The sequence below is a fragment of the Strigops habroptila genome, chromosome 6 (genome assembly GCF_004027225.2).
Source record: "Strigops habroptila isolate Jane chromosome 6, bStrHab1.2.pri, whole genome shotgun sequence".
Lineage (NCBI taxonomy): Eukaryota > Metazoa > Chordata > Aves > Psittaciformes > Psittacidae > Strigops > Strigops habroptila.
The window spans coordinates 16,912,682-17,056,860 of NC_044282.2; positions in this window are offsets into that span (position 1 = coordinate 16,912,682).

Sequence of the window (144,179 nt, forward strand, 5' to 3'; positions counted from 1 at the left end):
ACTCATCTCTTTCTCTTTTACATCCTGCATTTATGCATCTCCTTAGGTTTTCCTTTACCCTCCGCATTCATCACTTCTGAAGGCTGGTGGAGGATAAATGAACAGCAGGTCCCAGAGCAGGTGTGGGTGCATTTCTAGAGGCAAAGGACTGCAGTCAAGTGTGACAGAAACAGTAATGCTTCTTTCTCTGCTTGGCAACAAGCAGGGCTGGGACATTTAGAAAGTTGCGATGATGAGAGTGTTCGGAATGATGTTTTTCTAAGCCATTGTATTCAGCTCAACTGCAACAAATTATAGAGAAATATAATGAACTAACTAAATAAACAGTGTCGGCAAGGTAGATGTTGGATGAGATGCTATGATGTTGGATAAATAATAGGAGATGAAAACTTAATTATAGGTCAGATTGCTTCCTTCCACTGAAAGCAGCTCTTGAGTTCCCCCTGCAGAATTTTCATAGGTTTCTTCTGCTGGGTGGGTGGGATTTGCAGGACTTGTGACAACCTGTTGATACACTCAGGAATTTCCAGACATCTGCTATTTGTAATAAATTTTTGCCCCTCCTTGCAGTTCTCTAGTCCTTTCAGCTTTGTGGTCATGTTGTTCTGCTGGGGCATTTACCTGTATCTCCCCTTTCTGAACCCCTTCCTTCTTCTGGGTTACCACACTTGGACTGTGGAAAAGTTAGAGCAGCCTGTTAACAGTTAGTTGACTCTCTTGTGGGACCATGGATGGATGGAATTGATAAAATCCCTCTCCCACACATAGAATTGCTCTACAATTTCTACTCTTTCTTTCTGTACATGTCCTTCAACCTCAAGAGCTCCGGACTAGCCCAGGGAAACCCAGATAATGATGTGAGATGGCTGCCTCATTGAGGTGAGCCAACAGCCTTAGACGTGAGCAGGCACACACGATGTATGTGGTCTTCTGGACCGGAAGACAGATGGTTTTACTGACAACAGACTTCATAGTAACAAACAGAATTCTTGTGTAGAACGAGCTGACATGACCATTTAATTTTGGCTGCACAATCCTTTGCTTTCACAATTTTATGAAACAGAGAATGGGGATTTTTCAAGGGATTCTAAAACAAGTGTCTGATTGCCTCCCCAAGGCTTGTATGAAGAATCATTTTGAGAGGTAGTTTCAAACTTGCTTACTCAGCTCATTCCCCATAAATTTTATCCACCCCATGATCTACGCCCACACCTACATGGTGTTCCATCCCCATTAAGACGAATCAAAATAAATCAGAAGAAAATTACACATAATGAGTGGGAAGGCTCACTTTCTCCTCTTCAACTTAAACTGCTTGCAAGCATCTTGCAGGAGGAGGTAATACTTCTGATATGCATTCCAAGGATGAGCAAAAGGGGAAAAATAACAACTTTACACAGCAAATCTTGTTTGCAGAGTGCTCCAAGACTCGTGTATGCTGCATATATGTGGGACCAATCATTCATTGCTGTCTTAGAGGTGGAATGAAAAAAAGTCCCGTGCCAGCAACACTCTGAAACAAACCTGTTGAATAGATGTTTCTTTCCAGAGTCATTATATAATAGTTCATAGAGATTTGAATACTTAAAACAGATGGTTGGAAAATAAAAAATAAAATTAAAAAATGATGGCTGAAATGCCACTACCAGAAAAAAGTATTTCTCCACCTCTGTACTTGACAGGCCTTCCTCACTCTTGAGTGATCTCTGCTAGACACAAAAATGAACATCTTATCTTTTACTCCCATCATCTTCATTTGGCCCACACAACCACAGATGATTGGTATGAAAGGTCTTCTGGCTTCTACAGCATTGGAATAGCTCCACCCACTCTAGGCCTAACTTTCGAACCCAGGTCCCAAGCCTATCACTAGTTACAATAAACTGGCTGAAATGAAATTCTGGCTATGCCTCCAATGCGAAATATCTGGGTAGTTGTAACCAAAAGCAGAATGGGAAAATAATTGTAGACTACTTTGTAGAGCTCAAAAAGGGTTCCTAGGCCTTGACAGAAACATAAGAATGTTATGCTTTTCTTTGCAGAGGCAGGTAAAAAATTGCAAGAGAATACACATGATGCGAGAGGGGCAATCTGAGGGATATTAAGTAATGCTGTTACATGTCCAGGAGGTACCACTGAGCTGACATGGAAGAGGAAGGGCTTCGCAGAGGTTAAGTCATGGATAATATTCAGCTAAGTAATGACATATTTTGAAAACAAGGACAAAGAATCTGAACTTGCCACAAAGTCTGCACAGAATCTGGCCAAGGAGTCTTTGTTGGTGGCAATAACTCTTCAGCTGGGACTAACACAGCTTTGACTTTCTGAGCAGTATGTTTGTGCAGCATTGAGGCCTAAACACCCCCAATTTTGTAAATAGAAAATGATTGTGGCTATTCTTGAAGATTGAAGAGATGCAGAAAACAAGGCAGCATTTTTCTGACTGTGTCAATTTGTGCTAAATAATCAACATTTGAGACCCACATGTTAAAAAGAAAAGAAATCTATCTCTTTATATTTTTTAAAATAAGAAGTTACGGCCTGAGAAAGAGATATTTTCATCACTTTGGATAGTTAATCAGGAAAGCATAACCTAGTGAACCATTTGCTGTTTGACTATTTTGTCTATGGTTTTATTGAATTTACTACCCCAACAGCACAGTACACTTTACATCTCTGATATTCTACAGATGCCTGTTTTAAAGAGCCAGCCTGCTCTAAAAGTCTGCTCTTTTAGTGGCTATCTCGGTGGCTGTTGTGATAAAGCCTTGGCCAGCTTCTTTCATATTTGTGATAGCTGCCTGTTCCTGCCAGCTTCATGGCCCGTTCAGTGCTTGATTAGTTCTGCCCATGAAGACAGTGGAGAGGGAGATAGAAATTAGAAATGCTTAGATCTCATGCACATACGATCCAAATGCTTCCTTTCTTCCTCCGCTATTCCGGAGTGCTGTAGATTTGTATAACGTCCTTCAGATGTCAAAGCCGTTTGGGCAATTGGCAGCAAGTCAGAGATGGTGAACCTGTGAAGAAGAGAAGAGCTAAATCCTTTCCTCTTTTACAGTTCGCAAACACCTCTCTCTTTCTCTCTCTCTCTGATCTTGAGTCCTGAGGTTTCCTTTGCTGTGGTTTGAACTACAGTTTAAAATGTTTCAATTGTCATCTTGCATTGTGATGCATCACATGGTGCCCCAGCCACAAAAAGGCCTAGTAATTTGGTTTCATCCTGTCACTGATTTTGATGTGTCTGGTGCAGCTGGATGTGGTCATGTCACGGGTTCCAACATTATCTTTAACAGGAAAACAAATGTCAAGAGAGAAATACTATTGTCTTACAATTAGTTTTAAACAAATCAGACTTTGGAGAACAGTACCATTCTCAGGTCTGTATGCCTGTACAAGGAAGTTTAAGAAAAAGTTAACTTTTAACGTGTACAGCCATTCCTCAGGAGAAAGAAAAGCAAACCTGAGACTTCACAAGAAAGAATAGAGGATCTGATAATGCAGTTCTCAGGTAAAACCTTTTTGTAAAGTTCCAATGTGTACAGCAAGGTAGACTAGGTCTTCCACCACCCATTATGATTTACCATGATTAGAAAAAAAGACTTTGCACTATCAACCTGCTTTGACTGGCATTGAGGGTGGCCTGCTGTAGTTTGGGATTGTCTTTTTCTTGAATAAATAAGAATGAAGGGGACTCAGCAAAGCAGACCTACTGCCAGGTGAGATATTTTAGGGTCAGGGGAGCTTTTTACTTCTAGCAATGGAAGAATTTAACAGGTTTACTTACCTTGGTTAAAGAAAACAAAATGGAAACTTCAGTTGTGAATCCTCCCTTCTGCCTTTCCTTGGTACTTTTGTTGCCTGTATAACCCTCCCATTCCTACAGGTGTAAGAATATTTCCAGGTGTACTGCTAGAGAAACAATGGTGAATTCTCTTGTTGAGGAAAAAAGGGATTTTTCTAAGAAAGTTGAGGAAGAAAGGACATCGTAGCTCTGACTATTTTTAAAAAAGACAAGAACAATACAAATTGTATAGAGAACAACTAGCCTAAATGTATTGAAACTCTCCAGTGGTTTAACAGACAGAACTGTTTTTCAGTTATTTGGTATTATGTCTTGATTTGTATAATATAGGATCATGCTATGGATCTGGTTTCAACCTTTGGAAGCAAACGTTTGTCTTCAGGCCTGTAATAACCATTTTGTAGTGCAAAGGGCTAGTTTGGGAAGAAGCAGCAAAGTGGCAGATGTCTCATGAGTGGTTTTACTTCATGTTTGCATATTATTTACATAAAATGTCATTTGGATTTTGGTTTAATCTCAGTGAAAAGTAGTTTCTGTAGATTTCTGTTCTGGCAAATGAAGCAAACATATGAGGAAGCTAACATGCCAATGAGATTTCATTAGAATCAAGTCAGTTGATATGTCCTGTTTTTGGAAGAGCCCTGTACTATTCTTCACCAATCAGGAGACCTCAGCTTCTCAGAAGAGAGTGTCACTAATAATATGAGGCTTTTATTAGGCTGAAATCCTTGCATGTTTCTTGGCTAGAAGCAATCAGGACCAAGGCTAACATTTCCCATGACCGGACAAATGAGAAAAGAGAGCCTTGCATTCCTGTTTCAGTTGGTGCATTGTGAAACAAACTTTTTTTCTTCATCTGGAATAACCTTAATCAATGTATTGGAGCCAAAGAAAACTTCAACTTTGGGAAAAATTAGATATGGATTGAGATTCAAAAGTAGGCACTTGGGCCTAGCCCTACTGGTATCTTATTTTCAAAAAGAAGCATGAAATTTCCACATTTCCAAATTACAGCTGAATGAAAAGAATCAGAAAATCATTTCCTATATATCTATTTGAATGTTTGCATGGATTCAATTCAGCAATGTTCAGCTTCTATTGTATTGAATCAGTGGGAAACACATTCTGGGTCTGGGATTTACACAGGCATGTAAAGCACCCATTTAGTAGAATTTATTAAATCAGTGCAATGACCTTTTGTAGATATTCCCTTTGGAAGCTATGTCATTTCACTTTGTAGAGGTAGGGCTTTTGATGATTTGCATTTTTGTTTCCACTAACTTGTTCTCAGTTGAGACAACCTTTTAATCTCCACTAAAAATGCCCATGTAAGTTTTGTAGAGATATGCATCAGTTTCCAAAAGGTTTTTTCAGTCAGTCTGATACCTGCAATGGGAAAATTGACTGCAGGTACTGATGTCTGCCAAAAGTTACCTGTAAGGATAATCTTAAAATCAAATTGCTACATTTGTACATTTGTACACAACAAAGATCATGCTGGAAGCATTTGTGTTCTTCTCTTGTCAGACAACAGAAACAATTCCAAGTGATTTATTTGACCATTCACAGTAACACCAGCTCTGACTAATAAATGTCAAGCATTCAGGCTAGGCTTTTTTTCATCCTTAATTTTAAAACACGTGCAATATGAGAGCTATTGAATGAGCACTTCTGAATCATTACCATCAGTGTTTGGTTTTAGATATTCTGAGAGTGGAAGAGAAACAAAATCCATCAGGTTGCAATGTCATGATGAAAAATTTGAATCTGTGTACTAAATAATCTTATTACCTCCTAAAATTAGAAAGAAAAGTAAGTTCAAAGCCATTGCAGTCCTGCTTTTCTAATCATGTTAGATGGTTTGGAACTGATTTGCTGAGAAACCGTGGTGAAAAGAATGGAAGAATGTGGTTCTCCCCTGTCAGGGAGGCGCAGCAGCAAAGTGAGATCAGGAAGACTACAAGATGTTGCATTTCTCAGACTCACCTTATTGTGACAGGAGACAAAGGTGGCAAGAGGACAAAACCAAGGTTTTTTTCAGACTATTCTTAGAATTCATACTACTAATTCATCTTTGTTAAAAAATAGGCAAATGGTTATATACAGTTTTATTGGCAGTAAAACTTATGTCTGAAGCCAATTTTCCCTTTTATTTTACAGACTACAAATACTTCCACGTTCTTATTACTAAAGACGTAAAAGCATTGATAGAAACATTTGAAAGCTATTAGGGTCATTTACAGAATTAATGTGGCTGTGCTTTGATCCCTATTAAAATGTATTAGATCCTATCAACTGTAGTTGAAGTCAAGGGCAGAAAAAATTGCCAAAACAAGAAGGGCTGTTGCTGAGAAAGTGGCAGAGCTGGTAAGAACAGGAGAATTGGGATGACTGAAAAGGATTGCTGACCTCTTTTGGCTATCTTTCTGGGCATTTTGCAGCCTCATTCAGACTGGCACTTAGAGCTGATTATGACTATGAAATCATTTCTCAGTCCCAAGGTAACTGTTCACAGCTTTTCTTCACTTCATTGCACTGCTCACGAACACTGAAAGATATTCTAATGTCCTGCAGATGTAAAAGCCTCCTTTAGAAGCAGGCAACTAATAGCAGTGGGAAAATTAATGAGTTTTTGAGGGCACAGCTGGGGTTTTTTGTAGTTTGGGTTCTGGTGCACAACACAATAGCTAAAAAAAATATAATGTAAGACTGGAACATAGACCTTTCACTCTTCCTTCAACTTGGATATCAAATAATACAGGCTCCTTCCTGAGTTCAGTTTTCCATGATCTGCTCCCAAAATGGTGGGCTGAACAGGTACTACTGGCCGGTGCCCATTTGCCCACACTTGGTCTCAATGTGATTAACTCCTTCTGCTGGCACGTAGGTCCACAGCTTATAACACAGGGAGGCCTAAAGCTGCCTGGCCAATGTGTACGTACAGCAGAAGGGTTCCAGCCCAGTAGGTGGGAATGCCACATGTCCCATCAAGCTTGAATTAACATAGTTCAGGTTTATTGTGTCATAGCTGTTGCCAGCATGTCTGATACACCTGAATGTGGACGTGTCACAGCACAAGTTCGTGCAGTATGACGAGGCAATGCAATAAGCTATAATATTACGAGGGTTATGCAATGTTCTCAGAACCAAAGAGAATAAATCTTGTATTGAAAAACACGGCAGGAGGTTTTGTTTGATTGTTACTAGCTTTTAACTTTACTCTCTATATTGGGGTTTTTCCACTTACAGATGAAAGTGGTTGTTATGACAACATTCTTCTGAAACAATCAAGACAAAAAGTGCCCCTCTTTCTTTTTTTTCTTAATGAAAATCCCTGAGTCCCCTTTCAGCAAAGGAAGACCTGTTTGTCTGAAGCAATTCACACACCCCTCTTTTAAATCCATGGCCTGTTTTTACTTGTGCTGTTTAGGGTTCTTCAGCCTTTATTTAACAAGGTTACGTAAGGAGAGGTGGGGGAGGAGGTGGCATATTGTATTGGCAAGAAAACAACAGGCTATTTACGTGTCATATATTTAGTAACAGAGCAGTTTGGGTAACCTGGCTTCACTTGTCTTAGGATAATGAACACATTTGATTTAGGGCTCTGGTTGAGGGGTTTTAAGGGTTTGGCATTCTCCAAGTGGCTCCTGCAGCTGCTTCTTTCAGGCATCCAGACCATCCTTCATGTACTTTTGTTGGCAATAGCACCGCTATGACCATTTGCTTGGTTTTTTTTCAGAGGTGTAGCCAAAAAGCCCTTATTGTCAACTGCATTCTGCAAAGATAGCAAAAGGGCCTTCCCCTAAGGGAAACAGAGTGAAAGGAGTGGGACAAAACCAAACAGAGGCAAATGAGTGGTTATCAGGCATATTTCTTAATAGCGATTTCTATTGTGCTGTAGATTAGACTCCAAAGGGCAGGGTCAGAACTTTCAGTTTTGCAAGCATGACAATTCAAGTGGACAAAACATTTAAATTCCTGTATGGCAGCAAATAGTTGGCAGGAACATGATGGAAATGGCCAGCTACTGAAAGTCCTATTCTAATTTGTAGGTTCTATTAGATATCAGTTTTTCAGATTAAAAATCCAGAAGACGATAAAAATTCAGTCAGCTGTGGATGCAAATGGGAAGTGTACTAGGGAGTGAACCCAGAGCTGGCCAGAGTTAGCAAGTCCACACTCACTGTGGGGGGGGACAGTTTTACTCTGCCTGAATTGTGCCTTTTTGTGGTTTAACTCAGCCATGTGTCCCTAGGGGTACTATTATAAAATAGCAATGGTGGAATGCTGTGTGTGGAATAGTTATTGCAGAATAACTATTTCAGGCTGTTTTTCTGTGTAGACAAGCCTTACTACTGTATTCTGACAAGAAGATGCACCTAAGCTGATCTCTTTTACTTGATATCTAAGGAGTTTTTAGATTTGCCTGTGTAAAGAAAGGCTTTCCTGAGAAGCTAGTGCTTGCAAATATTTACCAAAGCATACTGCCATGTCAGAAAAAAGAGGAGCAGGGGCTCCGCATTAATGTACATGCATTTGTTTCACATAGCATGCACCAGTGCTACTTACTTTCAATCCTATGTTTAGACTCTAAACTGAGATACCAGATGGTGGGGGTTATACACTCTAGGTCTCTCTGTACCAGGACTACTCAATATATTTTTTTCTAAGCTTGTCTGGGGAATTTAACAATGGTTTAATAACATACTATGAAGTCCTGCTCAGTAGGAATTGGTATGCTGGCCCCATGTCTACAGCTCTTTGAGACATGAGGAGAGATTCTAAGAGATCTTGCATGAATATAGTGCGTATCATGTTTTGGGGATCTTGGGGGAGGCCTGGGCAAGATTTAAACACTTAAATCTTTAAAACCTTGCTCTGTAGTAACTGTAGCAAGGGAACACTCTTTGCTATCTGATCTCAGGTGAGCTAGATGACCCTCTAGCATCCACCTATCCACAACCATCCAACTGATGGTTGCTAGAGGGGGAGGTGTAAAGTTTGGCAAGGCTTAAACAGAGCCCTTTGGCTGCTGGGAGCCCCCATGAAGTGTCTAAACTGAGGAGGGGTAAGTTGAGGTGCTCACATACCAGAGGCGTTAGGATGTGCAGTGCACTGAAGGAGCTCTTTGATATTAATGACCGAATATTTAGTTTTGGCAATATATGTCAAATAAATGATTCTGACTCACCTTGATTTAGTAAGTATTTGATGATGATATGTAAATGTCTTATCTGAAGTGGAAAGAGTGCTTTATAAAAGTAACTTGATACTGTTTTGGTTGAAATGAACCTTTTTTTCCCCCACACCCCCCCCCCGCCAAATGGGGAAATGCTGCCATTTAAATATTACATATCCTAACTAACCTCATACGAAAGCAGAAATCTTCATCTGAGGGAGGATTTATGCAATCTCTGGTTCTATCAACCCTTAAAAAAGAAATAATAGTATTTAATTTAGAGAAATAAGCGCTACGACATATTTTTGCAGTACTTTCAAAAATTTAATTTTCAATCAGCTTTAGAGTGGACACCTCTATCAAATGGCAAGGGGTCATGTTTGCAACATTGCATGCAACAAATTCGTGACTCTTTTCCTGATTCCCTCCCACTTACACTAGAAGCTTGTGTGTGTGTATCCAGCAAGAGGGAGAGATGTTTTTATGCATCTTCTCCAGGAAATCAAGGAGACTTAGAGACTGAAACTGGAAAACATCAATGGGTGGGACCAGGAAAGTCAACTGAATGCTGCATTATGCCAAGACGCTTTCATCCTGCCCTTCTGTCAACTAGGACAGGATGAGAGGCAATGAGTTGGCATAAAGCTCAGGTCAAAAGTTGAAAGTTGGCCATTCCTGGAATTTTTGATACTTGGTTGGGCCTGAGATTAGTTTTTGGACCCCAAACAATTATTCTTTCTCTGACTGGAGTATGTATGTATGTACATACTGTATGTATGTATTTATGTATGTATAATCATTGCAAGGAAAGTTAGCCTTAAATGCTAAGACCAAATGTGTATCAGTGAGGCAGCGGTGAGAACATCCCATTACATCTGGCCCATTTTAAACATACTTGAAGGCAGGTTAGATATAATTTTAATTTACAAAGTTGTTTGCTTTACTTACCAAAAAGCAAATCTGTCCTTTAATGACTGGAAGCTGAACACTAACGTAAGGAGAACTGGAATGTCAGATGATGTTGAAAGCTGATTATATAACTTGTACTTTTAGTTTCATAATTAAAATTTTATAGGGTGAAAATACCTATTCACCATATCTACTGTAAATGCAGTAAGTGAATGCAGGTGGACTGGATCTTTATTAACCACTGAATGATGGGTTGCATTCACACCTGTATCTAAGCCAGACCTTAGCTCATTTGTACTGAAGACTGACAGTGGATGTGTTTGCTCTCTATTATTATAGCTGGGGATAAGTACAGAGGAAGGAAGAGCATTGAAGATTAAAATGCAGAAGAAGGTGTCAAACAATTGGATATAAACTTGGAACAGACAGATTCTGGATGAAGTCCACCAGGAGAGTGAGGTTTTATAACAAGTTTTCAGCTGAAGGTGTAGGCATAAAACTGCATCTCAGTTTAAACCAGACCTTTATACCCTCAAAGATATTATATTGGTTCCTGATGACAGCAGGGTACTGTACGTGGGGACCCAGGCAGCTCCAGTGACATGGCTCTGTTCTTCGATTTCTGTGTATCATTTCTTACATGCAAAGGCACTAGTATCTCTCTGGATATACTTGATGATGATTAGTACAAGTAGCTGTTTAATCTCTTTCTCCGAGAAATGTATGCTCAGTCTTATGGACATGGCACCGAAGGACAGATTATAAAGGGATCTGTTTGGGAAACTTCAATAAAAAAGTTTTTAAAATGCAGGCCTGCTTTCTTAAGCTTGATGGTACCAGCGATATTCTTTTGAGTGTCTTGGGCATTATTGTGTCAGTCAATGTAGTGTGCTACAGAAAGAGTCACAGCCAGTTGTTCAGCATGCAAATGAATTTTATCTGATAAGTGGTGTTGCTTGTCTGCTTGTATACAAGTCTCTCCTCTAAAATAACAGTCAGGAAGAAAAACTATTCAGCAATGTAAATTCATAATTTCCCAATTATTTGTGTGATACAAACTCCACCCACACAACAATTCCACCTCTTCCTTTCTCCTTTTTTTGACCTGCATAGTGGTGATAGGTTTGTTTCACTTGTGCTTGGCAAAGAGCACACTGCAGGGACACGTTCGCCAGAGCTGCCGTGGTCCTGGGACCATCCAGAGCCTTGGAGTGACATCCCAGCTCTGCTCCAACGGCTGCAATGTCCAGGTCAATCTGCCAGTCAGGGGCTGTTGAAGGCTGTAGAGATGGTTTGGCCCCACGCACTTTGTACACCTTCCCTCTGCTACTGCACCAAGGCCTGGGAGCAGATGTTCATAGCAAAACTCAAACACAGCAGGGGCCAGGAGCTGGGCCAGCAAGTGCAGCAACTTGCCTTCCCCGCCATTTCTTTCCTTTCCTTAAACAAATCACCATAATAAAAAGACCAGCATATCTGGCCTATATAACACAGACTTCAGCAGTTTCCAATTTCAGTGGTACACCACTCTCTTCAGCAAACCACAGTTCGTGATTGCTAGTGCTGCTATATGAGTCTGGAAGTGAAACTGTTCTAAGCAATGTCTCCTGAAATATCTGTGGACTAGGAACAGAATGGATAAAATAAATTCAAATGGGTAAACCAGAAGTGTTTTGTTGACTTTCCTCCTCAACGCAAAGGGAACCTTAAGGGACTAGGTCTGGTATGGGGAAAAGGGCTATGTCCTAATCTTAGTAAGTCAGTGTAATTTATGCATTACGCGGATGGACAGCTGAGGTCATAGTAGAAAAAGCAACAATGAATAATCTGACAGAGCAGGAGGAGCCTTTCTTCTCCCTCTCTTTGGATGTTTTTCTTCCTGTGACCTTGCCTTCTGACCATACAGATTTATTTGAGTACAGTTTGCTAGCAGTTGCCCCACCTCTGAAAACAGCCCTCAGACTGGTTGCCAGTGCCTCTTTGCACGCTCCACGCTGCAATGCCCATTTAATGACTGGGTACGTGACCTGTTTCTTTTCAGCACTATAGCTGTTTCACAACCCCCAAGCAATGTAGCTCCCTGCCAGATTGCCTGTCATTTTTGGAGAAAGTATTCCTGGGAACAGTGAGGCAAAACAGGTAGTGTTCCTCGCCTCGCCATGTAGTCTCTTCCAAGCAGGAAAGCCGGCATCTGCAAATGTGTTTCCAGAGAATTGCACCAGGCTGGCTCCTGTCCTACAGTAAAATGCCAGCTCATCCAAGATGCAAGTGTCACAGGTTTGCCTGCTGCTTGGGTAACTCACTGCCACCTCTGCACCTCTGCACAGAGATCTTGGCTGAAGCCTGTTGGCAAAGCTGTGTAGGAGGTTTCCTGGATACATGGGGAGTCTCTTGGGTTGAGGCCGGGTTGAGAACACATGTCACAGAAAGCCCAGCTGAGGAGACACAACTGGGGGCTGTGGACTCCAGCTCCAGTCATCCTGCCATTGCAAAGGCAAAATGTGAACTGAAAGTGATAATGAACTCTAGGAAGCAAAAAATTTAGGATTTCTGCCTTTTCTTCCCTCCCCCTGTTTCCAACATTACATATCATCATTTAAGTAGGAAGTTAATCTGTTCCCCTCTACAGTCAACAGGCACATCACCCTGTAGGAAATGCTCAGGAGAACAGTGTAAGTGAAACTATATGATTGCTAATAAGCAGCTCCATCAGTGCTTGCCTGAAGGTACCAGAGTAGTCAGTGTTACTAATAAAGTTAATTACTCCCACTACAAGAGAAATTAGTCAGGGGGAAAAATCAACGTGTATGAACAAGATGATTAGCTGCTGGTTTCACTTTTGCAAATACATTTAATCTACTGTAGCACTTTTATGCTGGTTAACCAGAGTCACAAGGTATTAATGTGCTCCCTCCTTATGAGAGAGCAGAGAAAGAATTACAGAACAGTCACTTCCGTTTTGGGCCCTGTCTGATGAACTGTGAACTCTCTGCACTTTTCTCTCTTTTAATAATTAGTGCCATTTCTCTCATGGCTATCGAACTGTGGTCTGGAGGTAATGTGTTTCATAATTAAAAGCATCTCTAGTGCTCAGTTTTTCCAAGGAAAAACTCTCTTGTCCACTGCCAGGACATCCCCTTTCACTTTGTGGTGTCTCTAATCTTTATGCATGTGAAATAGCAAGAACTCCCCCTCCTCTCCATCAAGCCCGAGTTTTCATAGACTTCTGTGACTGTTACTGATTAATCTTCTAGGAACAACATAACAGCTGGATTCAGATTTACTCAGGTCTTTTTTGCTGATTTGGGAACTGAATGAGATAACACAGAGGGAGCCGTTACAGAACTGTTTAATTTGTCAGTTCTCTTTTAGTGAAGATCTCATGGTGGTTCTTTTCTTTTTTCTTTTCTCTTTTCTCTTTCCTTTTCTTTTCTTTTCTTTTCTTTTCTTTTCTTTTCTTTTCTTTTCTTTTCTTTTCTTTTCTTTTCTTTTCTTTTCTTTTCTTTTCTTTTCTTTTCTTTTTTTTTCTTTTCTTTTCTTTTCAGAATGTAGGGAGAATGTGCTCTGCACATAATAACATCCTCCTTCCCTGGGGGTTATATAACTGGGAAACATCAAAGACCTTGCTTTAAGACATTGTGTTCCACACAGGATCTGCATATGTTATAAGAGGTACCAATTATTTCCAGTTCTTGCGGTACTTTTTGTAATATGGATACCATCCAACACAAGTCAAAGAGGGTATCATGCAAGCATCAGATGACGAAGCCTGTACTCATACTTATCGTTAAGGATAGGAGAAGGGCGGGAAGTGATTAGTGGCTTCCCATTTCATTCAGTCATTGGTTTACCTTTCCACATGGTTGTTTTTCATTTGGTTTATGGCATTTCTGTGTGACACTTCCTGCAGCTAACTTCTTCACCTCATCATCAGGAAGGAAGATAGACACAGAGTGTCCAGGTAACCAAGCACAGAAATTTGACATGAAAGTCCTCAAGCCTGATTGCTCAGAGAAATACTTGCCTATAGGCAGTTCAGAAAGAGCTCAGGAATCCTCAGGTGTTTGAACAAGAATATAATCTGTGTGAGGATAATTTGCAGAAAGAGAAAAAGAGACCTCTTACTGTATTTTTTTAATTATCTGTTGAGGTTGAATTTTGAACTGGTGGTAAGATGAACCACTATACAACCTATGATTAAACTTCTGAACTGTTCAGGAATTATTATTATTATTATTAGTGTACTAATTACTATTTCCATTACTGGAATCTTTTTAAAAGGTTACTTTTTACATGTAAATCAAATGAAAGTGAGGGTACATTTTTGAGAGGGACCGTCATCGTTGAGCCACCAGTTCTTTAGAAATAGTAGACTGAATTTACGTTTACATTAAGACATACTTTTCTTCTTTTCAGAGTAATATGCAGTAATGTGCTTTGAAGTGGGTGTACCTGTCATCTGCCTCTGCTTTGCATGGCCAGCATGCTTTGAAGGTTCTGGTAGAAATGAGAATCTGCTCCTGTTTTTTATTTACTTCTGTGCTCCTTCATATTGACCTTTTTCATCATGTAGTTTTTATTCTCTCTTCTCCGTTCTCTTTCACAGAATTACCTTTTATAAAATCCCATCTTTTCACTGTCATGACCTTTCTCCTTTTTACTGAGTATTTGAATATATAATGATGAGATAATTGACTGTCATCATTCATAGATATCACCCCTTCCCATAGTATCATACATTAATCAAATAATGCAGGATGGAAGGCTTCTATGGAGGGCATCCGATCTGCTCCATCCCCCATTCGGGGCAGGGCCAACTTTGAAGTTAGGTCAGGTTGTTGAGGGTCATGTCTTGTTGAATATGTTGAGACTCTGGGCAACCTGTCCCAGTCTTCGACTTCTGCACTGTAAATTTTTTTCTCTCATATCTAATAAAATCCTCCTTGTTGCAGTTTGTGTCTGTTGCCTCTTGTTCTTTTCCTGTGCATCTCCAGAAAGAAGTCTGGCCTCCTCTCTACGTTTCTGTAAGGTAGTTGAACACAGCTTTAAGATCTCACCTTCACTTTCTCTTCTGAAGCCTCGGCCTCCCTTTGTGCATCAGGCCTACCACTACTTAGATCCCTGCAGAGATTTGGAACTAGCTATGGCACTTACTGTAAACAAGACAGCATATCCACCAGTTAGCATTGTTCAGGCTCTTCTAAGAAGAATCACTTAAAAGATGCATGGTGCTTGAGTGCTACTGACCCATCATGAAATGGAGGAATCAAAAAATCAACCATAAATTAGTTGTAACCTCAACAGAGTAAAATGTCCCAGAATTAACCATCCTTAATGAATATTTTTTCAGCTGCTCAATGATTCTTCAAATGATCTACATTCTGAAAAACATTTCTGCTGCTTTTTCATCAGACTAAGTGCTTGAATGCACAAAGGAGCTTGTGGCTAGCGCAGTGGGAGTGTCATGATCTATACAAAATTCTATTGTATGAGACACTGGTTTTTGTTTTGAAAAACAGTTTTATTTGTGCACTGTGAGTTTGGTGGGGGCAAATTCTTACCTAAAGGAAGTGCTTTGATAGTTGAGTTAGGCTAGTTTTGCAAGAATTATTCCAGCCATTCTATCTTTGGAGCTCCGTTTTTTCCTCCCACCCCAGCAAACCATGGAAGAGGATCAAGATGAGCTCAGACACCAGGAAGTTTTTCAGGATTTTTGTCGTTCCTTAATCACTCACAGAACTGATACAGCTGGAGCCCAGGATTGCAGGAGGGATTCCTGAGCAGTAGAAACCTTGATGTTAAACAGGAATCAGCCACTACACACCTTGATCACAGGGTGGAGATAATTTGTTTTGTTATTAATATCTGACATTCAAGTTCATCCTGCGGAGAAGGCAACCACACTGCCTGGAAAAGAGGCTGCAGGCAGCACAGAATCTTACTCACCCCATTGCATAAGGGGCACATTTGCATCCAGATCCTCGTCTGGTGATTAAAAGGTGCATTACACAAGCCAGTGAAAGAGTAAGTGCTGTTGGATGACACCCCATCAGCCTCTTCCTGAGTTCTGCCACGAGCTCTCCTCCGCAGCTCTGCATGCATGGACTGAAGATGTGGCAGTGCCTCCTGTGGCAAAGAGGTGTTTTGTTGGTGGGGGAAAAGGGAGCTTTCTGCCCAGACCCCGCCATCCTCCCCACCACCCTGCCAGTGCCTGGGACACACGTGACAGACACTGTGGCCTTGGAGGGCGATCCGCACAGCCATGATGGCTTGGCGGGAGCAGGGAAGGGCAGCTCCACCCTGTGCGGGAGTGGGGTGTCATTAGGAGTGCCCACACCCGCTTGTCAACAGGCCCTGGCCGCCAACCGACCACAGCCTGAGTCACAGGCACCCGAATGAAAGTAGTTCTGTTGTTGTTTTGTCTTTTCCAGCCTCTGAAGAGCGCATCTAGGCAAGAGGGCAGGCAGCCGGCCCAGGCTGCCATGCCGGGTTGTGTCAGGTTAGGCTGGGTCCTGCGCTGCATGCTGACCTCAAAGATGAGGGCTTTCCTTCAGGTTGGGAACTCGCTACCTGTTCAGGTAGGGATGATACCTCATGTTCACTGCATTGCAAATCACCAGATGGTGGAAATTGGAAGCAGGCTGTGATTTCTGCTTTGCTTTCGTCCCAGCGCAACTCCCTTTAGCTTCACTGTGAGTCCTCGGGTGTTTTTCCCGACCAGTTTCAGAAAGTCGTGTGTCAGAATCACACCGCTGGTGGCTGCAATGACAGCATGGACCCCATGTCTGCAGGAGAGCATTCCTGGGCATTGTGGCCAACTGGCGCGGGGCAGGCTGCATCTGCATCAACAGACCCTCTCAGCCTCCAGAACAGGGCAGGACTTAGCACTGAGAGGAGAGAACATGTTTGATTTCTTCTTTTGCAGTCACAGCTCAGGAAGGTCATGGAAGACAGGCTTCATTTGATCCATAGTCCCTCAGTTTCCCTGATAGCACTGGTGCTAAGGGGTGTTAAAGAAGCTTTTCACCAATTTCATTCTTCCCAGCACTGTTAATGTTAGAAAAGAAGAAAAATACCTCTCAGCCCTAATACTCAAATCACAGGGAAGTGCCTGACCCACTCCTCATTTCATGTCCTGCTTCATACTATAAACAATGATCATCACAAGTTGCACCTTGCTTGTCCTCTGTATTTTTCCCCATCCTCTTAGACCATAATTGCCATTCCCTCCCCCTAATTACTCCACCCTGGCTTAAGGTGAAAAGAGTGGCCTTTGTTTGGCAAATAAAGGGTAGGCAGAGCTTTGAAGGAACACTTTGCTATTATTACGAAGTTTCACCCAACATTACATGGTTGGCTCTTCTAGTTTCTGTAAAAGCCAAGGCTTCAGTCATTTCCAGCAGGGACAATCAGGAGAAAAGGACTGCCCTAAAAACCAGAATATCTGACCTTCTACTGCATAAAGGGGAAAAAAAGCTACGCATAGCTTTGGCATTTTAAAATTTGAGGATACATGAATAATTGGTGTATAATTTTATGTAAACAAAGGTACCCAGTGACATATACGAAAATATAGCTTTCACTCCTGTTATTTGCATATAATAAGAATAATTATGAAGACATTGAACAATCATTTGTATAGAGGCATTTAAGAGCAAGAAGTTCATGAAGGTGCAAGATAGCTGGATTGCTGTACTGTGCATTTTACATAGCTGAACTTTGGGAGAGTCTTCCAGTTAGAGAGATATTCAAAAATTATACGAAAGTTGCACACTTCTGGTCTAAATCCTTTCAGATCTTCTACAGAATTCTTGAGCATGTTAAAGGGTATTTCCTCATCAAAAGTGTCACTGAATCAAGAGTTTGGAGTAGGAAGAAGTAGGTGTGATCAGGAGCAAGGTCAGTCCATCCAACTTCAAACAGTCACATCTTTTTGAAGACTGTATGTGCAAGAATGCTACAACTATACCAACACCAAGCTATTGGCAGATAGCTGAAGTCAGATGAAAAAAGTTGAAGTCAGTGAAAAAAGGGAAAAAAACTCATTTAGATCAGAGGTTTCCTGACTTAGTATGCATCAAAGAATGGAGTGGCAGAAACTACTTTTAATTCTGGCAGTAGCAACAGGTGCATGTGGGACTGCTTTGTATGTCTTTCTGTTTCAGCTCTTGAAGACAAAAAGGTTGAGAGAGTGGTGCAAAATGCCCCTCTTCAGGAGCTACCATGGGTCCAGATTGTCTACCTAGGCTGGTATGGTAGCTATGGTAGGAGTACTCCAAACACTGGGAAAAGGGCCGTCAGACGAATGCCTCAGTGATGAGACCTTCCCGTGGCAAGGACTTGAGAATGGAAGGAGACAGTGGCTCCTGTAGGAGTATCGAGAAGAAAGAGAAAGCAGATGACAATCATGAACTCTAATAGCAAGAGATAGGAATGGTTGCTCTGTGTTTCCCTACAGAGCATGATTCAGGAATGTCATTACCTGTAGAAGCTGTTCAAGTCCGACTGTATAGTTTCTTCAGATGGACCAAAGATGACCAGCTTCAGCTAACGAGCAGCAGGTAAGGAAACTGCCATCCCTCAATTCTCTGTACTTCTACCTTATTTCTTTTTCCCACATGAAAGTAGAAATAGCTCCCAGATCTCTGCAGCTCCCCTTTCTCTTTTATGTACAGTTACATCCATGATACTAAACAGCATAGGTGCTATTCTGAAGTGATTCATGTAGTAAAGTTTCAGAACCTTCAATCTAAATGACGTCCATTCTTTCTCTTTCTTCAGAAAGATATGTTTGGCCTTAGAGGATGCAACCATGCATAGCTTGTCTCCAGACTGTGTTCACCTGAGGAATACGACCAATCTCTTTCCCAATTGCTTACCAAGCCAATGTTTAGGCCTGGTCAAATCCAAAACACCCAGTTAGCACAGTCACTCTCTCTCCGCCCCCCTCCTGCCTTCCCATATGATTACTTATGGCTTCTAGTATTTGTTATGACACAGATTTAAGTCTTTGTAGAGTCTTTACTCATTAACAATTCTTAGGAGTTTTCTGAATGTGTAAACAATACATTGACTAGTGAAGCAGGAGTGGTTCAGGATATTGTATTTTAGCTTTTTATCTCAAGGGTGACGTAAGTTCAGGAAGAAAAGAATTGTGGCATATGATGAAATTTCCCAACATGGGGCATAGCATCGTGGCATAGTACTACACCAGTGTCCACCTGGAGCGCAGGAAAGACATAACTGTGCTTTTTACTTTTAAGTCAAAACTTATCCAAAATGTCATATAAACACAGATGAAAGTGCATGCACCTTGACTGAGGTGTTACTTGACTGTGGAAAAAATCTCTGGAAAGTGTAGATTTGCTCACTGTCTTGAAAACTCCCAAATTTGGGCTGATAGTTCTAAAGGAAGCCTAAGAAATCTTCTAAACATGCACTGTCTCTTCATGTAAAATGTAAGGCTTGAAAATATGAAATTAGAAATAGAAACTTCAAGCATGTGGATCCATTAAAACAGGGCCTAGTCACCCCAGGAGAAGAGGATTAAGAAAGCTTGATAAGAATAGAATTTATGGCATTATAATTTTAGGCCCATTCTACCTGATACAGGCATTGAATTATTGGTATTCTGCTATTAAAGAACACTTGAGTTACGTGAACGTATCTTCTAGTAATTAAATAATTCAGTTATTCAGTGAATTCAGTGATGCTGAATACCCAGGCAAACAGTATTTGCTTTATGTATGTGAGTATAATTTTCCAGATAAGCTTTTGTATGTAGAGTATGATTTGTAGAGGGTGTTTGCCAGGAAAGAAATCTATGCCTATATGTATATATATGCATACACATATACAAATATATAAATATATGAGAGAGTGAGAGACAGAAAATGTGAATGTTGCACTGTTTTGGGCCTGCCATTCTCAAACACCGAGCTGTATGTATATGGGTAAGACATCCTGGTTGCCCTTTTGCTACCCAGTGCCAGGAGGCAGCTTGGAGCACTATTACTGCTCTGACTTACACTTCATCCATTGCTCATGCCAGACATCCACACATGTACACCATACAGCAGCCCTACACATTGCTGCAGATGCTTACCTCAGCTCCACAATCAACATCTGCAGGGGCAAGACCACAGAAAGAGGTTGTAAGGTCCTCATTATCAATGAACACAACACAAATGGTGAAAGTAACCTTTTATTTGCATGTGATATAGAGACATACACACTGCAAACACATGCCACACATCATAAAAGGACAGGATACTTGGGAGATCGCAGCAAAGAAACATTAGCATCTGCTTCTAATAACCAGTGTAAATAATACATGCTCTGAGTTTCTCATGGTGTTTCTGAACAGGATTCCAGAAGAGCTGCACACACGGCACAGCCAGGCTCATTAACACCACCCAACATCCACACATCACCCCGAACGGGAACATGGCTCTTCCTGGCCCGTCTCATGGGGCAGAGCTGGTGGGGATAGCTTTGCACCCCACTTCAGCTCTCTCACTGCTGCTCTGCCCATTGCTGCTGCAAGGGGAGTGGTGTGCCAGTAGTCAGACTCACTCAGGTTTATTAGAAAGTCCATGTCAAAAGAGGTGGAGGGATGGTCTGGAGAAGAGATGGAGCTTGCTGGCGCCAGGGGTCCTATGGGCGCGACATGGGTCCTGTGAACCACTGCAGCTTGCAGTCTGCAGTGCAGCACAACCTGGCACAAAAATGCCAGATTCCTGGAATTACTATGCTAAGCACAACATGAAAATGCTCAGAGCATTGCTGTCCAGGCAACACTCACAAGCTAAATCTTCTGTAGATTAGGACGCGTTCTGGAGAAATGAGAAGGAATGCAGCCAGCTAAGTAAAGACAGGTGTGCGGCTCTGCTGCCTGGCATGTAAGAACAGAAATGATTGTAGGATGAGATGAAAGCCTTGTTGCGAGCACAGGTTGGCCTGTAGCAGCACTGTTGTGACTGTATGTACACAATGCCACACAGCAAAACATGGACTGAACTTCCCCAGCACACACACCACAGGCAGTTATTGAACTGGCTGGAAATTCACGTATCTACACCAGTTCCCTTGCAGCTGCTTCTGACTTCTAGCTCAGCCCCTTCATCATAACACAATTGTTTCAACTCTCTTCAACATCTCATTTCTCTTTGTTAAATATTTTAGGGTTGTTTCAGCCATTTGCTTGATTTCTGTGTAAAAAACCCCTGAAACCTTAGTCCTTATAAACAAAATCATCACACCTAGGACTAGTATATTTGCCAGAGTAGTGGAACCCATTTTCAGCATATCAAGACTTCCTCTGAGCTACATCTGTTGGTGATATGGCAAGTTTTTCTTGCCCCTGTCACATCCAAGAGGCCTGTGAAGAAGGAAGGAAGAATGCTATATGCTATGTGTTGTGCTGGGCCATGGTTTTCGACCAGCGGCAATATTTACAACATGTCCTGGACCGAACTGCCCACCAGCAATGTTCACAAGTGGCAGCCCACCAACTACTAAGTGCTCTGAATCTCTTTGCCATGTAGCTTGCTTTTAATGGGTGGGATAGCTTTTACTGATGTGTTTACTTCATGAAACATTCAATTAGCCAGATTCATCATCAGCATATTTGCTTGTACTGCCTTTGTGCTGGGTGCTTCATCAAGCTTTTCCTCGTGTGCACAGTTTGCCATCTGCTTGTAGGTTGTTCAGAGACTGTGTGAAGATTCTCCCTCTCTGAGAAAATGTGTGCTGGTCCATTGAAGTATTTGCTAGTGATGCAATGGCAGCTGTTATCATCACGTCATATGTGTGCGGGTGGTTGCAATACATGGTATATAGGTTGTCAAAATTTGCCAGGAAGATGTGTTTTTGATTGTGGTATTGTGTGCATGTGTGGTACTGCTGGAGCAGCACGCATAGGACTTGGAATATTACATGAGTACTATGCGTGAGTGCTATATAAACCACATACCAGAGTGGTTACATGCTGTATTGGGTGACAGTAACACCATATTCACACAGCTTTTTCACATATCTCTGTATCAGCTGCCCATTTTTGAATATTCCTTGGGGCCCTGGCTGTTTCCATGTGTGTGCTGGGCACTGGTCTTCACCAAGAGCACTCTCACATTGGGAAATCAACTTTTCCTTGCCAGCACTTTCTTGGCTCCGGGGGCAAACAGTTCAGGCTGTGTGGGACAATGGTTCATTTCCAATGTCTCTCAGGATGTTTATGGTGTTTATGTGTAGGCCTTTGTCACCTGGTATTAATTGGATTGTGCCCTCTCTGCCTTTGAAGGCACAGAAGGCTTCAAACTCCTTTTTATTACACATGGTGCTGTGGCCTGTAATACTAATCAACTACATTTGGATACACGATGTTGTAAGTATGGGATATGCAGCACCCCACTGCATCTTTGGAGATCAAATGGTATCATGGTGGCTGAGGCCTTGCCTGCAGCTGTGACTTTCTTCTTGTGCTCAGAAACCTGACTGCTACACTTTTGAGTTGAGATGCCACTAGCTAAACCTGAGAAAGGCTGTAACCACTACAAATTTTGTTTGGTTTCCTCCCCTCCCGATTAGGCAGAAGTGTTGGTTGCTCTGATGTCCTGGAAGGTTGCTTTGCAAGCAGTGCTTGGCATGGCACACACTGTTTATGCTGTATTCCCAGCTTTATTTTTTCTCACCTGTAAAGGCAAATGTATACCTCTAGTGGATATTGAAAATGAGGTTTATAATTCTGCTTTCACTTAACTAGGCTGGACACTGTAGTTCAGTAGTCCCTACTAGTAGTCCCTACTAGTATGTACCTCTTTGGCAAAGGTACCCAATACAGTGAGAAGGGTCCTGACAGCACTAATTAATAGATTAAGCTGTATTTCTACTCTGGTGTTTTGCCAGGTGATGACTGGGCTGATAGAAGAATTCTGCACATCATTGCAGTGCCTGCCCTCCTCTAATCTTGTCTGATAGATGCACTGGCCATCACATACTGTAGCATGATCAGCAGCATATATTTTGATTGCTCATTGAGATTGCTCTGCATTTTTGTCCTTTTCTCTCTTCTGGGTCGTACAGCCCCAAATCACAGCAGCCTGTGAATGCCGTGCCAGCGGGCACTAGCACTCAGAATGACGTCGCTGCTGCCTGTTGGGGCACAGAAGCTTGGGGCTGATTAAGTTTTAACTTCTGGGTCTGGAGCTATCTGTGTGGGCTCACAGCTGGGGACTACAAAGTGCTATATGGAGTTGGCACAGAGAAGAAACACACAGATTGCCTGCTGTCAGGACATCTGTGTCTTTTTATTTTGGGTACATTTAGCACTTACAGTGTTTCACATCTGTCACATATGCAGTATGGCACTGACAGTGGTTACCGTTACATTTACATTTTGCTTCGATCACATTTGTTGTTGTTTACTCTGTCTGCAAAGCCACCTCCTTGGCCGCACACATTTCATTCGCTAGCAACAGGGATGCCTGGCACTGAATGTTACCAGCAGTGGACTTGGTGACACACACATGGCATTAACAACATGGTGTTCAGCTAGTGTATCTACCCTCCATCATTTGTATTCTCTTCACAAATTCCCCAGTTCTGCCTGGACCTCCATCATCTTATCCTGCAGCCCTTGCATGGCACAGGCTAGTTGAAGAACATGCCCCTAAGGGACCCCAAGTGGTCTGAAGACCACATTAGTGGCTTAGGGTGTCCCCTGCTCAAAGTACACCCACAACATAAGCTGGTCTGGACAGACATTTGTCTAATCTAGTCTTGAAAAAGTCTAAGTTACTCTTAAAATCTCTCAGTGACAGAAAATCCAAAATCCCTCTAGGCAGTGTTTTCCATTCTGTTCATGAGAACGTTGTCTGTAAACTTGGGCTGAAAATGTTAGTTGTCTTTTGAGACGTAGCACTTGACTTCAGAGTCAGCTGCTGATAAGTCTCACAGGAGAAATATAATGATCAGTCTCTCTCCCTCCTTCCCAAGTGAATTCCTCACTTATTTGATAACTTCCCTGTCCTTTTAAGCTCCAGTCTGGTGTTTTTCTTAGGCATCACCGAAGGCCATCATCCTATGTTCCAGAATCTAAGGACATGAAGTTCAACTGACATAGGCATGTTCGTCTTGTGGTAATTTGTGCCTTTGTTCCAGAATATGGCCTGGAGTTTTCTTCCTCTTGCAATTTCAGATTTGTCCTTGGTCATTGCATATGTTCCCTGATTCTGACCACATTGCACACAGACTGGAAATAAAGTATTGCCTTTTTATACCGTATTGCAGCTACTGCTGCTCCCCTGGTAGGCTTTTATCTGCACTCTGGCTGTCTCTGATTGCAAGCACTATAGAGCTTCCTGATGGGATCAGAAGGAGCAAGTGAGCTCACCAGGAGAGCCATTGGATCATCTCCTAAACTGCCAGTGCTGAGGCTGGATGGACTAGGATGCAAAGACTAAAAGCTGCAGTGTTTGCTCTGAGGAGAGCAATGAATGAAGTGGAAATTTGCCATTGCTTTTGCTAGAGCTGTTGAGAAAATGAGGGGAACAAGAGGATGATATTCCTGGAGCCAAATCTATCCTTGGATATATCACATCACAAGCTTTTCTTGTGACAAAATTATTTCATTATTATTTTTTAATTAAACCACCCTTACAAATAATCCTTGTGTTTAAATTACAAGTCAAAAATGTGAGCCCTGGGAACTCAAAAGTCTCAAGCTACACAGATTTCTCTCATCTTCACTATGAAAACAACAAAAGATGAATACACAAGAAATGTCTGCTAAGGATAAGTTTTAATGATCATCTGCAACTTGTTATTCCATAATACATGCCATTAATAAACTGAATTACCCCCAAAAGTCTGTCTTGCGAGAAGTGCTGTATTTCCTGCATCTCCTGCATCTGTTTTATCACATCTCTGCATCCTTCTGAAAGCAGTGTGTAACGTGTTAAAAAAGGTTCCAGCACAAAGCAGTCACAACTCAGGTGTATAATATCTGAGTCTTTCCTTCCTGCACAGCCCTTTTATTTCACTTTTTGCTGTTTCTGTATGTGAGGAATAGCTTCCAACTGAGAAAAGCTCAGTCTACCTCCTTTCTTCTATCTGATCAAAAATCTTTGTCTCAGCCATGGGTTCAAAACGTTAAACCTCACCCTAGTATAGTCACCAACAGGTTAAAGCTGTCACATGGATTACTTTGCTCCAAGAATTCTTCTCCAAGGCCACTGAAGTTAATAGGATACTTTTCATTGCCTGCAGTGAAAACTGGCCTGGGCCTAAGTCACGTGTAATTAGTGAGTGGGAGACGAAAGGGCCATGTTACCTCCAATTGCCACATTTTTAGTGTACTGTTTACCCTACCTATGTGGATGTAAGATTCTTATTCTAATCTGCTCTTATCTTGACTTGGGGAAAAACGGGCTCTCACAATGGTTTCATTGTGCTAAGGTATGTATCTCTCTTCATAGAATTAAATTCACCTCTGTCCTGTTTGGATATACTATTATCATCAGTACTATTAAATCAGTTGCTTCGGAAGCAACTGCAGACAAGACACCAAGCCAGCCCCCCCCCGCCTGCATTCCACAGCGCAAGCTGCAGTGCACAGTTCCAGTGAATGTATTGGGAAATGCACCACTACAGCTTGAAAAGGTCAGGCCATCTCTCCTCTCTGATTCCTTGGAGCCTCCCTCATGCCAGTAAGCTGCTTTCTCAGGAAGTTTCTAGGGGGGTGGTGTGAAGAGGTATAGCCAGTATAGCCTTTCAATTAAATGTGAGAAGATCTGGAGGTCTTGGTTACTTCCTGTGTCCCTGTTTGTGAACTCATTCTTCTGCTCCTTGTGTGCAAAATGGCCATAATGTCTTCTGCCTCCTTTCCTTTGTAATTTCTGCAGTATACTCCCTAACAGACATCTCAAATCCCTCAATGCAAGCATAGCTTTCAATATCACTCACCTTTTCCAATTGTTCTGTGTCACATCGGCAATTTTATGATATACTTAATGAATAATATTTGCATGGTTTTCCTCTGTGGAATTATTGTATATGATGTCACTAAATTACATAGTCATGAATGGTTTGATATAGGTAATATTTGTTTCGTGTAGAAAAAGTGTATCCCTTGTCATTAATGCTTTTTAATAACTTGTATTTTTTATCTCAGGCAAGTCTCAGTTTGGGCTTTCTTGGACTGAGAGCAGTAAAACTCCCATTCTTTGTGTTTTAAGACTTTTTTGTTAGACAACTGGCATTCTTACCAGCAAAAATCTGGGAAGAAACTGAACTTTTATTGTAAAAGAAGCACGATGGAAAGAAATATGCTTTATAAGTGCAAAAAACCATGATAGAATCCTGGGTGTGCAAAAACTAAAAAAGGCTAAGAAATAAGTAAATATATATGTATGACAAATATCTATGTATATACGTGTACATAAAGCCAATCTCTTTTTCAAGGACAGGTAATGATTTCATGATGTGAACAGTTGACTCCATTACAATAAGACATATGGTTTCATAAATTCAGTACTTACTGTGGGGTATTTGTTCAAATTTTAATGCCACACAGTGTTCTAAACTTATTGTGATGAGAAATACCAGCTGATGATGAGAAGCAGAGCTAGGAGCTGTATATCACATCAAGCTTTGCAAGGATTCAGATAGGTAAAGCTGTCAAACAGTCACCAGTACATTCCAGCAGACACTGTTGTGTGGAAGCCTCCTGGCTGCTCTTCAGCTCTGGCAGCTTGGTACCAATTTAGCATGGTGGAGCAGCCATTTGATTTGAAACCACTGTGTCTTTCTTTTACTGGGAAAACTAAAAAATATTATTAAAATCTAGGCATATGGCAAGTAGACAGAACGAAATCCTGTACCTGCTGTGGTCAATGTGAGTTTTGGTAGTGGCTTCAAAAGGCCAGGGTTTTACCCAGAATGTTTTAGTCTTCTTGTTTTGAAATAAAAGGCACACTTTAAAATTTAATTTATAAAGGACCCTACCTTAAACCATGCTTACATGTACAGTAGTGTTACTAATCAACTTTTGAAGATGTAAACCTTTATAAACTAATGACTTCTTTTTGCTATCCAGAGAACAATAATGTAGTAAGTGATTGCACTTTTGAACAAAAGGAAAGAAAAATGGATTTGAGTTTCAAGTATTTTCTTAGGTTTTCATTTGAATTCTTGCTTATTGTTGACATTGTCTGAGGTCTATGCTGGCATCAGTGTGATTATGTAAAACACCCACAAGAGCTCTAACCAGAGCAGAGCTGCTGGTACTTACATGCATACAAACTCAAATGTACGGATTTAATCAGCAAAGAACCTCACCTCAGGCATGTCATTCCCCTGCCCTTTTGTAGTTACAATGCGTTACTTTTGAGTTACAAATGCCTAATTCTACAGGCTTTTAATTTAGTAACCAAGGCATGTATAAAGCTCAATGCATTGGTTCACAATAAATACCAGTTTTTAAAAATTTGTCTCTGTTTCTGCTTGGGTAAGAATAATTAAAAGTGTAGATTTTGAACTGTACTATGAATATCTAATTTCTGCTGGACTATATTTTTAGCTGGGAACCATTGCTGACCCCCTGGCTTGTGAATAGGGCTTCAGATACAGTGGAGAGACTGCAAGAGGCAGCCATGAGCTGGAAAAACGTATGCGAAGGCTTAGGCAGGGCTTTGGTCTGTGTGAGAGTTCATGATATCAGGCTCCAATACTGACTACATTCTATATAATATTTATTTAATGAATATGTTAGATGAGTCATAAGGTTTTTAACTAGACTTCACTAGAACTTCCATTTTACAAACAATTCACTGTGACCCTGCAAACACTGATTCATGTGCTTTTCTTTTTGTGTGATAGTGAATGGGAGCACCCACAGTATGAGAAATGAAGCATGTGCATAAGTCTGCGCAGGACCAGGGCCACAGGCATGGGTGATACTGATTTCATGCTTTTGACCCTAGCCAAAACATTCCTTTTTATTTAATAGCTTGCTTTTCTTTCTTAATCTGTAAAGCAGTCTTTGGCTGGTGACAGCTGTGAGAATTCTGAAATCCATCATGTACCATGGGGACCTTTTCTGATTTCTGTTGCGTTGTAATACACTTAAAGCAGCACATGGAAAGTGAATAGCCAGAATTTTCTGTTGGTGAAAAGAAACAGAGTCATCCAGAGGAAAGACACCCAAGAGAGCCAACCTCAGAGTCAAAGGAGAGGTTTCTTTTGCTCCAGCAGTTCCTTCATGATTCTGTGAGCATTGTCCCCCATACAGTTGTAGTTTTACCAGCTTTACACAGTTCCCCTGCAAACTTTGCAGGTCTTGTGGCCTGTATTTTATCCCCAGCATTTGGGAACCCCTGTGATAAAGCTACAAAACTCTCTGGTTTTTAAAGGGATTGAGATATTGTGGAGTTCCCAGATATGTTTATCATACACATCTGTGGTTCCAATTTGGTTTTCATCACATAAGCTTGAGTAACAGAGTCAGTTATATTAGGTGTATTTGATGAAAATAGTCAGCCCTTTTAGCTGGTATGGGGAAGGGAGAGACTTCACTCAGATTTGTATCTTACTAGAAACGTGTATTAGAAAGTGAAAACCGGACCCCACATTGATGAAATGATTTACAATAAATTCATTGAAGAAGTATGCTCTACAAAATTAACACTGCTTCCTACTCACAGATACACTCATAGTTGAAGTAGATAGAGGATTATCCTGTTGCACATGTTAGGATTCCCTTTATGGCAAGGAAAATATTCTTAGAGTAATAGACATATCAGAGTAATTGCTTTGAGCTAAAAGTCTTTCTACTGAAACTGCCAGAGAAGTGTTTCTCAGACCATTGGATGAAACCTCAGAGAAAATAATTGCTCATCAGACTCCTGTGCCTGTTTTCTCAGAAGATAGCTTATACATTTCTTTAGCGACACAATGCCCTTGCTCCAGCTCTGACCTATTTCTCATCTTGCGAACTATCTTTATATAATCACAACCTTGAGAGACCCTCTGTTTGCTGGGTTTTTGAGGGAGGCTTGGACATGCTTTCTTATGCTACCTTTCCAGACTATGTGTCTTTACTGTAGATGGCACCCTCCATGGTGGTTGAAGGTGAGAATATGATTTATCCTAAAAGCCCTGTATCAGCCGTGCCTCTGTGGAGCCTAAGTTCAAGAGACAAATAATATGGAGGTCTCTCCAGCTCAGTCAAGAGTGAAAAGTAGTCACGGAGTCAATCCTTCCACCTGGAGGGTGAGTCATTCCAGCTATCTCCTAGTTATCTGCTTAGGATGGGAGCCACCTGTCCAACTTCAGGCATCTCCAGCTACCTATATCAGAGGTGATTATCCAGTCTGCCTTTATAGTCCCACCCTAAATTCAATATCTGGAATAATTAGGGCGAAATCTCCCCTGGAGGCTCCTCTCTCTTCCCGCTGAATATTGCATGACTGTCTTAGAGTAAGCAATCGCTTTGAGATACTTAAACCAAGGTGAGATAAATAACACCCCTTTGGAAAGCGGTCTGCATACAACCCTGTTACATGCCTGTAGAGTAGTAGACTCCACTGTACTCTAGGAATGCCTCATTGCTTTCTTGAATTTAAGTGTCATATTGCTCCATTTTATTCAACATGGTAAATCTTGTCTGTGGACAAGTCTGCATGTCTAGAAAAGACAAAAGCCACTGTGTAATGGAATAGTATGTGTAGTATTGTACTTTAGTCAGCAACTGTATTTTCATTCTCTGACACAAAAGCATCAGCAATGCAGAGAACAGTGTGAGTTTGAATAATCTGTGCAAAAATAGAAAGAGCATTGAATTTTGACCCTGGACAGACATTTCTCTTTGGTCTTGCTTAGTGACCGGTTAGAATGGGAAATGCCCTCTGTAATTCAGCAACATAGATTTGCTTTGGGAATGATAGAATTGAAAGCTTTGAAAGCTCTGCAAGAGCCTGAATACTGCCAGGGTTCTTAACATGTCTGAGAGAGAGGATCATCTGCAGCCTTGAACACACTAAATACAGACAAGAGGTACATAAGCAGTCAAAGATAACACCACTTCATATCAAGAGCTGCTATCCATCCCTACAAAGGAATTTGAACATTGCTAAGGATTTCTAAAGTCTGCACTTGATTACCGTAGGGCTTCAGATACCTCCTCCAAATATTTATGACCCTTCACCGCAAATCAGTGGTTTAAAGACACCAAAAAGTAATGCTGTAAAAACTTCTCCAAGTATCTTAGATATAGAATTATTATTAGATTTGTTTCAGTTTTACAGATACATTCTTTGGCCCAAGCTATGAGTTTCAACACTCTCTCCTTACATCAAGGGCTCTTCAGGGCTTTATCTATATGTGCTGAAAGACACTTCTTTACCTGAGGCTACTCTGCTAACTTCTTTGAGCACAAAGTATCTCTGGATAATTCAACCACGTGAGACACACTCAGAAGATTTGGCAGATTGTCTCAGGCATTTGGAGTTAACCAATAATAACATCCCTGCTCCTAATCCTTCAGATTTCTACTGAGTTCTGCTTCTATTTGTTCTTAGTGAAAAGCATGGTATTATCTTATTACAGCAATTTGATTTTCATTATCTAAGTAGGCTGCTGTGTCAGCAAAAAGCAGCAATTTGGAGAGGATGGAAAAGACTGCAAGTCACGGATGAATGAGTGATAGGTGGAGAAATAAAAGAAGATAGAAGAGGGTATGCTGAGTGATTGAGTGAGCTTGGGAAAATAAGGTGAAGTCTGTGGTAATTAGTCAAGAAATATGGCTCTTTGTTTACATGGTTAAATGGGGAAAACCTGTCTTTTTCATGTCACATATAACCTGTGCTTAGATGGACTAAGTTCAGCCAGAAGCGTGCTATAAAATAGTTTGTTTAGAAGAGGCTGGAGTACTGAGATCGCTACGAGATCATGTCTAAGTCACTTTGACAAGAAAAACTACCTGGCAGGAAATCATCTACCATCAAGTTCCATTTCAAAATCTGCTTTTGAGATGCATTTCCTCTTACTGCAAGAAGAGGCCTGGAAGGTGGGGAAAATCGACCTGTTACTTATGAACCTTCGTTTAGTTATGCTTACAATGCTGCAGGCATTCCTTTGGAGATAAAAGGTTTCAAGAGATGATATATGAATTGGTATAGGCACGGAGCACAGCATGTTCTTGTTGGTATCTAATCAGCTCCAATTTAAACAGTTTTCTGGGCTTTAACATTTAAAATCTATCATATACCTTTTTCTATGTATAATCCAATGCTCACTGAAAGCAATGGGGCTACATCTACTGTAGTAAATAAAATAAACCAGAATAAATTATTCTTTGGTTCTGATGCCAAGCAGTATGGCGCAGTTTATGTCCATATTGCTCAGCTTTCTTCTGTTTCCAGAAGAGCAGGGTGGCCACAACCAAATTGCCATTGGGAATGACAACCCATGGGTCTGATCCAAGAATGCTGCCTGGACAGTGTCAGGGAGAGCCAGAACCAGACTGTGGAGCATGGTAAAAATATGTGGGATAGTCCTGCGCCAGTACACTGCATTAGTTTGTTAATACAGATATGGTCTTTTGATTGGCATCGGTGGACTACAAGTGAGTGAAAATGAGCCGTCTACTGTGATGGCTCTGTAATCCCTTGAGATTCCCAGAGCATATTGCTTACCGGTAAAAGGGACCTTCATCTTAAAGGAGAAAAAGGAATTTAAAAGCTGCTTTGGGCATTTTGCCAGCTGCAGAGCAACATCTGGTTGGCATTCAGAGGCTTCAGGGGCAGCTAATCCTGCTCTGAGCAGGATTAACATCCCTGTTTAAAATATACTGTTGGTATTCTGATGGAGCCAGGATTTTGGCTATCCAGAGCAGAGGGAAAGAGTGCAAGAATGAGGGCCTATGTGACTGTCACATAGTGTTTCCATCCCCACTGTGTTCTCTGTGGCTTCAGTACTTCACCTAATGAAGCAAAGCAGCATCATAGCTTTAGCAGCCCTGCCAAATACTCATTAAATACTGTAGAGATGACTGCCTATCTCTTCTTAACTACATAGTCTGTAGGTGAGAGCACTTATCAGCAACGGATGAAGTTATTTACAGAAGTCTTGCTTTGCTTTCTCTAGCATAGGTGAGCAAGATAATATTTCAGCACAAATGCATGTAAATCCTAGTCGTGTTGTTTGTGAAACTGTTTTCATGAAAGAAATACAAGATTTGTTTGGAGCAGGACTGTAGCAGAACTCATGGATGAGCTCCTACAAAAAATTTTCTCGTACTTATCACAGTTATGGGCCCAGTGGTAGAATGCCCTTAACTCAAAGTACCTCTGCTGACAGTGACTGGCTGATTTCTGAAAGACCAACTCTGTTGCTAAAGTCAATTGTTGGAAATGATGGGAAAACACAAAATTTTGACACTGACTTCCAAGCTCAGGAAAACCTTGCACTTTAAGTAGACCCTCTATGAAACTGGAGTGCTGCGGGCTTGTGAGAAGCATGGCAAGCCATACCCATCCTGTACAGAGCGCAAGAAGAGCAGTTTCCTGTGGCTTCAGAGCAAGGGACAGTATGAAGACATAGGGAATTTAACACACACTTCACAGCTTGCCCCTGGGCATCTTTATGAGGAACACATACAATTAAGTGATTATTAATTAACAGTATGTTCTGAACATGGGAAGCACTCATACTTGCAAGTACAGTTTCTTCTGCATCCTTTCCTTTACATTTGTATAGGTGAGGAATTATTAGTATATTTCTGCATGTTGTTGTCAGAGGCTGCTATATAACTGCTGATGGAAATTGGTTTGGCTCTGCTGAGGAGGCAGTTCAAATTGTAGTTCAGCTGAGTGTTTGGCCAGATTTATAGATAACACCAACACTATTATATCCAGGTGCAGTATTTGCATACTTGCATGCAGTATTTACATATTCAAGTACAGTATTTACATGTCCTTTATTTTGCATGTCGAGACTTTTGACAAATAAAGGAAACACTTCAAACTGTCTTTATTTTTATTTCCTATGTCTCAGATTTTCCAGAAAAATAAGTTGCTACATCCCTGTCTTTCATCCCTGAAAAGGAGCAGGAAAATGAGTGGCTTTCCTGCAGCAGCTGCTGCACCTGCTGTTTACAGCGAAGTTGGACCAAAGCAAGGCTCCTTTTCTGGTCCACAACACTTCCTCTAGTAGTCAAAGCCAACACATCAAAGTGAAAACTCCAAAGGAGAAGAACAATGTGACCTATTGTTCTAAGAAAACAAAATAAATCATTTGTAGGAAGGGAATAAAAGATCATAACTGGACTTTAAACGCATTAATATTGGGAAGAAGACTGCAAAGCAAAACATAATTTATGGTTGTGACAATGCTAGATATGGTACAATGTCTAGAATTTCACTGGACTGTCACTTGATGTGTTCTAACAATAGAAGCAATGCATACAATGTGTGCCATGATTCCCTGTAGATACACATTGCAGCTCTAGATAAATGGAAGTGTTGGTCCTTTCATTTGCTTCTGTTTCCAGTTTTGAAAAGTCCTGAATTCTGAAATCCTTCAGTCTGATGACGTTTGGACCTATTCTTGTATTTATGGTGTTTCTTCTTTTGTTCTTCCTCCTTTCTGTTGTTTGTTATTCTAATGACAGAAATACCTTGAGGTTCCCACTGAGGGCCTCATTGTGCTAGACAAATATGCTGCACAAAGAAGTTATGATGTAAATAGAGAAACCAGTGTGCGGTAGAGGAAACAGAGACACCGCGAGTGGAGAATCAGCTTGCCTGTAGTCTCCTGAAAGGTCAGAGACAGAGGTGGTCAAAACCCAGATTTGTGTTGCCCAGCTTGTAAATCCTTTTTAAGAGCGGAGGAAGCCAAATGAAGATGCTATGTTCTTTCACGTGGATGAGAAGGGTTCATTTTCATCAAAAGCTTAAGGTACAACTTGGTTCGTTGTAAGGAGGAGATGCAGAAACCTATCTGAACACCAACCAGGATTTCTTAAGAGACTAAGTGCAATCTGGAAGATTGTCTGCCATCATGAAATCATATTATCCAGAGACACTTGGGTTACCTCCCCTCTCAACACAATCACCTTGTGACCTAGATGCAGGTAATAAAACCTTCCACTTTCTTCCAGTGGTACTGCCACAGCCATGCAGCTGTGGAATGATGCACCTTATTTTCCTGTGATCTCAGTTCAGGGTTCTGATCTGAAACTGAAGGCACAGAAATCAAAGGCTAGTCCATACTTTCTGAATGGATTTTAGGCATCGGAGAAAAGGAGACAGAGTAAAAAAGTCTGTCTAAGACTAGACCTTTTCTGTGAATTTATTTGAAATTCACAGAAAATGAGAATTGTGTGTACTGGAGCCCAGATGCAGAACTGTGTGTACTTCATTACCAAGTAACCAACCAAAATAAAAGTAAGCACAGTTATCTCATGAGAAATGGAAATCCAGAACTTCACTCAGTTTCTTCCCATTCTAATGAATGTCCAGGGGAAATTAATAAAACCTACTACAAATCCCATTAAGAACATGAAACAATCCTGCTGCCTCAGTTTAATGACTTATACTCAAAACCCTCAAAGGGTTGGTATGTTCTGCTTATTGGGTTCACAGCACCTGAGCCAGGTCTTCATAATGCTCACAGGCTGAAAAGCTGTGTCTTGTTTTCTAATTTTAATGCACTGAGCTGAAACATTTGCAAAACAAATAGTGAAAATAAAGGACTTTGGATTGGTCAAGAGGTAAAAGCACAATTTGTAGAGCTCAGTGTAGAGATAACTAGTGAACTTTGATGGCCATTGAGAGGCAGGGGATCACAGGACTCAACTCATTCCTTCCCTCCGCAGCCTTTACACTGATGAAACTATGAGCCAGGTCAAAGCAAACAATTCTTAAAGGTCAACTATATACAATCCTACAATGCGCTAGTTTGATTAAAAACTCCAGTAAAGAGGCCCTGATTTCTGTTACTCTGCTGTATTTGATAACTCTATGATTTAGGAACATCTTTCTCAGACTTTGCCTTCTTGCTATCAAAAAAAATTAAAAGGCTGTCTTTGTTAAAAGAATTTAGAAATTCCTTCATAATGCAACATGCATTCGTGTAATTAGAACACAATCTCTTACAACTGATGGCATAAAACTACCACTAAATCCTACGTCACACTACCATGGCTAGATATATTTTACCATCTGAGAACTGTGAAAGGGTCCACACATAGTCTTTTTGTTGTATGTGTACAGGGTTAGTACAGACAGATGGGTGCTACATGTGACTGAGGCTCTTCAGAAACACAGATAGTAAAGCTGTAATACAGAAATGGTTTCTAAGGCACAGGGTCACAGACAGGCGCACAACTCCCTTTGGTTTTCACTAAGGCTTAGGTACGGTTGTATTTAAGTACTGTTGTTCTATTTTCCCTCTCCCTTCCATCCAAACTAAGATGTAAGGATTATGGGCCTTATCCTGCCTTCATAGACCAGACAAAGATACCGGTAATAACCTATTCCAACACCTGAAAAAAATCATCTTTACCTGGGGATGCCTTAAAACAAACCTAAACTAAGACAGATGAATTCTGGCGAATCCGGCTGAAGTGCTTTAAGGTATTACCGCCCTGCTGTCGTCTGCCACTCTTGCAGCAGCTGCCCACGTCTTCAGAGAGTAAGCAAAAGGGGATGAGTACGTGTGCCCTGACTGGTCCATCACAGAGATGAGCCCATTAACTGAGGGCGTCTTTGTGGCAAAATTGATTTGCCTCTTTTTGCTCTGCTGCAATGCCACCAGACAGGCATCCACAAGCAGCTGGGGCATCAACATTGCCAGCTGTGGGTCAGTCGTAATACCTTCTTCCTTCCTTTCTTTTTAATTTCCTTTGTAACTTCCTGCCCCTTTTCTCTTTTTTCCCCTTCTTTTTATCTTTCTCTTCCTCTTTCTCACTGTCTTGCTTGCTTTCTTCCTTTCTCTCTTACTTTTCTGTCTCTCTTACCTTTGTCTCTTTCTTTTTCTCCTTCTTCACTGCAATACAAGAGACAGGTCTCAACAGAAAATTCACCTCCATACTCCCCGCGGCACCCTCCCAGACAATTAAGAATTTGTTCCCTCTCCCCCTCCCCCACAAAGTCTCTTTTGTTTTGTTTTGTTTTGTTGTGTTGTTGTCAGCTGGCCTCTTGGATTAGGGTTTGCAGCGCTCTCTGGGCTCAGGAAGGCTTGTTAGCTTGGCAGGATTTCTTGCCAGATCACTGATCCTAATGTAAGTGCCAGAATCCTGCAGTTTGCATAATGCTAATTTGCTTTTCAGCCCAACTTGCCAACTCACATGCTGCTTAGCATGTCAAGTAGCAGAAGGAATGCCATGTGCTCTACCCTGAGTAAGGAGGAGAGTAATTGGATAGATACCCACTACCTGAAATTGAAACTAATCTAACCAACTCCGGGTATAAACCTTAATGCACTGTTGAGCTTCTGGTAAGAGGTTATTAGACTGAAACTGTTTCAAGCCAATTAGTTCCTTATTCTCAAAGCTCTGATTGTGGAGTTTTCACTGGCATAATAAGGTTACAAATCCTCAGTATGGACATATTAATTTACTTAGACCTATATCCCACCATCCTTACTCATTGTGAGTAAGGGTAGTAGAACTGGACCTTAATGCTTGTGTTAATGAGGTGCTAGACATGTGAGGGTGGGGCGATACTGAGAGATATCACCACACCTAAAGGATGTTGCCAGTCATTGGGCTAAATGCCAAGTACTTTCAGTCGACAAGGCGTGGGGCTATCTCATTGTATTACCACACATTGAAGTGCTTTATTGCAATACAGGTTCTTTAAAGCAAAACAAAACTAGACTGCCTAGAAAAAAAACATCACCTCTGTTTTCATTCTAAGCTGCACCCACACTGATGCTAATGTAACTGTAGCATGAGTCCAAGAAGGTGGGACTCTTGTCTGGATTTACCTAGGTGTGTAGATACATAATCTAAACAGGTTGTCTCTAATGTATGGAGGGAAATGAGTACCTCTGCAGAACAACTGATCCGTTCTGCGTGAGACACCTGTTTCAGGCAGGGTGAGATGGACTGCACTCATAGTGCCAGAATCTCTCTCTCAGATGAAGTGCAGCCTGGGTAAGAGGCTCTGAACTGGATCCTTCCAGTCAGCTGAAGTTTGTGGAAGTGTACCTCAAACTCAGTGACAGAAATAGTCTAGTTTGTTTTCTGACTGATAGCCTGGTCACAGACAGGGACTGTGGTCACAACTCTTGCACTAGTTAGCTGATGCAACAATCCCAACCACCCAGGACAGGGACCATGTCTGTGAGACACACCTCTTGATGGCTCCCAAGTGGCAATGAATAATAAGGGCACTGTGAGAAGCAGCTTTGATTTTCTCTGTTTGGTCAGCAGGAAAGAAAGTGCCCTGGACCAACAGGCCATGCAGACACCCTCCTGGGAAGGAAGCTTGCTGGTTTGTGCAATTGACTCACAGGTATTTGGTGAACAGTTTGCTGCTGACATTGTCCCAACGCCCAGCGAGCGGCACCTCAGCATGTGGGAAGGGCTTCAGAGGAGTGCTGAGCACACAGTCTCTAATCTAGGAGGTGTGGAGATTAGAGGGAAATTGGGTGAGGAATTTACAATGAAGGCTATGAAATAAATTGGCCAAGACCTAGGCAAGAATTAATGTCCAAGTAATATTGCTTTAATCTCTTGATCTTCTATTCTTGCATGTGGTTTTGTTTGGAAAGCGTAGAGGAGAAATTCTCCAAAATTCATCTCTCTACTTTGTACTGTGTGATACCTTTCCCTGTGACCCTCTCCATTTTAAATAAAGCTCCAAACATGTGGAAGGGACAGGGCTGGTGAGATTCATTATCCCTCCATCAGAATGATGGCTGTGTATTGAGAAACTGCAAAGCATTCCCCATAAAGGCATTATCTCTACAGAAAGGCTCACTCACTAGGAAAAAATCCTCTGGCAAGGGGTAATATCAAAAGATTGGATACGTCCTCTGATCAGACCCTTCCTGCTTCAGTCTGGTTTGGCCTGATCACTTGGGTTTGGAGGATCACAGGAAGATTTGTAACATCTGACGGACGGATGAAAGGGGAGTATTGTGGAGAGATGTCCACCCACTTTCTTAGGACTTTTGATGCCCAAGAAAAATGCCAAAATCTAGCCATTTGATTCTGCATTAGCAATGTACACTTGCTGTCTCACGGGACAGGGCTGTTGAACTGAAGTCAAAGGTGTGAGTTGCTCCAACTGTTGAGGACTTCAGTGGAAGAACACTGTAATGGGAAACCATTATTTCACAGGAATCACTCTCCAAGTCACTGCCCACTTTTGCCTATTTTAGGCATGAGGTAGAAGTATATGAAAAATGTATTAGATTTTCAGCATGATACAGTTTTAAATAATTCCAGAAAATGGGCCCCCAAATTGCTGGCTTTCAAGCAGTCAGCTTCATTGGGATGTCTGAAATTACTAGGCCTCCTCAGGTAGTACAGTAATGCATGATAGGTGAGTTAGATCACACCAAAAAACCTGCCCAGCATCTGGGTCCTGGGAATGAAAACTCTTGCAGCAAGTGTTCTAGTGTGGGAAAGTATGGGATCAGTGATAAACTTTTAGAAATCTCTGTGGATGGTTATGTTTCTGGTGAGTGTGAGGTTAAGAGAAAAGGAAAACCCATTATGGACAGATTTCTCAGGAATTGCTCTTGAAAGACACAGTCACAGTAAAGTTGCATTTCCTTTCTTCAAGCATGCATACATTTCTCTTTAGAATCTCTGATTATGCAGCTGAAGAGGGTGATAATTGCCCACCCCAGTGATTCAGCATTCTGGGAATTTCCCAAAAAGTGGTTTGAGTGGAGCTATGGTTTCTGACAGCCTTTTCCAGCCTTAAAAAAGTCATTTTCTCCCTAAAATGGGCAAACTTTTTCTTTTTTAATTCAAAGATAGAAAGGGCATTTGATTAACACTGATGATAGACTATGACTGACTGATGAATGTAAATATGATTTTATCAGAGCAATAAAAATTCTACTTCTATTCCCTGTAGAAAATTCTGCTTTCCTATTATATTTTACATACTTGTGACAAATATATGGTCCTAGGTTGCAAGGTATTGTATCGTAGCTTAACAGCCAGGAAAAAAAAATCAGTTTTACAGAGCCAGAATATAAACACAGGAAAGAAAGTAACTCAAGAGTAGAAACTAATGAAAAGGAGAGGGTCAGTACAGTGAAAGATGTGTGCGAGCAAATAGTGAATAACTAATTCAGTCAGGCAAATACTACAGTGTTGACCATCTCTGTTGCTATCTTCTTAAATACTCGCTTACCTCCTGAAGCCATCTAATATTGAAACAGTCATTATTTTCCTTTTCCATTTAGCAATTAAAATCTTTCCTTCTCTGTGCTGTGTGTCTATGTGTGTGTGTTAAAACTCAAGTTAGGTATCAGAAGCTAAAAGAGGTTGTAAAACATTTTTCTTTTTTCCTTGCTTTTTAGTCTTGCTGGATCTCGTGTGTGTGCATGTGTATGGATGTGTGTATGGCTAGCCTCTGGTACAAATTAAAGTAGCCACACAGAAGGACACAAAAGGCATTTAGCCAGGATGAAGAATCTGTCCCCATTGTTTCCTTGGAGTGTTGGATCCAACATCCTTTGACTCATAATATATTTAGTTAAAAAAAAATAAATCCTAGCAACCCGGAATTAAAACTATTGTTGGTGCTAGAATTTGAATGTGCAAGGAACAAGAGAATGGGTGTCTAATGCGTTACGATTACTTTTCAGGATATCATAAGCTTTACTCCCACTGAACTCAATGGGAAAATTCCCAATGACATCAGTGATGCACAAATGGGTTCATAGCCCTTACTCAGGGTAGGTTCCCATTGCAATCGGTAGGTGTGGATAAGCAGAGAAATCCCGTTGGAATGAAAAATAATAAATTACTTTTCAAAGATTATCATCAGCGTGAGCAATCTCCGTAAGGTCCTAATGACTGTTGCTAACAAACTGTGTTTTACTAAGTTTCCTGTAAAACAATGTGCTTTGGAGGGGGGAGGGAGGGAAGAAGTAGGGGAGGTAATTGTCATTGCAGTGAATCAGCTACTCTGGGAATTTCCAAAAGGTGCGGTTAGCTCGGAAAACTGTGGTGTTTGCCACATTTTTCCTTCCTAAGGCGAATCTTTGTAATTCAAATTAATTTGCAACCATTTAGTTTTGAATCTAGAGTTAATATAGTTGATTAAGCCCTATTATTCATAAATCCACCAAAGGCACAGACAATGGCAACAACTATAGAAAAACACAAGGTATTAAATGGAATTCTTTTATTACAAATTCTGAGATTTGCCAGACAGTTCAACACTCCAAATTCATCCAGCAAGAAAATGAGACTATCCAGATCGTGGGTTGAAGATGAAGCCAGCACATCTGCAACGTGAGGGTGCCACCAGGCAGCAGGGAGAACACAGAAAAAGGGCTGACCACATGAGTCCCTGCAGTGAACACCACTCTGGGAAGGAAAATTTAAGGGAACTAGTCGCATGGGAGGCACACGAAGAGCAAACCCAAATACCCAGAGGTCACAGTGGACTGTTCACCTCCCAAGCAGGAAAAATTCATACAGAAAATGACAGTTGGTTTGGGTTTTTTTTTCCACTGTGAATGTCTAACTTTTAAGAAAGGAATTATCTTCAGAAGCGTAGTAGGGACAATTGTTATCCATATATATTTGACTAAGAAACTACTATTGTTAGCATCCAAGAAACATGGCAAATTCTTCCCAGCTGTATTATTGTATTATAATAATTTTCCATTACAGAGGTGACTGTTGGTCCAAGACAGAGTATGTGAAGTAGCCAAGTTTTGACTCTCCAGGCTCTGCCATGCACAATGCTAAGCACCTCATGCACGATGCTGACGTCTCTCCATACTTATAGACTTCCCTGGGAGTTGAAGGCACTTGGTACTGCCTGGGAGGAAGAGATCTGTGTGTGGCAGAAAATGTTAGCATATTAGGAAAGTAAATGGAGACGATTTAATGATGACACTACAGCTTCTCATGCTGACCAGCATTGTTTCATTGTTTCCTTGTGTTCCCTAGTCAGTCAGCACCTATCTTGTTCTTCATGGTGAGTGTGAACTGCAAGCTCTCTGGGGTGAGCACTGGCCTTTGGCATGGTGGTCGTAGGGAGCAATAGCCAGGTGCCTTGATCACAGCAACCACAAGCTCCTGCCATCACGCAATGGCTGCTTCCTCCCTTCATGTAATTGCTCAGCCTGTTTACATCTGTCAAGCCTTTTATAAAAGCTGTACTGCTAGCAAGGGCTGTTTTTGGGCTGTCGGGTTTTTTTGGGTTGTTTTTTTGTTGTGTTTTTTTTTTTTTTTTAATTGTTTTGAAGGCTCTTTTTAGTTAAAAAGTGTTTGCCACCGCAGTTAAGACATGGACTGGATTAAAGTTCAAAACCAGCTCACGTCAGCAAGTGGATGGAAATTGTTACCATCTGACAGCTGGTGGCCTGGAAGGAAAATGTAAAAGTCACTGCATGAAGGATTGGTTCAGGGCAGTGCCACAAGAACTGACATGGCTTTGTTTTATACCCTGGGAGCTCAGCTCTCTCTTCTGCCTGAGCTGTGCTCAGGGGAAGTGAGCATGGAGACTAGTGAAACTTGCTGCACCTCGCTGGTTGCAGTGGCTGGGCCTTACAATGTATTAAACCTGTGCAGGAGAAGCTGTAGCTTGTGCTACTGGCGATACGTGGCAAGACAGTGAGGTGGTGGGTCTGGTTCAGGTCACCAAGAATTCTGTGCTGCCTTTCAACACCCTTCTTCCAGCCCTTGTCTCATCAACTTTGACCAGCAAACAATGAATTAAAGAAGAAAAATTATTTTATTTTCACCTCCAGCTGCTTTAATAATATGCCAGTTTTATTATTTGATATAAGAATACCCTAGAAATGCTAACTGCCAGAATGTTTTATACTAACTATTGTGCATTAAATACCTGTTAGACTCCATTATAGAGTGCATAGTACAGATAAGATAGACCAGGCAAGGGCTGCAGAATTAACTGACTCACCTGAAGTTATCCAGGGAATGAATGACAACTCTAGGAATGGCACTGGGATTGCAGATTGCACATTGCAGATGCATGTCTTCTGGCCCCAGCAATGCCATCTAAAGAAATGACTGCCTTGAACCTCTGGTGTGCCAGAGGGTCAGGTTGCCATCCAGAGGGACTCCAAGAGGCTGGAGGAATGGACTGACAGGAGCCTCATGAAGTACAACAAGAGGAAATGCAAAGCCCAGCACCTGGGGAGGAACAACCCAGGTTATTCCCATGCACTAGGACATGCTTGGAACTGACCAATTGGAAAATAGCTCTGCAGAGGAGGACCTGGAAGTCCTGGTGAACACCAAGTTGAACAAAAGCCAGCAGTGTTACATGGCAGAAAAGAAAGCTCTGTCCCGGGCTGCATTGGGAGAATTATTGCTGGCAGGTTGAGGGAGGTGATCCTTTCCCTGCATTCAGCGCTGCTGAGGCTACACCCAGAGTACTGTCTCCAGTTCTGGGATCCTGAGTACAGAAGAGAGATGGACATAGCAGAGAAAGGCCAGCGAAGGGCCACTAAGATGATTAAGAGCCTGGATCAACAAATGTCAAAGGCTCAAGCAGCACACCTTTGCTGCTGCTAAAGACATTCCAAAGCAAAATTAGGGACTGGAGCAGCTCTCCTTTACGAAACAGCTGTTACTGTTCAGCCTGGAGAAAAGAAAGCTCAGGGAGGATCTCATCAATGTATATACATATCTGAAGGGAGGGTGTAAAGAAGATGGTCTCAGGCTCTTCTCAGTGACAAGTCCAGGGGCAATGTGCACAAATTGAAACACGAGAGGCTCTGTCTGAACATCAGGAAACACTTTTTTACTACTAGGGTGACTGAGCACTGGCCCAGGTTGTCCAGAGAGGTTGTGGGGTCTCTCTCTTTGGCAATTTTCAAAAGCGTGGTCCTAGGCAACCTTTTTCTAGGTGACCCTGCTTGTGCAAGCAGTTGGACCAGATGAGCTTCAGAGACGCCTTCCAACCTCAGCCATGCTGTGATTCTGTGTTACTGTGAACCCACACCTAGAAGCATGCAGCACCTTTAACCCTGCCAGCACACATTACTGCCTTCCCAAAATATACTAGGCAACTGCAGATGTGAAGACATCCCAATGAATATCAACCATAGTGAGCTGAGTTATCTTAAGCAGCAATTTTTTGTTCATCCAGTTTTTTTTTCACTGAAGCAGTTTAAGGAGTGAACATAAGAGCATTTGAAGAGGTGGACAGAACAAGAGATGACTTCTGGAGGGAGGATGGTGGCCGAGGGCCAGGGCTAAGCTGCGTCCAATTATCTGTTACCTCTGTAACCAATGCAGTTGCACTGGAAAGGCATATATGGGCTAAGTGCCCACACCCCTGATCTGCTGAGTTAAACAAGTGCAGTAAATGGAAGCCAGAAGAACAAAAGAGCCAAAACCCTACCGCAAAACTCAAGAACTTTACAAACGACCTAAGGGAAACAAACTTTAAGAGAACAAACTAGTGGCGGCATTTACTCCTGAATTAAAATGTTTGGGAATGGAAGGGGTCAAATAAATCATTGCCTGCGGCTTCCTTACTGCAGAGGATGTGTCGAAATGTTCAAGAGTGAGGGTACAGGCAGCCTGCTTATGTAATCAGGCAGATTACGTGAAGTTAGAAAGCAGATCCACGTGTTTTAGGAGGAAATGTGTTTTCTTAGAGGAAAAAAGATGAACATGATAACTGAGAAAAACACTTCACCCCAGATGAACCCCATAATAAAGTTCTTCAGAATACATATGACCTTTTAAAAATGATATAAGAAATTCCATAGACTGTTGGATTTGGTAACTAGCGCATAGGGCCACTGATTTATGACTGCTGTCCATGTTCTGCCCACAAGTATCTACAGGTTACATGTTTACAGAAATCATATTTGCATTAGGAAAAATAATTCCTGATTTTTGTGTGTGATCCACTCTTACAGAGATTTGCATTCTGCATTGCTTACGTGTTTTGGGATACCCAGTATTTTAAAAGGCAGATCTCAGAATCTTAATCCTAAAGCAGATATAGCTTGTTGTGAAGTTTTCCTAATGAGGTGATCAAAAATACAACGAAGACAAGACAGGACTCATAACAGAAATCAAGAAACAAAGCACATGATTTCTTCTCTGTGTATGATTTACTTTGTGGTGACTGAAGATTTTTGCTACCTATCGGCTGCCTGCTGTTTTCATTCTATTTTCTAATGGGAAAAAAAGTCTTAGAAAAGTCAACATTAAACTTAATCTTAATAATTACTTCCGTTTCCGGAAAAGCTAGAAAATTGTGTTTTGTTTTGTTTTGTTTTGTTTTGTTTCCTCTTGGACAGATATAAAACATCTCAGACAGGGAAAAGGGGTCTTTCCCTATGCTGTGCCTTGCTGGTACACAAAACAGGAGTCAGCACTTTTGAACACTCCTAAATGCACCAAGAATGTTATTTAAAAATAAGGAAATAGCTGAACATGACCCGATAGGTGTGTTTCTAGTCCAGAGGTGTAGTGAACATAGAATGCAAAAATCTATTGCTTTGTCTTGTTGTTCTTATACGTGCTACGGCAGAGCCCAGGGGTAGTGATGCCTTAGTAGTGGGTGCAGAGCAGTACCTGTGAGTATGTCACAACTACCCTTCGCAACATTCTAAAATAGTACTGCAGCATTTGTACCTACTAAGGCTCTGAGGTGAGGCAGAGTGCAAGGCCACAATCAGTTATCTTTTTGCAAACAGAGAAGTAAGGGGAAAAATAATTATGCTGCCATCCCTCCTCTTTTACTCGTTGTTGAGAACAGCCTGTCATTCTCTCTCCTTTTCTCCCCCTTTCACAGAATTGAAGTTTGGGAAAGGTTGAGAACCTTTGCTAAAGATAACAAAGCTCAGAGGCATCAACAGCTGGAAACAATTGTGGGAGGGCACCTACTTTAATTTTCTTAGAAGGAACTTTCTCTTGCACTGATGCTCACCCATGACTAGACACAGTGGAGGGAAGGCATAACCCTTCTTCTGTCGGCCACATTTTGCATGGTGGCTGATATTTCTGGAATTTTCCAAAAGGCTGCTGAAGTGAGGATCTCAGAAGACACTCTGCCAATCAGTACCAAGGAAGCGTAACATAGATGGGATCAGGGCTGTTACCAGTGAGTACACAGGTGTCTGGAGTAATTCAGTGCTGAAAACCTAGGGATTTGGAAGGCCTTCAGGATTAGGTTGTGGAAAAGGGCATTGGAGGTTGGCAGTTATAGACTCAGGTGTTTAAAGCCAAAGTTGAATATAGAACTGACCCTTCTCTTGCGGATTTAGCCTTCAGCTCTTCAGTTTGGTTCAAAAGCCTCACCCAATGCATTCACATTGCTGAGACTTGTTTTCTTATTTATTTTTACTTTTAAAAAGGGGGTGTGAAGTGTACCTACAGGATGATAATACTAATGACTAAGACAACTTCACAAATGATGAAGATAAAATAATGAAGTGCCACTAATGTTATTAATTACAGTGAATGCCACAGGAGGATCCCCCGTGCAGAGTTCATTTTCTTTTGTTGTTAAATGAGTCTCAATGCTAGTTATTGTTAAACTGTAGGAATCAACATGGACTGCTGGAAAAACTGGCAGTCTGTACTTTCTGCACAGTAATGTTGCCCCTTTTTATAAACCCTTGACCTCACCTAACTCTGCTCTGCTCCACGATTTGAAAGCTGCAAAAGAGGTTAACTCACTATTTAAGGAACTTTTGATATATGCAACTGTAAGAGGCTGTAGAAGTGCAAACGAAGATGTTGCTATTGTTGGTGCAGAGGTGATAAATGTTAACCACAGTCCAAATTAATATTTGAATTCTTCTTTGTAAGCAATTTGCCTTACTCTTTCAAAGAAAATGTTATCTTCTCTAAGGATTTCTGTTATTCCTGGTTGGGCTGGAAATTCTTTGACAGGGAACAACCATGTTCGCTTCATAAAGCCAAAAGACCTGTCACTTTAAGGGTCATTTTCTAGTGCCCTTGACTATACAGTGGAGGCAAGAGGTACTCTTGGGCAAAGTCACAATTTTTCTCCCTACATGTCTGTCTTTATTAGTCACTTTCCCTGTCAGTGCTCTCAGAGGAATAGGGGTATACTGGTGGGGTCTGAAGTGCTTGCATTAGGAGCCAGAACTGGAATCTCCATGCAAACTCAAGTGCTACCTGGGCACCAACGTGCAGTCCCTGAAACAAATAGGCACTAAAAATGTCAGTGCATCAGTAATACACTACTACACAGTTTATGGAGCTCTGTTAAGACCTGCTACTAGTGCAAGGCCTTTGTTCCACCATTTACTTCCTCCTTAAGTAGCTGTATTGACTAATAACTTCTGTAGGGCTTTCTCTTTGAAGGCAATTATGGATAGACTAAGTAGGAATTTATCCACTGTAATGTTCCTAAGAGTTATTTGACTTAATAGCTTCATTGCAAATACTGAAACCCGTTATTTGGGTTCTACACTTGAGCATGACTTCATATGTCAGCAGACAGCTCTTCTGCCTCCTCCTCTGTACTGAGCATAGTCCTTGTACTATCACTTTATTTTTGCTACTCTTCTTCGAATCTTTTCCAATTAGCCTGCATGTATTTCGTTCAAATGTGGTGCCTGGAACAAAATCCAGCACCCTATATGAAGCTAGATTACTGTATGATCTAGATAATGCTAAATGTTGGACTTCACATTGAGTTTTGCTCTTGCAACAAATTATAGGAAGGAGTCAAAAATGCGGTAAGAAGACAAAAATGGGAGTAGAATTAGAGCTCTCTCCACCTCCCACCTGCTTTGTAACTGGCTGAGCAAGATAGGAAAACCAAGCAGTCCCAGATTCATTGAATTTCCATGCCAAGTCAAGGGCATTAGTGCTGCTGTCCTGAACAGCACAGGAATCCATCAATTACTAAAACGGCAAGTCCCTCAGTTCATCTCTTTGCCCTCATGAGCCAGAGGGGGATGAAAATTAACTGGAATAGTCTTAACACCTGATACAAAATTGACTGTGTTGCTCAAATCACAGACTTCTGAGTTTACAGCGGTCAGAGTCAGAATGAAAACTTTTTCCTCAGTGTAAAGGTGTAAAGGTTGTCTGGGTATATTTGGGAGTGTAGAGAAAAGGGAAGAGTCTTCACTGCAGCATTGACGGCTGGCTGCTGGAAGTAACTGGGGTAGCAGGTGGCCGTGATTGGTTGGTGTTTCACACTGTTTGGAGGTAGGGAGGGATTTCTTCTCCCTTATCAGAGAGGCAATGGTTGCAAGATTTTTCATCTTCCTTGTTAGCGTGTGGCACAGGATGTTTGCTAGTATCATGAGGATCTTTGGCCATTATTAAAAGGTAGATATGCTTACTAAAAATCTAGTATGGTGTTTAGTGTATTTTCATGGACAAAAAGAGAAGCTGTGTTTTTTAACCTTTAGACCTAGCTTAATTAGTATCGTACTGTACATTTAAAATGTTAGACTTCCAATAGAGAAAGGCCAATTCCACCAGCCAATATTTGTTATGATCAATGCAGAACTGACACAATTGTGTGCTCGCAGTTTAAAATCCAACTCATGGCTTTAGCATTAGACAACTATCTGAATGAGAGCAGAGGGGTGCTATTACTAAGCTTCCAAGTTGTAGTAATGTCTGAGTTTCATTCATGTATTTACTGTTGCCTTGATCATCTCCTTCAATAGAAAGAACTGCAAGAGAAGGAAATATACTCCCAAAGTACTGTGAACAGCTGTTTGTGGTTATCTCACATCATCATCTCCAACTCAAAAAGTCACTCAGAGGATCTGGAAGAAACTTGATTTTAAAACACATGGAACCTTGACCACACAACTGGAGCAGCTGGCTCTCACATAATCCGAGAGCAGTCCTACCTTGGCTCACCAGAGGGTCTCTGTCCTCTCCTGCTGCCAATGGCATTCCCATTCCAGTCGAGAGGACAACATCAGATACAGAGATTCATGGGTAATGTAGAGAAGTTCATCTGGCTGAGGACAAGTTTCAGCTACAGAGCAACTTGTCCCTGCCTTTAGGGTACATGCCAGGTTATGATGGTTATAGCCCTATTCTGCCAAGCTGTGAAACCACAGCCTTTGTATGATCCAAAAAATCAAGTGTAGGAGGAATGGAGGAATATGAAAACGCAAAGTCTGTATCTTGATGTTAACTTTTGCTCCAGTCTTCTCAGGCAATGACATGAGTATCCAAGGATCCATGAAAGGATGGATCCAATGATCTATCCAGAACAAATGGTTCTACTGGCAGTATGAGTGTTTCATGACTATAGCACCAGTACCAACCATAGAGTGATTTCCACTCTTGTCCATGTTAAGTTGGCCACATATGCTCTGTCTGCTGTGAGGAAATCTCTTGCTTTCCCTCTAGTCTTCCAACAACCCAGCATATAGGAGTGGTGAGATAATTACAACTTTGGTGCTGTTGTGACATTCTTCCTTAGGGCAGGTGTATGTAGTACACGAAGAAAAAAGGTTGTACCTGCAATAGCCAGAGTCTGCGAAGTTGCTCTGGAAGTGAGGCTGGTGAGAGATTTCCAGAGGCTGGTAGGGTGAGATAGGCAGAATAGTGGCAGGGTATGCTGGTGCCTCCATCCTGCCGGTGCACAGGAGGTGGCATGGCTCCGGCATCCTAAGGCTTTTGCAGCCTACCAAGGGCCTTAAGGACATCTTTGCTTTCTTTCTCACTGTGTCCTCAGGACATCTTTGCTTTCTTCCTCACTGTGTCCTCAGGCCCACAGTCACACTGTTAGTACCCCATATCAAGCCCACCTTCCCCTCCTCAGCTGCCCAGCATCTCCCTGTGCCCTGGCAGCTGGTCTTGTGCTAACATTGCTGCATAGGGGCTGCCCAGCTCACTGCTCCCTGCGACTCATCCATGGCTCAGCCTCACTCAGCTCTTCTGATTTATTTTCCCTTCAGTCAAATACTTCTGCCATGAGCATTAGCATAACATTAACAAAATTTCTATTTCCATTCAGTTCTGTGTTGTTGTGAACGGCATTTCTCTGGTAGGTATTTGTTTTTGCAATCATAGTGATGAAACACATTTATTGGTTGTAGCAGTTACAGGAATTCTAAATAAATATCTGTCTTTGTTTAATTTCAGTAAATCGGGACATTTCACTAACATCATAATAATAGGGATTTGGGGAATACTATGTGTCCCTGAAATAATTCTTGAAGCAATTTATTCTTGCATCAGCACAAAATCCCCTTCAATTTGGGCTATTCTCAGAAGATAAGGGACTAGTTGTCTAAACTAGAGGATTTCATTTTATTTTTGTGTTTTGCTAGATTTTGCTCTGGGTTTTGTATTTGTTTTGGTTTTGCAACTTTGGTGTGTGAAAATATGTAATTGCATTTTTCCACAGGATGTAAATGGTACTATTTATAGTAGCTTTCCTAACCTCCAGGTTAGCTTCCATTCCAAAAGGTACCAATACTGTTGGTGTGATCAGTATCACCTTAACACTCCCTAGAAGAACATACAGATGTTGTATACAGTGTAAGTGAGCCTGGTTTTGGTAATATTGTTATCCTGGCTTCCCTTTTAAATTTACTCGTTATGTGTTTCCAGACAGTAGGCTGACACTGTCCAGATTTATACCTTGTTAACTGTACCCAGCTGAATGGGAATAAATACGTGTAGCAGTGAGGTGAATTGAGGAGGATTTGAAGGGGATAGTAGACTGATGAAAACATAAGTAATGTTTGTTCAGTGTTTTCTCTTTAAAAAACATTACCTTCATTGTTTGCGCTTCTTGCTGCAGTGGTACAAAGGATGTTGATTTTGTTCCATCATTTGGCACAGTCTTTTATTATCATTTTTAATATTGTTACAAAGTAATGCCAAATTACATTGCAAATGTAGAAAAGCTATGCAGTTGTGAAATATTGTTTGGCAATGCTGACCATTTTCATAGATTGAGGCATTTCATTGATTTCATACATCTGAAATCTAGGGATTAGTTTCTGAGAAATTATTTCCCCACCGCTCCCACTTTGATGGAAGGGATCTATTGTTTTAGGGGCATGTCTGAACACATGGGATGCCTGTTTCTGGGAGAACTCTATCATTCAAATGAGATGATATGAAAGGCAGAGTGTGTAAACTACAGCTGTGGAGAAGCAGATTGTAGCTAATGGATCCAGATTTTGCCAGGACTCATCTGGATAACTCGTCTTTGTGTTGAGCTGCTGCAAACAACAATAACAAACTCCTTTTCACATACCCTTGATTTGGAGTGTTTCTTCAATCTGCCTATGGGAATCTGTCCCCTAAACTCTTTGCAAAAGCAGCTAAATGAATTACGTAATTTTTTCAGGACAATTATGATTCATAACGGTACAGAATATGGGCTTTATTATGTTGCTTTTATGTATGGGTATCTACCAGTGAAATCTATGAGGATTGTTCTGTGAGAAAAGTCCTCAGGACCCTGCCTAAAAGGTTGCATGTGTTAGGATTGCAAATGGTGTATATTAATAGGAAAATTCAATTTGTTTTTCTCTTCATCCTTCAATAACATGTGAAGAAAACAACATGGTCTAAACCTAAGTACAGTATTCATGCTGGCCAACAACCCATTATTGCGCCACACACAAAATTCCCATTGAGGTCAATGGAAGTGCCCTGAGCAGAGTGTCTCTTGGACTGGGTCTGTTTTTGTGTGCGTGTATATGTGCGTGCATGTGTGTGTGTGAGTGTGTGTTGAGTAATAATTTTCCACACCAGAAAAAAAAAAAAAGCAAAACAACTTTGTTGTCATGCTATCTTACAAGGAAGCTGGTTTCACCCACACAGAGTTGAAAGCACATACCACTCTGTAACAGCACATAAACACTGTTATCACGCTAGTTGCAGAAAGAGCACTGTCACTGGGACATTTTATAGGCATGGACTTTTATACTATTCAGCAAGCTATTGAAAATTAAAATGTAATTAGTGTAGCAAAACAATAGTTTGCATCTTTTAATTACTGCTCCATTTTTTTGACAGAATGTTTTAATTATTGTTTTTTCTTCTGTTCTGTTTTTATTGATTTGGTGCCAGTTCAATTGTGTTACCAAGACCTCCCAGTACTCAATGAATTTACCTCAGGGGATTCTGCCTTCTTCATTGTTTTAAAATAAACCAGATCTTCAACTACCTACAAAACAAAACTAGAAGTGGAGGAGGAAAGAAAGGAAGGCAGAAAGAAAGGAAGAAAGAGGGGCAGGAAGGGCAGGAGGGCAGGAGAGAGGACAGGAGGGTAGAAGGAAGGACAGACGGACAGAAAGAAGGGCAAGGAAGGAAGGAAGGAAGGAAGGAAGAAAGGAAGGAAGAAAGGAAGGAAGGAAATGAGAGAAAGGAATGAAAGGAGAGAAGGAAAGAAAGAGAGCAAAAGAGAAAAAAAAATCTGCTGTTATTACATGCCTGAGTTTTTATTCATACATGTGTCAGTATAAAACTGTTACTTAGCTATAATATTAGATTTGTTTTCAGTTATTTTAGTTTAAAATGTTGTTTGATTTTTTGAAAAGTAGCAGGAAAGCTCAACTCACAAAGAAATTACATTGACCAAAATGTAAATGTTAAAATTCCAGTGGAGTACATCAACAAACCCCCCACTTTGATAATTTTCCAGTATAGTCCCTTGGGGAAGAAAATACACGTCCTGAGAGGCTAGGTTATGGTGGTACTGTCATTCTCTGTGGGTGTGCATGCACTCAATTTATTGCAGCTTTTCAGCTGTCAGAAAAGTGCAAAGTAAGTGGGAAATGACACAGAGCACTGATTTAGAACACTTTCATCTCTATATGGTCTGTTTTTGTTAGTGATCAAGAGAGAGGAAAGTAGTGGTTAGGCACTATCTGTACTACAAAGCGAACCCTGCGGAGGCTATACAGCACATGGTCTTTTGAATGACTGTATATCTCTAACTAGAAACAAACAAACACACAAAGCACTGTATTTATTTGAGAGACTTTAATAGCTCCTTTTCAGCCATTTTGTACATAACAGGAAGCAAACCATTCCATTTTCCAGTGTATTTTATCCTAAAGTATTTTCACCTAAGGGGTTAGTCACCATGTATTTTGTCTTACTTTTTTCTTATTGCATATCTGTAAAATGTAGCAAGTCTTTCTGACTTCTTGTAAGTAAGGTGAGATATTATTTACTTAGTATGCTGTTATTTGATTACTTAATAAACAGCTCACAGAGGCAAACAACAAGAAACCCAAACCCAAGAAGACCAACACTGCATTTTCAATAGCAAGATCCCTTGGGAGCCACGCTCTGGGATTTTCATAGCAGAAGAATGTGGTCATACCACTCAGAGGCATTGGCAGCGGCTGGGCGGTGGTAGACATAAGCCCAAACAAGGAGGAAGTAGTGGAGAACCTAAAGGAGTCAGGAGGATTAACACTGTATCTCTTCTGGGGATTCATAGTTCTGAGGTCCCTTCGTTTCGTGAAACATCTGGTTGCCTTTCTTCAGGGAGGATGGCCTCCAGTTGTCTCTCTCCAAGCAAACAAAGAAGGTCCACTTTGCAACTTCTACTCTTTCCGGGAAAGAAAGACACAAGTCTTGCAGTTCATTGCTAGTCCTCAGCACCATCAGCCACTCCTGACTGCAGGGTTTGGCACTGGACATGCCTATGATTCCAAAGCTGCGAAATATTACCTTCAGTCAATTTGAGAAGCATTTTTCTTCCAGAATTTAGCCTTCAAACCCACAAATATCAGCAGCAAGTACCACACAAATCTTTAAAATTAAGCAGTGGGTAAGACCTGCTGCTTTTAATTATTTTTTAACCTTTGCTAAGCTGCTGTTCTTTAGATCGCTGCTTGATTTCCCTCTTCAGCATTTTTCGTTGCTGGGGTTTTGTTTGTTTGTTTCTTCTCCCTGGAATGGTGGAATAGCTATGCCACAGTGATGTACCAGCCCAGATGATATCATGGTCACATTATGGCAGGCATACACCAGCTCCTGGCATTAGCCCTGGTGATGTGGCCATGCTGTAGCAGGTAGAATGTTGACAGTTGGTGACACAGCTAGCCCTGGACAGGCATAAAAAGAGCTACACCAGCCCAGGCTGGCAGATGAGTAGCCGGGTAAGTGAGGGCTGGGAAGAGAGGGCTGGGAGGCAGGGGCTGCCCATGGTGATGCAAGGTGGCTGCTCCTCCTTCATTGCTTCTCCTGTGTATTACAGCTAGATGTTCAGACAGGGATGTTACTAGATCATGGCACGCTCCAGTGCTCTACCTCCTCTGCTGCTCTTGCGGAGAATTTCAACTCTCTACAGAACAGATGATAGCCCCAGCCTGTGCCCCACCACGCTTCTGCAGGGAGCTGGAAGGTCTCCATGGCTGTGGGCAAAGGGAGCTCCCTACCCTTTTCTGTGAGTAGTTGAGGACTGGGCTCCACATGAGCTACTGGCACCAGCTCTAGTGGGGCAGTGGGCAGAGCAGTTGATTGTATGATTGGCCCAGGGCATATGTCTCTTAGCTGTAAGGGAGATGTGGGATGAACAGCCTTGGTATGAGGCTGAGGGAGCCCTGGGCAGGGGGGCAGAGGAGGGTGGCAACAGAGGAGGGTGCTCCCATTGTTGGTTCTCCTGTCTGCCACAGCCGCAGAAAGGGACATGACCAAGTCATAATGTGCTCCTCTTCTTCTTCTGTCACTCAGCCGGCAAGTGTGGCAGCTTTCAACAAGGACATTGACCTAAGAGTAAGGAAAGACATGTGGCCCCAACCTGTACTCTGTCATGATCCTACAAGCAGCTGGAAGGTCCCCACAGCTGTGGACAAAGGAAGCTCCACACCAACCACCTTCTTTGTGTGAAACTTCTCTGTGTGAAACTTCCTTACAAAAATGTGAGAGAAAACTGGAATTTACTTTGCCAAGAAGAAAAATCCTAAACTTCATCAGCATTGTTTGTAATAAATAAATAATACACATCAGCATTAAACATATGTATTGAAAGTCACTATGAACTACATACTAGCACCAAAATTGTGGCCTTAGCTGCTTCCTGCTGATTTTCTAGATGTTCGTATTCCCAGAGAAAGCAATCAAAATCTATTAATATCCATTGTTCAACCCTGAGGACATACTTACACTTCCTGTCTTTTCTATGCATAAAATATTGACATATAAACGTAGACGCTGCTTCTGCACATACGTCTGGAGTGAATATCTTTCTGAAGAACTCCCTATGCCTCACTCCCAACATCTGTAATATAGAGGTCTACATCTGAGGCCAGGTTCCCTTTGTAGTCAGTGGAAAGAAATACTCACAGGAGATGATTCATCTGACCTGTTTTAGACATCTGTGTGAGGACAAGATCAACCATGCCCTAGAAGTATCTATTTCCACTTCATTGTGCAGAACTTGCTGCACTGCAAACATCTCAAGTTGGATGCAGTGAATCATCCTCTTAGTGCAAAGACCAATTATCCCGAGAAATCCCATGCTACTATCTGCCTTTGCTCCCTACCAACACCACAAGCTTGTAACCACTGCGAAGCTAAAAAGTTGTAGATGAACATCTTAACAGCAGCATCCCTGGATTTCTATTCATGCATGAGGCCTGGCCCCCATCTCTGCCAAGGTCTTGAGATACAAATGCTGCGGATGTGGAAAGGAGAGCTTCCACAGCACAGGAAGATGGAGCAGCTCCTCCACTGCCAGCATAGCTTTGAAGCTCAGCAACATGTGTGTGTACAACCTTTAGATCTATGTATCACCCCTCCGCAGGCCATGAGATGGTACTGATAAGCTTGTCTCCTTCCTCCTTTCAATTCACAGCTCCAAGGATTTCAGCTTTAGGCATTGGCATGCTCTTCTGTGCAGAGTCCTTGCATTTTGCATCCCTTGCCTCAGCCCACTGGGACCATGAACTCCCTCAGGAGCCAGAACATACAAGGTACTGCGGAAAAGTATGAAGTTTGTACACACACAGTCCCTGCACGAAATGGTTTGTGTGTTAAGAAGTCAGAGAAGGTGGAGTAAAAGAAATCAAAACATGGCTAATATTTCAATATTAAATTGCAGGTGTGAGGATGGTAAAACTGGAGAGAGGGAGAAAAAAAAAAAAAGAAATATCATCAGAAATAATCCATTAAGTGTCATTTTTTTGTATGACCCCCACTCATGATCAGCAGAGTAGAAGCAAGTGTTCACCACTATTAAGCCTCACAATACTATGTTTGTTTTCTGATCTGAGCCTCAGTGGCTCCCTCCAATAAAGTGTGGTGTTTCTGGTTTGCTCAGCCAGCTCACATTGGCTCTGGTGTTTATTTACATGCACCCTGCTGTGAAATTGTTACTTTGTGAACAGAAGTACTGGAGAAACTGTGGAACATTAATCTGCCCAATAGCATTGTCACAAGTAGGCCCTGATCCTGTGGTCCGCCCAAGACAGGCAGAACCCTGGGCTGGGGCAAAACATGATGCAGGCTGGAGGTCTTACCCAAGTGGCACAGCACGGATGAGCTTACATTTCCGATTATGATTTCACAAATGTTTGTTTGTTGTTCTCTATTCCAGAGAGCTGTGTTTGGCAACCCATGGACCAGCACACCAGGACTCCAGCAAGACGTTGTGATAGAGGCCAGGCTTTTTTTTTTGAGAAATGGAAGCTGTGGTGTGGGATACTCCTCCTTCCCTAGAAGCTTCAGCATAGTTGTCTTTCACCTCAGGAATGTTAGTCTGGCAGCATCCCTCGCCTTGGCAGTAGCAGGTAATGTTTGCTTAGGGAGGATGGCCATTGTATTGTTTTTCTTCCTCCGTCCTGCACAGTGTTCTCATCTCAGGATGGTAAAACTTGGAGTAAATACCTCCTGGAGATGGAGGGAAAGAGCTGCGGCTCTGGAATTACTTTTTTTAGGCTACCTGCTGACTCAAGAAAGCATATCTACATCTACATCATAGGCTGTTCAGATCTCCAAAGTGTTTTATTGAGCAGTGAAAGGTAGAAAAGCACTCAGAAACAAGCCTGAGCCTGATGTAATTGGATGGTTCCAAAGCTGGAGCCCCGCACAAATGCAGCTTGCTTAAATTCAGCCCCAGTTTGCCCTTCATATGAAATCAATCATACCCTTCGTATATTGCAGTAAAACTTGCTTGTCTTCAGGTACCTATATCTGAAGCCTCCTGTACCTTTCCCCCTACCTCCGCCTATTCCTATGCCTCTGGTCCTTCATATTTGCTGCAGAGGAAGTGCCTGATGTTTAGGAAATACTGGAATAAACTAAAATGGGGTTTGTATAATGCTTAATCTTGTCATATGTGTTTTTTCCTTCTCCAAGTTTATGAAGGCCAGACCAGGATTAAAAGACTTAGCTTCACATTCCTGAAAGCAGTGCAAAACCTTCCACCCAAATTAGCTGGCAACTCCTCTTTGGATATCATGAACATAAAAAAACTTTTTAAAAGATGAATCATCTCTGGACAGCTCAGGTGAGGAGTAGCAGCTTGATAGCAGCACATACAGCTTTCAAGCTCATTTAATTTATTGGAAACACAAGAGACAATCTGTCACCGGGCAGAGCTGCCTAATTTTGGACAAACAGCCTGTCTTTTTTCATTCTCCTTACATTTGTTATTTGAACTCTGTCACGGCGTTGAAATAGGTATCAAATAGTTGGGATCAATAGGAAGGACACGGAAAGCAGTTATGTGCAAGTACAATCTAACTTTTCCTGGAACCGAACAGCAATGTGAAATGAAATCTGCAATTCCCTGCTGTGCAGTCACTTAAAATGAGTGAACACATTATTATATTGTATTAATAAATGTTCTGGATGCACAAGTAGCATTTCCTCTGCTCCCTACCAAGTTATCTCACAGGTCTTCCACAGATGCCTTACTCTAAAGACAGTATTGCTGTTCCTTGTAACTGTTTTAACGACTTCCACTGTTGCAGGCTGTGAGGAACCTACCCATGAGGAACTGAGTCCCACAAGGCTGTAGTCAAGAGGCTACTTGGGGTGTGACCCAGATACTCAGGCACCCAACATGAGCCAGGCAGGTGTGTGTTACAGTGAGTTTGAAACCCACCTGCACACCAAACAGGGAGCACCTGAGAGCTGTCCTGAAGGAAACGTTTGGACACAGTGTGAGTCTGTAGCTCTACCGCAGCACTGTCATGCAGAAGATGTGTCCAGGCTGCCACAGAAACTTGTGAAATCTGCTCTAAAGCATAAGCCCTGAGGTCCTAAAATTCTTGAAAGTGCTGTCCCTGGTGTCTGTCTTCCAGACAAACAGACGGTCCAATCCACAAGACGAAATTGTCCAGAATGGCTGAAGAGTCTTCCTATGCCTTGCAGCACCCCTATGCTGCTGGGTTCTGGAGGGGTCCCAGGATGATGGAGCTGCTGTGGAGCTCAGCTTTTTCTTCCACGTATTTGCATGTGGCAGTCATTTAAATCTTTGATTGAAACAATCAGCTTGTCCAAGGCTGAGCTGTGATCCTCTGCCTCCACAAACAACCCCGGTACTTCAAAGGGACGGCTGACATGAGTCAATTGCTTGTGGGCCTACAACCTTAAAGAGCTGGTTGCTCCTTTTCTTTCCCCCTTCTTCTCACGTGGAGAAGGCAGAAACCGAGCAGTGAACTCAGCGCTAGAGGAAGGGAGGGGAGGCCTGGCGTTACAAGACGGTGATGCAGCAGCCGTCTCTCTGCCGGTGGCAGTCCAGCCCCATACCTCACCAGTCCCCCACTACCTACTCTGTCTTCCAAAACATGCTTGGCACAAAGTGAATTGAGCCCAGAGGGACAGGGAAGCCACAGACCCCTCCGACAGCTAAAATGCCAGCTGCCCCAGGCAGTGTTTCACTATCCCTAGTCCTTATGAAGGGCCCAAACCTGAGCCTCATCCCATGCGGGCACATCTCCTCATTTCCATCAAATTAACTTCAGCACATGACGTTACGTTTATGCTGGTTTATGCTGTATTTCTCCTGGCTGTGAGAGCACAGATAATGCCAAGTCTGGAGCAAGTCCTGCTGATAAAAAGTCGAGCCATCAAAAAATGGCTGTTTCCACAGTTAGGCTGGAGCCCTAAGGCTGTATTCACTGTATGGCTGAACTGCAGCCCCAGCCTAACCTTGCCATCCCAAGCTGCCTCCTCATTCAGCAGAGAGAAACACACATTTCTGAGAAGCTGTTCTCCTCCTAAAAGGTGTTTCTGAGAAAGGGGAGCCACCTCCTGAAGGTGCTGCTATTTATGAACAAGCTTCAGGTGATTAGCTCAGCCTGGGACAACCGGCTTTCAGACGGCTGAGGGCAGCTGAGGTGGGATCGCCTAGAACACTAGACAAATGTGTTCTACTGCAGGGCTGTCTTTATACTTGGCTTCATGGGTTTGCTTTTCGTTATTACCAGATTCTTGGATGACCACTGAAGACAACACCAAAACCAAATACATCAGCATGCACTGCTAATGTCTGATATGGAAAATCTTTTCTGTTCACTTTAAGTGATCTATCTGGACTCATTTCTAGTCTTACATTACTGGTGGGATTCGTAAAGACTGTTTCCAAAGCAAGTAATGAGGAAAACAGTCCTTGCAAGTATCTTTTGTGGGAGCAACTGGCATGAATTATTCTGTTCAAGTAGCCATTGTTCCTCTATGTTCTCAACATCTTCTGCATTCAGCATCATGAACAAAGTGTATGAGTACAGGTTGTACTTCCCATCTCCGTACACTGAAGTTTGGAATGCCTTTTTTTTTTTTTCTTTCTGGTGAGCACACGACAGAAATTGATTGTAATTAAGGAGAGAGAAATTGCCAGCAGCCTCAGCTCTTGTTTGGATCCATTTTCAATAACCCGAAGCTTGTCAAGATCTGTTCTCAACTCACAGGATGATCTGAGTGTGCTTGAAATTCCTCCTTTGCCATCTATTCTGTGGGTTTCAATACTTGCCTTTTTTTTTATTTGACTGCAGCAGAGTGCCAGTATCAAGACAGCTTGTCTCCCTTTGCTGAGTTGTGGGGCAAGAATTTGAGTGGGTGAGGTCTGAGGAGACATTGTTTAGCCTTACAGTTTTGAACCTCTGTCTTCCTTAGATCTTTACTTTTCCCTTCATGTGTTTCCATTCACACCTGAATCATTCATTATACTGGCAAGATGGAAGATCCCTCTCTTCTTCAAGGTAACCACATATTTCTGAAGTAAATTATAGGTGTGGAGATTATAGAAATTTGTCGTCTAGGCACACACCCTGCCTCCTTTCCTTTTCCAAAGCATGTAATAATGAATTGTTTTTCTTTTTTTTTTCCCCATAGCTAATGTATGCCTAATGTGGGAACAGTTGCTTTCTTTGTTTTGATGGAACATTAAAGCAGGCTGTGCAACAAGGGAGGAAGTCTAAGAAGTGGCATTTTACTTTTAAACACAGCTTTGAAAATAAGTAGCAAGTCAGTGATCGTGCTGCATTGGTGTAATCGCCTTTGTGGTTTTCTGCTGGAGTGTCAGCTAAAACAGAGATTAAGCATCTGGGACAAAAGCCCAGAAGACCCTTTTGAATTTTGGGCTTGAATACTGATGTTGAAGGTCACCTCTCCTTTCCCACCCTGTGATGTTTTCAATGCAAGCTCTGAGTCCACTCTACAGAAAGACAAATTAGCCATTGCCAAAACAATAGCAAAAATAGCAGACTAGTCACTTTTATGATGCCGAAGCCATGAAATGTGTTCTATCACTCAAACACAGGGAAGGATTCTGGTAGGATTGGAGGATGACAACATGACGCCTCATTGTGAAATATTCATGTGCATGGTTATCATTCTCTTATACTTCCCAGACTTTAGTGTCCCATGCATAAAGAAATGGAAAAGATCTAACCCACTAGTTTAAGTACATTACAAAGCACAGAAGATGAAGCACCTAATGGAGATGTTTCCACAGGAGTGTTTCCACAGGAGTAGATGAGCTGTGGGACTGCGAGATAATGAAAAACTGAGGTGTAGTGGCAGGAGAACTTCAATCTTGAGAAAATATTCTGTCTTTGCAAACAAGTCTTGCTCATTGTCATTTGCAAGCAACAGCGGAAAGAATTGGTCTGCCAGCTCTCTCACTTCTGTCTGTCAGACCTGACCTTGGCAGATATAAGTGTTACATAAAGGATGAGTGCCAGGGCAATGAGAAACAAAACATGAGACTGAAGAGAACCCTTGACACAGAAAGTTTTATTTCATTTTGTTCTCCATAGAAGAACAAAAATTAAAAAATAGGGAAAAGGGAAATCAAAAAGTGAAAAAAGCAACCAAGTTAGACATAGAAATGAGCAATTCTATTTACATTTTGTTTTTCAGATCAAATTTACTGAGCAAATAAAAACATTCGGTGCAGTTTTATTTGGGGAAACATGTTGTCTCTGAAAGCAGAAAAAATATTTTCTCTAAGAACAAATTTAAAGATAATCACATATTTTGTTGGAAGAATGTGGTGGAAAATGGTGAATGTGCTGAGATTAAAAGAGGCATATAAAAAAGGCAGAGAAAAAATTAGTCTGTGACCAGGACATTAAGGAAGAAAGGCACTGCTATGCCATAAGGCTGGTGCTGAAAATCATGTATGTGAGCCACATCCTCTGCAACTATGTTTCTGGAAACCCCAAACTGTGATACCTGGGGACAGGCAAACTCTGAACAGCCAGCAGCAAGAGTTTTGCCAGCAAATTAGTCCCAAGCCTTTCTTACAACAAAATTAAATGGGCTATTTGAAGCCTAGAGGTAAAAGGGCATAGAACATATGGCACACTTCAGTTATTTGCTTCAGCAAATAGTTATTTCAAATTCTTTAGTCCAGAAACTGGACCTTTCATACCCTTCCTTTGGAGCATCTGTGATGACCTAGATGCATTTGCTAATTGCTATGTAATGGACTAAATGTGTTTATTAGGTTAAGTTAGTTTAAGAGGGGAGAAATAAAGGTTACTAAAGTTTGTTGTAGCCAGGAATGAAAATGGCAGTTCTTTTTTCCTCCTGCTCTCTCTACATTGATAAATTCCAGAAAATACATCTCGGTTCCCTCTAGTCTGAGCCATCTACAGATGCACGTTTTCTTTCTATAACCAGCTGTAGCTAATTGCATCAGTGCCGCCTCTACTGCTGCACATGAAAAAGAAACCTGTAATTTATTGCAACAGACCATACTATTTCTGCTGTACATCTTGCCCATTCTGTCATTCCAGTGAACAGATTTCTCATGGTAAATTGGCAGTTCAGAACTGGAAAACAACCTTGCTCAGAAGAAAGCTTTCAAAAACTCCTCCATATGCTCTATCCAGATATTGATAAAAGAACAAACAGAAAACATATTGTTTATCTGTAGGACCATGATTTCCCCATCAGTCAAAGAAGTACTGAGTCAAATTCATGCCTCATGTACCTTTGCTGTAGCCAACACAAGTACAGTGCTCACGGTAATGACCCGTTCATTTCATTATTTCTTGAATGGCAACATGCTGCCTTGAAAAACACATACAGGTGAGGCGGTGCAAATTACTGTCAAAATCAGTGGAGCTGTGCCAGTTTATACCAGCAACAGATCTGGCTCCAGTGTGCCTCAGGGAACTGATGAATCATAATGTAAGTCTAAGTAGATCTAGTGGCTGTAAAATTCAATCCTGTCTTTAATAGCAGGAGGCAGGAGAAGGCGAAAGGTGAGCCCTAACCTACTTTCGAAAGGGTCATGTCAAGGGCATGGAAAAAGGTCTTTAAATTGTTCTTACAAGTCTGGGGAACGAGACTGTAATGAAAGGCAGTAAAATCTTAATCACGACTGCATTGCTGGAGTTAGGAATTAAAAATAATTTTGCCTAAACCTGTGGTTTGACAGTATGAAGGCTTCAGGGACTACAGTGGTGCAAAGACCTCCCTTCTCCTTCCTCTGTTATCAACACCATCAACATCCAGGTACTAATGCTCATGCAACTATGTGTGGGGCTATGTTGTGAGCTGGATCAAGGAACTGCTCCAGGTTAAAAATAACACAGAAAAAATAAACTAATTAATAATCTCATGGTATGCACATTTAATAGCAGAGGTTAGTGTTTGCAAAACGCTGGGAGAGCCTCCTATGAGTGGCATTGTAAAAGTGTAAAGCACTTAGTAATTCCCAGCTATTATTATGTGGTGTTGCTATTTATTACTGGGGGTTCAGCCTCTTGTTTGCATCTAGGTGTACATCAAAAAGACTTCATGCATGGGCTGTGCAGCCAGGTGGTTGGCTCATAGCTCTGCCTCCTTCACTCACTGAGGTTGGCTCAGCTCACACTTCCCTGTGGCCCAGCCACAACTGCTCACTCCAGCTTAACAGCTGTAGAGGCTGAAGCCTCAAGTGTTAATTGCTCTATTACATTAATGTGAAACTAGAGGGTTGGAGTGGAAAATCACAGCCATTGTCTTTTCATTTACCCTAATTGACCAAGCGACAGTAAAAGAGTGGCCTGGAGAAAGCCTCTTCTTATAATACATTGGCACTAATTAGGAATTTTAACAGAGGGATTTTTAAAATTCTCTACATCCCCTTAGTAATGTAGCTTCAAAGCTCTTACTGAGAGAGGGTTTTGTACCATGTAGGTAGTTAGCAGCAAAAGGCAGAGATCGCAGCTACATAGCTCCACTTAGGCAGCAAGTCTGCAGCTGACCCTGAAGGAACACCCAGCACTGTTGATGGCCACAGCCATGCCCAGAACATGAGGGTGTTCTCCCTTCATATGTTGTATCTGGATCAAAGAGCAGAGGGAAAACAGTCTTCGTGTGGAATGGAGCAAAATCTGTGGCTCATATTATGTCATCGTAGGCCAGAGAGTTACATTGCTCTGTGACACATCCAAGGACTGCCCCTCAAACCAGAGGTATGTTCTTCCTTTGAACATGGGTCACCAGAGAATAGTTTTGTATTTAAAGAATCATGAAAATGTAATGATAACTGGCTTCATTATTGTTTGTCTTCCTCTGTACCTGTATTCTTTTCTCCATATTACCCCACGATTAAACCCTGTAAGTTTACTGAGGCAAGACCCCAGACCCCATTAACTTCAATGGGAAGGGTTTTCTTTTCTTTCACATAAAGGCTCCTATTTTTGTTCCTGCAGCAAGGTGTAACTGGGCACAGTGCACTCCATCACTTTGCCATGATCCATTACTGTCCCCATTCTCCAGCCACAGAGCTTGGTGAAGGAAAAGTGGAGAGAAAGAGACTTCACTTTCTCCAATGCTAAGCATTTTGGCTGCACAGGCCTGGAGTTAAAACAAGCTCTGTGTAAAACTGACAGCTATTTGCCTCATGGAGCAATGGGAATGCAGCAACAGTGGCCTGGGGCTTTGGGCTGGGAATGACATTTGCAGACAGGATGTGCTGTTGAGCTTGCAGCCCTGTTTCAAGCTGGCCTTAGACACACAGAATTATTCCCTTCTAAAGTGTTATACCTCAGCAAATACCACCACTAATGTGACTCATTGAGTTGAGTATCAAAGCAGCATATAAGTAAAGAGACTTACATACTAGTAGAAACTAAGTTAGATGCTGTTCGAGCACGTGGTTTGTGCTGTTGCTAACGTATTTTATGCCCTGGTGTGTGTCCATGTGTATTGAGTTTGCATGACAAGGTTTTGGTAATTGGGGGGAGCTACAGGGGTGGCTTCTGTGAGAAGCTGCTAGAAGTTTCCCCCATGTCCCACAGACCAAGTACCAGCCGGCTCCAACACAGACCCGCCCCTGGCCAAGACTGAGCCCAGCATTGGTGGTGGTAGTGCCTCTGGGATAATATATTAAGAAGAGGGGAAAAAACCTACCCAACAGCAACTGAAGCTTCAGAGAGGAGTGAGAATATGTGAAAGAGCTCTGCAGGCACCAAGGTCAGTGTAGAAGGAGGGAGGAGATGCTCCAGGACTGGAGCAGAGATTCCCCTGCAGCCCTTGGTGCAGCCCATGATGAGGCAGGCTGTGCCCCTGCAGCCCATGGAGGTCCATGGTGCAGCAGATCTCCACCTGCATCCCATGGAGGACCCCATGGTGGAGCAGGGGGATGCCTGAAGGAGGCTGTGACCCAGTGGGAAGCCTGCGCTGGAGCAAGCTCCTGGCAGGACCTGTGGCCCCGTGAGAGAGGAGCCCACACTGGAGCAGGTTTGCTGGCAGGACTGGTAACCCCATGAGGGACCCACAGTGGGGGTGCACATGCAGCCTCAGAGCCCATCAGTTCTTTTTTCACAGGGATGAGCTGGAATGAACACAAATGTGCAGTGACTTGCCTAAAGGTCCTCGTTACTCTCCGTACCAGGAAGAAGTTATGTATCATTTATCCTTTAAGGAATTCTTTTTACAAATTGTAAAATAAGCAATGTTTTGTAAAGATAGCAAAATCATGTAAAAAGGTGGCAAAAAGGTTGATGTGACTCAGGGTAAATATGGTGATGATTATGCATGGAATATAAATAACCTATATAAAGGGTACCAATACATAAACTACATATTTCTCTTTAAAGAGAGATGAAGAAAATATTTACTACCTTATTAAATCAAAAGAAATATGTAATTGAAAAGCAATCACTAGCTTCAGAGCTGCAATAAGCCTCTTTATTAGGCATTAATAATTTTACTAGGTACTGGATTGCTGGAGGGCTGGGACCATATGAGTTGGTAATAATCCATCTTGATACATCATGTTCTTTGGTCTTGCCAATGTGACATTTGCTGTGCAGGCACTAGGAATGTTATACATCTGAACCAAAGCAAGTGAAAAGACCCTACTGATCCCGAAATCCTCTTACCAGCCTGGGCAAATAAGTACCGAGGGCACCAACTTAAGAAAAAAAGATGCATTTTGATGTATCTTCATATGAGAAAAATGTAGCACACAGCAAAATTGAGTCCTGGTAAAAAACTGTAGAGGTATGCCTAAAACCTTCTAAACACAAGATGTGTTATGGGGGCCTATTTTCTCTATTGGTTAGTATAGCCACTCTTGCTGGTACAATACTTTTCAGGTGATATCAGTATCATATGCCATATGAAAACTGCTAAGACTTTACATTAAGCTCTACTTCTGATTAAAAAATGAGTCACAAACCAAAATTAGCCTGATGCTAGATCCAGACATGTTCTGTGTACTTTGTTACTGCTGGGAAGAACAATGACCAGTAAGAATTGATCCCATACCTCGCATCTCCTCCAGTCCCTCCAAACATGAAATCAAATTTGGACATGTGGCCTTCCCTGTTCTGGAAAAAAGCAGCTCTTGACGTTCAGTAGGATTATGGCCCATGTATCCAAATCTGTTAGCAAGATGACATCAATGAATTTGAAATGTTGTTCTTATGTTAATGCTTCTCTAATTAGCAATGTTTGAAGTAGCTCTGCTAAACTAAGAACATATCTAACCTCAAGCCAAAACTCAATCGAACCCTTCTTTTGAAAGAATTCAGTTACCATTAGTTTCTTTCTCAACATTATCGTCCAGAGCACAACCCCTAACAACCAAGAAAGAAGGCAAGTCATCTGTAAGCACCTTCTGCTTTAACATAAAATAATCAAGTATAAATTAGGCCTTCAGAACATTTCTGCAAGCATTTTCATGTATGACTCAATAGTTTCAAGAAGATTTTCAGCTTCTACAACTGACTTACCAATGTCTCAATGCAATAAAAAATACTAAAGAGCAAAGAAGTTCAGCTCCTGTACCTCCATATCATTTTCTATCAGTGGGAGGACTGTAACAGAAACAGCAGCAGTGACATAAAAGAACCGAAAAACTGCAGTTCAGACTTTCCACTAGGGCAGCGGTTGTGGAGGTGGGCATTCTAGAAATGTCCTCTCTTGGGCTTGTTCATACAGACATGTTTACTTTCAAGCTGATGTATTTCAGTATCTATTCTATTAATACATCTTTCCAGGAGTATACTCATAATTTGTTCTAGGTTAGCAATAAAAACTCACAGACAAATGTAGACCTGCAGAATAGACATAGTAGCTGAGTTTTTATAGTAATGGATCAAACAGAAACCTACACATATATGCAAAAATTACAAAGCTAAGCAAATCTGCCTCACAGAAGGGTAAGAAAGTGACAATCTATCTGCCTGCTGTGTTGTCACAGGAGCTGCCTTTTGACAGGAGTAGCTAAGGGTAATATGAATTATAGACAGGTTGATGTATACTTTTTCTCCTCTTTGCCATGGCATACTAACCATTCTTCTAGTAGCCCAACTTTGATAGAAATGTTACGCACTTTTAGAATCATTTTGTCATGTAGACAACATTTGCTTTCTTGTATATTTTAAGAACTGTATGTTTATTCTCCTTGCATCTATTGTTTTTATAGAGAATGTCTTGTGTTTGGGTTTTGGTTTTGGTTTTTTTCTTCATAAATTTGACATGGATGTGGCAGTCTTGATTAGAGATTAAAATAAAGCAGTGAAGTGTGTTCAAGAGAAAGCAACCTACTATCCATTATGTGAGATATGCATAACAAGAAGATTTTTATCTTAAAACATGGATTTCCAGTAATCTTGAATCAGCTAGATTCCATGTTGTTGTACAAAGGGCATCAGCTCCTGATGAGCCCACCTTATTATTACTAATACTTTCTTGACCTAGATAGGGTTTTGATCATGTTCTAAGTGAATATTTAGATCACATATATATGGAGACACACATCTTAGGCAATTAATCACTTAGCCAGGTTACAAAGCTGTGTATGAATGCATATGAAGTCCTGCTTTGCAAGTAACCAAACCACTTGTCTAATTATATGACAATCATTGTGGCAAACCATACACAATTGTTCAAAACACTGCATATGTTTTTTCCATAAAAAGAAATACAAAGGAAAATATATTTTTGACACTCCTTGCATGATATTATGTTATGCTGCATAAGCACTGATTTGATGGCTAAGTTAACATTTCTCCTCATCTCCAATCAATGTATTACTAAATACTAAACAGCAAGGCCAGAGGGAGGGTTATTTTCCAAAATCATAAGAAGTAATTTCCTTTTGCTTTCTTATTCCTAGAGTTCATTATGATCCCTTTTTTTTGTCCAGAGATTCTCACAGAACTGTGGTAGCTCTTCACTATAGCTCAGTTTTGAAAAATACACATCTTAAAATTTGTCTGTTAGGGAACAGGCAGATGACTTACAACTTCTGTTATACTCTGCAATCCTACCAATTATACACTTTCCTTAGCTGGATGGTTCAGAGGGCTTCCCTAAGCTCGTCAGCGCCCTGTATCTTCCAGGAAGGGAAGGGCCTTCAGATTTGCCTCCAAAGGGTACCCTGGGGACTCTGAATAAAGTACCTTCACTCTCAGATGAACACCCTTAGCTACTTATTTCAGGATGAGAGGAGCTGCACTGCATGCCTGCCTCTCCCTTGGCTGATAAAGATGCCTGGACAAATAGTTCACACGCAGAAGTCTATGCAGACATCTATCTGTATATGGTCAGATAAAGCACCATCTGAATTATTGATTCACAGACATTACGGTAAGATGCCTCCTCATTCTTGAGACTGAAGTCATACACAGTTGTATCACCTTGTCTGGGGTACAAGAAAAGATACATCTGGGCTTTTGCATTCTCTGCTGTGTAACCCAGGGAATGAGGAAAGAAACTAAAGAGATTCTTTTGTTTTATCAGTTATGCTCTCTTTTTCAGCATTATTAAAACAGTATTGGCACAGCTTAGTTCCCTATTGGGGCAACTACATGACAAATATTAGTTGCTGCTAATTACACAAAACTGTAAATCTTATTAGAGCTTTCATATTTCCTGATACTAAATGTGTGCAACTAATATGACTCATGGCACTGTGCAGATGTGGAGACAGTTATTCAAGTGATACCTGTCGTCTTCACATTCTAATAAGTATACTTATGACTAAAACCATGTAACAATAAAAATTACTGGTAGATTCAGTCACACCACAACTCGCATCATTATTGCGTTGTCTCAAAAAAACTGTAGAATTTGACACAATAATTCCTGCTGTGGAGGGAATTAATTCTTTCTTGTTTACCAGAAATTACTTTTTTTCCTATTTATTACTTGGCTGATTATACCACATGTTAGAAAGACCAAGCAAAAAGTTACATAGTTCTTTTCCTACGTGTTGACAAGTGAAAAGTTTCAGAGGTTCTCCCCAGTCATGGTTCCCATTTAAGCATCCACAGAATTTCTTTCCTGAGGATCAGAGACATGTCCTTGATAAACAGGAACAAATAAACAAACTGAGTAACATGTAATTGGAAACAAAGGTTATGATCCTCAGTTCAAGCTGATTAAAGTTTATAAACCCTAATTCCATATCCTTACCCTGCTTTATGCAGGATTTTTTTTTCAAGTCCCGCATCAATTTTATAATTTTACATAACAGTACTGTTAGGCAGAGTGAGATGTTAATTCATTGTTTAGATAACGTATGTAAATCCCTTTCTCCTGGGTAATGATCAAAACCATTGCAGGCTGATCACCTGCCTGCCAATGGGAAGTAGTGAATGAATTAGTTATATTGCTTTACTTGCACATGCACCTATTAAACTGTCTTTATCTCAACCCATGATTTCTCTCACTTTTAGCCTCCTGCTTCTCTCCCTCATTCTGCTGGGAGTGGAGATGAAGAGCAAGCAGCTGTGTGGTGCTTAGCTGCCTACTAGGGTTAAACCACAACAGATAGGCATGGTCATGGGCAAATAAAATGTGAGGATATAGTGAGACATAGGATAGTTCTGATGAAGACACAGGAACAAGCAGTTTTCAGAAGCCTGCCTTCAGAAACATGATTAAATAGATTCCAGTAGTAGTTTGATGGAGACCTTTCTTCAGAGTGGGCTTACCAGAAACAATCAACTCATACTGCATCAGGCCAAAAACTTGCTTACAAAAACGCACTTTCTGCTGGAAGTGGGAACACCCTTAGAATAATTTTTCCCTTTACCTTTTTCCTTTTCCAATGTGTAATGGGCAAGGAACAATTATGGCAAGTAGTAACCAAAGCAACAGACTTCAGGAAAGATGTCAGTAAACATTAGCTGACCAGGGGACAGCAATTCTGCTGTATGACTATTTTGAGGTTTAAGAAATTGGTTTTGTTCCATGTTGAAATGAAATCATAAGTGTTCTAAAGGCTGTGTGTAGTGGTGGGATGAATGTGTCACTTCTTTAACAGCTGGGTGGTGAAGAGACAAGGCAGGTATGTGGAAGACCCAGGTGCAGTTTCCTGCTTTGCCTGATTCAGGACAGGGATTTGAACATACTTCTTACACATACTCACTCAGCACCATAGTCAAGTCTGGAGTCTTTCCTTTGTAACTTCTCTCTCTTACTATGGAACTGGCTATTTCAGTGCAAATGTTTTGAGAAGCTGTGAGGAAGCTTTTCTGTAAGATTCTGGGTTCCTCTGCCTTCACAGCCTGCAAGATAAATGAGGTTCTCATGATCCTTGGAAATCAGGAAAATGCTGAGAATGGCAAAGGCATCTTACCATCTGAGGAGCATTTCTCTAGATAACAGTTGCAGAGTGTTTTCTGTAGAGGGTACATTTGGACAAAATTGTGGGCATGTTGCAGAAGTTCCTGCAAATTCTGGGCACAGCTGCTCACAAACTTGAGAGGAAACAACAAATGTTTACCATGAGAGAGAGGAGCACATGACCTTCAAGGAGAAACTGAAAGAGTTGAACTGGTTTACCCTGGGGAAGAGGAGGCTAAGGGGCAATCCAGTAGTACCTTACACTGCCTCGAGAGTGAGGTACTCTCGAGAACCAAACTCATCTTGGCATCCACAAATGTAAACAAGAGGCAACAGCCCCAAGTTGCAGGTTGGAAATTCAGGGTAGACATTTAAAAAAAAAAAAAAAATAAATAAAATGGTGTGGGTTGTTCTTTTTTGTTGTTGCTGTTGTCGTTGTTGTTTTGTTTGTTTGGGCTTTTATTTTTGTGTGTGCTTTTTTTTCATTAGGAAGGTGCTGCAGCACTTTAGCAGGTCATCAGAGAAGGTCTATCCTTCCACAGGGTGTTAAAGATAGTCTTGCACTGAGTAGGAGGCTGGACTACACTGTCTTTAAAAGACCCTTCTAACCAGCATTTCCATGATTCTGTTAATATGACACTGGAAAAGCCCGTCATGGTAAAGACTAGAGAAAAGTCTGTTGTAGAGAGAATGAAAAGAATATTTCAAAGTAGCTGGCACCATCTGAGCATGGATAAACTACTCTGAATCACCATCCTGAACCAGCCTGACACTTCTAAGTGCCAAAATAAAGGAGATGAAGCCTCTTGGTACAGAAAAGCTTGTTTAATTGCCCTCTATATAATATGTATATTGGGATCCTCGAGTATGACAGTTGTAGTTAAAAACCTCCAGGTAATTCTCTACAAGGGCACAGCTTGGAGGACAGGAATACACCTTGTGCTTCTCCCTCTGAGATCTCTCATGACCTGAACAGTTTATCCAACAACATGAATGATCTCTGTTATTCAGAGTACAGAATGGTGTGAAACTCACAAAATTCCAGCTGAGGTAGATGAGCAGTATATATGGTTAACCAGGAGAGAATGGGACTACTAATACCAATTGTTAGATTATGGAAATAGAAGATGCTTGATAAGAAACGCTAAGTTGATTTGGATAGACCGATGTGTAGCCAAGCCTATTATTTCATGAAGGAGTGTTTGGTCTCTCCTGAGTCTGACTGCTGCTGCCATCCCCTCTTTGTAGTGGGATGAGACCAGTATAGTATGTCCTTTCCCTGCACCGAAATCTCACAAAACATATGCTTAAATTCCTGGAATTTAAGATCAAAGAAAGTAGTCTATACAATGAAGTGAGCAGAGATTGACTGGGCACTTAACTACCTAATGTGAAGACACTGTTCTATAAGAGACTGAGACGCTATAAGAGACATAGGATTGCCTCCAACACACAACATGCTGGCCCTGGGAAGCACAGTGATGGGTGTTATCCTAGCAGCAGCAAAGTCAGCTAAGTAGAGCTATTACTGGTCATGCCTCTGAACTCATAAGAAGTGCCAAGCTGATAAGGGATCTCCCCATTCTCTGTTATCTCACAGAATGACATTTCCAACCACCAAATTCCAAACAGATGTTTGTATTTTCTACCACAGAGTTAAAATTGAACCACTCATCTTCAAGCCTAGGTGGTGTCTAGGAAGCCTAGGTGTCTAGATAGAGCCTAGGAGTCAGATAGGTGTCTAGATGGTAGGAGGAACTTTCAACAGCCTGTGGAATCACTTCAGGGCTACTGCTTCAAACCATTCAAGATCATCTCAAACTGTAAGTTGTCCAGCAGAGCTGGAGAACTCAGAGCATCTAGGCAGCTTGGGTGATCCTGGCTATATTTTTTTCTGAGTTGAACAGCATTTCCTCATGCTCCTGAAACTATATATATGTTGATGTCTCTCACCTCCTGTAACTGCACCTACTTCTAAGTACCCAGGGGTTTTTTTTATCAGCACTGCTAGTTGTTTATTTACGGTTTATTTGCTGTCACTGAGACAGCTGCTGTGTCGTAGGTTGGTCTCTAGGGGGTTAGGTGTGTCTGAGGATTTTATCTGAGCTCCTATATGTTGAGGGTAAACGTCAACATTATCCTCCCTTTATGTTATTGTAGTTTGAAATGGCTTGTGAACGTGCCAAGTGTCTGTGACTTTCTGTAAGAATCAGCCACATCTGGTAAAGATGACAATCACTACGGTGTTAGAAAGTTAACTGAAAAGCAGGATGATCAGCATGAGTCATACTGTCAGGGGAAACAGTTTTACCCATTTATTTTGTTTTGTTATTTGGTGCATCAGCTTCTCAAAAGATATTCCAAGATAGTATACAACTTGAAAGATGACTAAGTGCATTCTGCATGCTGCTGAGTGCTTTTCAGCTCCAAATGGTGGCAGTCATTACTGAGGAAGGACAGTGCATTTCCAGATTTAGCTATAAATCCATGGCAGCAAGCTGACAGAGGGGCTTTTCCCCTTTGATACAACAGCAGGAAATGCAGCACAGAAACTGCCTTTTCCTTCTCCTAGCTCCCAGTTAGACTAACCCCTTTAACAACTTCTTGTCTGTCTTTTTGTTGTTGGTACCCTTTAAATCAGACAAGCAACTTCACACCCGGATGGCCATTTCGCAAACAACAACCACTTGCTCCATGTTTTTCCCTTGGAAATCAGCTGATCCCAGTTTTCTTTTTCTTCTGTCCAGGGATATGGCCTGCATACTTGCTACCTTCTTGTACAGATGGAAACCAAAATTAATAGCACGTGTTTTTCTCAAGGCAAGCAACCAAGCAAGCAAAAGAGGAAAACCTACTAATCTTGTTTAATTTGCAACTGGATTCCATCCTGTATTTTAAAGTCAGGATCCCATGGTCTTCAGACAAGCTACAATGATGTATGTCACTGATGTATGACAATGTAGTCTGCTATAATTATTACTGTCTTTTCTAATTTGCTTGAACTTTCCATGTTTTATTTAAGTTTTTTTTCCTGCCTTTACTTTGCAGCAAGCTCTAGAGCTTGCTAAACCTAGGTATCAGTGCAAAGCTATGATGGATTTGGGGGAGGTTATGGATGCCTCATCCTAGAGTTTGTGGCTGTTAGTGCAACTTCTTTTGGAGCGTATTATAAAGGAGTGAAACAGGCTGAACCAGAATAAAAGTGGTGTTTGCAGCAGATCTTGTCATCTCCACCTGTAACACATTTTAGTTCCTTAAAAATGTATAAGGCAGGAAAGTTAGTTTCAAGTAAGATTTCTGAATTTTTGAAAATAATTTCCTTTTTATTATTTTTATCCTGAAGTGTGATGGAATCTCATAAACCTAGTCTGTAATATTTATTCATCATTAACTAAAATAATGTCTTTTCCAAAATAAAAAAAAGGTGCTGGCCACATTCTAACCTGACAAAGCAAGTGGTGTGCTTGCCCAGGGCAGCTTGCATATAATATATCAGCTTCATTTCCTCTCTCAACTAAATGAGTTTTGCTCCAAACTGGGTCAGTAGAATCTGTGTAAATTCAACTCCATTTGGACTCAGTGAGCTGCAGAGGTAAATCAGAATTAGTTATAATCTGTCTGAAGGAGTGGCAGCCAGATTGGATGATCTTTCCCACTGATAATTCCCACAGGTCCACACTGGGATTCATGTAGTGCTGACATTGCACACAGCGCACTATAAAGCTTTTCTGCTTTAACTTGCAATAAGCACCTCATCCTCATTTCAGAATGCACCATTTTGTACAAGGAGTTGGGAATTGCTAAGCCAGGTCTAACCAGTGAGTTAGCTTTGGTCAGGTATGCACCCCTCACGGCATGCAGCAGCAGTCATTTCGATACTGACTAAACAGACTCCTGATAGATAGTTCTGCTTTTTTCTGTTGAAACTGTGATAAAACACCTACTAATCCTCACCCCAACCAAGGATAGTGGAGGACAGAGGTTTTCCATGGAAACCAGTAACTAGATACCTTAATACTCTTGGGCTTTAGAAGCTATTAAATGATAAAAATAACATTGTATAGCTTTACACTCTTTTTAGTAAGAGATTAGCTTCACTAGCTAAAATAAACCACTAAACACCCTTTGTTCATTCTTTACAAGCTTGCAAGTGTACATGCAATATTAACAGAATTTCTTCGGAGTAAATATGCTTGGGTTTTATGATAAGAACTCCTACAGGTGACATGTCCTGTTTTGTTAACCAGGTTGATTAGCACTCCGTAGTAATTAGACAAGCAGAGAAAATATAGTAACATAATATTACTGATTGATTCTGTAAGAAAAACTCCATGCCTGCAGAAGATATGTGACCTGAATGGTCAACAGCCAAGGAGTGTTTGTTTGGAGTATCTCTGAAATTCATGCTGTAGTACTTGTAGTTTTACTGCTTTCAGAACTAATTTCTAGAACTGGATAGTAAATCACTGCTCAACAATTGTTTTCTTCTTCACCACATAAAAATAGATCTTACTGGTCTATGCAGCAAAGGAGACTGCATTTGTAGAAACTGCTTGCATAATGAAGCGCTGATGTCTCCCCAGACAAACTTCAAATATAACTGTGCATGGAGAACAATCATTTTATGAGCTAGATTCTATGGTCTCTTTGAGTGACCAGTTCTGAAATGGGTAGTCTATATTCAGCACATACACAAAAATCCACTCAGAAATGTTTGACATGGGAGAGGTTGTGAGAAGTAATGACATTTCTCATTTTTCAGTCTGAGAAAGCCATAAGTTTTGTTCACTGAAGTGAGTAATTCGGTCCTTTTAAGAAAGATTATTAAATATTTGGCTGCTAAGATTCTTTTTATTTGCATCAACCTAGATAGATTTTGCTCTGAAGAGTAAAAGAGTAAATCTACTTTCGTTTGGAGACATCAGCATATTGGTGATGCCTGAATCTTGCTCATAACAGCCAGTAAACACATTTGCGTATCTCACTCCTACTTCGCTGTTAGTATTCATTCAATGCCAACACTATTTTACAAAAGGTGTCAAAAGGGCTACCTACTGTCTCAAAGAATCCACTGCTTTTAAAAAGTAGGCATGTGACAGTTATGTCCACATCAGTCTTAAAATACTGACATAGTGTTACTCTGTGGCTAGCAATCATCCAGAGAGAAAAGGCATGCAGGAGCAAAATTGTGAAAAGGACACTTACAATGTTCCTTCCCTGTGATAAGGAAGATATAAACTGAGATGAACCTGTCCTTGGTACAGAAAGTAAGCCCTCTTGCTAGTAGAAGCTCTAGATAGAGATGACTTCAGACAGCGTATGGTCACAGCTAATGTGCTATAGAGGCAAGCCACCTCCATCCTCTGCACTCTGGAAAGCGTTGTACAATGAACAGAAGTAAGGATTCAGAAGGGGACCTCATTGTTTCTTTTCCTTTGCATCAGGATCCAGGTGAAGTAAATGCCTGATACACAATAAGAATGCCCCAGCTGATGAAGAAAAATGAGAATTTCTGTTACTGCCTTTTATTTTTTGACTTAAAATTTTGTAATATAGTATTTTTTTCTAAGATCAACATATGAACTTCAGTGGAGACAATAGCAAGAAGGGGAAAAAGAGATCAGCTTGAACATTCATTAAATTCTGCTACAAGAAGAATAAAAAATCTTCATCAGCGACAACTATGTATTAAAACACAACTTCTATATTCTGTTCTCTTAAAAACCTTGCAAGAATGCCCAAAAGATTGCAGGACATGCTGGCATGTCTATTTCTGTAAATGTTGTTTTTGTTTTCTCAACCCCAACTTCGCCAATGAGAAATGATGATTCCCTAAGGGAAAGTTAGCATGCATTGGGACGTGCAAGAAGATGGGTGAGTAAAACCTCTGTGCTTGTCCACTATGTATGTGTGTAAGTCATTGCTTTTCTGGAGTTCCAGATAGCTTGCTCAACCTCCGCTTTGGCGGTTTTATTTTCTTAATAAAAACTTCTTTGGAACGAGCACAACATTTTAATTGGGGACTGGATCACATTAGAAATGGAATGCAGAGACGGGAGAGTAGCAGTCAACTTTGTCCTCTGAGCACCTATTTTCCTGCCTGCCTTCCTCCCCTTCATCTTGGATACCTCAGCTACCTACAAATTAACTCCAAACCAGAAAGCCACTCTATTATGATGTCTTTTCAGATAATGTATAAAGTATTATTAATAGTGTCTTCATGGGAGGCAGCATCCTTATGCCCAGAGTTAATTATTAAACCTTTCAAATGTTTTTTGGGCCACATTTTGGGTCCAAACCTTGTATCCAATGCCAAATGTACAGTGGTTTATAACAAAGCGTGCAATCCAGTCAAACCGAATAGAAATGGAGCAATTCCGTGAAAAAATCTCTGCATATCTTCTTGTTCTTTTCCTTTTTTCTCTCTCTCAAAAGTGCTGGCTGTTGAATGCTCATACTGTATCCACCAGTTCTGTCCTATCAATCTCCTAGGTAAACATGGTAGTGTCCATGGTCGAAGGTCAGCACTTGTAACACTGCCTAGAAATACTTCTCCATAGCAGCACATTTCATGTAGTACAGAAAGGGTGATCTTTGTTCATGCCAGAGAGTGTTATGAATAGAGACCTATAGTAGATCTGGAAAAGTAACACTGGCTGCTTTAACAAGAATAAATCCTGATTATGCCAACAGGACTTTCTCAGCAACTTAGTCCAAGTTTGTGGAATCACCTCTTGAATTTGAGCTCTCCAAGGTGGTCTTACCTGTGCTCTTAGAGCAAAAGAACTAATTTGACCCAGCTTTAATTAAAAAAATCACACAGTAAAGAAAATATAAATACATATATTAAAACCCCAAACTTAACATGACAAATATTAGTCATCTTGCTCATGTAACTATTAGAAGGTGGTCTGATACCATAGTGATGGATACCATATAAAAAATAGAATACAAAGTGTGAAAACTTCAAAAATGTGTTTGGACTTTTTCTAACCTACCTTTTATCTTACTTCTCATCTTTATCTATTGATGGAGGCAGGATTTTTTTTTTTTCCTTCACAAAATAATTTGAACACCTCACATTTATGGGAGAGTGGGGAGAATCCTGTGGCAACCTTATAATGGGAGTACTTCTTTAAAGTACCCTTCAGAAATTCACAAAGTACATCTGCGGCAAGCCTGGGAGAAAACTCAATGCTTGATTTCTTGCCCAGTGAGAAACCATAATGGTTTAACTATAACCATCATAATGTCCATTCTTGCCCTCTTCTTGTCCATATTCTTCCCTCCATCACTTGTCAAGTTCTCATTTAACTGACAGTACCACTTCTTTTTCTGCTCCCAAGCACTCTCCCAGATATCATAACAGCTCTTCTTTACCAAAGCCCATTTTGCTCAAGTTCTTTCCCTACTAAGTCATTCTCCTGTATGTGAAAGGAGGAGTAGACCATCAAAGGGTGTTTGCACCTACCATTGCCCCTGCAGGGCTCTGTTCTTGCCAGCCCCTGTGGTTCAGATTCTCCACAAGTTTAACTGATACTTAATGGATCACTTTATAATGTTTTGCCCTTTCATTTTCCACTCAGGAAATTGCTAGTATAAAATAGTAAGGTACTGCTACTCAGTATCAGCACTTTCTTGAATTGATCGATTACTGTATTAAACTAGCCTTTTGAAAAATGCTATAGATCCAATCTGCATTACACAGAAGCCCAAAGTTAATGTAACTTTCATTAGTGGGTCTTCTAAATAGTTGAACAGAAAAGAGAAAAGATTAAAGAGGAGCTGCTCAGCATATATGGTTATTCTTAAACTTTGCCTACTGGGGAAGGTGCTCCAAGCTTCCATGAGCAAAGCTTCTTCTAAGATCAGAGATACAGTGCAGAATTGAACTGATGCGGAAGAACCAGCTATGAGGTTCAGCTGTTTCAGGTGAGCTGTTCTTATACAGTGCATAAGCCATAGGAAACACCTAACAACTTGTTAGCTGCTGTAAGAAAGTGGATGGTCTTGACTGCTTTTTCTTTGAGGGTTTTTTATCTAGCTTGACCAGAAGTGATGATTTTGTGGAATTCATGATTTGTATTGACTTAGTTTTGTTCACTTTTTTCCATCTTGAAGTTTTTTCACCACACAGATTAGGGATATGCTTCACAGTATAGCCTTACCACTGGTTTTGTGTGGAGACGTACAAATTAAACTTGACCACTCAAATGATTGAAGGGAAGTGAACACAAGACATAAAAATACAGGTAGATTTTTCCATACAACTATACAGGATACATGACTAGTTTATCATGAATCTAGATCCTGGAGGCAGTTTGTTGAATGGGACGTTGCTCTGTGTTTTTAATGATCAGTTTACATTTCTAGCCTTGATTGGTGCAGAGAAAAGCCAGAAAGCGTGAAGGGAGTGCACCTTAATGGCTCAGAAATCAGAAAACAAATAAAAGAACATAAATTTTTCTTAAAGCTATTCCCTAGATTTCCCTGACTCATGGTTTTTTAGCATTTGGGAGTGACTGTAATGTCAGCTCATCAAACTGTTTTGCTCCTAACAGTGCGTAAGTCAGAATTTCAGGAGACTGTAATGTAATGAACTACATCCAAAAAATCCAGACAGTTGTGCAACTGCAAACCAGTGACCTGTTCGAATCTGTCTTATCTTAAATATATCACTTGGAATGCCAGCTCTCTGAGGTATTATCCATCCTTTAATAGTTTTCATTGACAGTCATCTCTCTGCCCGTTTATGAGCACAAGGAAAAATAGGAATTAGTGAATCACTGGCACATGATTTTTACGTGGGAAAAAAATGAGTTGCTGCCCACTGCACTCTTTTTTTTCCCATAAAGAAAAAAACATTGGGAAATATGAACATGTGGGTGCTGCCCACAAAAATGCAGTGAATTATCCCTTATTCTTCACTGTTTTCTGTCTGAACACTTTAAAAGGTAATAAAAAGCCCTACCACTTAAATCTTGCAGTGTATCACATTATACATTTTAGTAATAAAACCTAAGTACAGTTAAATACATATACATCTCTTTAACTAATACATTTTATCGTTATACTTAGCTTTGCAGCTGTTAACCGCTTTAAGTAGGAGCTTTTCATATTATTTCTGGCAACTGTGGCTTTTTTCCATCAAATGTTACTTCTCTAAGCCACTTTATTAACATCAAAGGCAGGTGAATTATTTCAGGATTAGAATGAAACACCCCTTAGTAACATTTGTTAATTGACTTCAGATTAGTGCTTTGGCACTGCTTCATTTAGGTGCTGTAATATAACTTCACAGTGGATGCTAGCCAGTAACATAGTATAGGCCTGCAAACCTATGATGGTCAAAACCATGCAATTGAAAAGTTTTACGTGGTATCTTGCTCTTCTCCTGAAATATGGAGAAGAGGAAGATAGACAATTTTTAGTGGAACAGAATCACAAGTCAGTGATTCGTTAAATCCTGTTCTATCTTGTGCTTACAAATGGATAGAGAGATGATTCTCTGTGAAATGGTAGGTATCTCCATAACTTCCCTTTTCAGAATTTCTGAGGAACAGTTCATTACAGTGTGAAAAATGTCAATATTTACAATTGAAACAAACCCATTTTTTATGTGGCAGTATCACAAGTTGGGCATCTTTCAACATTTCACAATCTCAACCTGCTCTAGCATGTATTTTTATAGTTGTCCTTTGAAAGAAATTTTCATCAAAAGTGACATTTCAGCAACATGTTTTAGAACTTCAGATGTTTTCAGGAAATCTTTTCCCTTAAATATTTTGACTGCTGCATTTTCAAATATGGGCAAGACACAATTGAACCAGCTTCATGAAAGAGGCTGATATTTAAATCAGGCTGATGGCAGTACTATCTATGGAGGGTCACAATTAGCATGCCACTTTAGCTGAAGCAGTTGTGTGGTCTTTTTGTATTGCTTTGTGGTGAAATTCATCCCATGGCTTGTACCAGTACAAAAACTCTGTGTCACGTAAATCCCACTTTATTTCGATATGTATAGCACACAGGCAGCACAAGCCTTGTTTGAGGGCTCTCTGGAGTGTTTAATGAGGACATTATCAGAGCTGCCTCCTGTGTCAGAGGAGTGCAAGGTGGAGTTTTTGAGGCTAGGTGACCAGTCACTTGTTGTAACCCTGTGGGAAGCTTGAGCTCATAATTTTAAAATGTGCTGGCTGGCTTTGTAGCATGATTTACCATGTAAGCCTGTGCAAAATCCACCAACAGCAATTTGCATGGGTTTTGGAAAATGGAGCTGGCGTGCTCACTTTACAGCACTTTGGGACATCCCCTTCCTCTATTTGTGCTTTGAGTTTCAGTATTGTATGAATCTTAAAACTCAAAGTGAAACTGGCCAAAGCCATGCAGACGTCATTGTTCTGTTGCGAGCAATGAATCTGTTACTGTTGATATAGACTGAAGTGTCTCCGATCCCAGCCAAAGGCTCTGCAGGAGCCATTTACAGTTTCTGCAAAGAGGAGGCTTTGGCCAGGCATAGTGCTGTAAGTCAGCTGCCTTCCCTCTGTACCATGTACTCGCATGTACCCTGCATCGTTTGCAGCATTCACACATGTAAATGTCTGCCTTGTTTAAAGATAGGAGCTGTGTGGAGGAAGAGAAAAGACTGGATGAAAAACAGGTTTGCTAATGTCTGTTTTCAAGTCATTATGAATATCAAGGATTTCTTGTTCAAGTGTAAAACCAAAGCAAATTTTCCAGGTCTGTGGTCTGAAGAATTTTTACAACTCAGCTGACAGAGAGATATTTTTCATTTTGTGGAACACTTATTTTTGGTTCATATCAAAGAGTCTGAATTGCTCCTGAATGTAAGCTAAACTTAAGGTAATCTACAACTTTAGCAGGCTTAAAAAGCAACGAGATGACTTTTTAGTTAAATAAGTTTTGAATCAGGAATTTCTGTTAAAGATATAAATACCTGTATAAGACAGACACAGGTGTTGATGAGAGTAGTTATCTTCATAAAAATACAGTGAATATAAAGTGAATATGAGAAAAACCAACTTAAATTAAATTTCACTACATTTTGTTTAAAGCTTTCCCTATTTTCTAGCAAAACAGCACAATTATTCTGATTTTCCATTTTGTAATGAATACTTGAGAACTGCTAACAAATGAAAGGCAATGAATTAAAAATGTATGTTTTGATGTAAAAGTCAAATATTTGTTATAGAAATCTACACAATTCTGGTGTTTTCACACAGCACTGATTTATTACTCTAAATAAAGATTCCAAATTTACAGGTAATATTAAAACAAGTCAGGATGACAAATTATTAAAATTCCTATACTGATGTTTCACATTTCCTTACTTAAGTTTGTCAACAATTGCCATCACTGTTTTTTTCTCTCTCAGTCATTAAAAAAAAAAAAAAAGGAAGGAAAATAAAGTTTCACTAGTAGAGAAGAATAACAACTTTTCCCATCCTGTTAAAGCAGGGTATTCCATAACTGCAAAGCAAGCCAACTTATAACTAAACATCATTTAGCTAGAGTAACTATCTCTTTGTATGAGAGGACCCCAATCCACAGTTTTCAGAAACGGATACCAAATTTCAAGTAAATAGATGTGCATAGTTGCTCCAAATTTTGGTTCTGCAGAGATCAGATGTGGAGTTTAGCTCTTAGACTAAGTATTCCCCATATCTGTAGATGTGAATATTTGAGACTTGCCTTTTGAATCAAGGCAGGATAGTGCATTCTGCTGACTCATTTAAATTGTCTAAGGAAATCTGACCCATTAACCCTCACCTGCAAGATACAACAAATGTTGAACAATTCTGCCTTCTCAAACACTTTTCATAAGTTACCACATTTACTGCCATGTATTCAACGGAAACAAGTCCAAACTCTTTTGATCCCCAGCACCTTATCTGAAGAAAATGATATTACCTGCTTGCTTTTCACTCAGTTATTGGTGACTAACTAAACACATCTCTGGTTCTTTAGCTGACTGAAGAACTTTGGGGTCCTGTAAGCAACTCTTTCTGTATTTGTTCTTTCTAGAATTGCCCTCAACTATATCTTTCACAGGGCAATCCATCTCAGGTCTTATTTCAGGTTGAATGAATACACTGTTGATCACAAGAGACATCCAGACTATACTGTGGAAACAGAGTGAGAGGGACCTTGTGGACACGCACATGCATGCAGACTTGTGCACACACACACAGAGAGGTTTGGGCAAACACACGGAGTACTGACACAGCTCTTGGGAACTTTCATTTCTTTTCAAATTGCCAGGAATCCAAGAGGAGGAACAGCCTGTAATTTTCAACCAACTAGGCAAGAAGGAAGGAGAGAGTGGGTAGAGGGGTGAGAAATTTTGTGTGAGATGGAATCAGACTCACAAGACACTCCAAAACTCAGGGTAGTCATGGGGAGGTCTCATTTTGACATTAATGGGTAAATCTGGTTCAGAATGACCAGCTGAGTTTGCCATCACACTATTGGTCGCTGTCAGTGTGATAACACAAAGCAAATCACAGCCTATGGTACTATACAAAGGAAGACAAGAGTGTATGTAGTTTTGAGGCGAAAGCTTCACATGCCTGTGATCATATGACCACAACCATTTCATATGTTATGGGATTACAACTTTCTCAGCCTGTGTTAATAAGAGGACTAAAACCTGGCAGGTTTGCAGGTGATAAAACCCTGTCCATCTCCTGACCTTTCTGCCTGATTGCACAGGCCAACTGGTTTTGAACATGCAGAGAGAATCTTTGCCATGTGATTGCTATTCAGACACCATCTCTGTAATTTAGATTATGAAAGGCTTGTGGTGACTTTCAGGTTTTGTCATCAATAGCGTGTTTTTGGCGTGGGTGGTGTAGCTGTGCCAAGCCCACTACATCATGATGAAAGAGTGAACTACTTCAGGTGCTCTGCTATAACAACTTTGCTGTGCCTAATTAAGCCACAGGTTAACCCAGTAGGAAGAACAATTGGGAATGCATCTTTTCTACAGTGTCTGAAGTCTATCAAAATAAGTCATCAGGTGCAGATGTCCCACACGTGGAGGCCTGACCTTATGGGGAAAAGGAGGAGATAAAGTACCCCTGGACTCCTGCCACAAGTGCCATGCTCCTCTCAGAGTCTCATGGTACATAAAAACTCCTGCTTGTTCTGGTTGTGTGCTGGCAGCTGATGTTACTATGCACACACAGCAAATGTACAACCTCCCTCTGCCATCTTTTCTGAGGTACAAGTTTGTTGGGATATTAAACTCCTCCTAAAACTTTATTTCTAGGAAATGGTCACCCACGCACCTAAGCAGTGACTTGCATTGGTCCTCTCCGCAGACCTACAAAGGACCCTACTCCAGCCCACCCTTCCTCCTGTCACCCTGCCTCTACTAAGCTGTACAATAGCTGTCCAGGCTGTTCCACCTAGTGGTCTTTGGGCATTTGTATGAGCGTGCAGAGATGTTCTTAGTTTGCATATATCACTGAAATCTTGGCTGGTTTTCCTACTCTCTTTCCTTCCTCCCCTAATTTCCAGTGCTTATTTTAATTTATAATGATAGAAAGTTCTTTATTTATTGGGCAGTTAGGACCAATCAGATCAGACGGGAGAACTGTGCATCATTAATTTAAGTGGAGAGTATAAACTCAATGCCATAATAAACCTGAGCTTGAAGATCACTCTTTTTCCTCTGAAGAGGTAACATATTGCAGGACAGAACTGCTAAGCCCCGCTCCCCACTCTGAACGGCCATCAACTGTGGTGTACCAAAGTAGGAAAGAGTGGGTGACTCAGTTTCCTGCAAGTACAAACTTAATAATGCTACACAGCACAGCCCAGAGAAATGAGAGGTGGTGAAACTCTCAAATGCTTGACCCTAATGGGCAGTGTTCGGGATGTTGGTCAATGTTCTTCAAACAAAAACAAACTCCAGTTTGTTCTATAAGATGAGGAATGCAGCACAAAAAACTGGGTCTGTGCCACAGAAAGCCCAGTGATAGAGGTGACTAAGAATTTTATACTGTGTTGAGTAATACTGCTCTGCAAGGCGATGCAGGAGAAAGAACAATTTAGCACAGTGTATGTTCAGATTTATAGAAAATCAGCTTCATGGAAACTGCCAGTAGAGCGGTGCTGACGGGTTTGCATTAAGTGAGCACAGCAGCAAAGCAAAACAATGCTGGGAAACAGACTGGTTTTGTTCTCAGCTACTATGCACAGATGAAACTTTTATTAAGACATGTTGGCTTGCTCTGGCAGCAGCTTGAAAATTACCTCCTAAAAATCTAATGACCTAGGATCTGCTCCCTCTCCCATTGCCACCGTTTGAAAGTCAGTGTACAGTGAATTGGTACACTAAAGCTTTTGGGGCTTAGGAACTGCAGAAACAGGCTGCCCATGTGCAAACTAAAGACAGAGTTGCTATGCTCTCCAGTGAAGCTGCATGTATGGAGTGGAGAAATGTGTAATCACTACCAGTTACTTGCAGTTACTTCTGGAAGTTAAAAAGGTAATTGCAGTGTTGGGCCGTGCGGTCCTTGCAGCTCGTGTATACAGCTCTCATTGAACTCATGTAGATTTGCCCTGAAGGAGCAAAGGCAGTGTAGGATCACCCTTACATTTTCTCAGAAGTAGAAAAGGGAGAAGAAATCATGCTTTTACCTTTGCAAATTGAAAATCTCCCTCCTTCCCCAGCTGACAGCTGTGCTGTGTTTCTATGCGCAGCTGTGCCATAAGCATTTTTTTCCACCTATAGGCTTTTTCTGAAAAGCAGTAGATTGGCGAGGAATCTGTTCTGAAAAACTCGAGTTAAGAAGACATTACATACTAACATCACATAGACTGGAAACAGATTTATTTTTTTTCAGGCCAGACTTTCACTCTGGCCATTTCCATAACAGAATGTACTTTTACAAACAAAGCAAGGAAAATTGGTGAGGAAAGGTAATATCTTTTATTACACAAGCTGGGGAAAACCAGACAAACTTCAAGGCAGACCAGTTCTTCCTCAGGTACAAACAAGCACATTCATGAGATCTGGTTTATCATATGGCTGGCTGCATTCATGTCTTCTTTGTTTCATTTTTCCACGAACGCTTTCTGTTCATCTGAATGTCTGTGGTGATGCCAATTTTAAGATCTTTTTAGACACACATGAACTAGCACATTTAGTGTCATTCTTAATTCTACATTTTAAAGGAAGTTACTCCAGAACTCACCTCAGGAAAAGAAAAATGCAAGGCAGGCAAAGCCGCTATTGATTTCTAGTTCATCCATTAAGAAAAGAAAGAGGACAGTATTACAAATATTGTCCTTTTATCACTTGTACATGTATTTTTACACTACACATTGTGGCTTCTAAATTACTTGCAAAATCTACTGCAGATTACATTTTTAAAATTCGGAAAGATAGTGTGTTTGTAAAATATTTCCAGATAACTTACACCTATTTTGTAAAACTTTTATGTACAAATATGACAATATATGCTATAACAAAATACTGATTTTTCCTGCCTCGCGATAAAATGAATTATGGCTCAGTAATTTTCAGATAGTGGCATACAGTCTTACAGATTTCCAACAGCACTGTTGTTATTCACTTCCACCATGATAATATCATGTGGCTCCAGTTAATATGAGAGCTTGTAATTAAAAATTACAATGGTAAATGCTATAACTACACAGTAAGAGACTTGTCTTGAAAATCCTAACCAGCTGGTGGGAGTGCATTTAATACAATTTACGCTAATAATTGTTGAAGAACTTGCATGCGTGAGCTGGAGCTGTGGTCAAACCTCGCTTTCAGGTCTGGAGCTTAACCGTCTGTGTCTGCGTGACAGCAAACAATCTATATTTCTGTCTGCACTTTACATCTTATCACACTCTAAGACCATGCCTGTAGCAGATGTTAATTTCAGTACTAAAACTCATTTTGGACTTACTTGGCATGCAGGCTGAAAATGCCCATGCTGCATTTTATTGTGCCTTTTTTTGGCAGATAACATAAGGTTTATTGGAAGTTCTACCAGTGCAGTCTGACAGGAGGGTACTACTGAATTTTTATGGGAATCTATGACTGAGAAATTACATTCTGACAGCTGAATTTTCTACTGACCTCCGGCTCATACCAATTTTGTATGCACACTTGCAGAAATATGTCCTGAATGTACTTATGAAAACGTGTAAAAATCATGGACGAAACACGAATTTGATTTCACTTCTGCTGCTATTCTCAGCAATCTGCAGGATCTTGAATTTGTAGATGTGTGGAATAACAGAAGGCTTTTAAGTTAATTAAAAAAATCTTTGCACTGGCTGAGTACAGCAAACAATTTTATTTAGTTTACTTCACCAGTTTACTTTTAGCTGGTTCATTTTCTGTAACCTATAGATCTTCCTGATCTGATGCCTCATATATTCATATGAATACAAATGCCAGTAAAAGTGAGAGACCAGAAATGAGCAGTAGGGTGCAGGGACAAACAGACAGACATTATTTATGTGAGTTATACTGTTTGTGCACTCTATCTATATCCAGATATTTACCTCCAACTATGCTGATCAGACTATGTCCTGACATTGCTAACCCTTTATTGTCTGAAGCTTCCAGAGATACCTTGGCCTTCAGCATGTTAAAAGGACCCTGGATGATGGAGCTTTATTTTCAATCATAAGTAAGTTTTCAGAGTTAGCTTATTACAATTTCTGTTCTTGAAAGGAACCAGATTAACAAGCAAGCAGACCTTGACCCACTGCAAACTTCATTGGTTCTTCAGTTCACATGGCTAGAAGGGACCAGCACGCAACATGAAAGAATAACTCAGTCCCTGTTCCCATCAAACCCTTGACCTCTCTGTGAGACTGCCAACATGGATACCAGTTATGGAAGTAATTTAGTGCACAAATAGTATTTACCAAGAATTAAACTGAGACCACCAAACACATTTCACAGTGGAGACCAAACAGTCATTAAGCTGAGGCAATTTTAGGTCACTACCAACTTGGGTCTGCTTCAAGAAAGCAACCTCAAGATAAAAGTCTCTACTTCCCATCCTCCAAGTCCCTGAGGCATTCAATCCCTGAGTTCCTTTTCTGTTATAAACATAATTCCTGCACGAGATAAGAAGTTTCACTGTACATTCAGTAATCCAGGATAAGATTAGAAACAGAAAAGGGGGGGGGGAAAGGCATTTGAAACATTTTGCAGAGACAGAGGAAGTGCAGCGTTCGTGTGAAGAAGCGGGAAGAAGCTTCAGCACTCTTCCCTAATGCAAGAGCAGTTAATTATTTTATGCGAGAACTAGGGATCTGTCCTCCAGGAGCTCATCGCTGACATGAGGCACTCTGTTACTCCACACTGCTCCCTTAATAACGTTCCTACATTGAGTTATCTTAATTATCTTTATGTATTTTTTCATCTTTAAATACTTCACTTCTGCTTGGTTTCTGTCTTCATTTTCTTGTTCCTTCTGTGAATCCAAAAGTAAGGGTGAACTGGCCCCTCAGAGAAACTTCAACCTTCATGATAATGGGAGAGTGCTTTTAAGAGCACAGTTTTTGTCACATACATGCAGCTTTTAGAAGGAGAAGTGACAAAGAATACAATCCTGCCTGTAAGCAACACAAACTATGTTGGTAGTAGAAAAGTATGGAGTATATTTGTTATCTATTTGCATAGTGTGTTTCAGCTCTTGCAAGGAGCTGGTTTCTTTTCCTCACCTTTTTGCTCTCACAAATGAGTACTCCTCCACCCCTTCCTGGCCTGAATATTTGCTTTCTAGACAAGGAGGCAATGGCCAGGCAACATCACACACACACACGCCCCCCACTCAAAAAATGGAACACAGAGTAAATGTGTGTCTGAGTAGGAATAGAGTAGTGCAGGTTTACCCACTGTTCAATACTAGAGTGCAGCCCATCCTATGGATGTAATTAAATGTATCAGCAGTCAGAAACATTAAAAAGATTACTTACCTGATTTTGTGCCTGTAGATGAGTACACCCCAGCATTCTTCTCATGTCCTCTCATCACTGCTGGAGAAAGTGCTACTGTGCAATGGATAGAAAAACCACTCTCAGTCAAATATACCTACCTACTTTAGCACTGAGGTCAGAATTATCAGGGACTATCCCTCGTGGCACGGCTCATTCCTTTATATGCAGTTATTACTGGTAATAAGATGGCTCATCTCTGTATGAGACTTTAAAGCAAGAGAAGTTTCCTAGTTAGTTTAACCCAAGTATAAAGCAGTGAGTATGATAAAGAAGTTTAGTTATTATGTGTGATAATAGTAAAACCCAGCTCTTCAGAAGTGGTTTTTCGTTTAGTAGAAGTTAATGTTTATAAAGGAAATGTGTAGATTAGGTGAACCCTGAATATGAACCCAAATATGGTAATTATAATATAGCAAGAACTAAGGCTTTGGATTATTAGTGTTCTTTAATGTGGGGTTCAAAATCTAGAGTACATAAAGTTCTGCTAATTAATAGAGGTAAATTGGAAGCCTGATTGCTGTGTAAATCCAAAACTGAAGTTGAAATCCAAAGTTCAAAATCAGGCCCATCTTTTGCCATTGCACTGGGAGGATATGGGTAATTAGGTAATATTCTGTGTTATTTAATCCAGAAGAAGGTACTCAGTGACTAATGACTTGACTCTTTAGTTCACAGCAAGAGGTCTTTATTCAACTCTTCTTCTGGCATCAGACATATTATATCACCAACTAGAGAAATATCCAACATGTGTAAGACTAATGAGGAAACAAATAAGTCATACATGAAGCTAGTTGTTGGCCATAACAGTGGGAAGAAGTAGTTGGCTGTCCTTCACTAGAATGAGGTCAGACTGGGGGGAAGAAAAGAGACTAAGTGGACTTACAGAGAGCAGCAATATAATCTCAGTATTATATTTTGTGATGTTGCAACAGATGATGATCATGGTGATATGACATGTTCTTTCTGAAACAAAGCAAGCCCTGGAGTGTTCATGTTCTGCCAGAGCTATTCTGTTCACAGTAGTTACCTCTAACTTCTTTTTCAGAATGAAGTCATAAAATAGACCATCTTGCATAAAACAATTTAGAAACTCTCTTCCTTCCTAGAAAATGCCTCTTGCCATTCTTGTAATTTGAATAAGTCACTGAAAGCATTTTTTTTAAGCAGCACTTCCTTCCATTTGCTTGCTCATTTGTGGTTGAAGTATATTTATTCACTTCATAGCTCTCATCCTGCCAAGGAGCAAACATGCAACACAGGCCTCTAAAATACACTACAGAGCTACTAAAGGCAATTTCTGTTATCCCTATTGTAAATCTGGAGGGAGGCCCTTTGCTCGATGCTCGTTGTTAGATGACCTCAATGGACAGCAAGGCACCTGAGCTGGAGTGAGGCCCCTAAACCTCTCTTTGTCTCTTTTTTCTGCTAATGAATACGGACTCACAGTAATATAAATAAGAATAGTAAGGATACTTGATAAAAACCTTGATAATGTGGGCTACAAGATATTTCACTGTTGTCAGTATTTTCAGTGTCACAATTAAGCCTATTTGGTAGAATAGAGGGACAAGTAACGAGAAAGGCTGACCACAGTCTCCATGCATAGCCACAAGGCCAAGGATTTAGGTTTTTTGGGGATAAGGAGTGATTTTCTATGGCAAGCAAATATTCTTCACACAAAAGAGCTTGAAACATTTAGTTGGCAAAAAAAAAAAAGGAAAATTTCTCACTTGCTAGAATCTACATTTGATGATGCAGAGTTGCAAAAGTTACAACAGCTCCTTTTTCAGAGATTAGCATCCCAGTCATTGGAGTAGCAAAGGGTTTCATAAGCAACTTTGAGGCAGTAACTGCCTGTGGCAATGGTAATGTTTCTCATCACTTCCCTGCCTTTCTCTAAAGATTTTTAATGGAAGTGCTGAAGGTATTACCACCTGGCCCATCCAAGTGTTTCCCTCCTCCTATGACTGCATGTACGTTGCAGTAAAACTAATCCTTATGAACACACGCAACAGGTTCTGCCTCTGGGGAATGGCCAGTGCCAAGCGATAGCTCGGCCTTAAGACACCTGTGATGACAGAGTTCATCTGGAGGAGTGTTTCAGTGCACTACACCTCCCCAGACATAACACCCACTGCCTTTTCCATCTGGTGGCATCGTGCTTTGATGAACAAAGAACAGGAATCTCTCTGCAGCAGGTGGACCTGAAATCACGCAGGAAAGAGTGTGAGAAGACATTTTCAGCTTGTGGAAATCTTGTTTGCTGTGGTCAGTTTTGCCATGCATACAACCCTCACCATAGGGTGATGAAGTGCAAGGTGCAGCATCTGAGCAGGGGCCATCATTGAAGTACCATTGCAAGACAATCAAAAAAAGAGCACTCCTTAAAAATTACAGGGCCTTTTCTTCAGCAATGCAGGCAGTATTCTATTTGGTTTAGGTTGTGTGGCACTGGCTTTCCTGCCAGCAGGCTTCCTTGTACTTCCATTACCATCTGCCACACCAACAGGCAGAGCCACCACCAGCTTGGAAGAGGGGATTAGCATAGGAGGAACACAGGCCCAAGGAGAGACAAGAACAATGTCTGCATCCTTTGATAAAAGCCCGGGACGAAAAGGGAAGACTGTGCTTTGTGTTCTTGTCCAGGCACACTGCCAAGTGTTCGCAGTTCATCTCTGACTAAGAGAAAGCTAAAGTAGGCCTGCTCATGGAAATGTGACCCTTCCAGAGTCACTTTTGCAAGAATGAGAAAAGTTATGGAAACGTGGGTAGGAATTACTTGCTGAGGTAGGGTAATAGTGCCAGTGTGATGAGGAGCCCATGAGGAATGCTATACTTGCCCAGGAAGGAACAGTCTGTACTCTGATTATGACAATAAGAGAAAGACCATTATTGAGTATGTACCCAAGGTTCCAGAAGTTACAGCCCCATCACACACACTCAAACAGATCCAAAATCCCAAACCCCAGCCCCCTCCACCAATACACTCTTGGCAAAGAGTGGCAGGAATGCCCTCCTAGGAATGGCCATTAGGAAGGTAAAAGGGCCCTATGTGCTTTTGCCTGATTCCCTTGCTTTAATCTTTTTCTCCTTTTTCCTAATAACTGCTTCCAACATGCATAATGCTAGCTCTCTGCATACTCTCACATCTTCTCTTTCCCTTTTCAGATCATTATAGTAACCCAGTTCTTGCTCTCATGTATTAGAGCTCCTTTTACAAGCCGCTCACTAAACTGAGTAATTTTAATGGATCAGGACAGGTACAGTCCCTCATAATTACCCACCACTTCCCCACTCTGAGTGGTAGCCAAGTCTTCGTGCTGTGTGTTGCTTATCACAGTAAGATTAAAAATAGTTTTATAACAATATGCAAAGTGCTGCTAACTCCCGTTCTTACCACATTAAAAGCAGATGCCCAGGCAGACTGAATCAGATGATTGAGTGAATTTATTGAGTTAATTTAGATGTATAAAAGCTTCACAAGGATCAACTTAAGTCTGTGTTTAAATAGGACTCTCAATATTTTCAGACTTTAGAAAATATTGTTTCAGTTTAGACTGAACCTTCTTGTTTGGAGTTACAGTACCCTCAAGGTCCAGCCCTGATACCAGTGAAAAATCAATGGAAATCTGGATGGATAAGGAAGAGTTCAAACTCATTTTAGAGTCTCTCTTCCAATCTAAAGAGTATATGTGTAAAGAACCACAATTCATTGTAATAGCAGGAGTTACTATAAATATCCCCGCCAAAATAATAATCTAATGAATTAAAACTTTAAAAGCATTAGAAGTCAGAGTAAATAAAATGCTCCGACTATTCACAAGGCTTTAGGTAAGCCTTGTTTCTCCTCCTTTCACTACTGCTCCCTGAATTCTAAATCAAGAGACTCTCAAAGTCAGGAAGCCAGACAGACTTCCAAAATATGTGGTGACGCTCAGGGGCCTGTGAACCGGAAACGGACATTTACTGTCTTCTTTCCCAACCCAAATGGCTCCAACTATCCATAGCTGATGTTCTGGGATTTTGGGTTGTGGCCAGAAGACCTAACCTGGCAGACTGGGAGGGCACAGGTCATTGAGGTCATGAGTCGCTTCATCTCCACCCACTTCTCTTTCAAGGAGAGTTTACAACACTGGCACTTTCACAACAGGAGAGAGAGGAAAAAAAAAGAGGATGTTTTTAATCCATCAGACTGCTGCTGATTCAGTAATAATAAACATGAGTCTGTTTCCTTGATTATTCTGTACACAGCAAACATTTGTGTAATGTGTCAGTTAAGTACGTGCTCTGTAAGGACCTCCCATTGAAGTGTGCCTGCGTCAATAACAAATATATGAAAATGTGGCTTTGTGTGAGTTTTTGCGTGTCTGCGTGAGCAAGAAAGAGAGCAAGAACTCAATTCCCAAGACCCTTAGTCATCCTCTGATCTTTATTTCTGAGGGTGATCAAAGTACCAGCTTTTGGGAAGACAATTTGTCTCTGCTAGGCTAAAGCTATTAAGGTCAGAAGATAGCATGATTCCCAACAGCCTGCTAGGAATGAACGCAGTAAAAGTTTTGGATGTTTGCAGGCAACAAGAAGGGAGTTTGTTGCTGCTGTTGCTGCTGCTTTTGCTGTGCCTCTTGCTGTGTTACAGACATCTTGACTGGCCTCACTGATTTAATGATGAGTGTTTGTTGGCCTGCAAAATGCAAACACATTGTAAGACTGTTTGTATGCTAGCTAAACTTTTGCAGACAGTTTACATGCTAGAATGCGGTCTTTGCACACACTGATCTGTATTCCTAAAGTGTATTTTTCCTTCTCAGTGCAGACTTTCTTTTGCTCTTATTTCACCTTAATGTTACAAAACACATTAATGTTGCCTAACTTTCGATCTTTCGAGTAGAGTAAGGTCGTTACATGACAGCTAGGCTAATTTACAGTTTGTTGAAAAACTGCAACTGTATTCAGAAACAAAATAGAGAGGACAATTGTACAGAAAGGTCAACATTTAATTTTGAAACAGTTCTTACGTTTCAGTATTAACCTCATTCTTTTTTGGGGGGAAAGAGCTAAATAAGGCCAACACTAAATGCTTTATTTCAGATAAAACATTTCAGATCAAAGGAAAATTAAATATTATATGTTTTCCATTTTCCTTCCCCTTTCCCCATATCCCATCTCTCATTTTTTCCAGCTTAGTCACGGCCTGAAACATTTATCATCTACACAACTGTATCTCATAGACTTACAGAAGGGGAAGCACTTAGGGACTTTGCTGGATCATGACTTATATTTATCATTGGTATTAAAATGACAATACATAGGAGAACATAAAATTTGAAGTTTAAATTGAAATACATATGGTAGCTGATATTGTATGATTACAGTGTATTGATATGAAATTAGAAGTGACCAAAAAGAAACCTACATATTAAGGTTACAAATACAGATACAAAAAGAAATACAAAAAGAAAGCCAAAGGACAAAAAGCTGTTAATTTTTCTTGCCACTTCTCTTCAGAATTTTTTTACCTTTTCTATTTTTAGTAAAATCTGATCCACACTTCTGATGATCTGTGTCTCGTATCTCAGTCTCACGCTAGACCGGAGCTCCAGGACTGGACTACCTCTAGATGAAGGCTTTGAACACTAGATCTGTCTGTGCCATTGTTCAATTCATTACCGCTCTGTCTTTTGTCTCAGTTCTTTGAGTCAGGTAAAGTAGAAATGTAGATCTGAATCTGGATCCGGTGCTTTAATACCAGCCTATCTGTGTTTTGACATTTTATGAAGCTGCTTCACTCCCCTTCCCAAAAAAAACCTCAACCCAAAACAATTAATAAAACACATCAAGTGAAACTTTAGCCCTGCTGAAGTTGATGGTGAAACTCTCACAGACCTTAGTGGAACCTGAACATCATTTAACATATTTATGTTCTGGCAATCAACCAAAACCTCTTCCCAGTAGCTTGAGAAGCCATATCCCCCTCTATCTCAGTTTATCTTTCCATCGATGCTTTGCCAAACAATGCATCTCACCCAGACATAGCGTGTGACTCCTAGTAATGTTATGTTTCTCACTCCTGCCACTCATCCACTAACAGCTGCTGTTTCCATTGCGTCCTCCCACAAAAAATTTCTGCCTTCCTTCCCCGCCATGGCATTTCCTATGCCAGAAAAAGACACATCAGACTCAATCTCCTCTTCTAAATCTCTCCTCAGGACTCCCGTTTTTTGATCTTCTGTCTCTTGAAATTCATTTTATTCCCTCACTTAGAGTATTACTCATAAACTTTAATTACTGAAATGTCTTCATGAATAAACAAAAAACAATGAGTTAAAATGCAGTAAGGAAGTTTCAGGTTAGACACTAGGGAAAAACAGCAATCTGGAAATTGCTGACATATCTCATAAATATTTGGGAGACATTTTCTACTTCCAGATGTCACTGACTGCTGAGAGAGCTCTGGGCTAAGCTCTACGTTGCAAGATGAGCCTCGGTCATACAAAAAATAAAGAGGGGAAGCACATGCAAAGCCTGAACTGGGGACAACATGGTCCTACCTGTGCCAGTTCACAGAGCCATGCAGGAGGCAATGTGCTGTGTGCCCTGAAGGTGTGCGGGAGCATCATGCTGCCATCGTGTCCCTGAGAGCATGAGGGACATGCACATCACCATCTCTTCAAAGGTCAGTTGACCTTAAGGCAACCTTTACAGTATATTTCTAGACATTGTTTAGGACTGGTGCAGAAGGTTTGCATGTGTTTCATGGGAGGTGTATGGGTTTAGGAGACCAGGCGCTAGCTGAGATGGGAATTTCCATCCAGCCCAGCAATCCTGCAACGTTTTGCAACTTGCGCATTGTCTGTCTTCAGCCAGCTGGACAACAGTCCTGGCTCCTTGGCACTTCTGGCACATTTTTCCAGTAAGCCCTAATAAAATGCTTCCTATCATCCCATTTCATTGGAATGAGGAGGGTTCCCACAGAAAGTGTGCAAACTTGGCGAAACACAGCAAAGACAATGTTATCCCAGCACAGCCAACATTAAATAAACCTTTCTTATCATGCAATAATCAAAGGGCTTTTCAGATGACTCTGACACTCCTTTTAGGTACTGTGGGATAATATGTTAGGTGCCAGACTGCCGCATTTATCCTCAGTTCTCCTCTGAACTGGAAATAAGGATAAAAATTTTAATGACACTGTCCTTAGACATGGCTTCGCAATATGCTGCATGTCTAGACTGCTGTAAAATTAGGAGGATTTTGTTTGAATGACTTGTTTATATGACTCCCATAATAAATAGCCTGAGTCTCTCTGGATGTATTAAAACCACATTGGAGCAAATTCTATGTCTCATTACACCACTGCAAGTGCACCATCAGCTATCAAGAGTCACTGCTTGAGAATGGAATTTGTTTTGCCATGTTTGTAGTCATTGCACTGATGAGAAGTTTGACTCCAGGGTGTTGTATGTATTGGAGTATCAAGGGGTGTAAAGCTGGAGGAAGCCTGAGGCTTTTAAACTAAGAGGAGAAAATTAAATCAGCTTTTGACTTCATATAGTCCCGTACTTCACCTGCAATAGAGATGATGCATGAGAAATGCAGAGCATTGAAAGATTCAGAAACTAGTGCCTAGCCTAAGGAGAACAAATGGAAACGTCATTGCCTAAAATTGTTGTGTTTGAGACTTCAACCTAAGGAGAAGCAGGCCTTGCAGAAGACTCTGTCATCCTGAAGATGGATGCTTTGCTAGAGAGAATTATGATGCTTTCTCTGTAATCCCTTTGCTTCAAACTTTGGCTGCCCTGCCCTGGTTGTACTTAGACTCATTCAGTCTTGCAAGTTAAGCAGCTCAGATCTGTCTGGTCCTCGAATGTGGGAGGTGGGAGGTCCCAGTTACAAAAGTCTCAAGCCAAGAAGACATAGCTGAAGAGTCGGTGGCTGAGCGCATAGGAGCTGGGGTACTGCTCAGCCACATTACTCTGGCCTTGCTTAAGCAGACAGCCGGCTTCTACTTTAATATTTTCTTACACATGGAGGGATTTTCCCCAAAGCTGTGTACTCAGAGCTGGGAGGATCTCTATGCCCCTCTGTATTCATGACAGGCTCTGTGCACTCTGAGACAGCATCTGCTGTGCACCGGGGGATGCCCAGAAGTTGTTAATTCTAAATCACAGATTTCACAGGTTGAGGTCAAAATCACATGATTTTTCTTTCCCTGTGCCATGATCAAGTTCCTTTGGAGTAGCTGACTCGAACACCCAAGGCTGTCTGTCATGAGCTGGCAGGTTTCTGTGACATGAAGCTCATCCCCAGGGCTCCAGAGGAGAAGCTGGTGGAGGTATTGCCTTCAGACAGCAACAATTTTGCCCCAGCATCACCCAAGCAGTTGCAGCTGTAGGTCTCCCACAGCTTTGCCCCCAGCTGCAGAAGCTGCAGAGAATGAGGAGGTAAACAAGGCTGAGGAAGAAAACTACTTTGAGAAGTTGCTTCAAAAAGGGACTTTTCCTGAGCCTGAAGAGCACAGCTTGCTAAACTTCACAAAGGTGCATGCTGTGTTGAGGAAAGAAACCTCAGCTGGTGCTGAAAAATTGTGTTCCAGATGCAAGCTGACAAACCGTCACTGCAGAAGGTCAGGATGACACAGGCCACCTTCCAGGAAATCTGCAGGAAACACAGAACTAAGCTGCAAAGGCAATGCAGAAGAGGCAGTATAGTAACAGAAAAGCTTTCTTATCTCTTTGAAATCATGAAGCCATCACCATCCTGCCTTCTGCTCAACAGGTCAGCTCAGGTAGGTCACCTGTGAGGCCACCAAAACAGAAGCTTACCAAGGGAGATGTCTCCTTTGCATATGGAGGCCTGTGCTGTAGCAGATACGCTAATATTATAAGTTGGTCTGGAAATGTGTCCAGTGCTAAGATCCTTGGGAATTCCTGTGTCTTTGCTGACAAAAGTTCAGTGTGTGGCTGACAATAGTGCCAGCAATCTAGAAATGCTGCTTCTTGTTGTTCTCTGGTCAGTGGACATACTTGCAGAAACAACAGCCATGCTGGTCCTGTCTTGAACTTCGTATGGTGCAGGCAGTCCGTAACTGCCCAGTGCTGCCCCTAACTCAGCACCTTGAGTGAGCATCTAGAGGATGAAGTGACTGTGCTCTTGACCTGGAGAAGTGCTGGTACACCTGATGACATGCCAAATGGAGTGTGACAGTGCACATCAAGCCCATCTACATGGCTTCTGTCAGGTCCCTGTCTCAGCAAGGAGTTGGTAACTAACCCCTAAGTGTTCACAGGGAGCAAGTTTCCTCAGCAGTAGCTGAGATTGGGAGCTGAGAAAAGAAGCCGCCATTGCTCCAGTGCTGGTTGCCATCACCTGACTCAGGCATTTTGGGAGATACCAGCTGTTTAGGTGAGCCACCTTTAATTTAACTTTTTAACTTTGCCTTGAAGAGGCTAGAGGTGTTTATAGCTGGTATGTCAAGTTGAACAGATGGTATGTCTAGGTGGTGTGGAGGTGCGTGCTCAGCCACAGGACTTGCATCCTGCTCCACTCCATTGACCATGCCTCTTTACAGGCACTCGTCTTTGGTTTTGCATGTGGGAGTACAAGTCAGGAAGCTAATATGAGCTGGAGAATTAAAAAAGGACTGCCCTTGCAGGTGCACTTTTGTAATACCAGTACAGCCAAAGCATGCCAAACAGTACAGCATTTAGCGCAGACATCCATTTGAATCCAGGTAGGATGCCTCAAGCATTCTAGGCATGGTATCTACAGCAAGTATTTTTCTAACTAACTGAAGCGTGCTCTAATGCTTCAGTGAGCATATCAAGAACGTGGGAAGGAGAGAAACTGAGCTGATGGCTGCAAATTTCCTACTGAAAGATGGTCTTAATGATAGTAAAAGCCTGGGAGCAGATTCCAGCCTAGTGGGCATCTAGACACCCAATGTTCTTTACATTAGCCATAGCTTTTTGAGGAGGTTGGGTTTTCTTTCTAGGATTCTCTATCTGGATACCTCAGGGCATTTTCGCTCTGCCTAGTTTTACACACCTAATTCAGTCACTAATGTGACAAGTCTATCTCTCCAGCCTGTCTTTACCATTAACGGAGAGACGGACTGGTTCTTCTAGAACAGTGTAGAGCACAAGTTCTGAATCCCTCTGAGGTATCTCCTAACTTGAGATGGAGCCTGTAGGCTCATAGATTAGGAGTTTGAGTGAGTGTTTAAATTTATGTGCTGTAAATAAGCCCCTCAAGGCCCATTTCAAACCCATTTTATAGATTTCACCGGACTTACTCCATATTTACATCACTGTTTGCGAGATCAGAATTTGACATAGCTCTCATCTTCACTCTGGCACCTCTTGGTCTTTATCAGGAGGCTGCTGGTGGGTTTGGATTTTGTTTTAATGTCGGTGCACTCATTTGCTAGTTTTCGGTTTGAGTGGATGTGAGCGTTGGCTTCTCTGAGATATCTGAGAAGTTTCTCCACCAGTGGGGGCAGCCTCAGCAGACTGCACTTTGCTTTCACTTCCCATGCCTATGCCTCAGTGCAGCACCAAGCCAATTATATGAATTCGTCACATCACATTTAGATCACATCACATGAGACAAATGCACAGCAATTACACTAACCGTGAAATCCCCTTGGTGGTGTAAATATGTTTAAATCACATTTATGTTGTGCTGCATGACTATATTTATATAGCCTGATCAGTTCTCCCAGTTCACTCAGGAGCAACAGGCACACTAGGGGAAAGAGGTGAATTTAAGCGCAGCTGAAGTGAGACATGGCTTGATGTGCACACAGGGTGCCACACACACCTCTGCTACAAGCCTGCCGAAGTTAACAGACATATCAAAACCCCATTTGCTCCATGATGGTTATGTCATGCCCTATAAAGGGCCAAGGCCACATTGCAGGTGAGGAAAGTTTGGCTCTATACATGGTGAAGTTGGCAGCCCCAGAGGAATTTACTCTGTCACCTTCTGCCAGACAGCTGGCCTGTGTGAACGCAAGGTTGGTTTGCTTTTGATCATGCACTACCAGGAGGTAAATATGCAGCTTTGCTAGCAGGGCCCTGGGCAGGGTGGCTGCCCCAAGATTGGCACGCATTGAGGTTCTTAGCTCAACCAACAACCACCAAATCCTTGTTTGAATCCTCTGCTTTTAGAGGAGAAAAGATGCAATACTGCTGGTACCCATTTGACTCTCCCAGCTGTTGCAAAGGCATCCATGTAATCATAGGATCTAGGTAGGTTAGCGCTCCTAGGTTTTCTGTAGCTCCATATTGGCATATCCCTAGTCATTATTCATAATATATGGAGAGGTTCAGAAGTTCTGCAATCGTTCTGCGCTCCTTTCCATGACAAATTTATGCAAAATCTCCCTAAAATGAATGCATGCAGACAGAAATGGCCTCCCTGGAGCAGGTTAAAACAGTGAGAAGCAAGCAATAACTAGTGATGAATATCCAGCTAACCCCAGAGACACATGCCTGGGTACTCACAACTCCTCCATGACAGCAAATACTGCAAATGTCAGTTAATACTGCATTTAGTGCCAAACACTAAACACAGAAACAATCAGCAGTTGTTAATAATGACACCTATTTCAAACAAAGTAAAGGTTTGGGGCACAGACTGAGGTGAATTCTGTGAATTTATCAGGATGTGGATCAGTGTTCATATTAATGGTGCTGACTTCAACTGGGAAAACTGCATTATTCCAATTTTCTCCAAAGAATTAATTGGTTAAATCCAGATGCCAGGACTTACAGGGTTGGTTATGTGGTGGGTTTTCAAAATAAAATGTCAATTGGTCATGGAAAAAACATCCAATAAAACTGTTTTTCTTAAAATAATAATTAGTTTGTAATACAGTGTACACCAAGTAATCAAGTTTTATGGTAAGCTTGAAAACCCATGGCAATGTAGGAAGTCCGCTCCTCTGTGGACAGTGTCATTATTATCACTGTGCAAATCATTACAGTGCAGACACTTGCAAAAATCATCAAGAAATTATGAGTAAGGCACTGAACGAAATCTGGGAGGCTTGACATTTCCTCCTGGTTCAGGCACAGGTTTTCTGTGTGACCTAAAAAACTGATTTTTGCATTGCCACAGTTTTGCCTCAGAAAAATGGAGATAATGTTTCCTTTCTTTCCAACTTCTTTTTTGCCTTTCTTTTCTATTTAGATTGGAAACTTTTTTATAACCAGGAATATCTCTAACTGTATATTCATCAGAACAAGCATGGGAGCTCCAGCAACCACAGCGAAAATAGCAAAATGAAGAAAAAACAAGAGGGTGAAAAAACCAGGATGTCTGTAAGCGAAATAGAATGAAAAAGTGTCCTGAGTTTAAAAAAACAAAAGGAGAGAGGTAAGGGAAGTAGAAGGGAAGCATGAGTTAGACAAATTGAAGAAACAAAAGACAGAAAGCAGACAAAAATAGAAAAATCAACAGGACAAAACCCCAGAATCAGAAAAACAAAGTGAGGAGGAAGAAACAGAGGGAGCAAGACAGAAGACCTAAAGCACTGAAGACTAGAAAAATGAGAGAAGGCAGAAATACAGTGTCAAAATAGTTTTAGTATGGTCTTAGACTGCACTAAAATCCTAATAATGGGGGAGAAAGTTCAGTGGAGACTGACCTCTTGGTTTTGGTCTCCTCTGGCATACTCTGAGTATCTAGAACATTGGTGAGTCAGTTGCAGTTTGGGTGTCTGAGAATGCAGGGTTGGGCCCTTACAGTACACTTGGGAAAAACATATAGAACCATGCCCAGAGCAGTCTGATGCAGGAGTAGTGTGATGTCAGCATTTCCTGGGGGAAGAATAATTTCTTGCAGATCACTGAAAATCAAAAGTGCTTTCCAGGAAGCAAAAACCAAGCCATCAAAAAAGAACACAATCACGCATGAATGATAAGCAAATAGAATTCACTTTCAGCCCTGTAGCTTTGAGTCACAGAGCAGTGCATGCGTTCTATCGTGTGACTCTAAAAACAATGGGGTTTTTGCAATGTGACAGAAAGTCTGTGTCCATCTTGCATGTCACCTTTCCCATGAGGTTTCAAACAAGTTAGACCTATTCCTCTGACAGGAAAACCCACTCCAGATGTATTTTTAAAACTCAAACCATGTTGCTATTGGGGCCTGTGCCTTTCTGTCTTGAGGAGTAGTAAAGGGGACCAAAAAATAGTGGGGGGGTGTGTATATGAGAGAGAAAAAGAGATGGAGGAAGACCATGATTGCTTAACAGCAAGGACGCACCAAGAACAGCTCAGGAAATCCCCTATCACATGTTCCCTTTTCTTATTTTACATCAGAAGCTTTGCATTCCAGCTTGCTGTGGCTTGGAGCCATGTATTACATGGATGCCTTTCCCAGACAAGTTAAAAGAACAACAAGTAAAACGGGCCCCCGGTAGCTGTGAATTTCTATGTTTAATTTTTGACTGATTCACCTCTAAAATAATGACAATAGCAATACTACATTTACAGACTGCAAGTGCCAGTACTGTCTCATGAATTAATCCAATGACGCTTCTTCACAAGACTGAAGTATTTGTTCTATATAAATACACTTTAAACGCCACACATTCTAAGAAACACTTTCCTTCAAAGCAGAACAGAGGAACCATGGAATTCATCAAATGAAGCATAGTTGGATCATGCCCATAAAGAGTTCAGCACAACGAATTCTTGTTGCTTGATATGCTACTGAAATAAAACCTCCTCTGTCTCTGGAAGAACTTCATTACTCAGCTACACTAAGACTTGTAAAATACTCATTTATCTACCACCTTTTCTTAAATGAAATGTTGTGGCTCTTTTTTACATCTCAATACGTTGGCAAACTCTCCAAAGAACAGATGGCAAATACCTCCCATATTCATGTAAGAGAAAAGTTATTTTTGAGTTTGAAAACATGAACAATGAAGAAGATATGATTTTCTGACAAAAAAAGTAGTCACGCTAGAGTGAGAACTTCTATCCTGATGTACCACAAAACAGGAGTACCAGTAATAGCTATATCAGTTTTTAACCTCATTTATATTGTAATCACAATTAAGGTAAATCGATGTAACTGAGGTTTCAGCCACTACTGCAGTAAGGAGCTGCTCACTCCTGAGTCAGCATGCCAGCCCATCTGGGTGCTGGAGGAATAATCATGAAGCTGAGGTTGCAGCTGCGGGCCAAGATGTTTCACTCGAGGCTGTCAAGAGATGTGATGTTCCATGGAAACACTGGTAAATGGCCACACAATAAATGCTTCTGCTCCACTGAAAGAGCTAAATCCAGCATGGGTGCCTGAGATACAGTTCTGCCTGACTTTCATATAGCAAAGAATTAAAGCTGTTGCCAGGATGTCTCTTCTTAAATGTGGTTTCCACTTGAGAGGTGTTTCACTTATTTTTCCTCTCAGTTTATCATGCTTCATATTTTGAGAGTGAATCACTGATGTCTAGCAAAGTACAATTTTTACTAGCATTGCCTGAACCTCAGATTGCCAGCTCAGGTCTGTATGCTTGAGCAGGCACAAACAGTCTTCTAATAGAGAATGCACAGACTCTAAACTCATCAGGCAATAATCTCATGACTTGAGCAAATAAAATGTATTAAATTTTGGATAAATAACACGTATACACATTCTCATTATTGTAGACTGGAAGTTTTTGTTTGGGTTGTAACTCTAAATGTACAGGAAGAAGCTACATTTTGGAAAGGCAGTAAACAGTTTCGCAATCCACTCAGCATCAACTTTCAGATTGATCAAGCTTTCAATTACTGGTCTTCTGTACATGCTATTGGAGAGGGAGAAATGATCAATGATGTGGTTATGTTCCTTCTGAAGATGAGGGGACATGTACACAGATTTGGCTACAGACTATTTCACATGAGATAGGTGCTTATAAATCACTGAGGGTTGCTTCCCATAGACCAGAGATGGACAATTTTTCTGAAAAACAGAAAGTAAGGTGAACATTGGGCTCTCAGTGAGTTCATTTCCAGACCTGACGGACAATATAGCAATGTATGTCCTTATAAGTGAAATATTTAGCAGTAAGGGAGCCAACCAGGTCACACAGCCTTAGAAAAGAAGGTTCCTGTCGGGTTTCTGAAGGAATGTCAAAGTCATAGAGAAAGGGCTGGGAGCTAGGAAAGATGCTTGAGGCTAATCACTACAGCTGTAAGAGAGCATTAAAATGTACAGGAACAGGTACCAATTAACGCTTGGCAGGAAAGCAGAAAAGCCTCAGGAAGATGCCAGAGGATTTAATCAGGATAAACTTGAACAAGAAGTAAAAAATTCAAAAGCACCAGATGGCATTTCCAGAGGTACTCCCTGTTACAGGCAAAAAGAGATTTACTGTCTTGCACGTGGGAGAGGAGACAAAACTGTACTGCAATTTTCTGGGAAGACAGTTCTCTCATACTCTGTTGATGAGAAAGAAGGTAAATCCATGATGTGTGGGTGAAGTGTGAAGGTCTGCAAGCTTCCCTTCAAGTTTCACAATGAAATGAGCGTTTCCGGAGTCCCAGCTTTGAAAAAATACTCTTAAAAGCTTGTCTCTAATGACTACTTGTCACAAATACATACAGCAGCTATATACCAAGTTAAAAAGCTCTCCCATAAATTAAAGGACAGTGAGTGCACTGGGGTGATACTTAAATTACATTGCAGTAAGCTACCTGGGTTCAGCAGGGCTGGAACTGACCTGGCTGAACTGAGCTGATTACACATAGCCAGCTGGTTTTCCACTCCATCCCATGTTGCCAATGCACGATTTTCCACTACCTAGGTAAAATTCTGCCCCCCATTATCCTAAGTAATGATAGCTGGCTGTATGTGGAGCCCTCAACATGACACAGCACAAAGTGTCATTCTGGATCATCCAATGTTATCAACAGTTCTAAAATGGGACTTAAAGCGGAAGCAATAACAGTCTGGAGAAAGAATGTTTAGGTGGGAGATTTCGAGCAACTCTCTAAACAGATCCAGTATGATCCAGTACTGTACCAGTGAATTACAGAATGTCAGTGCCATGAACTTGGGTGCTGACTTGGGTCATACTGTTAAACTGTTAGAAAGCTCCCCGGCACGATTTTAGCCCAGGCCCAGTAGTATGGCTCAAGAGTCAGCATTGGTCATCTTCCCAAGCGCTCCAAGGGGATGGAAGCATACAACAGGGTGGCCTTAACCAAGAAGCTGCCACAATGCTGGAGAGTACCTCAGCACTGTTTCACTCTTGGGTACAGACGTAGCTGTTTGGTCCTGCTTGAGGCTTCTACATCTCCTGTGTCTCGAGTGCTAATTCTTCGCTCTGTGTGTGTGAGAAAAGGGCTTAAAGGCTTTTGATTCATCTTAATGAAGTACAGATTTATTGAAAAAAAGCAAAAAAGGTCTTTAAAGATGTTGAGAGAGAGAAAACATTGTTTCCTGCCTGCTTTAGCCTCAAGTCCTTATAGGATGAAAGTTGCGTTTATGCTGTATTAGATATGAGCAACATGCAGATAAGAGCTCTGTGTCTCTTCTAAGACAAAAATATGCTGGCTTCAGCCCTGAACATCTTAGCTTTTACGGTAGATCAAAAGTAACTTCAAGTAGGGCCAATTGCTTTCCAACAGCACAGACCAAACCTCCAGACTCTTTTTATTAGTCCAACAGTTCTGAGCCAATTCAGGCCAAATTGACACCAAGTTCATCTTGACTCTAAGTAGGCTTGGGGAGAAGCAACTTCTTACCTAACATAATGGGAGGCAACTTTTCACAGCTATGCACCAAAGCTGTATTCAGATTTCAGGGATTTTCTTATTGCTTCAAATGCTGAAGTACGTGAAAGGATGTTCTCGGTGAACCACGTTCGTGTTTCGAAAGAAAGAGGAAAGTACACAGCAAGACATAGATAACTTATCTGTGTTTTTAACAATATTTCTTTTTTTCTTTTATACTATATGAGCAAGAAAAACTATTTACAAGGCATACAAACTTCAGTTTATAGCTAGAAATTTGTTTCTCTCTGTCTGCGTTGTCTCTGCAAGTGTCAAAACAGACTTGTATTTCATACCAATAAAACATGAATTTCATGCCAAGAACAGCAAGAAACAAAACAAAATGAAGCTATTTCCTTGGAAAAAAAAATTAAAAAATCAATCTCTTTACAAATCTGCCTCTGATCCTGTAATTGGGCTGGTGGGAGCAGACACCATGGGAATCCATATAGCAGCCTGCCTGTGAGGATCCATTCCAGTAGACCCCCCTGTAGTCTCCAAACCATACTGGGAGGGTGTTTCTTTCCCCTGATTAGTTCCTTACTTCTCAAGTATTCCAGTTAATTTCAGAGGGTGAAAGGTTGCGAATATAGCCCAGAGCGTGAAATCCAGAGTTACTGCTAGAGCTGGTTAAAAATTTTTCCAATGGAATGCTTTTTTTCCATCAGAAAATGCCATTTTGTCAAACCAAAACTACTCTCTAAGGCATGTTGATTTTCACAACCTTTTGTTTTGGGGAAAAAAGTTGGGAAGAAGTATTGTGAGAAGGTCAAAATATTCCATTTCAACATTTTTGGAATGGAAGCTAAGGGGGAGGAAGTGTTTTTTCCAAACTACTTTTAGTTTCAAACTGTAATTTGCTTTCTATCACAGAAAGAAAAGTATTGCGATACAAGGATATTTTTCAGTCATGGCAATTCACTTGTATTCATTCTGATTCAGAGCAAAGTAAATGTTAATTTCCTAGAACTCCTTTGGAAATGGAAATTTCTTGTGCTTTCACAGCATTAGTTAGGGTTATATTATTGTTGTGAATATATTGGAGGTGCATTTTATCCATCAATCTTCACAACAAGTGCTTAGATGGTTATTTGATCCTAGCAATTTTCTTGGTTAAATGAAAACCAAATTCATACAAACAACACTTGGCCTGAATAAATGTTCACAGATAGTGAACAATGAAGATATAAAACAGGCAAATGTGGCAGCTGATTGTGATTTGTCATAGTATTCTTGTGCAAATTTTTAACCAGTCAGACAGATTTCATGCTTGTTAACTCTGAAATAAAGTAGTAGATCGTAATACATTTTGAGTAATGTTTTTAAATGTGGCCCTGCTTCAGCTAGAAAATTAAACTTATCTTTAAGTTCATCCCAGTCCAAATAGGATGTGCTTTATTAAACTAGGCCTAATTTTTCTTGGGTGATAATGAAGTATTTTGTCTTGCTTTTAGTTCCTTAATGTGCTCATTTTGTTTTAATCATTTGATGTATTAAGTCTGTTAAATCACACACAGCACATAGGTCTGTCACAAATGAATAAACAGATTAAACAGTTTGTTATCTGTGCTTAGCTCTGAAATAACACCTTACAGAGACCTCCTTATACTTCTACTTTTCTAGCTATACTCCATACCTTGACAAGTTAAATAATCCAGAGCTGTGTGTTAACTTATGCCAAATTTGCACATCTCAAAAGGGTGTTGAAAAACTAAGGAATCAAAGATGTTAGAGCATATTGTGGATTTAAAACAAAGAGTAGCACTATTTGTTTGATCCTGTTAAATGTCTAAAATTATCTTCCTCTTTAATAATAGAGTACAGTGACTCATAGGAATCTAGAAACTTGGCCTCAGTAGAGACGTATCACCAGCACCTTGCAGGCAGAACAGACAAGTCCAGCACTCCAAGAGAGAAGTGCCATCAACACAAGGAACAGCCTCTCTTTCTACCACTTCTGCTTGCCCAGTGCAAGTCAACAACTTGCAGGCCTGCCAAGTTAGTCCCCCAGAACTATGGGAGTGGCTTAAAATCTTCAGGGTCCTAAAAAATGATGAATATTGGGTCCTTTTTATCGCCTTTAGACCTTTGAATGTTTCGATTTCACGTTCTGAATACATGTTTGCAGCCTTAAAGCCCAGAAACTTAATTCTTAAAGACAGACTGATTTCCAGTTACTCACCTGATGCCAACAAGTGGGATTTTGATGTGGGAGGAAAGAACATCGGAAAACATCAAACACACCCACTTCTTCAGACATAGCCAGGCTTTGTCATTTGCAGATGCAGAGGTGGTAAATTCTGTCAGATGTACCTTGGAAAAGAACAGCAGTAAATCTTGACTTCGATCAACAAAGTATATTCTTTCTTAAGGGAGTAACACTAGATCTTCAGCTAGTATACGGTGTCCTGAGCATAGCTAGTCCCTGAAGGTTATAGAGACAAAAAATGAGAACATTATAATTCAACTCAACTGGAGCACGACTGGGCCCTAAGTTTGACCTTTCATTTTCATGCGCGTATAATAAATCGCAAGAAAACAGATCAAATCCGAAGTGTGTGATGGGTGAATTAGAATATCTGTGTGTACATATAAATTCAGTACACCAATTTTTAGAAAGTTGATGTGTGTATGTCCTTTTTAGAAGTATTCATAGGATGAAATAACCAACTATCGCAGTTACAGAAAACTTGCTTCATTATAGTGCAAACCATGTTACGGCTTTTAAAGAGTGTAATGTGAGGTTCTGTCTTCATAAAGCATTTATAGAGACAATAAAAAACAGAGGGAAAAAGCTTTATTTTGCAACCCTTACAGGTTGCTTTCAGCATTTTCATGATCGTGCTGTCACTACACCCTCATATTCCCACTATTTGTGGCAGAGCATCAGCACAAATTCCCTGTTTATACTTTCATTTCATGCCTACCTCAGCAAATCACTTCTTCATCCCTCCTCAGTTTAGCTAGAATCGGAACATGGACATTGTTCAGAGGTTCAAGAGTAGAGATGTAATCCTAGCAAGCAGTAAGGGGTCCATATAAATTGTAGTTGCTTTGTCTGACAATTTCCTGGGCTGGGGTGTCAGTTCCTCAGTTGACCTTCTGCAGTTTTTTTTTTTCTTTGCTTGTTTTTGATTTAGAAGAATGGGCTGGAGTGACCCTTCCCCCGCCTTTTTTTTTGTATGGCCTATTGCCATTTGGATTCCTAGACAATAGATCAAGTTCTGGGCTCTATTAGAAACTGTATTTTTTAAATAACATTGTCTTTTCTGACTCAACCATCTATGTCAAATGCACAGCATCCGTGGGATGCCATAGTTAAATGGAGAAGATGGTGGTGTCAATTGCTTGAGATGTTCTACCAAGAACAAGGAATGTGCTTTTTTTTTTTATTTTTCTCTGAATAGAGCAGGGATTAAAATAAATACAGTTAAAAAAAAAAAGGAAGCATCTCAGAGGCTGTGTAGACATGCCTTCCATCAGATGTGGACAGGCTGCTCCACATGGGCTCTGAGGCGGCTGGACCCCAGCCAGCTGAGCGCAATGGCAGCTTCTGAGCGGTGGCACAGAAGAGCTCAGGATCTCCTCCCAGGCCGGCTTGCCATGCAGGTGGAATGGCACCAGCCAGGGGCACCAGGCTGCATAGACATGCCCAGAGTCTTCTCCTGCCAGTCAGGTTTCTTCTCCAGTCGTGTTGTGCCCCAGGCACTCTCTCAGATTTTCTCAGGACACACTCAGGATGCTGCTCTGACTGTGTCCTCTGTGAGACCCTCCTTGGCTGCCCCAGCAAGTGCTGGCACACACAGCTGCATCCATCCCTGCCACTGCTTTGTTTCCTAGTCTGAGCTGCAGTGAAAGCAGAGCTTGCAGGCAGTGCTCTCCTCTCTTCCCTCTGTTTCCAGAGCGATTACCCTCTCCCTCGTTATGTCCCAATGGAAGAGTTGCTTCTACACACACACACTTAATAAGGCCTGACCCAGCTCGCTATCACAATAATAACCGACACAGCCATGAAGTACCTTTAATTCCGCAAGCACTTACTGCTCCCAGTTCATCACCTGGATCCTCTTTTATCTGATGCTCCTAACCTAAGCCTTGGATCCTCTTGTCATGTTAACAGGGGTCTGACTTTTGGGGAGAACCTCTAGGGGATACAGCTAGAGGATCCCTTGAAATGTAGCCAGGGTTCTATCAGCTACCTAATGATACTATCAGTGGCAGCAGCTGAGATTGAGGAAAAGTAGAAGGGAATATTGTGCTTAGTTGAAACATTAGAAATAAAAGAACTTGGCCTGTTTATCTAAAGGGGATTTATCCCACTGAAGAAAACAACCTAGACTGCTCATTTTCTTTACAGTTTTATAGTCCCACAGTGTGATTTAGTGCACAAATTTGTGTACTTGTGACCTTTAGAAAAGGTACCAGTTTCAGTATCCTGCACTGATGTCTCCCTCCCTGCCCACACTTTTATATAAGTCTTCTGCAAACAATGCGGCATGCAGTAGGAATCTTTGGTTTGGTAGAAAGTTTTCCACAATTACATAAGTGCAGCCTGAGAGCTGATGCAGAGGTAGCTGAAAATGTGAGAGTGAGATTTACAGTAATATAATTAGATCACTTACAGTAAGAGGGAATGCTCTTTCCCACGTTGGGACGAGCGCCATAGGAGCCTCCCACTACTCCTCTGAGTCATCTTTCTAGAGGCACTTCTGAGAGCCAGCCACCCTCAGGTGTTGAGCAGTATTTGTTTGTGCTGTGGGTGAAAAAAATGTGTACGCGCACACACAACCCTAATTTGATTAAGCAAACAAGGACAAAGAAACCAGAGGGCTGTGGTTTCTTTGAATGTCTGTCTGTCTGCTTGGTGACAAAGCCAGTGCTTGCAGTCTCAGCCACAATACCTTGACTCATCATGCAGTCTAGAAGCAGTGCTCATCCCGGGAAGGGGGGCAGGAGCCAAACCACTGCACGCACCAGAGAGTGGCTGGGAGAGCACTGACAGTCTTATCAGCCCTTCTCGGGGCTCCTCTTCCATGCTCATCCACACTGTGGTAAACCAGGAGTCCAAGATTTATCTCAGTGGCGCAAGCCCATGCGTTAACTTTTGCCAGGTTAAATAACTTTGAAAGCACTGCTTTGGCCTAGGATTTAAACACATGGTTCGGAGCAACCCTAAGTTCCCTTGCAGGCTGTGCCTGGGCAAGTTATTTATCTTTGGTGTACCAGCAACAGAGTACTGTCTCTCAGTTCACAATAAATAGTGGCTTGTGCGCATAATAAACCTTATCTACCTCCCAGGCATGTTGTCAGAATGGATGGATGTTTTTAAGGAGTTTTGTAAGCTGTCCATGATAAGAGTTACAAGTGTGCAGTATGTAATTATTGCCCTTATCTTGCCCAACCATCCAGGTACTGAAGGAGCTCTGGGTTTATACATGTGAGGCAGTAAGGGCTTACTACACCACCAGACTTGCAGGAAGAAGTAGAAGAGGTTTCCACTCCATAGCAGTTCCAGGTACGCCTCAGTACTTATTCCAAGTGGAGCAAGGTATGATACTGATATGATTATTTTATTCTATATCAGCTGGGTGAATTATAGGTACTGGGTAAACTACAAAAGCCTGGAAGCAGGGACTAGAAGCCAAGACAGTTTCATTCCACCTGACTGCTACAGCTACAAAGTCATGCCTCTGCTTCTGGACCTCTTTGGTCCTGTTAGATCCTTCTGGCAATGTAACACAGCTTTAATTCAACCAGTGGAAAGTGCCCCTGGCCATACCAAAGGGATTTAGCATTGATGATGAAAGGAATCTGAAATCACAGGTAAGATCCATAGAAATGGCCTGTGCTATTCACCTCTGAGTCATAGACATTTTTTAAGCAACACACTGCCAGGCTTGAGCACAGAGCACAGCTGCATATAGCAAGCAAGACAACTTTTGAGTCAAGTGCTATGTTCTGACATAATAGACTGACCTGAGTCATCACGGGCTTGAGCCAAGCCGCCTTTTTTCAACCAGGAGATGCAGTTAGAGAATTACCTCAAAGCAGTGGTGAGGACAGCCATGAGAGCCAGGTTCTTATATCCACCGCAAGGGAGTTACATCATCTGTGAGCAAAAAAAAGACCCCCAAAACCTTGGAGTAGGGCAACTACAGACTATGCCAACTGCCCTGCACTTTATATGACATGGCACCCTATGTGTAAAATTTTGAGTAATCTTGACATGTGTGGTCAAGGGATGTTGTAGCAGATCTCTGGCTCCAAAGAGAGTGCTAACAGCTTCACATCACTGAGGCATATAGAAGAAGGTGCCTAAGATCAATGTTTTTTAGTTTACTTCAATGAGGTAAGAGAAAAGAAGAAATATCTTCTTTATTTTACAGGTAAACAAGCCAAAGACCTTAAGTAACTTTCTGGAGGTCATGCAGGAGCTTGTCACAGAGGCAAGACCTGACTAGTGCCTTTTTCCTCTTGGGATACCTGTCCTCAGCTTAGAATGTAAATGTGCTGATTCCTAAGCTAAAGTGGCCCAGTGACAGAAGTGCATCTGTGGGCTATAAACTCAAAAGGAGAATGGGAGGGAGGAATGCGTGTGTGTGTGAGAGAAATCTGAAAGTGCCTATAGGTAAAATGAGGATGTGAATTCCTATAGCTCGGAATAAGGAAATAACACTGATGCTTTCTCTGGTAGTGGTAAAGTGGTTTTTGCAGTGCTCATGTGTCAGCTTCTGTGTAAGTGAACCTCATCCCCTTCCTGTCTTCCTAGGTAAGTTCCTGCTCCATATGACAAAACATGTAGTCCATAGAAAGAGGAGAAAATCCCTGTTACTGGCAAAATCTTAAGCAGTCACAGGATGATTACGTGAAAAACCCTTATACAGCCCCTGTGGGACAACCATTTTAACACTGAGCTTTTGCTGTAGTTTTTATGGTTGGTCTTTCAGTAGATACACATGGCTCCATCAAAAAATACTAAATTTTTTATTATTCTTTAGACCTGTGGATCTCCCTAGGAGCTAAACTGTCATCCCACCTTTATGATGGAGGCACATTTTCCTCGTCAGTTCTGGTCTGTTAGAGCCATGCTGCATGGTTGAGGGCAAAGCTTTTTGTAGTGAGAGTGTAATTCTGCAATCCCACCTCAGAGGCTCTTGAGATCTTGCTCTGTCTATTCTCAGCATACGGAAAGCCTTGTCAATTTATAGACACAAAACCTCAAAATATTTGCTCTGAACATCTGAAAAGCAGTCTGAAATCATTATCCCTAAGGCTAATTGCAGTGAGATCTTTGATTTCAAGATCATTTTAACCAGGGCAACATGAAATTATGTTTGAACATTTAGACTTTGCAAGTAGCCAGTAGTCTCATGGACCTCATTTCACCATTACTTTAAGAATAAAGCACACTCCTGCTATGCTCAACAGGGCAGAGTAGCTCACCAAGCCCTTATTTTTGCCCTTCACTGTTGCAATATAAACAGCTCAACATTAACGGAATACTCTTCTATTGATTTTAGTTTTTTATTTTATTGTATTGTATTGTATTGTATTTATTTTGATTTACGTTTCTATTTTATTTTCATTTCTTCAGATTCTATTCTATTTCTACATGTTGCCAGGGAACAAAAGAGGAAGAAAAAGCAACGGTTTGATTTGAAGGCACTGCAATCAGGCAACAGACTGTCCTTTGCTTCAGTCAAGCAAAGTTGTGTGCTGTTAACCAATACTTTGAAAAGTTTGTATTTAATCTCTGACACAAAAACACTCCTCTGTTGCCTTGTCAAAACCATAAAAAATAGAGGCAATTCATACTGCTTAAGCACCGGAACATGTTATTAGGAAAAGCTATACCAACCACAATGATATTCTGCATGCCAAAGATTGGCTTTTCACTCAAGTCAGTGGTATTGGTGGTAAAATCCAGGCCCAAGCTGAGTGATTTTTCTGGAGAACTCAAAGACAAACATGTAGAGTTCTTGTTTTTCACTGCAGATGTGGTCTGAGTGGCAGAATTTATTATTTGCTGGGAAGTAGCATAGAAAGTAGGCTGGATTTTGTCCTCTTGATCCCAGCAGGCTAAACAGTGGCTTGTAGAGAAAACCCAGTAGTTCTCAGCAGGGAGTCTGTCCTCTTCTAGGTGAGATGGTTGTGTTTTCTGAAATCTGGCACAGAACAGCTGATCTTGCAGAAAGGGAATATGCAGAGTGAAACCACTACAGACACTGATCCTACCAGAAATAACCAGCTCTCCCTCCCCACTGCTTAGAAATGGAGAGTACAAAAATTCCAGGGATTCATTCTTCTACCTAACAAAACAGGGGGAAAACCCCACCTAAATGAAAGGGAAATGCTTTACTCAGACAATACAACTTTACATGAAATTTTGTTAACCTCTCACTTTGCAGGAGTTTGTGGAAGACAATGAATCCTCGCATTTCATATTCAGTTCCTTACTAAGAATTCCACTGAAGTGTGCAGGCTGGCAGGCACTCCCTGACCAACTTGGTCGCATGGATTTCCCAATAATTTTCTCTCTAGATAAGAAGAAACCTTTGATGGCTTCTCCTGTCTGGGTTATTTTCTTGAGAAGAGACCTGTTTGGTAGAGTAAAGCCGCCTTTTGTTTCCCCCTCATGTCCTCAGCTATCTGGCAGCGAAAAGACAACTTCTCCTGAGAGTCCCGAGCTCTTCTTTGTACCAGCATGGTTATGAATAGAGGCAGGAAGAAAAGTGCCAATATTCAAAAGGTACCTTTATATGATCAGTTTTAAAAATGGGTACACATTGATTACTTCAAGGCAAGGGAGAACCTGATTTGGTTTTTTTGATCTTTTCTTGCTCTGTTAGTTACTGATTACTAGTTAACTCATATTATTAAAGTCCTGATGTTTCTAACCTGATTACAGTCATTCATTCCTTGCCCTTTCAGTAGCTCAGTTCCTTCATTCATCAATCTGAACTCAAATGGAATTGTTTTGTGCAAGAACAAAAAGGCCAAGAGCTTAAAGTAAATCATATCAGCTTGTGTGTGTGAAACAGATAACCACAAACCACTTACGCCAACAGTGCCACTCATGGGATTTTATTTCAGATTAAATGTGTCCTGATTTCTTAATATTTAACATCTTTACATTTTGGTTAGCTTTTTTGGGTGTTTTTTGCCCCCCCACTTTTTTTTTTTTTTTGAAGCAGAGAGAGGTCTGATTACATTGTAATTCATCAAGGAAAAGAAAGGGCTCCAAACATATGATTTCATAATGCATCAGAGGGTTTGTGGCTATTATGCCAGAACTACAAAGCGAATGCTGTGCACTAGCTGGATGTGAATGCAGATGAAAATAGATTTAAACATATGTATGCAATGGGTAGACACCATAGTTGAACCATCACAAGCTTGCTTAATGAGCCAGGATTTTTATGAGTCAAGAGAAAGCACGATGCAGACAAGTAAAGCAACTGAGAGCTGCAACAGCTTATCCAGTGACCACGTTTCAGACATAAAAAGTCACTGTGATTAAGATGGCCAGTGAAGTTCCCAAGCAATCAGATGCTGTGGTAAAAGTATCACAAATTCAGTGTTTGGTCTAGACATGAGTGAGAAGTGAGGAGGAGTGGGAACAAGATTTAGTAATTTTAAGGTACAATGCACTGTCATACTGGGTCAAACAGGTTCAGTAGTCCATTTTGCCCCTTCTCCTCCTTGTGCTTGTTAAGGCCTCTTTAATACTTCTGATCAGCTCTCCTCTTCTTCCTACATCAGCTGAGAACTCAATAGTGAAGTGATGACTTAATACACAGGAAAGGTGAATTTGTGGCTGTCAATCACACAAAGTGTTCTTAACTCCTTCAGAGATGTGTAGTAAAAAAAAAGTTTCATGTAATTGACAGCTTGTATATTTATATCTGCAGAGGAACAAATATATGCAGTTATTTTGAAGTCATTGCCTAACTGCTTAAGTGGCCACTTGCTAAAATTCACTCAGCACTGAAATTAATTGGCACACCCACTGGAAGCCTCAGCAGAGAAGTCCAGCAGTAACAATAAGATATCCTCTAACTTCCTGGGAAGCTTCCTTCAGGCTTGACTGACTTAAGCACATGGACTGCTCTGCTTGAGCACATCTGTGGGACTGTTGTCTTTCTCCCACTCATACATAGCTTAGAGACTTTGGGGTTGACATTTAAAAGCTCTGTTTTTCACTTATTTTTAGGTGTATGCTGCCCTGCAGTTTCTAAAACTCTGATACACGTCCCCAGACTCTATAGAGATTAAAGAGGGTCAGCTCTGCATGCCTAAGTAGTATCATTACTCCTTTGTTTACTAAATGGCTCAGTAATTAGGTCCTTACCAAGGGACAGGCGCCTGCCCATTAAGATTTATCCAAGAAGATTTTATATTACTCTAGAAAGGTTTTTACTCTCCATGGAGCTGATTGATACTTCTAGGTCTGCTCAGCAAAATGAATTAGGCAACGCAGAGCTCAAGGCCATGACGGCTGCCACGTTTGTGGCGGAGGGTAAAGATCAGTTCCCTGGAAGCCAAACCAAGCTTAGTCAGTGCTGCTGCCGTTTTACCCTTCCCCAGCCCGTCTGGGCAGCCAGCCAGCTCTCAGGGCTGTGCTAGGTAAAGACTAACCCTACAGAGAAAAACAGTGCATTTCCAGCTAGCTTCACTCCCTGGCTTGGCTTGTGGTAGGGAGGGAGCAGAAATACACAGCTGTGGCAGGAGAGCTGTAGGTCCTCACTAGGACCAACTTCTCTCTGGATGTGGACCTTCAGGCATCTGAAAGCTTGGGGAGGGGCGGATACCGTTAAGCAGGGTTTTGAAGATCTCACTTTGAAAGCAGAGAGTGTAACCTTTGGGATTCTACCCTTCATTCTCCAGACCCCTCGACTCTTGTTTCTGCTCTACATTTTGAAAAGAAAAGTTGCATGCAGCCGAGCAGGTTCAGCACAAAAGAAAATCTTGCTCTGGCTGCAAAGCTGCTCATGTATTTGTTCCTCTTGCTTTCAAAAGTCCCCATCTCCAGCTGTGATGTGCTTTATGCTATGAATCTGACTATTCTCATTGGTCTTTGTTAAGAAAGTAGCACAAAAGCTTCACTTGTACAAAACTTATGCATTTTGACCCAAGAGATGCCTACCAGTTGGATGGGCTGGCCATGGAGAAACGTAAGGAAACTTTCTCTGCTTACATCCTCCATGAAAAAGCAGGACACAACAGCACTCCCTCTGCCATGGGCCTGTTTTTTCTTAATGTCCTTCATGACGCAGACCACTTTAAAGGGGGCTGGAAGGCACTCTTTGTCAAATTTCTAGTAACACATCATGGATCAAGTTTATTTTATTTTTTTTTTCTGAACCAGAGTTACCAACACTAATTGAAACCTGACAATGTTGCTGAGGCCAAATTTCATGAGAACAACAAAGTTACTTAAAAAAAAATAAAATGATTCATTCCCCACTTAGTGCACTGCCAGTTACTGGTACTCCCCACGCTTAATGCCTGAGGTAGCTAATGGCATTAACACATGAAAGAAATCATCAACATGCTTTTGACTCCCATTGGAACCCTTTATTAAAATAGTCCTGACACTTTTTTCTCTGTTTGTAGAACTGGTATGCCAGCAGCCACACGACCAGTACTCTGAACAACAGAGTGATAATTCCCAGAAATACAGCATTTGTTTAGACTGCTCCAGACACAGCCACCTTGACCAGATAACCTCTTCTGGGCTTTGCAGTGCCAAATGAGTATCTGTTCTGGCAAGGCAGGGCCACACTCAAGCAAGGAGCATGGCTCTCCCAGAGCAGCATTCGGCGGAAAAGAAGAAACAAAAATGTCTCCTGTTTACAGCCACCCTGTGCAGTTGTTCTGGAGACTTTTCCATTCTTTTTCTACTGCCACAGGGTGCACACATTGGCAGTGTGCTCAGTGGCCAGGGAGTTGCAGGGACTCCTCAGAGTGTGTCAAGGGAACCTGCTGGTGCCAGAGGGACTCCCACAGCCAACAAGCAAGCCACCAGCCGTTATAAAAAATGTGCATGGAAAAGTGGAAGTATAGAGACTGGTGGTAATATTGTCTTCTGTGTAGTAAAAGTAGTGGTAACTTATTGCCAGAAAATAGTTCCAACAACGGAGTGTCCATTCATCCGGAGAGAAAGAAAGGACAACTAGTTGTGAGCTTTAGCCTTCCCCTACACTTGTATTCTTGTGTGTGAGCCACTGCAGCCATGTTGCTTGCTTTCCCTTCCTACCCTCCTCCCCCTGCCCTGCAGCAGCCCTTATTACCCACAAAAACCATACATGTGTGCCTAAGGAGGAGGGAGTCAATGGGGAATGAGCAGGTCTTGCTGCAGGAGGCACTTTACCCTAATTATCTGAGCTGTGGATTCACCTTCAGACTATAGGCAAGTGGTATTTATCTAGCTTCTGAACAGAAGAGTTGAGAAGGGAAGCAAGCTTTAACCAGAAAAAGAAATTACTTTGGAAAGATGCAGAGGTTTAGATAAAAAGGTTGTGGTCTTAAACAACAAAAGCATTCATTTTGTTATGCTCATCAGATAGAAGTAAAAGCAGTGAATTATAATCTAAAATTATAGCATGCATTTGTACACTACGTCACCTTAAACAAGTGTTTACCTAATACCATATTGCCTTCCTATCTCTTGCACTATGCCATAACATTTTACTAGTTTCAGAATTGTAGCTCCCAAGGTCCATTTATGGTGCTGCTCCGGTCTTTGTTTAAAATAAACTTGAGACAATCTATTACCAGGAAAGTAAAAACCAATAATCTAAAGGCTGATAAAAGACAACTAAGTCAGTGGAAGTGTGTCTAAAGGCAGGACATAAATAGTTCAGCTCTCAGTCGACCTGCTATTTTGGGACAGCTTCAAGCTCCAAATAATTGCAAAATCTTACAATGGTGAATCCTCCCCATAGCTTCTCTTTTAAACTGAAATCCCTAAGGATTTGTGGGAGAGATATATTTCAGAATTGGATTTTTCTTTGGTCCTGAGTGGAATAAAAAGTCACATTTCCTGCAAAGCAAAAATTCCAAAAATTTCAATTTGCAACCACAGAAGCATTTTGTTAGTGTCTTACAGCTAATTTGCTGAGACTTGAACAGTCCAGAAAATATTAGACAGATATAGCATATGAAGCATATTAAAGTTGTATTATAGTGATAATATTCCAATATATTATATTTTTACGCATACAGGCTAATGCAGCAATTTATATTAAAAAAAAACCCAACGAAATAATGCCATCATCATTCTCCGCCTGCCATGCAGCAGCAGTGAACTGGGCACATTAAGAAAAATATACTCTGAGTTGCCTCCCCTCGAATAATCCTTCTTCCTCCATTTCCATCCTGCCTCTTATTTTCAGTGGCCTCTCTGTAATTGTGCTGTTCTTCCAGAAGCAGCTTGGAGTAGCCCTGACGAGAAGAAGAAGTGGTTATTTCTATGAGGAAAGAATACTTGACTCTCCAGTGTCCCAAAAAGCTTGTTTTTATTTCAGCAATTGACTTCTGCACACTAAACTTCAGCATACGGATCCCTCCTGTGGCCATCACTCCAGCTTTCGGACACAGGAAAGCGTAATTTTACCGTCTGGCTGTGGTTTGTACTTTCTGTATAGCAGTGAGAAACATTTCAGCTACACAAAAGCAGAGTCTGGCTGGACTGTCAAGGTTATTTAAAGGGGGATTTGTCAGGATCATGGGACAGTGTCCAAGTTTGGCACTGCTCTGATTTTTTAAATTCAGCTTCTTTAACACTATACCCAGTTTCCCCATTCCTTGACTGTTTGCATGTCTGGTTTTAGCTGTTCTCTCGTGACAGCAGCTACCTGCGGGCAAATGGCAGAACCTGAGACACGTGTCACTCACCCTTCTACAGACCATTTCTTTTGCATTGCTTTGTGTTTGACCTGGTTTTGAATGCATGAGACCTATTTTTACCAGGCTGCATAGGTACTCTGAATTAGCTCATGAAGTTATTAGCCACTCATTTGGGATATTAAGCAACCACAGCCTAGACTACTATTTGTGCGTGTGTGAGCCTGGCTGGGGCAGGTTTGTCTCAGCACGTATTTATTGCTGCAGCTGCCACGGCTAGCAGTGAGTATGGAAGACTTTCTCTTGTTTTCCCTTCAGTCTTGAGATGCCGCAAGTGGTTCATTCCAGGACTCTGCATGCAGGTAATCAAAATGTCCATCTACCTCAGAGATAAATCTCCTGAGGTAGCACTGTGCATCCTCAGCTAGGAGAAGGGGTCCACAGCTGTAGACCAGAGTTTGAGCTAATTCCTAACTCAGCTTTAATCTACATCACCCCAGGTGTGCTCTGGGCGCTGCTCATCAGGAGCAGCACGAACTGCTTTTCTGCTATGGCCTCTGTTTCCTATGACTGGTTAGCTCCCAGCTCTGACTTGTGCTTTCCTTTACTCACTTTCCTCTCTGTTACATGGGAGAGCTGTGCCCTTGCTCAGGTCACTTGCACAGGGCTGCACCATGCCGTGCACGGCCTCGTCCTGCACACTGCCTCTCCTAGCGCAGCAAGACCAAACGTACAAAGGCAAAGTGTGGTTTTGGTTTTGGACATGCAAAACACAGTCGCTCGGGTTTAGCCAAAATCACCTTTTCTCCTGCCTGCTTTAGCCTCCACTTTCATCTTAGCATTCAAAAACATGTTCTCTTTGGGATTTATCTAGAGATGTGCTATTGGACTATAAAAGACACAAAAGACCTCTCACTTTCTTACTGGAGTATTAGCAGAATAACAATCGTAAGCAGTCCAAAATGTTCTTGTCTTTTTCTTCAATCCTGTCGTAAGTGTTACTTTTGGTGGTGGTGGTGGTTGTTTATTAACCCCGCAAGCCCTAATTAAAAAGTCTTGAGGAAAAAAACCCAACAGTTGCGAAATTTCCAGAGCTGGCATTGTGTCCCTCTTGCCCACAGCACGTAGTGTTGTTGCTTAACAATCAACCTAAATACTCCTTGTCTCTTCGCTGCTGAATACATTACACCCGCCTGACGCTTTGTCTCCTAGACCAGCTGAGAAGTTTAATTAACTCTATACTTAGGCAAATGTCATTGCAAAAAGTCAGGAAGGATGAGCTTAGGTGGACCTGGTGCTACCTCTGAGATTACTGCTGACCAGCTCAGAGTAAGATCCACTGAGTGAAACTCAGTGTCTCCTCTTCCATGGTTAAATACGTGCCTAGGCCTGATGGGTGGTGGCTCTTTGTGGATGCTAATTGCAGTGATTTGTGAAAATAGTGAAACTTTTGAACCTGGCTGTGAATGTCCACCTTTCTCCTCCAAATTTGAGTGGTCCCATAGCGGGCTCTGCTGGTAGTATTGGCAGTGCCTGAAATGGAATCTCTAAAAAAGGAAATCCAAAACCAAACAAATTGCAAAAAAATATATTTCTCAATTCTTTGTCACTTTCCTCCTTTTGCTCAAAAAACCAACAAAAAACCACCACCCAAAAAACATTATGCAACTTATTCTTTGCTTAGTAATGCACTTAATCCCCACAAAAGAAACAAATGATTCATTACAGCTCAATGCTTTACCTCCTGGATGAATGTTCTTCAAATTAGGAATGGGTAATTGCTATGAGGCTAAATAACTGAGTATTTTTGAGAAATACTTTTTGAGGTAAACAGCCTTCTGAGAGACAAGAAATATTGCTTTCCAGATTTTCCATCACCAGATCTTGGAAAAAAACATGTGATCTCTTGCAAAGCTGCCGACACAGTGCCATTATGTTCAGGGTCTGAGTAGATATAAGTGGAAAATCCATACTTGCTCACAGGAAACAAATGCAAATTCCTCATACGGAACATGAGTTGGATGGAAACAATCTTTCACCCTCTGATTAAATTTCTGATTAAAAAAAGAAAAAAAAAAAAAAATCCAACCCAGAAATACTTCCCAAAACACTGTTTAAAAAGAAGAGAGAAGAGGAAATCTGGCTAACAATGTAAGAGAAAATTAATCCAAGTCTATCTGAGATCATCTTTCCTTACACAATTCCCAGATTACCTTTTTTTTTAACAGAATCCTAATCAAAAGGTTTATCTGTAACATGTCTTCTTAGAAGCATAAATAGAAAAATTAAGAACAAGAATTTGAAAAGCGAAGGAGGATCTTTCATGGTTAATATTCCTAAAGTTATATTTTTGTTCATATGTAATGAGCTTTTTGCTGTGTTCGTTGGTCAGTATTGCAGGGAAGGAAATGTAGCACGCACTTACAACAGCTAGTTTTTGCTTCAAGTATTTCAAGGATTAAAATAAATCTAAGGTATCTAACGAGAATGAAGTGTAAAAAATTATTTATTTTCCAAAGCATTGAACTGGAGTTTGCAATTGTTCTTAGAAACATTGCTCTTCTGAGCACTGCATCTCAATATCCCGTTTTTACATGAAAATTTTAACTGACATTTCAGAGAGGAAAACATTCTTTTTCCCCAGGAACAAAACTAATTTATGAGAAGATAAAATTAACCATCATCCTTAAAGTTTTCTTTTTGTGCCCAACAAGCAGGCTGTAGAGTACTAGACTCCATGATATGTTTTGAAATGCTTTTTTTAAATCCATATACTATTCTATACTATTACAGCATTATTTCAATTTGAAATAACTTCATTTAAAAAACATGGTGTTGCAATGACCCACGTTTAGAGTCAGTGTACTGAATCAATCCACACATTTATAATGTAACATTCAACCCTGGATTTTCTAAGTTTTTTAAAAATATCTCGTTTTGTCTTATAAGCTCTGTACTTTGTAAGCCTGCATGGCCCTTTAATAATGAAGAACAAGGATGTCAGCAGTTACTGCATCTCAGTTTAGCTTTGTTTGTTAGTTAAGAATTAGCTTCTTTTGTATTTAGTCTTTCTTCTTTTAGTATTGCCACCACCTGCTTAGCAACTTCAGACTTTCCCTGTTCATCTTACAGCTTGCACATATTAAATGCTAACAGGTATCACAACAGTTAAAATTCTTCCTGAAAAAAACTTCCTATTTTGTGTTAACACACAAATCAGTGCAGAAACTCCCGATTCCCTCTCCTATGATGCTCTGCCGACCTGGATGAAAAATAGGCATTTTCTTTTGGAAAAGGACAACACAGAAGAAAACTAAAACAAATGCACAAAATTTAGACCTTTTTTTTTTTCCCCTGGCACACTTCTCAGAGAACATTTGGATTTAAGTTGTCACTCTGAAAGGCAAAAGAGGCTAGCATAAAACTACAAAATGAAATATTTCTGCTTGAAAATGGGGCTGTAATACCTCCTAGGGGTTTAGTCTGGGTGTCCTTCATCTTCCAGGTTTTTAAATCTCTGATCCACGGTCCTCTTTTGCAGGTTCTTGGACAACTGAGATAGATACTAAGAAAAAGATACTCAGTTTAAGTTGTACACCCAAGGGTCTGTGCTTCAACTGAGAGATTTGGAGGTGACCACACTGATGAAGCTTCAAAACCACTGATCTATAGCTTAGGATGGAGGTGATGGGCAGCTGCCCATCTGGCCACTACCCTCCACTGCAGGGCTAAAAGGATCAGTGCCATTCTGAGATGTGCAAGCAGGAACCTGGTGCCAGAACAAATGCTGACGTTCTGCATTTCCCCCTTTTTTGGAAGCTAAGTGTGGAAAGCCAGCTGGCAGCCCAGGACATTCCATCTGTGGAGGTTGTGGAGATGCCAGGCTAGGCTGTTCCCGGGGGGGGACCCCATTCCTGCCTTTGGCAGGTGACACAAACCCACGTGCATGAAACCCTCCAGGAAGGGAGACGGAGTTTCCATTGTGAGGCCGTCTCACCACTTGTCTGGAAGCTAGGTAATTTTTACCTGGCAGCTCAGGAGCGGTTGGCATCGTGCTCCCTCCTGCTGGTTTTCCAGGAAGGTGATGTGAGGAAACTCCCTGCAGCCTTCCCCAAGGGCAGGAGTGAGTCATGGGATCCTACAGCTGGGGTCAGATTCTTACAGACCAGCTGTCTGCCTACAAGCATACTATAACCCAGCTTGTATAACCCAGCCTGCTGCAACTGTACCGTCACCCTGGCGGAAGCTAGCCTGTCCCAAAGTAACACAAACCTGAGGCAGGAGTCAGATATGGGCGGGAAAATCCTTTGCAATAAATCTGGAAGGACTGTGCACAGAGGTGCAAGCCTGCCCAAGAGGATTAGAGGGTAGGTATAGGAGCAATGGCCACCCATCCAAGAAAGAACTAGGAAGCAGCCTTTGGAGCTTACCTCTCACATTGCGTTTGCACACATTGTTCTGGAAAACATCCTCAGAGAAATCCAAATGGGCTTGAAATGCAAAGCCTTTTAGTTGATAGCCTTTAAACTGCTCTTTAAACATTTATGTGTGAAATGAAAACACTCAGGGTTTGGGTTTTTTTTTTTTTAATTTGAAAAACTCGCTTGAACTTTTGCTCTGTACAAAAAGTGTCTGAGGCAGAAGTGTCAAAAAAATCGTTAAAATGTTCACAACTTCACATACCCAGTGCTGAATCATTGTTTTGAATTACAGGCAGTTACTGTGGGTTGAGACATGGGTCTGACTTCTTTTCTCAACAAAGTATTCCTATATGAACAGAAAATGTATCATGTTTTCAACTTCTGTTGAATTCCGTTATGATAGTGAAAAATCATATAATGTTTTCTCCATGCTGCTTTGGTTGGAGTAATTAAAAACTGCCATTATCTTTGTTGCTAGCAAAGCTGTGAACATACTCAAAATACATGTTCCCGTGAAAAGTCACATTGGCTGCAAAAAGCAAAAGAATGGATTTTTTTCTCAACTACATATTTGTTTGTCATTGACCAAAAAAGGGCATCAATCTCTCAGAAGTCTTTCCCTGTTTCTAAAATGTAGCAATGACAGAACATCAGATGCAATGTTTTACTGAAATTTCCAAACACTTCCCCCTGGAAAAACACAGTGATTATGTGCTAGGGACAAATACTGTATCACTGAGTTAGGGGCTACGAAGGGAACTGAGGAAGTCACACTTTAACCCTCTCCGCCAATGTCTTTTCTTAACATTATCACCTAAATTTTAATAAAAATTTATTTTTTCAAGCAATTTAAAGACTGTATTCTGCAGTGCTCATTTTTCGTTATTTTCTTTATCAATAAGAGATAGTTTATAACTGGAAATGGAAATACACTCGTGGAGTGTGATTCTCGAGCTATGGACTCCAGCTGTGGCTCAAGAAGGTGCCTTCCTCAAGTGGGATGATCTTCTCTCTACATGTGGAGACTCCTCAGCTGTTTCACTGCCGGCACCCCAAGTATAATTGGTAGTTAGCAGCCACTGTGGGGCAAAAAGAGACCTTGTCATTATCTACACACCTATATTTGCACAGCTTACAGGCACTGAAGAGACTAACAGGATCATTTCATATGATCAACAGCAATTACAGGCTATAGAGTTACCTCCAGAAATTCCTGCATCAAGTCTCATAACCTGTGGCTGAATTAGAACATATCTTTTTGAGAAAGCTGTAATCTTGATTTACTAGTTTGATTTGATTTCTTTGCTTTATCTGCTTGTGGTTTGAATTAGTTCCAGCTATGTATTTTTGTTTGAAATGGAATTCCTAAATTCCCAAGTGAAAATCAATTAGGCAGCAAGTTGTACTCTCAGGCATATCTTGCACTACTGGTCCTGGGCACAGACACTGTGTGAATTCTTGGACCTATTTATAGTTTTTCAAGTATGCCCCAAAATTGAAATGTAAATTGATGACACGGCTGTGGGGCAACATAATACCTGAAACTGTCCACTGTGATTCAAATACACCTGAGGTGCATTTTAAATGGTCTCTGCTTGCAAACAGTCATAGTTGTAGGGTGCCTCGGTGCTATGGGTTCTCACAGCAGGATAGCTCACCACAGCTTACCTGTAGACTCTTGAGATAGCATGGACCAAGTAGAAATCTCTTACTATCTGCCCTTAGGCATGAATACTGGTGCCAGAACTGCTCTACCCCAGGTTCCCTAGTTCTGAAATTTGCTCCCATTGGAACCCTGCCCTGGCTTCTGTGGGATGGGGTTCCTGACAGTAGGTAAGGAATGTTTATTTGATTTAGTTTTCCAGCTAATCTTTGTTGTTGATTGATTGACTTCTGCCATAGAGGAAAGAAGTATGGTGATGGTGATGCTAGTCCCTATGGGTGATTTTATACAAGATATGGCTTTTAAAAGTCTTAGGTGACCAGATTTCCATTACAGCTGTAAAACAGCTAAGGTTACTTTACCATCCTGCTCCACTCATCCTTGCCTGCTTTCCGCTAGTGGAGGTGGAGAGGATGCATTAGTAATGCAGGTACCCACTGTTATGCTGTGTTTTCTCTTTAGTCTCACAGAAAGAATAATTTTTACATATACAGCATTCTTACTGGAGTCATATTTCTCATGATCTGATGTGTACTATTTTACTAGTATGTCTTTGGCTGTAAGAGGAGAAAGCAGAATGGAGCCAAGGAAGGGGTAAGTAGCACACACTACAGAAATACTGAGAAATGCTGAGTGGGTGGGGGAAGGAAATTACTTCAGAAACTGAAGGAATGAAAAGAGGAAATGACTTCATGCGACAGGTTGCCATGCAATGTCTCGGTATCCAATCACAGGGAACGAGGCAGGTAAACAGGAAAGGAGAAGAAGTATGTCATTCCCCAGTGCAATGGGGAAGGAGCACTATAAGTGCTCAGGGTGGCTTCAGGAGGTGTTCTGAACAGTTAAAGCAAGAAAGGATGCTTGCAACCTAGCCAAGGCTGGTCATAGCAGCTGCCTGGCCTCCCTAGCAAGCTACCTAGGCAACTGGAAAAGCTGTGGGACCATTTTACTGTTAAGCTTAGTCTTAATAATGTGATTTTGGTTTCATTTTTGAGACTTTAATTCATTAATACAGAAGTATATGCAACAAGTAAACCCATAATTCATCCCTACATAAATCTTCTGCTAAAGATGATTCTGAATAAGCTAACAAGTAACCCATTTCCTTCCTACGGACACAATAATCTTTAAAAACAGAATTATGGGCTGTCTTCTGTGTGCCCAGTACAGCTGAAGTAGTCTCAGCAGGTATGTCATTCCCAGCAAGTTAAACATGACCTGGACTGCTGTCTGGCAGCACAGCAAGGCCCACGTCTGTTTGTCTCCAAAGTGGGACAGCTGTATACAAACTGCCCATTGGCTGTGCTCTCTGGCTCTGCTAACTTTCAAGTGCCCAGAAATGATTTGGCATGAGCCAATACCATACAGCAGGGACTGTACAGACAATTTAAAAGAAGTTCTATTTCCAGCGCCTGGGAACGTTCCCAGTTTTATTTGCTCTCATGTACGGAGCCTAAGCGCTCCTGCACTAACCTGCGTGATGTGGTTTAGGGGTTTAAGTCCCAGGGTCTGTGTGCATGTAATCTCTTCCAATACCTAACATAATCTAGGGAAGTTTCTTTGGCAGACAGTAGTAACAGTGGATTAGAGCCTGAACCACAAGAGTCTCCAGAGAATAGGTAGCACATTTGCAAGGCTCTCTTCTGACCTAGCCCAGCTAGTGGCAAAGATCTGGAAGGCTGATAGAGAAGCCGTTGTGCCTCTGCTGACTGCTCCACTCACCCGCTTGGTGACTTCTGCCTCAACCAGCTGCCAGGAAGCAGCAGTCTCTGGTTTTGGTTCTGTGCCAGCTTCTGCAGCCTTGTCCTGTCCTGGCAGTACAGTGTTCCTCACACTGCTGCAGCCTCACTTGCAAAGCATGGAGGTTTATTATTTTTTAATTTTTTTTTTCTTTTTTTTGTAATGTTCTGAGTCTTCCCTCATTTCCTCTGGGGAATTTCACAACAGTTGGATCAGCAGAATAACTTGACCCAAAGATGCTCCATTTTGTACTGATTTCTGTGATTACAGTGGCAAAAGTTGTGGTATCAAGCAGTGTTTTGCTAAGGTCCAGGGAGCTATATAAAAGAACAGTTCTTTGGGGGCTTCCACTGCATGTAATGTATAATGCTGGTGACTGTGGATGTGACCTGTTCTGGCTGCTTTATACAGCTCCACAGGCAGTCCAGGTTTATGACTGTTTTGCATCACCAAGACGATGCAAAGCATCCCAAGAATACTGGTGAATGTGGCCCGCTGATTATACTGTATTTCTTGATACCTGGAGGAGATAATTTTTCTTCTGACTGGAATGCTCTTTGTGATCTTGAATCCTTTTTGATTGCAAACATAGGAGCCAGTACAGGAAAAGCATCCTTAAGCCAAGTTTTCCCACTCACCCAGCTGCTAAAAAATCCCCAGAGGAAATGAGGGAAAACCCTGACTTCAGGAAAGCCTAAAGCTTTGTATTAGGGATGTATTAATAATTGATTTACTGTCCCCTTTTGATCAGTTCTGTGTTAACTGTCATTTGTTTTCTGACCCTAAGGCTATGATGCTCCTAGGCCTAAGCAGTCTGGCTTATGTGGCTCAGGTCTGGATAAGTATCTGACCTTTGGAGAAGGGGCTTTATCCTGACTAAACCACTCTGCTTTTTGATATGCATGCACCTCTGATCAACGACTCCTCAGAAGAAAACAGTTTGGAAAGTACATGAAGTAACTTGCTTTGGTATTTTAGATCAGCTTTAAAATGTGTGAAAGTTACATCAAATAAGCTATGAAGAAAAGAATGAATGTCCTTCCCCAAATCAACTGAATGAATAATTTGCTGTAATCACCTGGCACCTTCTACCTTGTGTCCACATGCTGAGAAACAGAAATCCTGCTTTAACCACTCCATTGTTTAGGGAGACTTTTACAGGATAACCAAGAACATACCGAATCATATTAAACTCTTGACAATTGCTTTCTGGCCGCACATTAGTTAAACATGCTCCCAGATCTTATATTTCAGCAGTCATGCTTTTGACTGTGTTTGCTTGATCTCATTCCTGTAAGCTGCATAACGAGGAGGAAGCTGGAAGGACTGGCTCCAGCTAAGCAGTATTTTTCTGGAAAAGTCTGATCCTTTGGTACTTGAGACTTCGGTCCTGGTGATGCCTATGGCACATGGCAATAGGGGTAGGGCATGACAGCATGAGGGCTCAGGAGAAAGACTGGCAAGAACTAGACTTGTGTCAAGGCCTGCTTTACTAAAGTGCTGGTTTTGCTGACTAAGTCAGTCATGCATATTCAACTAAACACTCCCGTTTAGAAAATTTGCAAGGCTGTGTTCCTTTTCTTGGTGGTAGCAGAGGGATAAGATCTCTCTAGCATCCTTCCTTCTTCCAGGCCCACAGCCCTGAATCCATCCCTGAGTTTCCTTGCTGAGGTACGGGAGCTGATTCTCTCTGAGTTTGCTACTCAAAACGAAAGCACATGTGAAAAAAAGATTCAGGATGCTACAGTCCAATATAGGACACCTTGGGAACAACAGTTTAGACCATGAGGTAATTCTCTGGCGTAAATCTGTAAAAACATACACGTAAAACTTCTGTGACAAAAATGATGACCTGCCCAGGAAACTGAAAGAGAGCTTAACTCATCTGGGGAGAAAGATTCCATTTGTCTGATGCTTTGGTGTCATCCTGACAACAGCCAAGGCAATAATTAAGTCATTAGTGCCAGGGCTCTTTTGCATTCATTTCCCCTGCAGAAGCATACTGCACTGAGTGTGCTTGTTATGTTGGCTTTAGTGACTGTCCTGTTGTAACCAATTTTTATGGATGTTTAGAGTGTTTCCCTCAAACCACTGAAAAAAATGTAGTAGTTTACCATAATAAATGGGTAGCGATGATTTCACTACACTCCATGTTTTAACAGTTGTCAAATGTAATTATTAAAGGAAAAAAAATCGCTGATGCTGATCTCTCTGGACATCTGCTCCATCCTGGTTCACAAACATGTGGAAAAAGACATTTCTAATAAATAAATAAATACATAAATAGATAGATAAATAAATAAAGGTTTAAGGAAGTAAATTTTACATATATCACTCACTGAAAAAAAGAAATCCTCCCCTGGTTGTCCAGCTGACTCAAACCCAGGCTCCATCACACAGTAGTAGCTGGCCTGTCTTTGTGGGATCCCTGCATGTTCCACCAGAGCCCCTGTGGACAGTGTTTTCCACTGGCTGCCTGCCCCAGGCTCCCCTCCATCTGCAGCAACTCTCCCTGTGGAGCAAGCACTCGGGAGTTTGGTGGAATTCAGGCAGTCTGAATGTAGCCCCAAGGCGATCAATAAAAGGCTATGTTACTTTGATCTCCACATCCAGAAGAGTTAATTGTGAGCAGCTTCATTGAGGCAGGCAGGGCGTTTCGCCATAGAAAGATACCCTGAGATACGTACTGAACTCTGGCCACAGAAGGGTTGCGCTCCCCTAACTGAAAGCAGATTTGCTGTTCTGCTTGGAAAAAATCAACAGCAGAAGCAATAAACAACTGGAGCTATTATCTTTAAAATAAAGGAAGGATTTCCAGTTGGCTGGTTTTCCCTTATAAAACTATTTATGGTGCATATTTTTGTATGTGGATAAGGATATTAACATACAAATAAATCAGTCCTCTGAAGAGTGGTGGAAAAAACCTTTGCTGATCATGTGATCAGTAGGTATATTTTCTTCTATTTTAAGTGGAAAGGGTAAAAAAAAGGGGATGGAAAGTGGTGGGGAAGGTGAACAGTCTAAATAAATTAAGTCATGATATATATTTGGACTCTGTCTTAATATACAGCTCTCTAGCAATACGAAATCTATATACTATGACCTTCTTCAGAGTGTGCTGGCTCTAAGATTCTCAATCCTGTTTTCAGCCATATGAGAGCCCAGACTTGGTTCTGGACTTGCCTGAGGCAATAAAACTGTCATGGCTTGAGGTTTTATTTTGCCTTTTCCATAGCCCTGCAGATCTCTACCAGAGCAAGTGATGCCATCACTTTTGGGAGGGATCTGATCTGGTGACAGTTACTACTAGTGGGAAGGTGAAGCCTACCTCATCCTTGGAGTCACTCTGCTGTCGATTATAAATCAGCTGAAAACAACTGCAAGCTACTTCTACTTGCATTTTCAAATTAGCTCTCAAATTCCTTGTTTCTTCCAAACAATAGATTTCTGAAGAAAACTGGGAAAAGAGTGAAACCCTCTCTGTCCACTTCACTAGTGAGAAGATGGATGGGCTGGGTAAGGTCACAGTGCCTTTGCCACCTGCAGCTCTCCCCAGTGTATCTGAATGCAAGCATTCAGGTCACACATTCCTTGGCAGCTCTTTATCCTCATTCTGCTTGGGGCTTTTAAATTTGTTTTTTTAGGTACCTAATTTCAGCCTTTCTTCTTAGCTGTACTAGCAGTTGCTTCTGTGGCATCCTCAAGTGCCTGACAATCTTGAAGTCCCAGGAAAGAAAAACTTTTGCCCAATTTTACAACAACCCTAGGTTAGCCACTTTTGTGCTAGATGTAACTTTACCTGATTCTGCAATCTGACTGAACTGTGCTTTGCATTGCTGGCTTAGCTATCCTTTTTAGCCCTGTATGTGGATAGGTGTATTAGCACACAAATAAAAACTCTTTTTAACCTACCACAAATTCCCTTCAGTGTTTGCTGGAGAAAATTAGTCAAAACTCTTTTTTTTCACTGGCTCCAGATGTATACAGTTCTTCTGTCATTCTCATTTCTGGCTTCCATTTGGTTTCTAACACCAAGAATTGAGACACCAAAACCTCTCTAGGCAACTTGTTCCAGCATTAGACCACCCTGATGGTAAAAAATGCTTTTCCTCATATTTGAATGGAATTTCCTGTATTTTAGTTCGTGCCTTTTGTCTCTAGTCCTGTCACTGGATATGACGGAACAGAGCCTAGGCCCTCTCTTCTTTACTTCCCCCAATCAGGTATTTATACACATTTGATCAGATTCCCCCTGAGCCTTCTTGTTTCTCAGCCTCTCCTCACAGAGCAGATCCTCCAATCCCTTAATTATCCTTGTGGCCCATCGCTGCACTTGGTCCAATTCTTTCTTGTAACGGGGAGGCCGGGACTGCATACAGCACTTCAGATGTATCCTTAATTTCAGATTATCTTAACACTTTACTTGAACAGTTGGGTACCTTTCGATAGGCAAGTATAAACACAGGACATGGCATTCTTAAATAGCAGCGAAGAATCATTAGTGGAAAGCGTTGCTAGTGGATGAGCTAAACATAAAACAAGAAACCCTTTGGACAGGTATTTCAAAGTGATCATATAAATCAGGTGCTGGTTTACTTTCTCGATTATACATGTATAGAAACCATGATTACAGAAAGTACAAGTTCTTTTACATCAAAGACTTGGGTGGCAAATAACTGAAGGTTTAAAGCTACACACTCTGTTCCCATGTGACTTAGGTCAGCCCTTTCCCTCCCTAAATGAGATTGGTAGCAAAGTACCCTCGCATATACTGTGAGAAAGCTTGTCCAAAATGGATTGAAAAACCGAGGTCAGCCGTTTTAGGATAGTAACTCTAAGGACAATGATTGAGAAGAGAAGTAGATGGCAGATGGCTGAAAGGAAAGGAGCAGTTAAGGAGCTAAATTAATCCCAGAGGAGAAGCCTCCTCTGGTGGCCTTTCCTCGTGTCTTATAGACTTGGAGAGGTAAAGCTGAAAGAAGGATTCCTACCAGAATACTGTCCTACCAGACACAGGGATAATGAACTAGCAGTTTCCCTCATCTGATGTGATGACTTTTATGATAAGACCCACCTTTTACAGAGCAGAGACCTCTTCATATAACAGACCCAAGATCAAGCTGCTCAGCCTACAGACTCTTAAATGAACTTGCCAAATCCCAGCATTTGCCTGGGGTTGGTTTGTTTGTAAATGGGGAAACAAGCAATACTCCATGCTCCCTCCCCAGGCCCCATGAGTCCTGGTACATAACCTTTTGCTGCTGTCACCCAAATATTCTTGTGACTGAATTTTACTGCCTGAAACATATGTTGAATGTTTTTTTAGGGCATTACTTTGCTTTAGCATGAAAATGTAATGCATGTCAGATATTTCCCTCTTCCTAAATATTCTGTGGACCCTTACTGGCAACAGTTCCCCCTTCAACTTTATAGGAAAAGGAGATTTTAGTCTTCTGTTTGTTCACTGTGCCAAATGTGCTTGAAGAACTCCATTACTCTGAATAAGTGCCAAACAAGATAATGAACTTCTTCACCCTTCAAAGATCGCACACACGGGGGATTCTGTAGCAACAAGTCCCTCTGAGCAATCCTCTTGCAGACTCATGATAAAAGTTTCACGAGCACAGACATCACGTACTGATGTTGACACTTGTTAGTGACTAGAGGATAAATGACATGCAATGCAGTTGCCTTGATATCCTGTATTCTGACCAGATTTAGCTCATCTTCCTGCCTAATTTCCTTTGTCTTGTTTGTAGTTCTTTTCTCTTTAATTGCTGCTCTAGCCTGTCTTTATAAATTGCATTCCCGCATGTTTACTCGTCAGGGGCACACAGTCACCATGTGACAGGACGTGTGTGCTCAAAACTGACAACGTGTGTGGATCAAAGCCAGCAAGGCAAAGAAAAAGCTTCATAAACAATGCTGTAAATAACATCTGGCTGTCCAAATATGGAAGAACATGGTAGTTTTCCCTCTTTGTTGTTATTTTGTTTTGTCATGGACATCTCCCTATAGACACAAACAAGTCTGAAGTCAGTAATTATGGTACAGATTATTTTAAGCTAATTCTCATCACCAAATGCATATAACAACATGCTGCAGACGGAAAAACCAGACAAGGTGAAGTGAAACTTCAGGAAATGAATGAATCAGTGTTGGAGAACAAAGCTAGGGAAAAAAAAAAAAGAATCCAAGCCAATTAAGAAACACATGGAAAACAATTAAAAGAATCTCACTAAATGTCCTCACCTCGTCCTACTACATTGACACACAAGTTTTTCAACTTATCTGAATATCAGAAATTGGAATACAAAAAAAGGAGAAATGTCCAAACCCACAAAGGAGTGGGTTAGACAAAATCAGTCCTGGCTCTGAAAACGCTCCTACTTTTGTTTTGTTTTCTAAGTCAAAATCGGACTGGATGCTACTTTGCTCGGATTCTTGGCTGCAGGTTTGAACCTAAGCTGCTGCTGTTGCTTTGGCAAGTTGGATAAAAAGGTGGATGAGAAATTCATTTGCCCACAACCCCAAGGTTGTCAGACACTGGCTATTTTTCTGGAATCAGTGTAGAAAGATGTGATGTGCATATAAAGCCCCGCCAGAGGACAGTGGGCATCTGCTAATACTATAAAATGGAAATAAAACAGGAATTATCATTCCTTCATTCACTGAATTTAAATTTTTTATCTTTTTCTATTGGGAACTTTCCTTTTCTTTGTACAGGGTCCTGTTCTATGAAGTCTGCTTTTGGTTGGAACCTCATAAACGTAATAGTAAAGCCAAATAACTTTATAAATGCCTAAATTAATTTGAATGCCTGGATCTACAGATTCAAGAAGGCTTTAGTCTCTGTTAAGATTTTTGAGTGTTCAAACAAGCTAGATGATACTGAAATATGCTCCGATTTTCAGTATTCTCTCTTCAGAGAGGTAAATGGATGCCTCTTGGATTGTACTAGCTATAACCTAGGCTGGTGGCAAAAAACTAGAGGCTTTTCCTATTCCTTTCCTCAGTGTTTGCGGTCTTATAAAAAAGGGGAAACATAATTAATCCTCTTTGTTTGTGCATGAATATAAGATCTCATGCATATTCAGAAAAATCTACTGTTTTAGAACTGATTAAACACACCATTATGTATTCCCAGAGATTTAAATAGTGTTGTTGCCAGGTTCAGATAGAGCTGACAAAAATTCATGGTTTCCAGGAGAATGCAAGTCACTCCTGACTTTGGTTCATTGCATAGGTGCAGAAAGAAATTCCGGTTGTCACACATTTCTGTCTGCAGCAGGCAATATTTTTCACATCAAAATTGCTTCACTCCAGGCTGGCAACAAGCTGTGCGCAAGAGCCCCACTGAGGCTGCTAAAAAGCTCTGCATAACTCTGGGGATGTGATGCTCATCCCAGCTTCAGCATAGAAAAGGGACTTACAGCTACTCAAACTGATAATGAAAGGGTTAAAATTACTTGTTTTCTGTTATAACCTCATCTGAATCTCAGTGAACTCCAACAGAGGATGGTTTAGGAGTAGGTGTCAATAAATGCCCTCATCTTCTGTGAATTCAGAAAATGATTGAGTCGAGCAAAGATAATCTGTGATTCTGGGAATTGCTGGTGCTTTCTGTTGGTGATTTTTGAGCAGTTAATGCTTGTGTTTGTAAATAATTCTCCAACCATTCAAAACAGCTTGCCTCTTTTTCTGCAGGCTATCCACACACTTGCAGGATATGTATACAAATATGTATACAAATATGGATCTTAAATCATATGGTCAATGCAGTTGAGACTCTTGAACAGTATTTCTAACATTGTCAAGACAAAAGTATGTGCCATTTAGACCATATTCATGCTAATAAAGTGATACACATTTACTATCCCCCTAAATCTCCAGGCAAGTGCTCTTTCAAAATTTATTTCTACCATAGTACAGATGCTGACCCTTGTAAAGAACAGTTATATTAAAACCAGGCATAAGGGAGTAAGTGGGACATTTTAGAAGTGCAAAGTCTGCATCAGGTCAAGGCATTGTGCTCTTTACAGATAGTTAAAGATATTAGAAGACTGTGTAAGATGACCATTTGCCTGTTCATAAAATCAGATGGATGCAGCTTGACAACTCTGTCTGGAGCATCTGGTGCTACTAGATGCTGACTAGGATGATAAGTATTTGTATTATGTATCATTTATCTAGAAGAATCTGGACAGAACAGGTATTTATTACCCAAATGACTCTATAATGTCGATTGTTTTATCATACCACCTACATACAGAAATAGTGAATTCGTACACCAAAGCCTGCAGCACTTCCTGAACTTTTCCCACTGTGTTGTGAAAATTTTGCTTTCTTCCCTGTTCTGGTCAAAGTAAATCAGCTCTCAAATAAACAACCATGTATATGAGCCTTCAAAGACAAGCAGAGTTAGGGAGAAACTCCACGCTGCACCTTTTAAAAAGTGCAGATGAGAACATCTGAGGAGGAGATGATATTTCTATCATATGAAGCCCCATGGTGCCTTCCCAACCACGAGCTGTTCCAGGTCCTCCTGGCACAGAATCATCCTGGCAGAGAACTGAGATAGACCTGTGAGCAGCCAAAGCTGTAAGAGCCTCCCCCAGCCATCTGACAACCTTCAGTGCTCCCTGAGGCACTGCCGGGCTGCTCTGCAGCCCCAGAAATCCTGCCTATGCCAAGGGCCTGCGCTTGGCCCGCTGTGGATGCCAGAGTAAGAGATAAAGCCGTCAGGAGGCAGCCACAGGGCTGTCTGTCAAAGACTGCACAAAGAAATCCTTTTTGGGGAGAACATTACTGCTCTCCAGCATTACTCCAGCTGGTGTGGAGGACTTAGAAGAGGATGGATAAGGGATTGGGATGGGGAGAGAATTCAGTTAACGTTCAGACACTGGATTTGAACATTTTTACTCTGTTTAGTTTATCTGCCTTTTGGTGTATTCAGATGATCTGTCAGCAGGAGAGGAGTTTCCAAAAAGTGTTGGAGGGAGATGTCTGGGCTTGGGTTTGGGCAGGGAGAACCAGCAGATGTAGAGAGCTCATCCCCAAGCTTTCTTCATGTCAGTGGCACAGTTTTAAGGACCTTGCCTTCTTCCTCAAGCTTCTAACGGATCGTGGGGGACCTATGGTACTTCACCAGGCAGGAACAGTGATCAAACTCAGCTTAAACATTAACATAAAAATAATTATTATTGGCATCACATAACAAGAAAAGGTATGATTAGAGTAATAGTGTTTATTTTTAAACTGAGAGACAGTAAATTTCCAGTGTTGATAGAAAAGCGCCAATGAATGAAAATTATAAAATATTTTTTTTGCAAGACTTTTATTTTATTTGTCAGCAGCAGCCTGATGTTGGCACATATCTTAATTAGGGCATTATTTTTGCGTGTTTATTCTTTTATTCTTCAGCCCAAATGACACATTCCTGGAAATATATAAAGAAGACAAAGGAGAAGATGGCAGGAGAGTGCCATCCCACATTACACCTAGAATATCTATCTTACTTGGTGACTTCATAGGTGCTATATGGATGCTTCCCTACATGAGAAGAGGATGGCTTTCATTAAAGTTTTAAATAAGAAAACCTTCAGAAGGGAAAATAGAAAAAAAAAAGAAAATTAATAAACCAGAAAACTTTAACAAAATATTTCACCCCCAAAAGAGACTTTTAAAATTATGTGCCTGATAATCTTGCTGTCTCTTTCAGTTTCCCTTTTGGAGGAAAGCCAATGTGAAGCTTATGACAGGATAGTTATTCCCCTGAAATATTGATTTCCTTGAATCTGTTGATTTAGCTTATGAGCCTGACTATTAGAAAAAAGTGTCATCAATCACTATCTGTGTGCAGGAGACGAGAATGTCTACAAAGTTCTCTAGATTTGTTCTAGTCTTTCATATCAGTGTTTTGAAGATTTATTGATATGCCTATGCTAAAAGTGGAAGATTTTGTTGGTGTTAAGTAGCTTACTTCCTGTTTTCTCTAAGGAAATGACCAGAAAGCTACGGTTTTGCCCCAGAGGCAGGGTACTTCAGGCAGCTGTTTATTAGCTTTCCTACACAGCATGTGCAGACAATCTCCACCAGATCAAGTGAGGAGGAGATAGATACATTTTTTAAAGCAGTCATTTTGCTGATAAACTCCAAATAAGTTTTTCTATGTGTTCTGTCTGGTGGTGTAGCAGGTAGAAAGAATGTGAGGTGAGAGTTATTTAGACTGAGTCTTAGGTAAGTGAGAGACTTTTATTTTCAGAAGCGCATTCCCTGCTTGCATTGCGCCCACAAAATCCAAGTGTGCTCCCCAGTCTTGACAGCGAGAGTATATGTTAAAACAAGAAGAGTTTTTTTCTTAAAAAACGTATGTGCATGTGCTCAGTTGCTCTCTCCTCACTGTAGAGTCACTCCTGTAGACTCTTTCCCCATCCCCATCCTGCCTGGTTTCCTGCTACGTGTTTAAAGAAACAGAATATATATCCTCATAAAAATAATACATAGTCATTTGTTCAGAAGAAAGAATGTCACCATTTGAGTTAGCAGGAATATTTCCTTCTGCATCAAGAGGCCTGACTGAGACAGGCACGTCTGACTTGGGATTCGATGTTAACCAAGCAGATGTAGTTTTGACTTTCGGATGTTAAAAATAAGCCAGTGATAACCGGATAACTGTCTATTTTGAAACGATTTTTTCCTTGGATACAGAGAGAGACAGCGTGTGTGCTTCCAACATCTGTACTTTTTCTTATTTGTGAGTGCATGAAAACAGGAAAATAGCATGAAAGATCTGAAGTGGAATTTTTGTTGTATCACAATTCTGCCAATGAACTTCCACTGGAAAGAAATCGACAGTTTTAATTGTGTTTTTTAAGCATGTAATATACAATTCATTATTGTGTCATGCATCCTATGATTGTGAGATACTCTTTATTACTCATTGTTATATCAGGCAACATTTCTCTCCTACATACATCTGGTTTTATGTAGTTCCTAGCAATGGAAAAAAACATAGCACATGCTTTGTGGCATCTCTTCACAGCTGAATTTCCTTTGCTTGCTTTTTAGAGGGTACTTAGCATTTCCTTGGAACTTGATATTTCTAAAGCAAGTCTTTATTTACAAGTGATGACATTAAAGATGAATAAACAAAGAGAATCAGTTCAGCAATATAATTCTGAAGTCAATCAAGAAACTCATAGTAATTAATAGATACTTCATTTTAATCTCCTACAACAGATGCATGTGCTTCTCTTGGCAGTAAACTGCTTTCAGGGACTAATTTGACACCATATGGGTGTCAGATTTCTGATCTCAACAACTGCTTAATTAATTGATGTCTGTATCTTTGAATGGGTTGTGTCGGCTCGGATCAAAAACATAAGCATGCTATACAACTGTCAATAGAGACAGCTTTTCTTAGAGATGAGTGCAGCATAACACCAAAATTTGGGATATGTTATGTTTATGATTGATTTCACCTGGATATCATGTTGCCATAAGTGTGAGAAAGAGAGAGGAGCCAGAAACCAAAGGCAGTGCTGGGAAGCGCATACATAAGGTATTGCTAACCCCCAAAATCATGAATCATTCTCCCTAATAAAAACAACTAAACAAAAACAAAACCCAGACATGGTCCTGAAAGTGGTATGCTGTAGAAACAGATACAAAGAAACTTCAGGTTTTAAAATTTTCTCTGGTCCATTCCAACAAATGGAGCCTGGCATTTGGGAAAACTTACAGTGTATGTGATTTGACATCAGATGCTCCAAGACTGTTTCCACTGCAGTTCTGCTCACCCCATCTCTCAAAGATAGAGAAGATGCAGACAAAAGGTTGACAAAGATAATGAAAGGTATGGAATCAGTAGAAGAATTATAACTCCTCAGCTGTAAAAGAGAAGACTAATACAGCTAATCTGCTATATTGACTGATATAGGGAAAGTGAATAAGCACCCTAGGTGAATAGGCACCATTTATTCACTATTTCTTACCACACAAGAAGGTACACTGGGTTGAAATTATGAGGTACAGTGTTTGCAAAAGAAAGCAAGCAATTTTTTCACCCAATGCATTATTAATTCACTGTCACAGGATGTTGTGGAAGCCAAGAGATATAAATGGATTCATAAAAGGAATACATAATTTTACAAAGAATAGGTCCATTGATGAACATCAAAAACAATAGCCCAGATGCAACTTCTGGCTCAAAAATTCTCTGAACTCTTGATTGCTGGTGTGGAAGGATCATTTGAGTTTGCCTGTTTCCTTCTGTTCTTTACTTAGCCAACCTCAGCTGGCCAGTGTCACAGGAAGGCTACTGAGCTAGATAGATTTGGTTGGCCCCATCATGGTCTTTCCATTTTAAAAAGAAGAAGTCAATAAAAAAAGTGGAGTTTTGTAAAAATTCCACGTATCTCGTCTTTATCCATTGTGTCCTGTTTCTACTTATAACCACAAAAGGACAAAAAACTTAAGTGTGTGTGGTGGGGAGGAGAATCTTGTTGCGAAAAATACTGTCATTTTACACAAACTCTGCATGTTCACAAAGAAATATGAATTCCATCAGGAGAATCAGAAGAGCTATGCTTTGGACCCTGATCGAGAATTGTCACAAATGTCTTTGAAACTATTGCATTCTTCTTTCCTTCAATTTTTTTTCTTTTTAATTATGTTTCTTGTAACTGTAAAGATGAAAAGGTTATGTTGTTTCTTACAGCTGTATCAGAAAGGGAATTCCCTATTTTTGTGAGGAACATTGAGACTTCTTCTGTCAAGCATGTTTCTTATACCACAGTCTGAGGACAGTAAAATTTAACTTGTGCTTTAAAGTATGGTTTTAGTTCCAGTTTAAGAGGGGTTTTCTGGATTCAGAGTCTGAGTTCTTGGCTGATCTCTACCAAAAATTTTGATCCAATACTCAGTATCACTTTCCTTTCCACCCTACCCAGGAATGTTCATCTCCCTTACCTATTGCACGTCTGTCTCATGGACCTGCAGGCTGCACTGCAGATATAGTTAACTAATTGCAAACAACATCTTGAGATAGCAGCTGCATCCTGCTGAGTATAAATTTAATCTTGCTCTTTGCTAACAGCTCATTCTTACAGAGGACAGAGATCACTGGAAGCATCCTACACCATGTCTTTGGCAAATGCTGTTTCTCCACTGGATGGAATTCATAAGCTTCCAGAGACATCCCAGAGGATAAGCCTTGCCTGAGGTAGGTGATTCATTGTGGTGCAGTGTGTGACATTGCTGGGACGACTCACAATACTCTCGGACCACAGCAGAATGGCATGGAGATTATCAGCTCACATCCTTGGACAGAGAGAGAGAAGGGGTGGCATCAACCTGCATCTGTAGTTTTCAGTGTCTCTTTTCCTGGAGGTATGATGTGGGAGCATAGAAAACAACTCCTTTAATGAAACTGAATAACTCAAATGTAACTTGCTTTATAAAGTGTCACCAGAAGTCTGTGTGGGCCAAGGAGGTGTGTTAGATCAACTATACGGGCTCCTTAGTATGACCTCCCTTATGAGTTACTGTTTCAGGAAATATTATCTTAACTTTATGCTCAAACAATCATATGATCTTTACCACATAAGGACTAGTATGAAAAATGAAAATGAAAATTCATTTGGCATTGCGAGAAAAAGAAAAAGGAATATCCAAAATTAATGCAAATTACCATCAAGTACTGACTTACTCCAAATGATGCATGATTAACATTTGGTGAAGTCTGAACTTTTCAGGTTTGTGGTTTCATCTGTATTAGCTATCAGTAATGCAAAAAAGAAGCAGAAGTGTTTTTTTTAAAGTAAGACTTTCTTACTGACACTTGTCAGTGAGAACAGAACCGTAACTGACACAAGTCATGAATCATAATTATTGGAAATCACTAGAAATACACTTGTCTCTTCCTCTACTCTTTCTCCTGGAAGAATGCTTCCTTTATGGTTCTCATCAAATTAAATGGCAGTAACTGGTCAGGTATAGACTACCAGTGGTTGTCATGCAAGCTGTAACTGGAAATCTAAAAATGCACCACCAAAACCTAATAGTGAAACTGTGGGCTCAAGATGACAGATGAAGCAGAAATGGTAGGTGTGAGTTTCTAGCGCAGGCTGCCTGCTGACATCAAGCCATTTCCTGCTCACCTTACTCTTGTAAGTAGCCCTAAGGAGATCAGCTAAATCAATCATGCAATCAAAACTGCTTTTGAACGTCTTGCTTCTCTACAGAAATCTCCTAAAACAAGACTAGTAATTTCATGTACAAAGGTGTTTTCTATCAGCCCTTGTAGCATCTTACTCCCCTTTTTAGAAGTCAGTTCTTTCCCCTCCGTGTAGCCTTCCCCACCTCACTCTCTTTCACCACTCCATCTAGAGAGTACTGCTGGAACAGTGATTTCTGGCCCCCAAACTAAGCAATGTGCTAGAAATGGGGGCTTATACACTGTGTAAGCAACTAAATATGATACAAATACTTAAAGGGGAAAAACAGAATTCAGAACAACCGAAGTAGACATACATTGCAATGACTGCACAGGAAACATTAGTACAGAACACCAGCAAAACACAGATGACTGATTGCATTTGGCCTCTTGCTTGGACTTGTTCCAGATATCCAGCCACACACATTCTGCTCAGTATCTCAGTGTGGGATCTTAAAAAGGTGCTGCAGAAATTGCGAAATTAGTGTCCAGTTTGATGCAATCTTGTCTAATCATTTTCTCACAGCCGTACATTGCAGCTCGTGTTTCCTGAGTCCCATGTCTCCCCTGAGTAATCACGTCTCTCCTTCCCTTCCTCTTTTATCTCCATGTTTCTCCCTTGCTTCCTTTTCCTATTTGACTAACTCTTCGGCACCATTATTCTATCCCCCTGTTCTTCCAGACGCATATTCATCAGTGGGTGTAAATGAGCATCGATGTCACAGGGAGCGATGTCAGCTAAAAACCTGGCTGACAACACTTGTTTGAAATGCAGAAATGCAGTCTTTCACCCCTGCCCCTCCTCACTGTGAACGCTTTGCCTCTGTGCTGCATGCCAGTGTCTGGCGCAGCCCCTCCTCACCACCTCATTCTGTTTCAGTGTGAACCATGCACAGGGCTCTCTCTTGATGGCAAGAGTTAAGGCACTCGGGCAAAAAGGACCTGACAACCCGACAAGAGTAACTTTGTGTTGCTGTAACACTGCTACTAAGAAACAACGATTCAGGCTGCTGTTCTGCAGTGGTGGAGCAGCTACATCAGGTAAATCCTCACCGCAACTCAGCAAGAAGACCAAGCTCTCAATCTTTCTGCTAGTCTTCTCATATTTTTCTAAGTCCCTATCAGCCCTTTCATGCATGCGCACCAAACACTGATTGCAGGCTGGCGGTCTTGTCATGTTAAGAAAACAATGGCTTAGGTCCAAGCTACAGTGTTTTTCTTTCTGTGGGATGATCAAAGGACTATAAACAAAGGCACAGAGAGGGTCTCCCAAACAGGTTTCTGCAGTGATTGCACTGAGGTTGCAGACAATGGACAAAATACAGTAAAATCAGTGAAAGTGAAAGAGGACTGGTAGAGAAAACAATGTTTTCAGAGACTCCGAGAACCCAGTCAGCTGATGAAAAGGTGATGTAGTTACATGTAACTGCCCCCCTCTGATTTCTGATTAACTCAGTGATAGTCCTCATCAAGAGAGCTCAGGTTAGCCTGTTTCATTTTGATGTTTTTATCTCCTTTACCTTATGACACTATTGTTCCAGCCTGTGGCCCCAGAGAGATCCTGCTCGCTCCCCCCTGGACCATTGTAAGAAGAATGGTAGATCCAAGGGTGTTGGAGAAGCCTGCAGCATTGTTTTGCTGTCATGCAAACCTGGCTACATTATCATTATTATCATAGACTGACATCTTTCATTGCCTTTTCTGTTTTCCAAGACAAAAGAGCCAGCTGAGACTGGAACAAAGGAGAATACAGGGAAAAGGAGAGAATATGTCAAGCAAGAATAGTTTGGAAAGGGCCAAAACTGGAAAAGGAAGTCTAATTCTAGCCTCATCCAGGGGAAAAAAGTTTTTTGAGAAATGTAAACAAATCAGGAAATCCTGGCACTTACTCCAGTTCCGATTTGGTGAAACACACCAGCCCTTTCCCTGTGTATGAGCTGCTGTTTGTGAATGAAATCCAGATTAGGTTGTTCATTGAGCCCTGCCAGTCCCACAGTTTCCAGGTTTCCTTTTGCCTATGGCATAGCTTAAACCTTAAAATAATAATAATAAAAAAACCATATGCATGTTATTAACTCTCCATATTCAAATGGAAATACAATGCTATCATAAATCTCTTTTTTTTTTTTTTTTTTTTTTTTTTTTTTGCTAATGTAAATTCCTTTCTCCAGCATGAAGCTGCAGGAAAGCCATTGTATCTGTGCAATCTAAACTTGAAAGGGAATTTTTGTTAAACTAGTTATGATAGGGGAAACATGTTTTTCACTGAGTTGAAAGATTAAAGTTGGCCATAAAAAGGGGTGGAGGGGCTGGGGGAGGATTATTGGTTGCTCAACTAATGATTAGATACAGGACTTCAAGGACAAATTAAGGAGCACAAAAAGAAAGATTTCTGAAGATAAGTGAAACCAGTTCCAATAATATCAAATAAGAGATGCCTTCTTTATCATGGGTTTTAATCTCCCCTAGTTCTATTCTACCTCTATTAGTCTAATTAGACAAAGAGTGTAAACCCCAAAAGAGACAACCAATCTTTTGTAGACCTCAAAGCCTGCCCAGCGTATGTGTCTTCCAACTTACCCTTCTTTTTTGCCTGTCTCTCAGTGCAGGTAATTTCCCTCTCTTCTGTGATTCCAGATTAAACGGCTTCTTTGCAATATTTTTTCTTCCCTTGATTTTATTTTTGATTCCTTACAGAAATATGACACTGGTTGCCAAAATTCCCTTTTTCCTGATTCAGAATGGTTTCTGGCTCATTAATGCTGTCTGTTTAGGGTAGGGAGGGGGAGCAGGAAGAGCAGAGGGGATTGAATACGGGTGCTCTTACCTAGGGCAGGTTTTGTATTTGCTGCAGTGCAGGGACTATTGGGGGCTAAACTAAGGATACATCGGGAGCCATAAAAATAAACCTGGGAGCGGTGGAATTCATCATGTAGCTCTAAATGGCCCAAAGAGGTGTACCTTGTCCATGAGAAATGAGAAAAAGACTGTCAGAATGACAAGTGGTTGCAATGACGAACTTTCATTAAAAGTCTGTCTGCACAGTGAATTGCAAGGAGTTAAGGTAAAAATCCCAGCTGATTTGGGCCTTGTGGGTGGCTTTGGCTAAGGACTGAGGAAGTCAGGAGCAAATTCAGCCCTGCTCTAAGGTGGACACACATGGAAAGATGCAACTGAGATGTTGCCTCTGTGCCTTGCACACTCTCATTCAAACCCTTGTGAAATTAAAATGTTGGAAAAGTTACTTGAACTGCTGAAGAGCTGGAGCTCTTCAAGCAAGGCATCTACATTCTACCATGATATTAACATAGCAGCATTTTTCCTTGTGGAATCTTCCTTACTGTGATTTAGGTGGTAAAACTAATGTGACAGTGTTTGGTTTTGGTTTCTTTTTTTTAGTGGTAGGAGCTAGAGCTCCATTTTTAAAAATGACATGGCCTAAAATACAATTCTGCAAAGTTTCTGAAATTTTACTTTTCTGGCAGGTTTGGGGGTTTTTTTTTTCAAATACTTGTCTTTTCTTAGCACAAATATTTCTGCGGCTAGAAACTGGAAAATGTTGCTACCCGTCCAGATTTCCCCAAATTTTTTTAAAAAGAAAATGCTATAAAGCACTTTCTCCATTGGCTAAAACCTCTTCCATTTCTTCGTTTAAAGCCTGACTACAGTGCACAGTACGAATGGGGGTTATAGCTGCTGTGTGAGACACCATCCTCCAGACTGTGAAAAATCGGTCCTTTCCATATGGTTTGTCACCCACCTGGACCCACAAAAGCTGCAGCCCAACACCTGCTCCTCTTCTCTTTCTGAAGGGTGCTGGGTTTAAGGCGCAGGAGGTGGGAAGGGGTGGACAGAGGTGGGCTGAGGCCAAGGAGGGCTCATTACATGCCACGGTGCTGGAGCCTCGAGCTCCCAGCTGAACTCCTGCCTCCCAGCTATGCAAGCCACGGGGAATGTCAGACAGAGAC